The 113,157-nt window shown below is 39.3% G+C and overlaps 2 protein-coding genes and 1 long non-coding RNA gene across 3 annotated transcripts; 1 reads left to right on the top strand and 2 right to left on the bottom strand.

Moving 5' to 3' along the window:
- Positions 1–12,460: 12,460 nt before the first annotated feature.
- LOC139712118 (E3 ubiquitin-protein ligase SHPRH-like) lies at positions 12,461–49,689 on the bottom strand. Its single transcript, XM_071623954.1, has 27 exons — positions 49,149–49,689; positions 46,827–47,018; positions 44,214–44,295; positions 42,775–43,091; positions 41,724–42,600; positions 40,847–41,039; positions 40,253–40,360; positions 39,555–39,678; positions 38,904–39,028; positions 38,230–38,308; positions 37,536–37,699; positions 37,052–37,159; positions 36,083–36,151; positions 34,651–34,863; positions 33,452–33,628; positions 30,787–30,894; positions 29,817–29,947; positions 29,188–29,367; positions 27,060–27,128; positions 25,968–26,196; positions 25,318–25,461; positions 20,315–20,491; positions 19,078–19,380; positions 17,376–17,471; positions 16,309–16,487; positions 15,052–15,132; positions 12,461–13,290 (listed from the first exon to the last, which is right to left on the bottom strand). The coding sequence occupies exons 1-27, from the start codon at positions 49,663–49,665 to the stop codon at positions 13,209–13,211; spliced, it is 5,124 nt and encodes a 1,707-aa protein (XP_071480055.1). The 5' UTR covers positions 49,666–49,689; the 3' UTR covers positions 12,461–13,208.
- Positions 49,690–62,151: 12,462 nt separating this feature from the next.
- On the bottom strand, positions 62,152–65,040 carry LOC139712124 (uncharacterized). Its single transcript, XR_011709555.1, has 3 exons — positions 64,840–65,040; positions 63,780–63,872; positions 62,152–62,453 (listed from the first exon to the last, which is right to left on the bottom strand). It is a non-coding gene; the product is annotated as an uncharacterized lncRNA (long non-coding RNA).
- Positions 65,041–71,848: 6,808 nt separating this feature from the next.
- LOC139712099 (uncharacterized) lies at positions 71,849–107,567 on the top strand. Its single transcript, XM_071623935.1, has 8 exons — positions 71,849–72,109; positions 99,563–99,815; positions 100,473–100,606; positions 101,193–101,386; positions 101,962–102,162; positions 102,799–103,583; positions 104,369–104,572; positions 105,448–107,567. The coding sequence occupies exons 1-8, from the start codon at positions 72,083–72,085 to the stop codon at positions 107,220–107,222; spliced, it is 3,573 nt and encodes a 1,190-aa protein (XP_071480036.1). The 5' UTR covers positions 71,849–72,082; the 3' UTR covers positions 107,223–107,567.
- Positions 107,568–113,157: the final 5,590 nt, after the last annotated feature.

Raw genomic sequence — 113,157 nt, 5'->3', positions numbered from 1 at the left:
AGTATTAGCTCTAAGCTTTAAAATGATAACTTAGTTAGATTGGACCATCCTAACCGATTCAAAAAGTGGTTAAAATAAGAGAGGAGATGCAGTTTCACAGAAAAGTGAAAAAAGAGGGTTTAATAAGGATTAGGGTCACTTGTAAATAGGCGTGCTGTGCAGCAGTATCAATGAAAACATGTTCTATTTCATAGTGAAAGCAGCGCCTGTCGGAAAAAAATATGGTCCAGAAAAACTGCTGATATCTAGATTTTTGTTTTGTTTTACCCCGCCAAATATTGACACTCGGAGAAAAGATTACTCTCCCAGGTAAAGACAAACTTCAAACAATTGAATTGGTCAGCCCAAATGACATAATTATTATGTTTCATTGGAGAGAATGCTAATCTGCAACTTTTTGTGGGTTTTGAGCTGGGCGGTCACATACATCCACGCAGGGAGCGGGGGAGGTTGATTAGAAATCAAAGCGAAGATATATTGTGCCCATCACATCGAACGATTCCGAAGATGGAATGAAAAAGCAGTGATGATTTGGGGTGAATTGTAATTTGGAAATTGTACCAAAAAAAACAACAAAAAATCTCATATTTGTATGTTCACACCAATGATGGAGCTGTGAAACAATTACATCATCACCTTGTGATGTGAATGTGTGATTCTTTGGTTCATGATCTGTGTCAGTAAGGTATTTAATAAACTTTAAAATTCAATCTCTTTGGCCCAAATTCACAACAGTGGTTTCGCTCGAAACCATGGCTTCAAACCTCGGGTTTGAAACCATGGTTTCAACTTGCGATTCACAAAGGTGGTTTCGGCAGAAACCACGGTTTCTCCGCAGTCTTCTACATCACGATTTTGAGTCAACTGTCTGGGGTGGTCTGAAACAGTGGACTCAAATGAAACCGTGTTTTTTTGAGTCCACCGTTTGTGAATCACAAACTCGAAACCACGGTTTCTAAAAACCATGGTTTGTAGAAACCGTTGTTTCATTTGAAACCACTTTTGTGAATTCAGGCCTTTATGTTCTTCGAGTCGAACAAGGCTTTCCCGTCATCTCTGTGTTCTTTGTATTACGCTGTATTGTCAACGTGAATATGGAGTAGAGTTTCCTTTAAATGCATGTGTTGGCAGCATAATTGTCTTGCTAAAATGACTAGTACAGAGTATTAAATCATTATTTAAAGACAACATTAGGTCTAACAGGTGTAGAGCAATTCAGTAGGGGACATTGTAAAGTGCACATTGGTATTCTTGTAACAGGGTAGAGTTTATTCAGGAAAGATTAGAAATTACATCTTATGTAGGCATGACGGTTTTAAATATTTCACTGATTTTTCTCAGGGTAAATATTTCATGTTCTTTTTTACATCAATAAGGAGAAAGTTGGCTCTGTATTTGAAGTATTTTGAATATATGTATGCATTTTTCAGATAATGTATTGTAAGATAATGATTGAGGCCATTCTATATACTCGGATAAAATTCTGCCATTTTCTAAGATACTTTATTCCTGTTTGTAAATAGATGTACATGGGGTCGGGCTAACTCGGCCCACGGGACATCTCGTCCCACCCGTCGAGGGTGGGCCGAGTTGTCCCACTCGTTGGTATCGATAGTGATCGTGAGCGTTCGTCTGTCTTTGAGTTTATTTCGTCTTTATGACGTCTTTTCTAACCGTAATTTTCATGGAATTGTGCTCAGTGGTTTCTGTAAAGAATATTTGCCAACTTTTGGGGGATACAACGACGTAAAAATGAAATTTCAGACGTTTTTATCGCGGTTCGCGATCCCCATAGGTTCACGTTCATTTCGCGCGGTGGGCTAACTCGGCCCAGCTAAGTTTTAGCTGTTGTTTTGTCAGTAAATCTCTGTAGAAATATCAATTTTATCATGTATGAAGGTGTATTCAGGGTTCCTTCAACTAATTTCATCTTCGAGGGAATTTAATTTTGCACATGTTTGGTGAAATGTTGGATATTTGTTCGCATGATTTCATCTTTGCCGTATCCGCACCGCACCGGTATCGCCACCAGCAGCTCGCTCACGCATCACTGTGGCAGAGCTGAGCAGCGCCATGCCCATGCCCACTCTCGGCGAGGCACGGGGCGGCGCGGGGCACAGAGGGAGCAGCCAGCCACTCCGTACCCGTATCCCCAGTAGAGAAGAAATCAAATTATGTAGCAGATCATTCGATGTGAACTACATGAACGTCAATATATGCATTTGATTTCAACTGTTAAATGTTTTGTTGTTGCTGTTGTTGTTGCTGATTTTATGTATAGATCTGCGTTCTACTCAAAAGTTATTTCTGTCCAATAAATGTTACCTTTTTTCTTAATAAAAACAAAGAAGCAAAAGTCAAGGGGTGAGTCTGTTTATGGGCATTACCGTGGAAATTAATAAATTGTTTGATATCCAGTGGTCAGTTATTTGACCTGTAGATATGGACGGTTTGGTTGAATGGTTGATATCATGAAACCGGTAATGAAATGTAGTGCTAGCTAGATTGGCCTTGTTTATGATTGTAGGGCCTACCTTTTGTGTGTACTTTCAAAAATAAAAAGGAATTGTTTTTGTTTTGATGACATTGCCATTTTTGCCATGGGAATCCTTACCCTAATTCAAGAGAAAAATCCTCTGCCACCTGTACCTGCACGATAATGGCCAACCGTCAAGTTCTTTTTCTTTTTTTTACGCAAAAAAACAATAAAACAAAACAAAACAAAAAATCCATTGTGTATTAGGCCTATGTTCACCATGGGCCTAGTTATTGGAATGAACTTCCCAATATGCTGCACCGCACCACCTTCTTTCAAACATACTCTTACAGTCTTAGGCTGCGTTCACATAGGAGTATACTATTCGGGTATATGGTGCTCGTTTTCGAGGGCACACAAATATAGCTTGAATCGAACGACAAGATTTCCTAACACCGGTTCACATAAGAGGGCACTATTCGAAAATGCCGAATAGCATAGAATAGTATAGTGGGAATCGTGCTTGTTCGATTTTCGAACAGCGTATACCATTTCTCGTTTATGAAATGATGACGATTTTGGTCTCAATTTGCCCTTTAGCAAAAATAAGCATGTAGACTGACATTCTGATGCAGTTTAGAAATTTTTAATAAGATTGCTGGAATGGTTGTGTACGAGGAAGAAATCCGGATGGTGCAGGTGATGGTGTACTGGGTCGACTTGACGGCGCATAGCAAATAGCGAATAGCAAATACCGTATACCGAATACTTCTATGTGAACGCAAGGCTGCGTTCACATAGAAGTATTTGGTATTCGCTATTCGCTATTCGGGCACAGAGTACACCATCACCCGCACCGTCAACTCACCATCCCATGCAGTGAGGATTTCTTCCTCCTACATCCCAGCAAATCTTATTAACAATTTCTAAACTGCATCAGAATGTCAGTCTACATGCTTATTTTTGCTAAAGGGCAAATCCAGACCAAAAGTGTCATTATTTCATAAACGAGAGACGGTATACGCTGCAAGAAAATCGAACAAGCTCGATTCCCACTTTGCTATACTTTTCGCAGCTATTCGGTACTTTCGAATAGTGCCCTCCTATGTGAACCAGTGTGAGGAAATCCTATCGTTCGATTCAAGCTATTCGCGTGCCCTCGAAAAACGAGCCCGAATACCCGAATAGTATACTTCTATGTGAACGCAGCCTTAAAGCAACATCTTATTAGCAGCTACGGCACGCAAGTGCATATCGGGTACCTGGTAGTAAACTTGTTGCTTTTTTTCCTTGTCTATTCTTCTACTCCGGAGGCATCCTAACCAGGAATGCAGGTATTGATCAGCCTGCCTGTTAACATTCCACAAGTCCTTCATTATTGTACCTGATTTCAGAATTCTTGTACGTGGCAGCTTGCCGGTTACCATGGTCACACAGTCTGGTTCTAAGTAGGAGCCCTGGTGGAATGTGACTCCTGATGAGCTTATTCTCCATGTATAAGTTGCAGCTGAACAAACTTGCTGGTATGTATAGGCCCCATCATATTTCTAGTACCATAGCCCAATTCTAAACTCACCTTTGACTTCATGCTGAGACAGACTGCTGTACATTTTTATTTTGTCTGTACTATTTTCATGAGAAATATGAAAATACATGTAAATTGAAATTGAAATTGAGAGTAACAGGAATGGAAGAGACCAACTAAAATGTAAAAACCCAACTCACTATGACTACAAATGAAAATAAACTGGACGAAGGTGTCAACAAGCTGAGGTGAGAACTTATTTCTTCTTTTTCTATGTCACTGTCGAACATCCCAATGTAGTGGCCGACTGGACAAGGGAAGTTAAGTTCGGACTACCGAACTTAATATGGAATGTTAAACAAAAGAGTAGGTGTGGTGTGAAAGGGATGAACACATGAATGGGAAAGGAATGAGGGCGATAAAAAGAAACGGCATACAGGTCAATGAGAATGTGTGTCAACCTATGAACCTATACAATTACAAACTGAACAAAATATAATGATCTGAGATTGAAAAGAATGAAATAGCCAAGAAGCTCAACAAATTCAAGTTTGCTGTCTTACCGTGGGCCTACATAATAGCAGGCCATCATAATACAATTTTAGGCGCAGGTAAGAAAAAATGTGAAATATTAGCAAATGTTAAGCTTTGTCGAAAGTTATAGGTGTTACAAAAAAAAAAAAATCCCACTTTTGATCTTTAATGCAATGTAGTTCCAAAACTAGCACTACATTACAATCTCAGAGCTTACCTGGTCATATTTTCCCTTGACCGAAAGATCGGTCTGTATCTGTCCGTCGGGGAATGTTCCGCGGAGACTGCGTCTGGCTTCACGGATCCCCTCCGTATACAGACCGAAGTCAATGATGCCAGCTACTGTGTGGCAGTAGCGCACAGATAAAACGTTACGATAAACCAAATTACAGACAGCTTTTTTACATTTAAACAAGTTTGACATGATATGACACATTATGCAGCAATATTTGGGGTTAATTTCTCACATTTTGCAATCGAAATACTCACAGTAACGCGGTTATAATGCAGAAATTTTATCCATATCGCAACATCGCCGTTCGCTAGCTGTAAGTCGCCATTTTGAATCTGTAAACCAATCACATGCGAGGTACTTTATTAAGTAAAAAAAACACGTAGAAACTACCTCGCATGTGATTGGCTAATAGATTCATACTGTATGTTTCTGCAGTTTGAACGTGACGACGCGACGGGCTGGTTGATGTGTGTTTTGCGTTGAAAATTCGACGGAAATATTGGATTATTCATTAATCTGGTGAGTGTAGTCTGTTCTTGAATAGTTGATTTAACTATTCAAGTTTAAATTTGCCGACCTAGGGCCGTGAATTAGACGCAATCGAGAAGGGTGAGGTACCTCACCCAATTTTCCATAGAGACAGTGGTTAAGAACATCCACACAGCAATGGGTACTACAACCTTCCGTCTGTCTACGGAGGACGGCGTTAATGGCAAAATACAAAAGAGTCCTCCGGACAGACGGATCTTTCTGTCTATATTTTCCCCTACCAGGCCCTACTACTACTTGCAGTATCCATCCTGCACAAGTCTGCATGCAATTCAAGACCACAGAGTTTACTGCTGGTCTATCCTGCCAGAGAAGTAATACCTGGTACTTGGGCGTAAAAGAAAGAAAGAACATACATGTACTAATGTAAAATTAATTTCAGGGCCAATAGTATTCATTGTCAGTAGCAAGGTGCAGTCTATATGACAATTCAATGATAAAGTGATGTTAGGTTGCTACATAGATGTACTTCGATCACAATGTAATTTACTATTGCTTTATCTGCTGCTTTCGTTACAAGGTTATATATTCCATTCATTTCAGTACCGGTATAACAGTATTTCTTCAAATTCATGAAATTCTTCCGTCGAGATGTTTTTTAATGCAAGTGATTGACAAATTGCCCTACATCGATGTAATAATTATCTCTATAAAATCATCATATTTACATAAACATTTATATCGATGTACGTGTAGGGCAATTTGTCAATCATTAGCAGTAACAACAGTATTTCTGTTAGCAATTATAGTACATTGAATAAATATCACTTTGAAAACCGACTTCACCATAGTACTAGTAAATCATTTCAGACACAAAAAAGTGACATTTTCACATATTAAAACTCGTATTATTTCACAAATGTTACATATTCGTAAATTAAGGAGCAGTGTCCCAACATAGCGAATAGTGTCATCCGAGTCACGTGATAATTGCCAACAATACAGCATGCATCCAAATCGTTATTTTATGTGTGTGTTGTGTGTGTGTGTGTGTTTTAATTCAGTATCAATCATTGATAATAATAACGCTGATGCTGGGGGATAGACAGAAAAACAGCAAAATGACAACTGCAAACTGCATGAGGTTGGAATACATATTATTGAGTCATCCTGGAAAAAAAATATCAGAAAAAAATAAAAGACCAAAAAAAAAAAAAATCTGAAAAAAAAAAAGAGTCAAGCAACCCCCTACATGCCCAGCCTTTAGCAGAAACCCTTGCCCTTTCACCTTGGCATTGGCTGGCGGTAGCACACCAGCTCAGCCCAATTCACGCGACGTTGTAGCAAAACACAGTTGAGTTGAAACAAGTTGCTCCCTCTCTAGCTCTCAGCTCAAAGTTCAAGACAATGGATAGGAAAATGCCAACTGACTACTGCATAGAATTTAGTACTCACGCGAGAAAATTAGGAAGTGCAGCAAATGACGCCTTTTCCTCCAATTTCAACCACCGCCCGTATCCGTAGCGACGTTTACGGAGTGGCTGGCTGCTCCCTCTGTGCCGTTCGCGCGGGTGCCCCGCGCCGCCCCGTGCCTCGCCGAGAGTGGGCATGGGCATGGCGCTGCTCAGCTCTGCCACAGTGATGCGTGAGCGAGCTGCTGGTGGCGAGACCGGTGCGGTGCGGATACGGCAAAGATGAAATCATGCGAACAAATATCCAACATTTCACCAAACATGTGCAAAATTAAATTCCCTCGAAGATGAAATTAGTTGAAGGAACCCTGAATACACCTTCATACATGATAAAATTGATATTTTTACGGAGATTTACTGACAAAACAACAGCTAAAACTTAGCTGGGCCGAGTTAGCCCACCGCGCGAAATGAACGTGAACCTATGGGGATCGCGAACCGCGATAAAAACGTCTGAAATTTCATTTTTACGTCGTTGTATCCCCCAAAAGTTGGCAAATATTCTTTACAGAAACCACTGAGCACAATTCCATAAAAGTTACGGTTAAAAAAGACGTCACAAAGACAAAATAACCTCAAAGACAGACGAGCGCTCACGATCACTATCGATACCAACGGGTGGGACAACTCGGCCCACCCTCGACGGGTGGGACGAGTTGTCCCGTGGGCCGAGTTAGCCCGGATCCATGTACATGTATACACTGTATTTGGAAGTCTCAATGTGTAATTATTAATTTCTGTTTGGATGAGAACTGATTTGTCTGACTTTTTCTTCTCTTAAGTATTATAGATACACACTTGTATATCAAATCAGAGGTTTATATATATGTACAATGTACATACAATGTACACTTGGATGCATGTGCTTTAGATATGATACACAACAGTTTGAATTACATGTATATGCATGGCTCCTCCTGTGAAATACAGTGTACATTCACTTAAAAAAAAAAATGCATGTGTGATGTTTTCATGAATGTACAGTGTAGACGTTCTAATATCAGGGTACATAGTTATTCCAATTAGTTCCAATGATTCAAAATAGACCATTCTGGCATGGAATTTAAATTCCATGCATACTTTGTTTTCAAATTCAAGTTGCCCCTAACAACAACAAAGCTCGTGATTGCCCCAATTGCGACAATTAAAGTGAATTCGTGCTGCAGGAACTTAGATGTAATTTGAGGGAGCAGGTGAATGAAAGGGTATAATTTGTTACAGTGCACTCCCTTTATAACGAGCATGGTTATAACAATATTCCAGTTACAAGGAAGAAAACATTCAGGCGACAACATTATGTACTAGCACTCTATTTTTTTTTAATTGTTTTTTGTTCAGTTATATAATGAAAGAAAACTGCCAGTCCCAAGGACTGCATAATACAAATCCACTGTTCTAGGCTGTGGGAAAAGAAACGTCCATAAATTGTATTAACATTGCAGAAACAGTCTATTTGTTCGGACAGTATGCTGCATGTCATCTGTGAAACCTCAATGCACTTTTACAGACTTTTATGTTTATCGGCTTACATTGAATGTACAGTACACTGTATGTATGTCTTTGGTCTGTGGTTATTGTAATGCTAGCCACATCCAGGATATTTTGGAATGATAAAAAAATTTAAATGCAACATACATGACACATTTTCACGTGTTACAATAAATTTGTTTACAACACAGTTGGACTTTGTCTTTTTTGTGGTAGTGCCACTTGGCACATTTATTCCTGATTTTTCCCCCTTTGCACATTCATTGTTCATGATTTTTATAACGTAATTGTATCTGTCAAAATGGATCATCACATGTTTAAAAAAGTATAAACAAGTCTTGTCTGCTGATAAGTGTTGATTGCTATACAAATAGTGAATGGTCATGGTTGTGGTGGCACAAGATTCACACAAGAGGAAAGATGAGGCACTGTCCCATTCAATGAGGCGAAGCTGAGATAAATGTGACCCGCCACAACAAAAGGATCCTTCAGTCGCTGATGGCTGAGCCGAGAAAATTGAGTTTGAAGTCAGATCATCAAAATCGGTCAAAATGATCAGATTTCTGTTTTTGGCATCATTTTGTAGTCTAACGTATCGTCTATCATCTGCCAAAATTTAGAAGTTAAATGATCAAAGGAAAAGCAAGAAATTAGCGTTTTTCTGGGCCACGATTTTCTGACTTTCAACGGAACAGAAACATGTCCGAAGATACACTGTATGGATTTAGCGCCGCAGATAGACTCTGCCCCTAACAATGAAGGAGTGATCTTATTGGTCAGTGCATAGCACCCTGGTAACTGATTGGTTGTGCGTAGAGCACTGGCACTAAGCTTGGATGAACATCACGGAGGTTGCTATACATACAATTTGTAAAGCAGACCCCTTATTGTCAAGAGGTGAAAACTGTCTTGCCTCCCCTTGATCACCATTGCGTCGGAAAGAAAACTTTTAAGGTGGTTTTCTCTAAACGCTGATTTCCTAGACCACTCGACATGGTCTAATAAAATAATATCTGTGCAACCGAGTACTTTTATGAGTCGTGTTATATTCACTGTACGAAATTAAAGTGGGAGAGTAAGGGAATAACATCATGTCATTTTCAGAAAATCATCCTTCCCAGACTTTCAGATCCTTTTGTTGCAGCGGGTCACATATTATATAAAGCTGCATTTACACCATGTTCCAGGCAACCATGGCAGCACCGTTTCAGGCCAACTTGGAAAAAACGGGAGGGACGTATAACAATGCGATGAGACGGGCTTGTCAAACGTGGCAGATCGTGATTGCCGTAGATTATCATGTGAGATTTTTAAGCTGTCAAAAAAATTGTCACGGAAGTCCCGGTGCTAATGAGGAATTTTTGCTGTGATACAAAGGGATGAACGCAATGAAACACAAAGGTACGTAAATGTAATCGGCCTCGATAAAACTTGGAGGCGTTCCATAGCAGGACGCGACGAAAAATATTGATAGTCTAGCCTGATCAGATGCTGCAAGAACAGCGTCTGATAGCTATTTGTTCACCAGGACAAGGACTTGAACGGACAAGACTAGAATACGAAGGGGGAAAAGCAGGAGAATGTCTCATCTACCCACGGGTACACTACGTTTCAGGCAAATGAGGCTGCCGTGGCCGCCAGGAACATGGTGTAAACGCAACTTTACAGGCATCTCATCATTCTTCGAATGTGAAATCTTGTTCCATTTGTGTGAGTAAAGATCATTCACTATTTGTTTTATACACCACCTCAGAAGTTACCGAGCATGGTTTCACACGTTTCTTGAGTATAGAACAATATTAAAAAGGAACCAATTTCAAGGAGAAACAAGTAGTACAGACATGCAGTACAAGGAAGTGGTATGGTGCAAAATTGCAAGTTTAATTTACTTGCTAGTATTAAAAATATTTTTGTGGGAGTACATGTACGTATCTGATGAGGACAGAGAAATAAGGCCAAAACTGCTCAACAGAAACTGCTCTTCTAATACAACAGCAGCCATATGCAATGGAGTTTTTTTTTTTAGCGAATATCACATGATGAACAGTCAACCAATCGGATGGCAAGAAATGTCCATTCTCCTCATCTAGTTTTGTAGAAAGTGCCATATTGCGGTGGCAACAGCATAAATGGTGCAACAGGATCGCACATCGTCACAACTGTAAGCATCTGACATTAACCAGTTGCTTACAGAAAGTGGGGCACCATGTGATAATTCTACTGGGATTTACTGTATCTCACACGTACATAATGGGTTCATTTAGGGAAAACTCAGTATAAAGAGACTACACTACTTTGTATATATCTACTGAAAAAAAGAAGAAATACAGGGAAACCCTGTTATAATGAGGTCAACAGGGCTGCTGATTTCATCTTGTTACAACCAATACTTTTTTGTAAATGTACTAAAAATATCAACCAGCTGAATACAGTGAAGGAAATTCAGGACCACCAAATTTACCTCATAATACGTACCTCACATGTGAGCTTGTTATCACAGGGTCTTCCCTATGCTTGATATAAAAATAAAAAACAATTTTGTGGGTCATATATAAAACTTTAATGTACATGTACATAATCTTTAAAAGATCTACCCTCCACACACTGGCAATATCTGTAGTATATTGCCACTTTAACACACAGACGTAATGAGCTTGCGTTATACGGATTCCCATTACCAAGGTAAAAAAAGGAACAGACTTGTTAAAAGAATACATAGTAGTATTAAACAGGGTATATATTTTCATCACATGCCAAAACTTGGTTCAAGAGGAAAATTACAGCAACTGTTCATCCAAGTAAAATAAATTTTTCTGTGCACTTTCTCACTGAATACATGATTTTAAATAAACATAAAAATAAATGAGTTATCTGGTAGACCTTTTACATTGATTTTTTTTTCAATCACATCACAGTCTCCAGCAACTCTGTGTCTAAGAAATATAATTACTGGTCTCTCAATTAAGGTACACAATAAATACCTGGTGCTTTTAATAGCTGGTCTTTATTGCTACAAGAAGTCATTCCGTCTCTCCGAGCTGAAACGCCATTCAAGTACTGTCAGTGATTTTATCCTGTATGCCTTGCCAAACAAATGAGCTCCGAAAGTAAATCCATGTCAATATTGATTATTGTTACACATTGTTCATCTCTTTAAAGCCTTTCTTTGGTCCCAACATGGGTCTATCATACTTTAATACATGTACAAAAAAATGAGTCTTAAACTTAAAAGGGAATCTATTTGTGAAAAAGAAAAATTTTCCCATATACTGTTCTCTCCTTGTAAATGCATAATAGGGAACTTTCACTACATGGCAGGAGAACCGAAAGGACGTGGAAGCAATCGGCTGTGACGGTCCCCGTACTCAGACTCCCGTCCCCATTTCTAAAGCAGTTTTGCTTTTCTGTGTGGCTGCAGCCATAGCGATAAGATCGCTGATTGGCTGGCGGCAGGAAGTCGGCTCAATCGTGCCCAAAATCGGGACCAGACACTGTTTTGGCCGAGACCCGTTCTTGTTATCCTCAGGACGGGAGGTTTTTCAGATTTGAGCATGCACAGAAGCAAATTTTGCACAAGGCACACTCGACTTGCGGCCGCATTGTGCTTGCAAAAGTTACCTACTGTCAATGAGAGCAGATTTTACCCAACTAACCAGTGATGAAAAACATTATTGTAGTATTAGGACATACGTAGAGATGTTTCCTCAAACCCTACCCAATTAACCGGGAGTACCCCAATTACTAGTAGTCGACACTGCACAGACAATGGTCTATAGTTCTTTTGCACAGCTTGTAATGAAGAGGGAAAAAATAAAAGTAGATGACCTAATTACACAAGTCCTGCAGGACTGTACAAACAGTCATGACTTCTACTACAGTTGCCAGTCATAACACAGGCCAGCAGTACATAAACTTCAAAAATATAACACACTGGTCACATACACCATAAGCATGTCCCTAATCCCATTGCACTTTTTCTTGAAAGTAAACATCCCCTCTGAGTTTCAACAACAATACATAAAAAGAAAAAATATACACAAACGAGAAAAATAGTATAGCTATATATCATTAAAACAAAAAGATGATCCTTATAAGTTCATTTATGCACAACAAACCTGTTAAGTAATGGTTTGTGAGTTTAAATTTGTCTTGCCTCTTTCATGCCACTGTTCAGATGGCAACATAGACAACAATCTTTCCCCGGACATTTCTCATTATTTGATAGTTTGTGTGGTATCTCCTCTTTTCTCCCCCCACATAACGTTGTACATATCACTGCATCACAGCTGAACCAATACCAAGGGCACTATACAGACACTATTCTAGTTAGGTTTCACTTTTTACTGTGAGTAGAAATTCATATACTTTTAAATGGTGTTTAACTATAAGAGAATAGTGTCAACAATGAGTTGCAGGCTAAATCGACATACTATCATGGTAGATGCATGCCACAAGTAGATGAAAGCCTTCAGTTTATGAAAAATAGCTGTCACTAACAAAATTATTCAGCACCACTGTAAGTGGGCAATTATCACACAGCTCTCCATGATCCCTATCGAAACAAGATGGTAGGGTTGAAGGAGGAGGAGGAGGAGGAGGAATACGAGTGCGAACTATTAAAAAGAGATGACACTGGAGGTATAAAGCCACTACCACAATGCTGGTAATCATCTCAGCCGATTCTGCTGGCATCCACACTTGATGCAAGAAGCCGCTACGATCTCACAGACGACAGACTTCTGACATTAAGGGAGAATGACGCCCGATGGCAATGATAGCACGAAGAACAGTTTGAAGATATTTACAGGGATTACGAGAGATGCTGCTGAAGGCAAAGCCACCAGCACGACGCTTGTGGTCTCCGGATTCTGTATGTTTCCACAATATGGACAATAATACTGATGAGTGTGGATGATGGAATGATGACAGCAATGACGATGAGATGAAAACGGCGACAGAAATGATGGCACCGGAAGTGCTTTCTCCTCATTACGTCTCTGATGCAAAGAGCTTCTCGAGGTCTGAAAGGGTCATGTCCCCTGTGTCTGTCTCGACGGAATTCAGCCCGTCCCTGGAGACACGAGATGGAAGAGAAAACGGCCATACTTTTATAATTTTGATACATCAAACTCTGGGAAACTTCAGGGCATGATGTGAGCTGTAAAACATTAACATGCAAACATTTCTATGGCACATCGCACGTTTAGTTCCACAATTACAGAGAAATATCAAATTATTTGCCAACTTGTTTTCCATAAATACTTCACAACATTTTACAGTGCTGTAAAGAAAAAGTCCAAACGATCATCTATGCTATTGATATGATCAGGTATTTCTTTTTTCCCCACAGAGGAATGGGTGGGAAATATTGTCAATGATTATAAAATGCACTTGAATATCACAGAGATTGACTTCTGAGTGAAGCACACGTATAGATTTGTAACTGCATTTAGTTTGTTATAATCGTATAAACAATTTACTTGTAAACAATCAGTTTTTGCTCCTACATTAGAACATTTACTTGCCTACTCATCATCTGAAATAGCTGCACATCTTTTGGTCAGTTCAATATGTACAGACACCCACTTTACCCCGTTGAGCACAGACTGATTTTGCTATAACATGCATTTCCCTTAGACACCTGCCCGAGTATTCTCGGGACTCGTCTTCAACGGTTTAAATATGCAATGATCTACAAGGTGATTTGCTTCAGGATTCAGCGGCATGTATAGCAGACTAATTTCTCCAAGAGGGTGGCCTTAGAAAATCAGATATCAAATGAGGGCCACAAAGAGAGTCTTCAAAATATTTGCATCTGTGAAGAAATATGGCAAACATTATGTGGATGAAAGGAAGAGATTATCAATTCAGAGGGGTGAATATAATTATGTGCTGTGACAAGTTTTGTATCGGCTGCAACCTTACAAATACATTTGTACGGAGGGTGGCAAATTGATATAAAATCTGTCATAGCACAGTTTGTGGATTCTGTTTGATAACATCACCAAACTTTTACTGAGTGTTTCAGTACTCATTCTGCCTTCACTGAATCTGAATACCGATACACTTGGGGGAAACTTCCCTCTTTACCATTTGACTATATGTGACTCGCCACGACAAAAGGATCTGGAAGTCGCTGACGGCTCTGCCGAGAAAATCGAATTTGAGGTCAGATCATCAAAATTGGTCAAAACCATCGAATCTCTGTTGTTGGCATAATGTTGTAGTCTATCATCTGCCAAAATTTCAAACCTAAATGACCAAAGGAAAGGCAAGAAATCATTGTTTTTCTGCACCATAATTTTCCGACTTTCAACGGAACAGAAACGTGTCTTAGGATTTGGATTGAACGCTGCAGATAGACTCTGCCCCTAGCAACGAGGGAGTGATCTTATTGGTCAGTGCATGGCATCCTGGTTACTGATTGGTTGTACGTAGACTGCTAGCACTAAGCTTGAATGAACATCGTGGAGGTTGCTATGAGCAGACCTTCCATTGTCAAGAAGAGGTGGTTATTGTCTTACCTCCCTTTGGTCACGATTGCGTCGGAAAGAAAACTTTGAAGGCGATTTTCTCGAAACGCTGACTTCCTAGACCACTCAACATGGTCTCATAAAATCATCTGTATCTCTGCAACCAAGTACTTATATGAGTCATGTTATATATGCAATTAAAGCAGAACAGTAAGGGAATAATGCCATGTCATTTTCAGAAAATTGACTTCCCTCGACTTTCAGATCCTTTGGTTGTAGCGGGTCACATATACATGAACTTGGGGAAAACTTCTCTTTTTACCATTTGACTATACTGATGACTTTCTACTGTGACTTACTTGACGCTGTGGTCCCTGAGGTAGCTGTGGAGTTTTTCTTCGATGGTGTTGTGGACAAGGAAGCGATGGACAAACGTTTGCCTGGAGGGATTTAATATTGGGAAGAAGAAAGGAGCAGTACACTGCATTAACTCTGTTAGTACAATTTATACAAACAGCGACTAATTTGCGTACAATCTCAATGGCACTCTGAGATGACGGAAGGAAGCGTCTATCAGAGTTTAACGAGATCTGCAATGCTCTATGGGAGTGATGGACAACTATCATGATGGATCATACGAAATGTCATTTTCCATACTTCACTGATCTACTGTTCAATATAATGCAGAAACAAAGTACTGAAGGAATGTAAATGAAATACTAAATTTCTCATCCTTTTTAAAAGCATGTTGCTACAGTGTCAAATTTGACATGTTGCACTTGAATAAAATGAAAATATGGTTTGGTTGCATGAACTGATTATTAAATCCTTTAATAATTCATTATCAAGTTTAGTGAATACCAAATTTGCTAATATTCTGATTTCCAATAAAACACAAATAAAATTATATCTATGCATACAAGCAATTACAGTCAATTTCTATCACACATCCACTAGATATTTTAGGTACCATCCCAACACTTGAACACTTTCTAATTTCTCACCAGAAATCCTTGTGCCAGTTTGCTCATTTGCGCTCAATGCATAAACCTCAATATATTATATCTGTTCTAACTTTTTGTCTTACCAACAATAATTTTTTGTTATCCACCATAAGAGGTCCTTATCCAACCCTGACATATATCCTATTTGATAGACTCTCATGCTGCTGTTAGCAATGACACTCATGCTAGGAGCTGAGAGACAAAGCCAAAATGCAGGGTCTTCATGAGATCAGTGATCATGTTAATTATTCATGTCTAGGAGAAATCCTACCCCATGCACCACTACCCTATGAATGTATTCAGGCACTGGATAGTTAAGTTAGTCAATTTGACCACTGTAATTGCTCAAGTTGCCCACTGGCCATCAGTACGAAACATGTATGAATGAGCTCCTTTAGACAATACTCTGCTGATTGATCACGATTTTTGCTGCCAAAAGGCTTAATTTCACAAATTAAGACAGATCTGCAAGGCCTCTTCTGCTAGGTCTCGGCTCTCGCCGGCAGCTGAACTTGTCTCGCATTACAGACCCTCTGCTTTTCCTCTTGCAATCACTAATTTTGCAAGAGAGTCTTTGACCTAAGACTAGCCCAGTCATGGATACAGACAGACCTGGTTTGCCCGATTCGGTGGACCCGGCCCACCGCCTGCAGCTCACTGGCAGGATTCAGGATGGGTTCCACAAGGAACACGTGGGTGGCCTCGATGATGTTCAGCCCTTTGCTGCCACTGTGGACAGGTAGAAGAAGTGCCGTGATGTCTGGCTCGTGCTTGAATTCCAGGAGAGCCGTCTTTGACGGAAATCAAATGATTGAACAAATGACAACATTAAAGATAACATTAAAAGTTTTGGTACCTCAAAAGTTTCCCTGAGTTTCCTTGTCTTAGTTTTTGTTTCAGGTTAAAGTACCTTTCATATAACTAACACTGTGAGACTTACTCGCCCCAAAGTGCTCTCATGTCTTAGTAATCATGCAATAATGGTTTCGTACAATACGTGAATATTGACGCAGTACCGCGTCGAGTCAAACTAACGGCTCGTCTGAATTTTTCAGAGCCCGCTCTGCTCTGGTATGAAACTATTATTGCATGATTACTAAGACATGAGAGCACTTTGGGGCAAGCAAGTCCCACAGTGTTAGTTATATGAAAGGTACTTTAACCTGATCGAAACACAAACTAAGACAAGGAAACTAAGGGAAACTTTTGAGGTACCAAAACTTTATATTATCTTTAAAAAACACTTCAGGTAGAAAACGAAATTATTGCAATAATCAAAAAGCTTAAAATTCTTGATCCTTGCATGATGGCTTACACAAATACATGCACACTAAATTTTTGAACACACAAGTATTAACTCATGAGTTTGACATTCTGACTTCAAAGTAGGAGCCAGGGAGTGGCCAGAGTTTCTGCACTTAGACCTGCAAGAAGTAGTGGTTAAGCTGTTGCAGCCCGCACCCCCACCCCCTTAAAAAAAGTACATAATATACATTATCTATAAATCTTTTACAAAATTATTCTGACAGCTTCAATTATTTTGACTTCTGCATATCTTTTTTTTTTTTTTTTTGTATTGATTTACTTGCATGTTCAGGAGGTATTTCATCATTTTATTCAACTGTAGAGTCATATCTATGACTCAGATATATGATTTTGTGGATGATATTTTCACATACCTGGAAGTGTTTGGAGCTGCTGCCTTTGATGCAATTCTGGAACTTGATCTTGTTTTGCTTCAGAGCTCTTGATATCAAGTCCAAGACTTCAGTCCACTAATGCAGATATGATAATATCACAAATATATCTATAAAATGTACTTCTTCTCATTGTGTATGCTGATTTAAGAACAACAGAAACAGTTAAAATCTAACAAACTCACCACAGAGAGTATTCTTAAAGTCAGACAGAAAATCACAATATGTGACTCTGCACCTCAAAACAAACAAAAAGTCAACAGACATGAATTTTTAGTTAAGACCATATTCTGAAAGAGCAGACTTTAAGCTTTAAAATGATGTATAACTCAAATCAAATGGACTCTCCTAACCTATCTAAATATTGGAAAGAAAGCACAAACTCAGGTAAAGTGTGAACTGAGAAAAGAGGCTCTGAAGTACAGTGTCTATTCAAGCGCTTAATCTTTACCAAACTGTGCTGGCTGTGCGATGAATGGGACAAAAAACAGGAAGTAAACCACCAGAGTATCAACAATGAAGGGATTATCAGGTTAAACGGAAATTAAGCATGCCTCATTAACACATTGTGTCCATCATTAATGCCAACTTTCAAAGCAGTAGCACTATCCTTTCAAAAGTTATTAGTGTGGAAAGTGAAGAGTGTGGACAAGGTCTGTCAGAAATGAAAAAGGGATTCTAAAGGCACACATAATCACACTATTCTACCAAACATGTTCGAGATAAACTGCTAAAAAAACTCACTTTCCTGCCCGTTTTATGATACCAAATTTTAGCATAATGTAAAAGAAGACCCACTCTTTCAGAAAATATGAAAAAGTTAAGTTCGGCTAGGTTGACCCATTTCACTTATTTCAGTCCTCACGCAAAATCAGTGTGTGCGACTTTATGTTCGTTTTGAGGTGCACGGTCACATATGGTGAAATTTCACACATTTCGGTGACAGAGAGATCCCAGTCATTGACCATTGATTGTGCCAAAGTCAATTTTGTTTTCTAACAATTGGTGAGCTGTTTGAGCACAGTGTGAATGGTATTGTAATGTGACATGGCTGAAAGGGTTAACTGATCTACTTGTCCCCTTTCATTCACATCCACCTGACATGTTACCTTTTCTTAGGACCTCTCTTTTATTTGATATCTCAGTTATTTTAAAACCAATTTTCATCAAATAAACTTTAAATTTCTTCTAGAATTGTATGTTCTTTCATACTTTGTATTGAAGGCATAATTTACCATTTGCAGATGAAACAAAAACCCAGCATTAGTACTTCAAAATAGTTCTAAACTGTGAATTTGGGACAGAAAAGACCAATGTAAAAATGTGAACCAGTATAATTGATGTAAGTATTGTTAAATATACAACATGTGAATAATAGTTATAATAAAAATGTTTCTAGACTAAACCGTCTACAGTTATATTTTAATGAGAAAAATGGTGCTATCTCCTAACGTATTTTAGGCTTTATTGCAAAAATTTTACATGTTAAGATGTTTTGTTATACAACTGACCGACACATATGCATCAAATGTGATATCTTGGATATTTTTTAAATCACTGCTTCCAAAGGTAAACAGCACCTTTTTAAAGAGATTTCTCATTATCTCACAAAAAGTTGGAAAGCAGAAGCCTAATCTCAACAAAAACTGTACCATCCCTTTAATCTATATGTAGGCCTACTCACCGTAGAGAAAATTAGAACCTTTGCCCCCGGCTCTTCATCCTGTAGAATTATAAGGGCCCTGACGACTGCCTCTATCTTTGTGGAGTGGTCGCCAACGACGCATATCTTGCGTGCCTCCTTCGGCGGTGGCGGCTGGCTCTCCGGCGGTGGGGAGGTGCTCGCATAGGTGACCTCGGCGCCCTCGGTTCGCTGCCGGCATATGGCGCACCGCACAGCGCGCTGGCAACCGGCGACGCGAGAGCGTTTGAGAAGGATCTCCATGCAGTCACTGCAGAAGCTATGGCCACACTGCAAAACTGTCCACTGTAACAAAAAGCATATCAATTGAAACTGTTTTTATTCCTTCTCAAAGAAGGTGAATTTCACATCCATTAAGCACAATTTTTCTAGACAAAAATGCCTCCTTATCCACAAACACAAACAATCAAAGCCATCAGTCTACACAATAAAAAAAATGCAAAGACACCAAAATAGCCATGTGCTAGAAACATCTACATAATATGTGACCGTGCTCCTCAAAACGAACATAAAGTCGCACACACTGATTCTGCGTGAGGACTGAAAATAAGTGAAATGGGTCAACCTAGCTGAACTTGACTTTTTCATATTTTCTGAAAGAGCGGGTCTTCTTTTACATTATGCTAAAATTTGGTATCATAAAACGGGCAGGAAAGTGTGTTTTTTTAGCAGTTTATCTCGAACATTTTTGGTAGAATAGTGTGATTAGGTGTGTCTTTAGAATTCCTTTTTCATTTCTGCAAAACCTTGTCCACACTCTTCACTTTCAACTCTAATAACTTTTGAAAGGATAGTGCTACTGCTTTGAAAGTTGGCATTAATTATGGACAGAATGTGTTAATGAGGCATGCTAAATTTCAGTTTAATCTGATAATCCCTTCATTGTTGTTACTCTGGTGGTTTACTTCCTGTTTTTTGTCCCATTCATCGCACAGCCAGCACGGTTTGGTAAAGATTAAGCACTTGAATAGACACTGTACTTCAGAGCCTCTTTTCTCAGTTCACACTTTTCCTGAGTTTGTGCTTTCTTTCCAATATTTAGATAGGTTAGGTGAGTCCATTTGATTTGAGTTATACATCATTTTAAAGCTTAAAGTCTGCTCTTTCAGAATATGGTCTTAACTAAAAATTCATGTCTGGCGACTTTTTGTTTGTTTTAAGGTGCAGGGTCACATATTAGATTTCTTACAACCATGTCGCAGAGCAGAACTTCTCTCACCTCCACCCCAAGAGGGCGCACACACACTGGGCAGGGCTCGGGGTTGTGGCCGTCCTTCACGTTGTCGTACTGCGCCCGGCACAGGTTCTGGAGGTAGACCAGCTGGCCCAGCTTGCGACGGAGGTCGTTCTGGGCCACGATGCGGTCATTCATGAACTTGTAGCGCTGCTGGTCAACCTATCAAAATGAAATGACAGAGACTGCCGTGAGATAGCAAAACAATGTACATGTACATACAGTATCTACATGCTACCTCTTTAAAGTATTAGTCCAGGCTAGGCTCCATAGAAAGTGCACTTAACCTTGTTTTTTGATATATACAATGTTTTTTGATGGTTTCTTGTCAATTCGAGGGTGCTGATTCCAAATCCGATTGATGCCACTCGCGTAACCTTGAGCATTTTCGGCAAAACGCGAAAATCCAAAATGGCCGCCATATATGCTAATTTGGCCATGATAATCCCAGTTATGTCAATTTTATGACAAATTATTCCATCAAAGTTTTTTAAACTTTTGTTCCTTGAGTAATTCTACTTGCACATGCAAGAAATTTTTCATTTGAAGAGGTATATTTAGTATTTTAAGCTTATTTTCAATTCAAAATGGCCGCCACTCTTATACTCATGTACTATATGAATGGCAAAAAATATGCATAGAAATAGAAGACAAATTTTCAGTCACATACCTATGCTTTTATCAAGTTTTGCATGTGCAATGCAAATCTGATGAGTGTCACTTAAGCGAGGAAACAAACAAGCAAACGAACAGAAGGTTTATTGTTTTTAGGCTTATTATATTCTTCTTAATACAAAACTTCAAAATGGATGCCACTCATATACCCCTGCACAATATGAACGGCAGAGCGTGTGAAATAAACAAATTTTCTTTTTTTTTCTGTCACTCAGGTACACTGTTTACCAATTATTTGTGTGCTGATTATAAATCAGAAGGTTGTTACTAACAAAGGCTGTTTTATTTTTTGATGCAAACATCCAAATTTGCTACCTCAATCTGAATTTTTCCCTAGGTATTTGGACAAATCCACCAAAACTTGAGTTGACGCCAACATCAAGATCGTTTATCAGGAATTATTATAGATATGAACATTTGATACATATACTTGCCTTGAGATGTTCAACATCAAAATATTCATTCTGATTTACTGAATTAAAAGGCTGAATCCTAGATGATGACACAAATGAAATTTCCAATTAACTGTCCTGTTCTACATTATCTAAAAGCGATATTATACAAACTTTTCAGTCCCCTCATCCGAGAAAGAACACGAGGCAGGGGAAAGTGGAAAAAGGGACCACCTCACTTCCTATTGTCAAATCTCTGAAATGAAAACAATGCCCCAAAGTTTTTAATGTTAACCCAGATGAATTACATATGGTAGATGAATTTTATCTGCGGGTTTTTTTTTCGGAGTGAATGTGTTTGAGTATAGGCCTATGATGTCGAGGGAGACTCTGAGATCTGTACAGTGCTGCCTCATTCTGAAAGCAGTGTTATAACAACTTCACACTGCTTGTCTTTAATCTTCAGCATTTGCAGATTCAGGATTGCTCTCGGTAACCAGACCAGCTGTGTTATGGCCTCCTTAATGGTGGCTGTAAACTAACTCCAGAGGTCTTTTTAACATATCATGTGGTGACATTACATTCACTTCACGTAGGAAGTTTGCAGATGATCTTGCCTTTACGTCTCATAGAAAGTCCTTGGATGACATGAGCCGAGTACTGACCCATCTCAAGACAATAGTGGAGTACTTCATCTTCTGGAGACTTTCCCCCAATCTTTATTAGATTATCATCAGACCCATGCCTTCCATATTAGTAACCATCTTGCCAACGCTATGTTCAAGGTAGCCCTCTGTGGCGAGCCTTCCAAGCATAGGCTAAGGAAGTCCATCCTCCTTCACTGGCACTCGATCACTCTCCCTCACTCTGGAAGGAAAAGATGGCAAGTGTCACCAGTGCCGTCAACGCATACCCTGACCTTCCAAACACGATAGCATGGGGGGGGGGGGGGCATTTCATGAAGCGTTTTGTCTGACAAATTTGCTCTCAGCCAATCGGATGCAAGGATTAATAAGCTTATAACAGTTTGTCAAAAAGAAAAGATCTGACAAAACACTTCATGAAATGCCCCCTTGAACAACCTGCCATCAATGCGCCTGAAATCCCACAAGCCTAGATTTCCCTACAACTGTAACTTGAAAGCTTTGACCCCAAAACAGGTTGGTGCAGATGCTGGTCTGATGTCATCTCTGATACCACCCAAGTTACCTACAACACTGTCTCTGGCCTGGCAACAAAGCCACAGGGCTTCAACGGGTGGTGATCAAACAAGTCTTCATGTCTTCATCCTGTTTCTATGGCAAATAATTGCCCTCTGACCCCTGAGGAAGTGGTGAACATCACCAGATGTCGTTGCAATTAAAACAATTGCAGGACTAATATGCATCTTTAGCCTGAGAATTCTGCAAATTTGGGGCTGATGTCGCCTGCTGCTAAACATACAATTAAAGGGTTCTTTAAAGACAATAAAAATGACAGTTTTAGTTTTAAGACAAGACTGAATGAGATCATGATGTCAAAGTGTATATTATCAACACCTTGGAACTGTGAGAGAACTGAAAGAGGTACCTCACATTACTCCTTGATTGATGTTTAATGAACAGTTTGTACGGTATTGCATTAGGACAGTTTCGTTTATGCCTTAACAGTTTTTGTTGTTTTAATTCAAGAAGAAAATCAGGTTTGCTCGGTAATATCAAGGCGGCACTTCTAAATTAAATCATATCAAAGTGATGGAGGTTATGATCCATTTCGAACTCGCCTCAGGACTGCTCCCTCCTCCCCCCCCCCCCCCCCCCCCCCCTCAACTCCTTGCTGGAAAAAAAATCTACAATGTAAAGGGTTTTTAGTTGTGTCATTAATGTCCGATGTGTTTTTGTCTGCATCCATGTATCTCTGCACTTACTATATAGGATTTTCTGTACTTTGTTAACATGGTTTTAGGGGAATGCATAATACAAGCTTTGCTTTCTAGCTTTCCCTCCATTTTCAACATTATTTGATGAATACCATGTATCTAGGCTCCTTAATATATTGTGTTAGCATTACATTTTTATATTCAACCGGCATGTAGAATATGATGGTATATTGATTCCTTGCGAGACGTTTAGTGAACTTATATTGTTGAGAATTTTGTTGAGACAAAATGAAATATATACGAAATTGTGTTCAACATCGTAAGGTTTATGAATATTAAATGCTCATATATGTAGGCCCAATATATATTGTAAGTGACACCTAACACATTTCACATGCAACACTTTATGATAGCGTAGGTACGGGACTGGAAATACAGTAAATTTGTTCTATATTTCCATATGTTTTTGCCATTCATTACATAAGCATAAGAATGGCGGTCATTTTGAATTGAAAATAAGCTTAAAATACTAGTGAGGTGGTCCCTTTTTCCACTTTCCCCTGCCTCATGTTCTTTCTCGGATGAGGGGACTGAAAAGTTTGTATAATATCGCTTTTAGATGATGTAGAACAGGACAGTTAATTGGAAATTTCATTTGTGTCATCATCTAGGATTCAGCCTTTTAATTCAGTAAATCAGAATGAATATTTTGATGTTGAACATCTCAAGGCAAGTATATGTATCAAATGTTCATATCTATGATAATTCCTGATAAACGATCTTGATGTTGGCGTCAACTCAAGTTTTGGTGGATTTTTCCAAATACCTAGGGAAAAATTCAGATTGAGGTAGCAAATTTGGATGTTTGCATCAAAAAATAAAACAGCCTTTGTTAGTAACAACCTTCTGATTTATAATCAGCACACAAATTGGTAAACAGTGTACCTGAGTGACAGAAAAAAAGAGAAAATTTGTTTATTTCACACGCTCTGCCGTTCATATTGTGCAGGGGTATATGAGTGGCATCCATTTTGAAGTTTTGTATTAAGAAGAATATAATAAGCCTAAAAACAATAAACTTTCTGTTCGTTTGCTTGTTTGTTTCCTCGCTTAAGTGGCACTCATCAGATTTGCATTGCACATGCAAAACTTTTTAAGCGTAGGTATGTGACTGAAAATTTGTCTTCTATTTCTATGCATATTTTTTGCCATTCATATAGTACATGAGTATAAGAGTGGCGGCCATTTTGAATTGAAAATAAGCTTAAAATACTAAATATACCTCTTCAAATGAAAAATTTCTTGCATGTGCAAGTAGAATTACTCAAGGAACAAAAATTTAAAAAACTTTGATGGAATAATTTGTCATAAAATTGACATAACTGGGATTATCATGGCCAAATTAGCATATATGGCGGCCATTTTGGATTTTCGCGTTTTGCCGAAAATGCTCAAGGTTACGCGAGTGGCATCAATCGGATTTGGAATCAGCACCCTCGAATTGACAAGAAACCATCAAAAAACATTGTATATATCAAAAAACAAGGTTGGGTGCCTTCTAGCCTGGACTATATATTGAGTTTAAAATTTTGCAAATGTATAGCTCAAGTGTCAATCTATACTGATCAAACTTTTATGGAACTTAGAGGGACTTATGTGACAGAATGTTACAACCTAAACCGGGTGATGAGCAAAGGCGGATCCAGGGGGAGCAGCGGGTGCCCCCCCCCCTTATTTTTTTTGTTAAAACAAAAAAAAAATAATTTCATAAAGGCACCCCATCTTTACGGAATTCCTGGATCTGCCCCTGGTGAGGACAAGTCCCGACTATACTCGGGCAGGTGTCTATGGGAAATGAGTGTTGATGCAAAATGAGACCATCCTAAACGGGGTAAAGCTAAACTCAATGAAATATCTTTATGTTCAGTTAACAGCAAACCATTAAAGTTCGACATATCATGTTTTGTAATAGGGGTTAACCCATCACCTTCCATCTGTTGCATTTTTCAGTGGACATCATGCATGTCATGTCAAGCTCCTGGAAGCAAAGGGGTTAAACCTACCTCCAGCGGCTCGATGATGTAGGGCTGAGAGGCCGGGTCAGTTTCCTCACCGGGCAGCTTGACCCGCAGCCTGAGCATGGCCATCTCCAGCTCATCCATGGCAGCGACACGGTCCCGCATGGCACCCCAGTAGGCTCGCAGGGGCTGGGCGATATATTGCACGGAGAGAAACACATCAAAATATATTCCCATTGTTTCATTTCGTGTATTTCTACATTCAAGCAATGATCATCACAATTCCACTATCATTAGATACACAAATTTATTGTGGGGGAAAAAAAAAGTCTAGTAGGCTCTTTTTTTCTGCTCCTTTCTTGGGTGAAACAATATGACGTAAAACAAAGAAACAATTAGGGTATATGGTTGTATGTGTACAATGAACTGAGTATAAAATAATATAATATTATATACCAAGTGTCTTATCCTTGTGGTCTTAATTGCTCAGCCTTAACAGCCCCTTACCTGATGCTACAATAATGCAACTTCTACACCTAGAGCCATCTTCCAGATGTCTAGGGATCAAAAGATTATCTACTACATATAGTATGTGATTAACATGTGACATAAGGATAATAAACATTTGATGCACTAGTTAGCAGCATAAACAATCATCACATCGCCACGGCAACCTCATTCAACATCCAGCCCACCTTGAACTCCTTCCTCTGCTGTTCCAACATCTCCAGGAAAATAGCGCCCTCGTCCAGGATGGTTCTGTCTGCATGGCACTGCCTAATGAAGCCATAGAGGATGCGCAAGGCCTTTTCCGTCTCGCTGGCCGCCCACGTGCCGTGGGGGCCGGCTGTGAGCGCGTTGACCGTTTCTTCCTCATCCTCCGTGGGCTCTGCCGGACCAGCCGCATTCTGGAGATCCAGGTTTCTTCAAACAAAATCAGCAATTTTCATGTTTTGGAATACTCTGTTGTTCTATGAATACCTCCACTCTTTACATTTTGTATAAGTGGATTTTGTGCAATTTATAATACGCATCTGCTACGTACATGTATTTTATATTCATTTATCAACTATGGTCCACTTTTGACACAATCCTGGAAAGGAAGCCAAATTTCCCTATTCAGAAATGGCAGAAAAGCAATACTTGCGGTTGAATTGTATTGGAACAAGCTAAAACAGCATGATAAGATTTGGATCTACCTTGGGAGCAAATGTAGAAATCACAGCAGATTCTACATCCCAAAAGACCAAAATATGATAGCAAAATAATGGTTCACCAGACTTGAATTGGATATCATTTTACATTCATCACTACATGCTTTCTTGAAAGCAACTCATTTGAGTGTGTGTGCAAGATTACAATGCAGTTTAAGATTTTGGATACACTTTCTGTATGGAAAACTGCCATCAAACCATAGGTGGCAAATACAGCTGTATTTAATTGGCATAATATTTTCCGGATCAGCAGAAGCAAGTCTTGCAGGTGGATGAAATCATGACTAGGAAGGTGAACATGCTACCACTACTTGCATGTGCTCAGCATACAGGTGCACATGTCCACACAGTGGGAAAAGCATCTGTGTGCAACTGCCGCCTGCCTATGTTGCATGTGTGTAATTGCTCCCATACTCAGTACTCATGTTCACAGAGGGCAATATTTGGGCGGGATATTAAATTTGCAAAGTTTTTTTTTAACCTTTTTATTTTGCAAGAAAAAAACAATCATGGAAATAAAATCCATACGAAATATTCAACATCTATTCTTAAGAGTTGTAATCTATTCCTCACCTGACATCAAAGGAGAATAGCTTCATCTCGTAGCTCTGCAACTTGTCAGCCACTTTACAGAAGGCACAGCTGTAAGAAGAGGATTGAAAAGTTCACAGTCAAAGCACATTTGTCATTTGTAGGGCCTGTTTCATAAAGAGTTACGCTCGTTTTATTGAGCGTAACTCAGTAAATGGAGCGTAAGATCAAAACTGATCGTATTTCTGTTTCATAAATACAGTTAAACTTGCCTAAGTCGACGTCGCACATATGTCGAATAATCGCGCAAGTCGAAGATTTAAAAAGTCCCGATTTTTCCCCATTGACTTTACGTGTATTAATTCACTCACAAGTCGAATTTTTTAAGTCGAATACTCGCCTAAGTCGATGAAATTCCAAGAACACTTTCACGGAAAAAACCATTGAATTCACTGTGCCTAAGTCGAATAAGATTTTACTGTGTAATAAATCACTGTCAAAATCACGAGACGCCAGTTTTTGTTTACATACAGTATATACAAAAAGAAACTTTGCGTTAATAAACATTAACGTTTCATTAACGCAAGCGGTTTCACCTGAATCGTTATTAACGCAAACTAACGATCGGGAAAATTAACGTTTGTAGTAACGATGAGTAACGATCCCAAGTGTAACGATGTTTTGTTGACATTAACGATAGGTAACGCAAGAACTCACGCGAGATTTTGGTTTCCGTTACCCAGACCTGGTGAAAGGACGACGTAGCCCCTGCCGAGTGTAGCGATCTATGCCTTATATACTTAGCGGAGTCTTTTCGCGAATCGAATCACGATTTCGCGAATGGTTAATATGCGACCGGGGTCACCAAAAACGCACGCCAGGCCACCAAGAAAAAAAAAAGCCGGATGTGTGCCTTCAGTTTTGGAAATGAACAGCGGTAACAATCGGCTCCATAAGATGCTAGAATAAATGTCAGATGTTTGCTCTTAATTTTGGAAATGAATAACGGTAATATTCAATGTGGATAAAATGTCTTGCTGAAGGGCAAATATCGGGCACACCGCTCCAGCTCTCGGCTCCAGAGTAGACAACATACATGTACATTATACATGTGTACGCGTGGTGTAACTGTAAGTCGATTTTTTTCGACTTACGCACAAGTCGAAACTCGCCTAAGTCGATGTGTTTTGCTCAGTCCCGAGAAGATCGACTTATGCGAGTTTAACTGTATAGAGATACTTATGCCTGATTTAATGCATAGCATTAACAGCATATTGAGCGTAACTTTTTTGAACTGCATCAATCTTAAGATCAATCTTATGATCTATATTTATGAAACAGGCCCTATTAGAAAATTATGGTCATATTTTTCTAAACCTGGATTTATCTCCACAAAATCAATATTTTTCAAAGTTGCTTTGAAATAAAATGGAAGAAAGAAATAGTGATGATCTTTCCTATTCATTTTATGCCTTTAGGCTCACAGATGATGGTCAATGAAAATGCAAGCATTTGAGAAACTCAATAAAAACAGGCATTTTTCAGGAGTGGTACAAATACGTAAGGAAAGTGGCTTCATGGTAGGTATCAATCTGTATCCTACTTGTGCTACAAACAATCCCTAAACCATCTCAGGTATGAAAATTTGTCAACCTCTGCAGACCAAAAAACAAACAAACAAACAAACAAACAAACAAACAAACACTGATGTACTACAAAAATATATAGATTTTGTATGAAAATTTCAAACATTAAACATGATAATCATTTAGCATGCTAGATCAAACTTCAGAAAATACATTTCCTTTATCCAAATTATTCTTAATGCAGAGTGGACTGGATGAGTTAAAAAAAAAAAAGAGCATCCAAACATACTGTAAAACACAATATTTTTGTGGCATGAAATTTTCGCGAGTTGCCTCTTACATTAAATGTGTATAGTGTAGACAAGAACTTCATGTGCATTTTAATTTCATGAATCTTGGCTTTTGCGAAATTCGCGAAATTAAAATGCATGCGAACATTCCTTGTTTTACAGTAGATGAATTGGTAGAAACATACTAGTTCGCAACTCTGACTTTGCATTTTCAATGAGATTGTGAAGAAGTAGAGAGTAAGAACTCAGAATACTTTGCAGAGAAAAAAAAGAAACAGTTGGTCTGCATCTCACGTGTGCTTCTCTCGCCCCTTGAACGGCCGGAGGTGGCAGTCGGTTGCCTCCGCCAGCAGAGACCCGCTGTCCAGCCTGCTCCTCAGGTCGACCACGCCCTTCCACGCCGCCTCGTACAGCTCGGCGAGCTCCCCGAGCTCAGAGACCAGGATGTACTGGAACCCACGGACATCCCGGAACCTGAGGCAGGAGAAAATTAAACAGAAGGCAAGGACATAATTCTTGGGTTAAGGACTACATTCCCTGCTGCAATATTCCACGGCAGCCTCACAAGCTTTGTGAAATCAATGTTGGGAAAACCATTCAAATAGCTAGTTAAGATTATCAAAAATAAACAAACAAACAAACAAACAACAACGACAACAACAAAATGAAATACAATCTGTTTACCAGCCACCCATACATTTTTTCATAAGGAAAGAGAATTTAGCTTCAGTTGAAGATGGTTTGTTCTAGACTTTCAAAAAAACAAATAACTGAAATAGTAACTTACCCAGTAACTTCACTGGAAATCAATAGAATTGTTTCTCCTTCCATAATGAGAAGGGAGATGAACCAGAAATGCACTGCATCCTTAATTCGACTTAATAAGAGAGTATAAACGACCGGTCTTTTTTCGGCAGACTCACTTGTCGATGAGGCCCATGGCTTCGCTCTTTGCCTCCATGTCAGTCTTGAGCTTGTCCACCAGATCGGCCCCGAGGCCCTGCATCACTACCCACTGGATGCCATCCAGGTACCACGGAGGTCCGGACGGAATCTTACAGTGTGAAAGCAAAAAACAAGCACATACATACAGAAACAAACCACACTTTTTCCATCTTTAATGTTCATTTCAATGGGGCTATGGTACATATGAAAATTACCCCCCCCCCAAAAAAAAAAAAAAAAAAAATGTGTTTTATTATATTGTACATTTGGTAAGGAAAATAATGAATCAAAAATTAACATACATATTCTTTACAACATGCATTTCCATAAGATCACACAGGAAAACAAAGTTCTTCAAAACAAATCTTTCATGTTTCATGTTATGATTGCTCTTACCCTCAATTGACAATTACTCATGTTTAGACGGCCCATACCGATTAACATTAATTTACACCCACACACAGAATGAGGACTACAATTGTTAAGTAAATATTATTGCACTACTAGAACACTATAAGTATTGCCATGCTGTATTTTAACAGTTACACTTGATGGTAGTTTACAAAAGGGAGTACCCCCAACCCAAGAAGAGTGTTGAAACTGATCATTGGAGATAGGAGCAAATAGAACTTGCACTATATAGCCATTTACATGAAAAGACAGTCTTCTAATCTGATCATTGCTTTGCTTGTTAAACTTTTCCCATTGTAAAACAAAACAACTATCTCATTGTAATTATGGTTCATTTTGATTCAAAGATTTTTTTATTAAGCATTTTGGTTGTCAAGCAAACAAAAATATCTACAAGAAAGAAATCATCAGTGATTTTAACAAAAGACACTAGAAAGAACAGGCATTTTCATTCTACTTCACACAAAAAAAAGAGACAGAAGGATGTAAAATTTTAAAAAAAAGTTAAGTTCATCACCAAATTGTACAGTAATTTACCTTTTTCTTCAACTCCTTCACCTTGTCAGTAATTGGCTGGAGGGACTGCAAACTGCTGATAACAAGGTTCTCTGACCTGATCAAGTACTCTCGTCGAAAAGACTCCATCTGAACGACACAGAGAATGGCAGACAATCTAAAAATATTGCTGACTTGGGTCTTAGAAAAACAAATCATTCCCACTGCTGTTGAGGAGAAGTCCCAAGTACACTCGGGCAAGTGTCTATGGGAAATGCATGTTGTACCAAATCAGCCCATCCTCAATGGGTTAGAACACTTTATGTTCTTTTTTTTTCCAGCAAAAGATCCTGGTTAGAATGCCATGAACACAAAAGCAAGAGTAACTTTAACCCTAACTTACCTGGGGGGGGGGGGGGGGGGGGGGGGGGGGGGGGGGGGGGCCATAATGGCCCCCCCCCCCCCCTCGACGAATTCCGCGACCATTCCGCCGCGCAAAATTTTTTGACCGCGCCGCTCGCTGACTTTTTACTTTCAAGTCTCGCGCAACTTTTGAGACCAAATTTGTTGCGCCCGGGCATACCGTTCCGAAGCCACGCCCCTTCAAAAAATTTTCGTCAACCCCAAAATTGCTCAAAAACGTGATTTTGTGTACAAAGTCAACACAAACTGTGTTTTTTCAATTAATTCATATAAAAATTCATATTTTTAATTTTAATGGCTGAAATAAATTTATTTTTGTATAATTATGCTTCTAAAGATGTGTATGACAAATTCTGCTGAAAAAACAACAAACACAAAAGTTCGAAAAAACAAAGAAATACATTAAAAAATGATAAAACAATAAAAAACATAAGAAACTAATTTTGATACTGAATTTCTTTTTACGCACAAATGTTCGGAATGTCACTAGGAATATTTATACCAAAAATCAGCATTCCATTTAAGCTTTTAGAAGCCAATTACAGACAAAAATGAGGTGTTTTGCATATATTTGCATAATTAATTAATTTAAAATAGAAAATGCAAATTTTTTGAAAATTTAACTGAACAGTCTTGTAGATTACATCCGGCTTTACGTTCATGCAAAATTTTGCGGCGATCGCCCGATCAACGGCCGAGATCTGAAGGGGGGGCCATAATGGCCCCCCCCCCCAGGAATTCAAGCTTGCTAAATAGCCCAGGTAAGTTAGGGTTAAGCAAGTAAAAATTTAACTCATTTTTCAAATGCCATAATTCAATGAAAACAAAATGTGACTCTGCACCTCAAAACAAACAAAAAGTCGCCAGACATGAATTTTTAGTTAAGACCATATTCTGAAAGAGCAGACTTTAAGCTTTAAAATGATGTATAACTCAAATCAAATGGACTCTCCTAACCTATCTAAATATTGGAAAGAAAGCACAAACTCAGGAAAAGTGTGAACTGAGAAAGGAGGCTCTGAAGTACAATGTCTATTCAAGCGCTTAATCTTTACCAAACCGTGCTGGCTGTACAATGAATGGGACAAAAAAACAGGAAGTAAAACATCAGAGTAACAACAATGAAGGGATTATCAGATTAAACTGAAATTAAGCATGCCTCATTAACACATTCTGTCCATAATCAATGCCAACTTTCAAAGCAGTAGCACTATCCTTTCAAAAGTTATTAGAGTTGAAAGTGAAGAGTAGGGACAAGGTTTTTCAGAAATGAAAAAGGGATTCTAAAGACACACCTAATCACACTATTCTACCAAAAATGTTCGAGATAAACTGCTAAAAAAACACACTTTCCTGCCCGTTTTATGATACCAAATTTTAGCATAATGTAAAAGAAGACCCGCTCTTTCAGAAAATATGAAAAAGTCAAGTTCGGCTAGGTTGACCCATTTCACTTATTTTCAGTCCTCACGCGAAATCAGTGTGTGCGACTTTATGTTCGTTTTGAGGTGCACTGTCACAAATATAAAATATAAAATGATATTCTTTAATCTGCCTGGGTTGGATATATGGAACAACAGGTCTTCTCTGCTATGATATGACCAACAAATCATTTTACAATTCTGTTACCACAGGAACTTTTTACTCCTTTCCATATTGAAATTCAAAATAGCTATTAAAAGAGAGTTTACACTAGCTGACTAGCATCATTGGTTTATACATAAACCGGGCTGTATGTCAGGATTTATGATGTGCTAAAATTCAAATTAGCAGAACATAATACACAATAGTTCACAAGCATCATTTGTTATACATAAACCGGACTGTACATCAGGATTACTATAAAACTTTATGAGTGGGCTTGCTAACTTTACAGCAATGTCAAGTTTTGGATGGATTACTGAGTGCTAAGTTGGGCTAGGCAACACAGTGGGCACATAAGAGTTTGATCATGACAATGATCTGATGTATAGTAACCAGTATATTTCCAGACATTTGTGGTGCTCAATATCCCTTACATTTTCTACGAGGTTCCTACACCATATACACAGCATACCGTAAAACAAGAAACATTTAAAGCATGATTTTTCGCAAATGGAGCCAACAGTCATTATCGTGTCATAAAACTTTTGCAAATTGTCGCTGGCATTCAATGCATCATGTAAAAAAAAAAGAAAAAAAACTTTGTTGCATCTTGGCTCCTCACGATTTTTGCTTTTACAGTACATACTTTTGTAGGTGGGCATGCAAAAAGGTCACAGGGGGGTGGGGAAGAATTACTCGCCTTTCTCGGGAGGTCATCATCCTCTGGCATTGGTTCAACGACCTCTGGCCTGTCCTGCTGGATGGCTCGCATATTGTGGATGGCGTGCATAAGCTGCAGCTTGTCCGTCCTGATGTGGGCCTTGTTCTCCTCGGCCGACTTCAAGACCTCGCGGTAAAGCTTGACAGCTTCGGCAATCTGTAAAAGAGATGTGGAGGGGGCGCTGTTCCCTTTGAGGAGGAGGGTAATGCTGTGTTGTCCTGAGTTAACCGAAATCCCTAAATACACTTGTAGACAGTACATGTAGACAGTCCACTAGTAAAATGTAGTCTAATACACATCATTGAATGACTCATTATGCAAATATGCTTGTATGTTTCAACAGCTGGTAGTTTTGCAACTGTATATTTAATATCATAATTAAATAAAACAAATTTTGACAGAATTATGACAAAGATAGACACATAAATAAACAGATACACGCAAACATAAGTATTTTGGTCATAATTTGAATAACGACACAATTCTTTTTTTTTATGTGTGTGGACATAATAATCGCAACTATCAGTGAGATTCAAATCAAAACATAACTAAAGGTGCAACGTTTCTGAAATAGTTGCGCTTTTTTCTCAATAGTCGCAATTATTTGCAGTGTAAAGTGTGTATGAATGCTGTGAAAAATCACACTTTTTTTTTGTCACTGGGGTGGCAAAACCTACACTTGTAGTATCTCAATATTGGTGAAAATGACTTTTTTTGATTAATGGTCAGATAATCAGTTGAGTAAATGTCCTGTCCAAATCCTTGCTGTCTTACCCTTAAAATAAAGCCACCATAGAATGTCACAGGAAAGGCAATCCCATTTGATAAAGTGCATTGATTGCCATGTTTTTTGCTCTCCTAAACACTTGGCATTTTGTAGATTCAAGGTCCTGTCACCCCAGCGACGATATCTTTTTTATGCAAGGTGCACGGCACAATGATGCCAAAGTCAGGTCAAACTCTGAGACTCACCCATGCCTAGTTTGGCCTGGCTTGAACAAGTGTGATTTGAGTTGTTATTTTTCATTGTGAACAGTACAGTTTCCATCTGGATTTTTTTTACTTGCCAGTGTATGTGTGAACCAGAGCACAAACAGCAAGACTTGAAACTTGATTTGAATCAAATTTTTTCAATGTGTATGAATGAGCCTAAAGACCGTGCTTTCGCACGGCCTTACCTCGTCCCTGATGCAGTGGATTGCGGCCAGACCATTGAGGGCGCACACCAGCTGCCGGTGCGCCCCATCGCTCTCCACCTCCGCCTTGCCGATCATGTTGGTCAGCAAGTCGCGCATGCTCAGGTGCCTCTTCTTCTGCATGGCAGTGAACTCGCCCCGCACCACGTGGGGGTGGCAGCAGGCCTGGCGCAGCCGGAGCAGAGGGCCCAGCAACTGGTGTCACACACCCCCATATCAGGATGGAAGGGTCCAAGGACAATGAGGAGGACAAAGTGAGCGGAGACATCATCATTTTTTTTTTTGGGGGGGGGGGGGGTGGAGGCGGGGAGGAAGAGCAGCAAAACAGAAAGAAAAGGGGATGATTGAAGATGTTCTACTATGTGTTTTGTCTCATTGTAAACAAATGATGTGCATTTAAATCTCATTCGAATATGCAAAAGTTACATTGTACTTTACTTTGTTTATATGCAATTGTCATATTGTATACTTTCGTTGGAAATGAAATGAAAACGAAATGAAATGAAATGAAATATGAAACTGAATATAAAAATAATTATATGGCTGACGCACTAAAATCGGTGATGCAGTACAAAGGCAGAATATCACTGGTAGCATGGTAATCATCGCGATATGAACATATGAATATATATATATCTTAATAGTCTCCTGCCGGTATTATCATCCCCCTCTTTACGTTCTTTGATTCTTGAAAAGTAACTGAACAACTTTTGTCTAATCATTCCATAAGCTTCATGATAGAGTGTGCCACACACACTATTTTTTTCTCTTCTCCCGGAGTGATCAATATGCATGGTGCTATTAAAAAGTACATGTATCTTGTGTATAAAAAAATAGTTCTGTCTCTATAGAATCTTGCCTTTCTGGAATATACCTGGTCATTTTAGACATGTCCTGTTTAGACTAACTCTATGGCCCGAATTCACGAAGGTGGTACAAATGAAACCATGGTTTAAACCATGGACAAAAACCATGGAGCGCCAAGTGTCGCATGGAATATTTCGTTACGAAATTAGTCATTTTGCGGATGAAACGATTATTTTGTAACGAAATGACAATTTGTAACTAAATGAACATTTTATCCACGAAATGATAATTTCGTTAACAAAACGGTCATTTTGTCGACGATATGACCAATTTTGTAACGAAATATTCCATGCGACACTTGGCGCTCCGTGGTTTTTGTCCACGGTTTAAACCATGGTTTCATTTGTACCACCTTCGTGAATTCGGGCCTACGAGTTGTAAAGGTACAATGTCTGTGATGCAATTTACTCTCACTGTGTTGGAAAAAGATGATGTACAGTATAAACAGCAAACTTTTACTTTGTGGAATGTGTCACTGTTTGAAAAGCACAAAAGTTGTCATTTGCGATGCCTCCAATGTAAGAGCTTCCACATGACTTTGACTCACCCTTTGTAGTGACTTGCGGTCCAGTGTTGATAACTTGGTGTCTGGGAGGACGCTAGTTTTGTGAGAGTACTGCAAGGAGAGCACAGAGTTATCAAAAGAGAAGGAGAAAAAGAGAAAGATAGAATGCATGCACCAAATATAAAACACTGAAATATTTGAAAGTAATGCAATTGCTTATTCAAAAAGGAATTTGCATGCAGATTCAGATGAAACATAGAGAAAGGTGGAATAGAACTAGAAGAAAATTTTCATTTTGATTCAAATGCATCTCTATAACTTTGATCAAATAACAAGAACTATTAAAAGACCTAGTAAGATTTATGCAGCATCAGGCACCGCTCTGATAATTAACGTTCTCCTAATAAACATCTCCAAAGGAACATACACATGCCATTTCAGCGAGTAACTTGGACTTCAAAGAAAGTCTTGGTTACTTTTCATATTATGATAATTATCATCATACATGCAAAAGTGTTTGTTTCACAGCTGAAACCAAAGTCTACAAAAGCAAAGAAACACTCTTGTTACAACCGTTCATAATCTATCATCAACAATCATGTAAGTTTCATCTTGCTACATAGAAACATATCATTCACTGCTTGCCCACTTACATTGTATGTGCATTTTGGTACTCTTTTCCTGTACTAAAACATCATAAATTGTTATATTCAAATAATCCAGGCAATATAGGGGACCAATTTTGACAGGCATAAAACATCATTCATATAACAAAGTCTGATGATTACATCAGAATTTTTTTTCAACACGACAAGATATATTTTAAATTCATGAAATTCTTCCATCAAGGTGTTTTCATTGCAACTGATTGACAAATTGCCCCGTCGATGTAGGGCAATTTGTCAATCAGTTGCAACGATACATCTTTTCCATTCCCTATTTCTCACATCTTGATTGACTCCCTTGCGAAAAATGAGACAAAAAGTGTGAACAAACACAACAAAATCTTACCGTGGTGAAGTTTGTGGAGCATTCCTCATGTTTGCGTTTGTAGAAGTGCGACTCGATGGCAGAGAAGTTCAGCCAGTGTATGATCTCCTTCTGCGGCGGAATAGCAATCTGACAAAATCAAAGGAAAAGTAGGATAATCAGAGGATTTGAGACGGAACTTTGACCAAAATAAAATTTATGAAACATATCTGAAGCTTTGTTTTACAGTTTACCTTTTTCACAATTTTGTTCGTCTTAGATATCGTAGGTTGTAATAAACAAAATTCTTTAGGCCTAGTACGGTAAATCTTATTGCCAAGCATAACAAAGTGCAGGTGCCTATGTAACAACATCAACCCATGCATAAAATCATTTTTTATTGTGGCTGTAATCTACAGTTCTTGTAACTCAAGAGGGTGAGGAAGAGGAGGGGGAAGAAGAAGTAAGGAAAAATTATGGATAAACACCACCAACAACAACAAAAAAAAATCAAATATACGGCTACCTGTTCCAAGACATCTCTCTTGGCAGTTCGCCAAAATATCTTGCACAGGGCCTTCTGGAGGGGCTCTCTGTTGCCTCGACTGTAGGGGGCGCTAAGCAGCTTGTCCCACCAGTGTTTGACCCAGAAGGGCTCAACTCCAAGGAACAGAAAGAGACCATACAGATCTGAAGAGTAGATAGGAGAACAAGGTACGCTTGTGTACACAAGAGGTCATACGTCACTCATTCGCACATGACCTTGAGGTAGTTGTTTAAATCATTTTTTATTTGTCTACAGAAATGTAAGAATTTGTTTTTTTCTATCCGATAATGACAAGCATTTCCTTACAATAACATAAATCACAGGCAACAAGTCACAAATACAAATGATAAAGAAAGTGAATAAAACTTCAAACAGAAAGACTCCTAAGAATGAGATAAAAGCTTATTCAATCAAATCAGTTTTTAGGCAAATATTGCAAAATGTGGTAAAGCATCATATAACGTTCTTACATTACATTGAAACATCACTAAATCTTACAAATCTGTACCAATACATCATCATTACACATCACATAAATGGTTAAAGAGCAAATAAAAGCATTTAATTGGCACTGAACAACATCTATCAATACAAGGAGAAATAATAATACGTGCTTCAACATGTAGTAATGGCTTTACATCGCCATGGGCAATGCACGATGTATGATGCTCACCATCGAGACTTTTTTGAATGGGAGTACCCGTCACGCACCATCGATTCTTGGCGGAGAGCTTAAGTGCCATTTCAGCCGACTAGACATGCAAAGAAACAAAATAAAATGTCATTTCTTTTTTTTTATGGGGGGGGGGGTGGATCCAGCTGATTTCCTACAAGATAAAGTCAGAGCTTGAATGACTTCCAATGTAGAAGTGTAACTTAATATAGACAGACAAAATAGTAACAGATACAAAAGCACAGCATCCTATATTCACAGAGTAATGACTGTACCATGGCAGTGCTAGCATACTTGTAACAGTTCACCCTGCCTGTGTTTGGGATCGGCTGATATTGGAGTGAAAGAGAGGGTAAACTGCTCTTACATAGCATTTTTCTTTGACATTGATTACCAGCACATGAACAGTGGAAATATTTGACCTAATTTTATGAAAAAGAAAAAAGATGCTGTTTGAATCAGAGATATATGGATTTCTCTTCTTTTTTTAATATCATTCTTACTTTAAACTGGCACATTACTTGTGTTTGAAATATATTTCACCATTCCTGAAAAGTATGCTTCACAGCAAGTGAATACAGTCTACACTGTTACTCTAATGGGCATTACACTGTCAAATAAGTTTTTATGGTTACTGGTTTAGTTATAGTAATTATGGTCAATGGTTTGGTCACCTTGGCTGTTGGACACTCAATCATCTGAGCCTCATCCAAACAGACCCGCCACCACTCCACACAGGGTAAGGGGCTGGGTGTGGTCATGTAACGCTTGGCGTGGCGCAGATTACGACCCTCAATCCCTAAATGAACCATAAGAACAAACAACATCATCACCTTGATCAAAATCGTCCCGGAAAAGAATTAGGTAAAGTTATGCAAACCACATTGTTGAATGTGCATGTTAAAGAAATGTCCCTTTCCATTCAACATGTATGTGGCTACATATGGTACTAAATTCAAAATCTGCAAATGGCACACCTATGGAAAAATTCTTCAGCAAAGGCTGAAAGAGAGGACAATTCTATTTAATTCCTTTTCAGGAGTCAGTCGCCCATGATATCAACAACCACTGCTTAAATGCCATCGTCTTCTTTAAACACAAAAGGGTGACTGCAGGAATATTCGACTATGATACAGAAGATGCAAAAAAAAAAATTAAGGTCTGCGGAATCTTACACTGGACGAGACTTGTTTGCGGCAACATCGTATTCATCAATAATCATCGCCATCATCATCATCACCATCATCTGCATAAAATTTATTTGAAGGTAGCTTTGACTTCAGGGAAATGGATGCTTCATAAGATGAAGTTGGTTGAGTCATTACCTGGATGAGGCATGTTAGCATAGACCAGCTCGTTCTGCAGCGTGTTGTACGTGGTGATCACAATGTCATGCCCAGCCAGAGTCTTGGGTTGGATGTACTTGTCTTTCTTGACGCCCTGGTAGACCTGCGGATGTTGTTGACATGGCAACAATTTACAAATCATGCACAAATATTACACACGTCCCATTTGAGAAAAAGGATAACTTTCTTAACATTTTGTTGTTGTTGTTTTTTTTCTGTTAAAAGTAGAGCAAAAGTATTAAAAAAAAAAATCACTCCTGCTTAGTCTCTCTACCTGGTCTGTTATTTTGAGTAATAAAAGCAGGAGATACATTTTCATATCAAAACTTTCTTTAATTTCAAATAGCAAATTATCATTCTGTTTAAAAAGGAAATAAGCAAATATACACTGTAAATACCACAACATGAAATACAATTGGAGTCCTGTGGCATGGTTAATGTTTGACTAACTGAAGGTTGCTAATAAATTGATTATTTTACGTTTCCACCCAAAAGTCCACACATTTTGGCTACTACAGGTTGTAGGATCAAAAGAAAATCTCACAGGTTTGCATACGAAAGCATACAAGAAATGCATTGTATTACCTCTAAGTAACAGAATTGAGGAGTGTATTTATGGAAAGATGAGGAAGATAATGTGTGGGGGAAAAGAAGGGGTGGGGCAAGTGCCAACCTACCAGAATCTTGAGGGTGGTGGAGTCAATGTGTCTGTTGATCTCATCCACCCATTGGTGACTGATGGTGGCAGGCGAGATGATGAGGGTAGCTCCAGATGGAAGGGGGTCCTGTGGAGAAATTTGAAGGGCCCCAGGGGTTGGAAGAGCGTATCATTCTTCTCTACACCTACAGGGCATTATTGACATCTTCATTTCTACAACAGTCCCTTTCATCACCATCATCATCACGATTACCTTCAACCATCACTAATCAACATCACAAAAAGTATCATTACCATCATCATAATGATTTCTATCATTATCATACATATCTTCTTCCTCCTCTTTTTCTCCTCCTCTTCTTCCTCTTAACAATCATCATCAACATCATCAACATAATCGTCATCATCATCATAATCACTGATTTATCATCATCATCATCACCATAACCATCGTTGTAATCAGCATCATTGAATTGCTGTTGGATGGAAATTTATTCATCCATTATAAAATGGATGACAGACAATGGATGCGACACCATAGCATGGTCACACTAAGCCTGCCTACTTAAAGAGCCCTAACAGATTCCTGTACAGCTGGAAATGAAACTCTCACCACTCGGGGGAAGCAGTGGGGACACCAGTAATCTACACGCTGACCCTCGTGCGGCTCGGCCGGCATGTGCATCTCGAAGTTGACGCAGGCAGCATGCTGCCAGGTGTCACACTCTAGACACCTCACGCAGGTCGGTGGGTGGACTTGGTCCTCCTTGGAGCCACATATGCACTGAAATACCTTAGTCTCCTCCCTTTGAATGGTAAATGATAAATGAAATAGTAGCTGTACTTGCAATTTCCCACAATCCCCTTCCCCCCACTACAGCAGGGGTAACAGCAGATCAATATTTGTTGTATGTGTAGGGGCAAAGTAGTAATAGTGGTAGCAACAGAAGTAGGAGTAGCAGTAGTAGCAGTGGTAGTACATGTAGTTGTAGTAGTAATGGTGTTAGCAGTAGAATCAGTGGCAGTACTAGAAGTAGTAGCAGCAGCAACAGTATTAGCAAGAAAAGTAGCAGGAAGCATAGTTTTCCCATAATTGTACCTCTCTACAGTAATGTAATTTCATATGTCTTGTTTTTCAGCACAATTTTCCAGAATTTTACTTTGAACTCTGACCCTTGACATCTGTCAGAATAATCAATAGATTTCTGCAGGTGAGACATTTTACTACAGCTGGAAATTGTACCACTATTTGTTTGAAAGGTTTGAAAGTTATGCCCTTTAACCATGACACTAGCCTTCGACTTATGTGACCAAAAAGTTCATTCTTCAGTTGTGTTTAAATAGCCCAACACAGGTCATCCTGCCAGAATAATGAAGCTGGATTTTAACCCTTTGAGGACAATTTCCGAGTATACTCGGGCAAGTGTCTATGGGAAATGCGTCTGTTCTTAACGGGTTAACACAGGAATCCATAATATTGCACTGCTCACCTGTCAGAAAGTGGCTCTCCATCATCCATTCTTTCCTCCTCTTTCTCTGTCAGAACTGTGTGCATATCTGTCTGCTGTTTGGGTCCTTGCTCACTGGCATCTTGACTGCTGCATGCATCCTGTTGCCGTGACGACTCTGGCGATTCCAAGACGCACGTCCCAAGATCTGTGTCTGGCGACTGCATCGACAAGTTTGCCTCGCACGCGCTTGGTCCTTTTTCCACAACTGTTTCCACATCCGCAACTTCCGGTGTTATTTCTTGCATACCCGCATTAGCAGAGGAAAATAGAGCATCTGTGCCGCCCGACACTGTGCATGCAACAACAGTCCCACTCCCAGGGTTTTCTGTTTCCAGTCTGACTGCAGCCACTCTGGGCTCGGCACAAATCTGAGTGTTCATTTGGCTGTCTTCATCCCGTTTGGCGACGCTTGAACAAGGCACAGCATCCACTGAAATTGGCCTTGTCATACTCTCTAGCTGTTTCTGCAAAGTCCCAACACTGCACCCACTGCTCAAGCCTTCCCTTGGTGTCCCTTGCAAGTCCAATGGACTTTTCATTTCCCCAATCTCAGCATCTGTCTTGTCGTTTTGGTGTGAGCTCATTTCCCCTCGATGATGGCCCATCTGATCACTCTCAACCATGGTCACGCAAGTTACATCATCTTCACCACTATTTTGCCTTAACAGATTCCTGCGACTACCCTGGTTATCAGAGATCCCCTGCTCTGTCACGCTGTTTTTGGTTTCAGAAATTATTGCAGCAATTCCGCAGCCTGGTTCTGTGTTGTGTCCAGTTAAGCTTCCTCCTGGGCCCTGAGTTGTGATATCTTCATTAAAGCTTGGTATACTCTCCACACACTCACTCCTCCCTTTGTCTTGTGTATCTTCCATTCCAACTCCTCCTCCTCCTCCTCCTTCTCCTTCTTCTTCTCCTCCTCCACCTCCTCCCCCTTCTCCTCCCCCTCCTCCTTCTCCTCTTCCAGCTCCTCCCACGGCTTCAGTTGCTGCCACATGCTGGCTATCACCAAATTTTTGAGGCAAGTCCTCACAACTTCCAGAAATGCTAACACTGCTGGCTAGACTGCTGGCTTTCAGTTTTTTGATCCCTTCTGACTCTGAACAGGTTGTCTCTGGGGTCGCTGCCACGTCCCCGCTACCACTCTCTATAGGGGACACGTCATTGTCATTCTCACTTTCGTCCACCTTGTCGGCAATGGTGGCATCACTTGCCGTGGGGTCCTGCTCTCTCCACCGAGGGTTCGCCAAGATGGTAGCCAGGACTTCCACCGTTTTCCCCAAGCCCATTTCGTCGGCTAGAATGCCACCAGGGAACACCCCTGGCATCTCTTGTCTCTGGTCAGTGATCCTGAAAATATGTGTTAGTCAAAAAGAGATCTCCATTGAATGAGCCATTTCATTGCATAAGTATGAGGTAGTTCTTTAGCTGCTTGGACACCAGTTCAGAGCATAACCTCAAGCCACAATATACAGTGTACAGTAAAACCAAAAATGTTCACGTGTGCATTTTCATTTTGCAAATTTTGCAAGAGCCAAGATTCACAAAATTCAAATGCACGCAAAGTTCTTGTCTATGATATACATGTATGCATTGAATGCCAGCGGCAATTTGTAAAAATCCTATGCTGCAAAACAGGCCGTCGGTTCCAATTCGCAAAAATTTCATGCCGCGAAAATATCTCGCTTTACAGTATCCATTTGATTGATAATCAACCCATGATAAAAATAATAATAATAACAACAACAACAATAATAATAATGATGATAATAATAATAATAGTCATAAACAAACAAAAAAAGAACAAACTCACAAAAATGACTGTGGCATAATTTGGACAAACCTATGTGTCCTGTTGATATTTCTGCACTTATGGAATCCATATAATCATGTCTGGGGTGCATTCCCTCTTGGACAAACTTCAGATATACTCTTTAGTGGACATGGTTCCATCTCATGCATTTGGAAGTGAAAAAGCTCTCATTCATCAAACTGAACAATCATAATTAATTGAAAGTATGATACATGTACTGAAAACAATTACAATTTTTCAATATTTAGAACTGACTAAAACAAACTAGACCTAGAAATTTGTCATAAGTGACAAATTGCAATAACAATGTAGGTGATCCGTTTAATTTGTGACCGGGGGCAATCGGGCATGCAATTTCTGATGTATTTGTCAGAGAACAGACATTCAAACTTGGCATAGTAAATTGCGGATGATAAGCTTTCGGTTCTGCTCATAAACGATGAGTACTGCTCAAAATCTCCGCAAATTGAAGTGGACGTGTCAAATTCAACCACTAGGGTTTGATGATGGTTGCTGAACTTTTAATGTTGCTGAAGTTGCTGGAAAGGTATCTCCAGCAACATTGAACTAAACTGAAAATTACATGATTATTATCATCATCATATGATTACTTGATGCAACCAAGGTGGGGCACCTTAAAAGATATATCTACTACTTACTCTCCAGTATTAGGGTTGTAGTACAAGACCTTGTCATCAACTGTCTTGAACTCCTTCCACAAAACATGTGGGCAGCCCCTGTCTGCAAAAACAAAAACAAAACAAAAACAAACTAGAAATGTCGCTAAGGCGACTGGTATGCCTCCGCCATAATGCATGATTCTACTAATAGGTCTATAGTACATGTGGACAATGTGTGATTACATTTTCACAAAATTGGCAAAATATTAAAATGATTGAATGTTCACCTTCCTTGACCTAGGTTTAATTGGATGAATAGGAGAGCATGTATTTGGGGATTTAAGGACTTTAACTTGACTTTGACCCATTCATAAGTTTATGCATTAAGTAATTTTCAAGGTATGGAGAAAAAGTGCAATTTCTGTATTGAAAAGTACATTGTTACCATTTTCATCTGGCCTTTGAACCTAAAATTCATAGGATAATCACTGTCAGGCAGAACATGCATAAACATGTAGTAAGTTTCAAGATAACTTGAGCCACTTCTGAGATATGGAGGAAAAAGTTAGTTCAGCACTTTCCCTTGATCTTTGACCTTTTGACCTATGAGGCAAACAAAAAAAAAAGAAAAAGAAAAGAAAGTTTCCAGAGAATCTCTATTAAGTTATACATGCATATACCAAGTGTTACAAAAAAAGTAATCCTGCTGGCATTGCATGAATATGAGGGAAATAGTAAAATTGTGAAGTGTTGCCCTTGACCTTTGACCCCTGACCTTTGACCCCATGAACCCTAAATTCTCTAGATAAGCACTGCCAGTCAGTACATGTATATATACTATATTCCATGAAGATACCTTGAACAATTTCCAAGGTACGGAGAAAAAAATGAAGTTTTAATATTTTTACTTGACCTTTTGACCTTTGACCTTTGACCTCATGACCCCAAACTTTCACCAGAGAATCTTATTTGGGTAATACATGTATACACAAAGTTTCAAGAAAATATCTTCAGGCATTGCATAGATATGGTGGAAATAGTGAAATTTTATGTATTTGACCTCGACCTTTTGACCTTTGACCTTGAGCATGTGCACCCAAAAGTTGATAGGCGCAACTTCACCCCCTAATACACATACATGCCAAGTTTCATCGGGATACCTCTAAAGGTTTTTTAGTTACGCTGTCCACAAAATTCATTACAGACGGACGGAAGGACGGACTGACGGACGGACGGACGGACAACCCGAAAACATAATGCCTCCGGCACCACTTCGTGGCGGAGGCATAAAAAAAAAAAAACAAACAACAACTCAACTGGGTTCTGCTTGTTGTTGATATATTGTTTGTTTGCTTTGGGTGTCAATCATGATTATCATCATCATCATCATCATCATCATCATCATCATCATTATCATCATCTGTGAGTACATTCAGGAGAACTGATTCTGCATATAATTATAAAGAAGATTAAACATAACTATGAGATATCCTTGACTATGATCATGATTAATAAATTTGATGCATATGAATCTAGCTCACACTTTTGTCTTAAATGATTTGCACTGCATCTCTTTAAAATGTAATTATTATCTGGGACAATTTGACATGTGGTTAACTCTTTATGTGCCAAGTTCGCACGTCCGACTCAGTCGACGGCGTGCCAACTTCGCATATTCTGCTCAACAAACAAAGCCGCCCAAACCGATCGATAATTACTAATCACCGCTAATCCTGCGGCAGAATGAAAGCATCTCTCGTGCTTTTGTTCCTCTCATATACGGCTTGCATTCTATGTGGTGATTGACTATCAAGCGGCATTCCCAACTAGATTTGCTCGTACATTCTAAGTTTTTGTCACGGTTTTATGTGCAAAAGTCATGCCTTTACAGTAATGTAGCAACTGGTCATTCAAAAGAAAAATTGAAAATAGATTCGTCATACAATTTATATCGAAACAAAGCTTGACATTTCTCTTTAACTTTGCCTACTAGTATGCCCATCTTAGTAGAAATTTGTAGGAGTTATACAAATTGGAAGAACAGAATTCTTTCTCAGAGCATGACTACCTTCCTGTCTCAGAATAACGTGGCACATAGGGGGTTTCCACGATGGCACATAAAGAGTTAAATGTCTGATCAAGAACCAGGGTCAGGGTGAGAAATACATTGTAGGTATCAAATATCTTTCAGGGCTCAACATTAGCAGTGGCCCAGGGCCACCAAAATTAGACATCGGACCACCAAATTTCCTATAAGTTTATCTTTTAGAGGCTCCATCGGGCAGCTAAAATTCAAAAAGGCATTCTACATTTCCTTTTATTTTGAGTCACTACATTTCTTTTGGGGGCCACCAAAATAGCACATTCAAAGATTTCAGGGGCCCAAACGAGAAAAAATGGTAGTTTTGAGCCCTGAATTTTTAAAAAGCAGAGCTGGGGGTTTCCCACCTTGAGAGGAAAATTTGTGTTGCAGAAGAAATGTTTTGGCAAGTTGATAAGTTAATGAATATCAGTCAACCCCCCCCCCCCCAATAAAAAAGTGACTGATACTACCGTGAAAACTAAGTGGCATATACAGTAGTAATCTATGGATCATTCCCACATGGCATACATATAGATCATAAGAATAACCCAAATATAACTCGCCCCTACCAGCCTGAATGTTCTGCTCCTTCTTCACCATCCAACGGACTGCATCTCGCTGGTACGGCCGCAAGACCGGAATGAGGGACGGATGCTGGACGTTGATGTTTGGCCACTCCTCCTGCGTCTGGTGGTACTGCCGAACTTTACCAAAGAGTGCATCATAGTCGTACCGCTTGTGGAATTTGCACTTGCCAGGAGCTGCAAAATCAGAGTCACAAATTTGCATGAAAATACACAATAAAAAAATGATAATTCTGTGGGATAAACAAAATATTGGTAAAACTCTGTTGAAAAAAGCTGACCCATCAGAAGCAGGGAAAGTGAATCTGAATTTGCACAGGCAGTTTCTGCACCCTGGCACATTGGCAGTGCCAATCATAGGGGAGGCCTGTACCAAAATGAATGTACTGTGGCTCCATGCTGACATGCTGAATACCCCTCACGACGTAAATAAGAAATCCATAAACATAGATGTTGCAGAACTGAGCCTCATACATGTAGATCCCATCTATTAACAAGAGACCCGGGGGTCACGCGCTCACCTGAGTATCGCAAGTTCACCTTCCATGCATTCTTGCAGACTCTTACCTGAGAACATTGGAAACTTATGGTGGGGGTGGCTTTGAGAATGGGGGCATGATGTCCATTTACATATTCCATCACACTGGTAAAAATACCTGCCAAGTACACTGTACTTTATAGAACGTTGGATTATGCAGCTTGGGAAAAAAGACTTATAGCCCTATCACTTTTGATTAGAACTAGAGAAAAATATTATTTAATATTCATTAATCTAGGAGGTTTGGACTCCCTGGGGCCCCCAAGGAAAGCATGGTGCCCATTCAAACACTTTGAGATCTTATCCCTCTGGGAATGCTACTTGACAAGTTTGGTGAAAATCCATAATGTTGTTTTCAGCAAGAAGATGAAAATTTAGGCCTGCATTTGGACCCCCCCCCCCCCCCCAATCCCATCCCACCTCCTTGGGTCCCAAGGGGGTGGGGGGAGGGCACCCCTGATTCTCCCATGAACAAACTTGAAACAACAGTCATCAATATACTGACTCATTGTATTAACTTAGCTCAATCACTTCCAGTTCTAGAGAAAATCTGTAAAGATTCCTTACAGGAGGGGGGGGGGGGGGTCCCCTGGGGCCCCCCAGGTGGGGCATGGTGCCCATTTGATGGAATTGAGATTCTATCCCCCTAGGGATGCTACCTGCCAAGTTTGGTGAAAATTAGTGATAGGGTTTTCAAGAAAAAAAATAAAATTTACAATTTCAGTCCAAATTTAGGCCCCCTGGGACCCCCTAGGTGGGGGGCATGGTGCCCATTTGATGGGAATGAGATTCTTTTCCCCTAGGGATGCTACCTGCCAACTTTGGTTAAAATTCATTATGGCATTTTCAAGAAAAAGATGAAAATTTGGGCCCCATTAGGACCCCTCCCCACCCTCCTCCCCCAGGGTCCCAAGGGGGACACCCCTGATTCCGCCATGAACAAACTTGAAACTACAATCATCAATGTACTAATTCATAGTATTAACTTAGCTCTTTCACTTCTGGTTCTAGAGAAGAAATTTTTTTAAGATTCCTTAATTTTGGGGGGTTTGGGACCCTCTGGGTGCCCCCCAGGTGGGGTATGGTGCCCACTTGAACAAATTGAGATCCTATCTCCCTTAGGGATGCTACCTGCCAAGTTTGGTGAAAATCGGTCAAGGGGTTCTCAAGAAGAAGATGAAAATTAAAATTGTGTTTTAATTGTGTTTTAAATTATGTGGATTGTATATTATGTGCAACTGCTTAGTTATATTGTTATAGTTATATTTTTATGTCTGAATTATGTATACTTTGTATAATTTATATTGTATTTTTTCACCTTTTTTGTTGGAAGAAAGACTAATAAAAATATCTGTATCTGTATCTGTATCTGTATCTGTCTGTAAAAGTTTAAGCAAGACCTGTCTGTAAAAGTTTAAGCAAGACGGACGACGCACAACGCAAGACGCACGAAGGACGCCGGACGAAGAGCGATCGCAATAGCTCACTTGAGCCTTCGGCTCAGGTGAGCTAATAAAATCCAGGTACAAATTTGGTGTTTATAGGTCCATACTATTACTGCTTTAACAATAATTTTGTAATGAGGAAATTTGCCTGCTCTGCATTTGTATGTTTTTGTGGATTCTTTTGTTGTTGTTGTTGTTGGTGTTTTTTTTTTTTTGAGGGGGGAGAGGGGGCATTATTTGCAGAGTACAAATTCTTTCTCAATACAGCACAAATGCATAGAATATCATTTCTTGATGATATGCATCTGACCAATTAAGGCATACCTGGTATGGGAAATCCATGAAACCAATTCATCACATGCTGAACAGGTTCACATTGCTTCTTCTTTGTCGGCCACTGTGCTGCGAAAACTGGCCACATAACTATGTCTCTGAGCAGCCATGCCTCCAAGACCGCCCGACCAGAGTGGCAGTCGTAGTCACGCACACATAGACGGACAAGGTCACGCTTCCTGTGTTTGTGGAGGTCCTCAAAGCTCTCCAGGCACTTTGGGCCCGGGCGTTTCTCCATTCTCACCGCAAACGTGACAGGCCGGTCCCTCCCAAGTATGGCGTCCTTCCGACTTTTGGGACCTAGAGGTGCGGTGGGCCAATGATCGTCGCAGACGAGAAAGTCGTGCCCTGGGGAACCTCTCATGTAGAGGCACGCCGTGTCAAAGGGGAGAGTCTTGGGGCGGGTCTCGCCACCCACCCCAGGAGACAGAGCATCCAACTGAAGAACAAGCTGGCACAGAAGTCCGCATCTCTCTGCCTCATCCGGTGATGTAAAGTGGACTTTCATCTTGAATTTGGACGTTTCTCTCAGCAATTGGTATCTGCTTCTGGCGACGCTGAACTGCTCGGGAATATCTTCCCTGCCGTTACACTCAAGGGGTTGTGCGGCCATAATGTTTCCATCGTGAGGCTCTAGAATGATGCGGGATTCTTGCTGATGATGCCCAGATGGAAGTCTCTCCTCCACAATATCTTCCTCCATCTGAATGCTCGCATCCTGGCTGCTTGAACTCGTGCTTGGCCCGGCATTTTCAGCAGCATCATACATATTCCAAGACAGACATTGTCGCTTCTCTGCCTCGAGATGCTGGGTGGAACTTGGCTTTCTCTTCTTCCTCATCTTGAATAGCTTGGCAGCCTCGCTGATGGGCAAAGCAAAAGGAAAACAATAAGTAATTATGTCATGGTCTTCATAACCTTTAATCATAGTAGGCCTATGCAAATGTAAATTTTACCTTTCTTTCCACGAGAGGAAATTTCTGTTGCTTTATACAACAGAGATCTGCAAAACAAATTTCTGCTTCTTCCAAAATCTTTCAGCTGTTTCTTGGAATTCTCAGCCTTAATACAATGACAAGGGCAGTGAGAAACTGAATACCAGCAGATTTGAGCTAGTAAAAGTCATATCTAAAATAATACTTAAATAACCAGTAATTAAAATGTCAATAAGTCATTCAGCAGTGGAATACCAAGAGAACTTCAAAAAGCAGTATCGGTCACAAACCTGACATCACCATGGGCAACTCATTATCATGTGCCTTTTTTGCACCTGAAAAGTGTAAAAAGATGAGGTTAGTTATAGTTTCTGTGGGTTCATGAAAGTTTACAAGAAAGAAAGAACGACTTTCCTTCATTGACATTAGGTATATCTACAACAGCAAACAAAATGAAATCACTCCATTCACAGATAATTTGTCAATCATTCATGGAATCATTTGGAGTGTCAATAGTACAGTAGCTAGTGGAGAATTGTAGAAGTAGGCCTGTAACTATCAGTATCATGATGCTACAGCATAGCCTACACAATACACTACGAGGGGCGTCATAAGAATTTGTTATGACATATTACTACTAGACTCTATAGCAAAGCTCAGTTTGCCTCATCATGCCTCAACTGTTCTCACACACGTCTCCGGTCTCCTGTCATTTTCACACGTCAGCACTAACAAAAGGGTCAATTCCTTGACAAGTAAATATCTATTATACTAACGTCATAGAAGAACTTAAATTATACAATTTACGTGTAGATCTAGACGCATTCAAGTAAAGAAAAACAAAACAAAACAAAACCTAGATAGCCAGCACAAAACTGAATATGTGGGACTGTGGTATAAATTTCTGCACAGTATCTCACAGAAATTAATATGGAAACGTCTGAAAACCCCAATTCTTCCCCCATGTTGGAAAATACCTTTGTAGCTCAGACAGCAGGAAGACAGGTCAAGAAAGGAAGTCCACGTCGGAGACTTAAACACATACTTTGTTCCTTTTGCTGTTTAATAGCAGCTAGCACTGTGGGCATGCAGCAGCGACGCCCGACTGAGCGCTGCGGGAACGACCAGCTCACGGATTGACAGAATAAGATATTCGACAGCGATTCGCAGTCGACATTGTGTGCAACCGGCCGTAACCTGGGGCCGGGGGGGGGGGGGGGGGGGGGGAAGTTTTCAGAATCCACTTTACATAACTTTTGTTATCAAAATTTACAGAAAACAATCCTTTCCAATAGGCACCCTACTTAATATTGTAACCTGTACGAAAAAATCTCCAAAATAGACATTCTTATATGAAATTTTGAATATTATTGAAGTCATAATAGCCTACCATAATTCTAAGTTGATCTTAAAATTCAAGATCAACTTAAATTCTTGGGGAGGGGGGGGGGGGGCATGTATCTTTCACGAAGCGTTTTGTCCGACAAATTTGTCGAACAAAATTTGCTCTCAGTTAGTCAGCTGCAAGGATTCCAGTACCTTATTGTTCGAAAACAAAAACAAAAAACAAAAAACAAATCTGATCGACAAAATAATGCACATTCAGCTGATAACACTACATGGCTCCGTGCTAGCTCGAACATCCAAATTATAAAGCCAATGATTTGTAGGGCCTACATAGACAAAAACTGTGCGCCTTTTCCACAATAAAACATCTGCTGACTAACGAGCACAAAACAATGTCCGCGTCTATAAGCTTTCCAGATAAGAAAATCTTGCTTTCTGTAGACAGTGATGTGGGTTTACCACTGACTTATAAAAGTGACTAGGGCCTACTGTTCAAACTCAATATTAGTACATGTATAATAGCACGAGACATACCTTTACACAGTGCCATCACCATCACAATTTTAGCTGTGAAGAAATCATTCATAAGAGTTTTAGGTTTAAAGGCCAGTCGACACAGACTTTGTACAGCATAAACAAGAGATAAGGTCGAAGAACTTTAATATCAGGAATATCTACTAAGATAGGCTGCTCCCCGCTCTTTGCAATGTCGCACCTTTTTGGTCGTCTTTTCCATAACTTTTAATCATGTTTAACACCATGACTAAGGACAAGCCAGTCCAACATTAAACTGTATAGGCCGACATAACTTTCTACCAGAGATATTTCGTTGGGAATTCGTAAAGGAAGGCACGTGGAATGACAGGCAGGGCAGATGTGACTTCACTTGGATGAGTTCGGTAACCATAGCGCGTCTGCCTCAAAGGACCCTAGTTCGATTGCCGGGTCCCAATGAGCAATTATCATACCGTCCCCTCTATTGTTATTATGTAGCCAGAGGCAAAACACTGTGTCCCCTCGATTAGGACATAAAATAAGGTCCCGTGTATGAGAGATTCACAACTTATGCACATAAATGTTCCAGCTTCATTTTTATTCATCGCAAAGAACAGGGTGCTTAGACCCGGTGAAGTGGTCCGGCTTTACATCCAACTGGGCCCCATGGAAGACCAGATATTACACACCTGAATATCGAATGGGCTATCCAGCCATCTTCTCATTGAGCAGATGGAGATGTCAGAAACAAACAAACAAATAAAAAGTATAGACGCTTTTCTAGGATTTAGTGAATTAACATTTACCGGACTCCATGGAAGACTAACTGGTGCTGTTGAAGAAAATGAGCTAGATATCCAGCCATCTTCTCAGGCAGAAAATGATAAAACAAGTAGCAAACACGCGAACAACAAGCAAACATGCTTACTCCATGCAATACAACTACTGCATGGTAAAGTTTAAGTAGGCCTACATGTTGTTGATTCAAATGTATCAATTCAATTCATTTTATAATCTCTATTTATTTATTGATTCATTGGTATTATCCAACATCCAACAAAATCAGCTGAGACGAACAGAATGTGTCTTTGCCCGAGCCTACTTGAACAACGGGTTGCTCTCGCTGTCAAGAAGAAAGTATGCCCCAAACTTGCCTGACGTTAGCATTATCTGCTAAATTATAGGCGTGCAGGTTAAATGATTTCCAAGGCAGATGCCTATGCTGTACGCACATTAATGAGCTCGACAATCAAATTCTAGATAATGTGCAAAGTTGCCTGTTTTATTTCCTTTCTATACGATTATTAGAAGATAGATTTAAAAAAAAAGAAAGATAGATAGATAGGTACAGAGAGAGCGATCGAGAGAGAGATGGATGATAGATAGATAGATAGATAGATAGATAGATAGACATATCTGAAGAGCTATAGAGAGGAAGAGTAAGAGAGAGGGAAAGAGGGAAATAGAGGTAGACAAGAGATGGGAAGGGAGATAGAGAGAGAGTATAGCATCACAATGCACGTCAATATAAGCATTGTCTTATCTTGTCACTTTCATTGATCCTACTCTTTTGTAACTGCGCTTTCGGTTTCAAAAGCTGGGGATGAGGTAAGCTGCTGCAAGTTCGAGAGGAACCCACCGATAAAGCGTACACGTGTCCTCGTATTGTAGCCATGTATATGGATTGACTTGATCTTCCTCTGTCTTATACTCTGCACAATGTATAACTAATGTGCGGTGATACAAATTGAATAGGAGCTGCTATGACGTAATCTAGATTAGTGTACACTAAGAGTTTGCATTGTCAAGTACGTTTCATGAATAACATTATTCACTGACACGTAGCTTCCCTCTGTATAATTATTGCTAGAAGTGACCGAACCTCCCTCAAAATTGTTAGATTTCATTTAGGTACAGGTAGCTATCGTGTATCAGAAAAGGATTTCTACACAGCAATCAAATAATGAAGATAGACTGTAATTCAAGAAGACATATCACTATAGATCGGGTGTTGAAGAATAATGATGGTATCAGTTGATAATCATTATTATTCTCGACAGGCACTTGCGCGCAGCACCCATTGAAATTATGAAATAGCGCCATCACACCAGTGACTTAAACACTGGTGTTGAACGGCCCTCACTATTTGAGGTAACTGTGTGACGTTCAGTGCCATTATCTTATTCTGTAATAAATTTTATTACTCCGTTAAGTACACAGTGAAGAGTATGAGAGAGACATGTGTGATGAAATACAGATGCAAATAAAATGGCTTCAGGTATATCAGTTTGCTTACATAAATCCAAATACATTTGACTTTATACATATCATACGAGCCAACAGTATTAAGTGGAACTGCGATTTGAGTTTGAGCTTTATAAATAGTTCACTACATTGGCCTTCCCTGTATTCTTTCTGAGCGATCAACTTTGAAATTTCACAGGTAGACAACGCTGAATCCTGACATTCGTACATAATTACTATACATAGGTAAAAAGCGCGTTTAGTTGCGCGGGGTTCTCTTTGTACTCGAGGATTTGTATTGATAAGCAGCGCATGTGTGTTCGAAACTGCCATGACCAAAAATATACAGCCATAATACAAATAGAGTTATTGTATACGTCAACCTGTGTTTCCTTTGCTCGTGTGATATGATTTTCCCAGCCTCACTCTATTTTCATTAACCCTAAGGGCCTAAGATTTTACAAACTACCTTCCATGGCAGCTAGAGTCGTTACTTTTCAAGTTTTTCCCGAACCTACAGTTTTGCTCACCTCATTGGATACATTTCGTCCTATAATGGTGGTATATAGCTTTCTCTTTAGTGAGCCATTCAGTTTTCACATCTGCATAAAACCAAAGCTGTGTTTTAGTTAACTCTTTTCGACATTCTTGCTTGAATGTTACGTAACAGTTTCCCATACTGCCCTTTCGCATCAAAACCGGTCAAACGAAGATAACGACAAGCGCCAGGAAATAAACTCGGAAGGACACTATAGCCTGACAACAAAATTAAGAGAGAAAAAAAAAGACAAAAAGAAATAAAACTGCAAAAGAGTTTCAGTTGATCAACTGTCAAACAAGCCTCTATTCTTCCAGTGTCTATAGCTGATACCTGACGGAATCATACTTAGTCATTTGGGGTGAAATCAATGGATTGTGGACTCGAAATACTAAATTGCAGAAAATCAACGAATTTCTTGTTATTTTCCATTCCCTGGTAGCCAGCGACATGTACAATAATTATATTGACTATGTGTAATGGTTAAGTTATTCGACCGCCCTTCAGCAAATGGGCCAACTTTATCTTTTAGGTCAGCTATATCTAGGTGCATCCAATTCCATTAAAAAAACTGTGGAAATTTATAGTTATGTGCAATGTGATTATTAGTATGCTGACAGTTTTACAAAGACATCACATTAGAGTGCCAACTTAGTGTGATAGAGCGTGGACTCTGTGGTATTTGTTCAGGGGTGGCACTTAACTTGATTTATTTTTTTGAGGGGGGGGGGGGTGCTGAGACGAAAAATAATTATCCTTGGCGGAACCGTCTGGGTGTCATGGGTTCTGTTGTCTTGTTAAAAAATCCAAAATTGGATTTTTTTTTTTTTTGGGGGGGGGGGGGGGGGAGGGGGGAAGATGCAGCCCTTCCCCAGCCCCGTGCCCCTCGCATCGCCGCGGCGGCGCGCCGGTTCCGCGGTCCCTGTTGTTGGCAAAATTCTGCAGTCTGACGTAAGAGTTTTTAAATCAAGTCCTGTGGTGTTTTTTTTTTAATCCCCATATTTCTTCTTTGACCCATCTGTAAAATAAAGAATATAAGAATTAAAATCAAAATTGGTGCCTAGCAATGTTGGGGTAACTATGACAACGGCACGGCCCTCTTAAAACAGGAAAAGGTGCTTAGAATAAAGAGGCTACCATGGGTAAAGAAGGCTATTATCATTATGAACATAATAACTTTATAGATGTCAACTTACTACTTAACGAAGCTCTGCAGTTTATAACGTATTTTAGATAAATTTGCACATGATATAAAAAGCTCATTTTTTTGTTTAAAAGAACGGTTCGCTCTTTGTGTGATCAACACCTCATTCGCGAACAATACGACTCACACGAAAAGAGGAAACTTTGAACTGTTTACATCGATACAAGAGATAATATTGAAGGGAGTGATGTGAATACATGTATTCATCAAAAGTGCCATTTGAAAGCCAGACGTTTGTTCAGACTTTGATGTAAGTGTTGACATACAGACAATGTTTGCCAGCTAGTATAGTATTGCCCTTGACTTTTTCGTGAACGTGATAAGGCGGTATAGGGCCTACTCTAGGAGGTATTAATATTATATAGCTACAGCAATGAGTATAGGCCCTATATAAAGCATGACCGCACAACGCATGATTGCACAATGTTTCACTTTTTGACGAAGCACTCAGAGACGGGCATACACATATAACATGGACTTATATCTATAACACCGTTTGTTGTTTTGATAGTCCATAGATTAATCACCACATGCAGCGACAGCCATGTTCATGGACCGACTAACCCTAGCTCCTCTCTTCTCATGATACCATGCACCCCCCCCCCCCCCCCCAACCTTGCAGAGCCGGAAGGTGGTTTTTTTTTTTTCACTCTAGCGAAATGCACATAAAACCTCTTAATGCAACCAGTCTATTAAAGTTCTTATTGAATTTGTACAAGTTGCATGTTGCTAACGAGACTTGAAGAATTAATGCTTTATTTGCCTATCTATCATCATGCCACGCTTCCACATCCCTTACAAAAAAAATTGCTATGGTATACCATAAAAATACCATACAATGTATGGTACCATACCATACTATGGTATTGTATGGTATCATAGACTTATACCATTCAAATACCATATGAATACATCACAAATACCATAGCACAAATACCATACAAATACCAGATACCATACATACACCATACACATGTACCATACATATACCATACACATACCATAACACATGTACCATCCATATACCATACATATACCATACAAATACCATACATCTCATTTACATTTTTGGGACAAATTTATGCAAATTTATGCTACCATACATCTACCATAAAAAATACCACACATCTACCATAAAAAATACCATACAGTTACCATATTACCACCATACACCACCACCAAAGCACTATATACCATCATATAGCTACCACACAAGCACCATATAGTTACCATACAACTACCATACACCATCCAGCAAAGCACCATATACCTACCATATAACTACCACAGTAGCACCATGTACCTACCATATAACCACCATACACCTACCACCGAAGCACCAGATACCTACCATATAACCACCATACAGCAACCATAGAAGCACCATATACCTACCATATAACCACCATACAGCTACCACAGAAGCACCATATACCATCATATAGCTACCACAGAAGCACCATATAGTTACCATACAACCACCATACACAATCCAGCAAAGCACCATATACCTACCATATAACTACCACAGTAGCACCATGTACCTACCATAAAACCACCATACACCTACCATATAACCACCATACACCTACCACCGAAGCACCAGATACCTACCATATAACCACCATACAGCAACCATAGAAGCACCATATACCTACCATATAACCACCATACAGCTACCACAGAAGCACCATATACCATCATATAGCTACCACAGAAGCACCATGTAGTTACCATACAACCACCATACACAATCCAGCAAAGCACCATATACCTACCATATAACTACCACAGTAGCACCATGTACCTACCATATAACCACCATACACCTACCACCAAAGCACCAGATACCTACCATATAACCACCATACACCAACCAGCAAAGCACCATATACCTACCATATAACCACCATACAGCTACCACAGAAGCACCATATAGTTACCATACAACCACCATACACCATCCAGCAAAGCACCATATACCTACCATATAACTACCACAGAAGCACCACGTATATACCATACAACCACCATACACCATCCAGCAAAGCACCATATATCTACCATATAGCTACCACAGAAGCACCATATACCCACCATAAATCTACCACAAAAACATCATACATCTACCATAGGAGAACCATATATATACCATAGCGGTATCATACATGTACCATATTACCACCATACATATACCAAGAAGCACCATACACCCACCATAAATCTACCGTAGCGGTATCATGTACCATATAACCACCATACACATACCGAAAAGCACCATATAACAGCCATACATCTACCATATAACCACCATATATCTATCATATAGCCACCATACATTTACCTCAGAAGCACCATATACCCACCATAAATCTATCATGGCGGTATCATACATGTACCATATAACCACCATATCCCGAAAAGCACCATATAACAGCCATACATCTACCATATAACCACCATATATCTATCATATAGTTGTAGCCATCATACATCTACCATAGAAGCACTGTGTGGTAAAAGCATGGTGATTTTGTGGTAGATGTATGGTGGTTATATGGTGCATGGTGGTTATATCCCTAATAGCAGAGACACATCTTAAAAACGTCTTAAAGACGTCTTTTCCTGACCAGTAAGTTGTCTTAAAGACGTCATATAATGGCGCAAATAAGACGAAAACTTGCACCAACGCGAGACGTCATGATGACGTCATATTTTTACGTCATTACGATGTCTTACTGGTCATGAAATGACATTTGAGACGTTATTAAGACCAGTAACTGACCATAATATGACGTCTTAAAGACGTAATTCTTAGCTGTCACTGGTCATGACAAGGCGTCTTTAACTCTTTATGTGCCACGGTGGAAACCCCCTGTGTGCCACGTTATTATGAGACAGGAAGGCAGTCATGCTTTGAGAAAGAATTCTATTTTTCCAATTTGTAAAACTTCTACAAATTTCTGTTAAGATGGGCATAATAGCAGGCAAAGTTAAAGAGGAATGCCAAGATTTGTCTAGATATAAATTGTATGACGAATCTGGTTTCAGTTTTTTCTTTTGAATGACCACTTGCTACATTATTGTAAAGGCATGACCTTTGCACATGAAACCGTGACAGAAACTTAGAATGTATGAGCAAATCTAGTTGGGAACACCGCTTGATAGTCAATCACCACATAGAATGCAAGCCGTATATGAGAGGAACAAAAGCACGAGAAACGCTTTCATTGTGCCGCGGGATTAGCAATGATTAGCCGATTTATCGATCGGTTTTGGCGGCTTTGTTTGTTGAGCAGAATATGAGAAGTTGGCACGCCGTCAACTGAGTCGGACGTGCGAACGTGGCACATAAAGAGTTAAGACCAGTTACTGACCATAATACATTGTATGACATGTTTAAAACGTAATTCACACATTTAAATGGGCATGAAAAGACGTCATTAAGACGTATTTAAGACCTGTTACAAGTCATGACAAGACGTCTTTACGGCATATTTTGGACATGTTACTGGTCATGAAAAGACTACATTAAGATGTGTTACTGGTCAAAATAAGTCGTAATACTCTGAAAACATTTTAGAATGTATAAATGTTCACAAAGATGTCTGTGTGATATCATTACGGTGTCAATAATTGTTTTATTTTAAATTCTATTTATCATGTAAAATGAGTAGGACAGCATTAATGCATCAAAAAGACAGATTGTTCTATGGTTACAGTATATCAATGTATAATTTACAGTAGTACTGTACTCAGTGTAATGCCCATACTTGTCTTACAACTACACCTGTCAAAACCACCTCATAAACTAACACTCAATCACTAACACAAGACAAAGACTACAATACTGCATCAAAAAATTAAATACACACAAGTTGATTAGAAACGTATTTACATAATTCAATCATGAACACAAGAAAAACACATACATTCTATATCTTGAAAAAAGGAAAACATTTTTAACTAGAAATGTCGCTATGGCGACTGGTATGCCTCCGCCATAATGCATGATTCTCCTAATAGGTCTATAGTACATGTGGACAATGTGTGATTACATTTTCACAAAATTGGCAAAATATTAAAATGACATGTTTGTCACAAATGTATTGAATGTTTACCTTCCTTGACCTATGTTTAATTGGATGAATTGGAGAGCATGTACTTGGGGATTTAAGAACTTTAACTTGACTTTGACCATTTCATAAGTTTATGCACTGAGTAATTTTCAAGGTATGGAGAAAAAGTGCAATTTCTGTATTGAACAGTAATTTGTTATCATTTTCATCTGGCCTTTGATTTATAAGAGAAGCACTGTCAGGCAGAACATACATAAATTCAGCATGTACTAAGTTTCAAGATAACTTGAGCCACTTCCGAGATATGGAGAAAAAAGTAAGTTCAGCACTTTCACTTGATCTTTGACCTTTTGACCTTTGACCTTCTTGGCAAAAAAAAAATCCCAGAGAATCTCTATTGGGTTAGACATGCATACATCAAGTTTAAAAAAAAAATATATCCTGCTGGCATTGCATAAAAAAGGAAAATAGTAAGATTTTGAAGTATTGCCCTTGACCTTTGACCCCTGACCTTTGACCCCATGAACCCTACATGTAAATTCCCTAGATAACCACTGCCAGTCAGTAGATGCATATACACTATGTTCCATGAAGATACCTTGAACAATTTCCAAGATACAGAGAAAAAAGTGAAATTTTAACATTTTACTTGACCTTTTGACCTTTGACCTTTTGACCTCATGACCCCAAACTTTCACCAGAGAATCTTAATTGGGTAGTACATGTATACACTAAGTTTCAAGAAAATATCTTCAGGCATTGCATAGATATGGGGGAAATTATAAAATTTTCAGCATTTGACCTTGACCTTTTGACCTTTGACCTTGAGCATGTGCACCCAAAAGTTGATAGGCACAACTTCACCCCCTAATACACATACATGCCAAGTTTCATTAGGATACCTCAAAAGGTTTTGGTAGTTACCCTGTCCACAAAATTCATTACGGACGGACGGAAGGACGAACGGAAGGACGGACGGACGGACGGACGGAAGGACGGACGGACGGACGGACGGACGGACGGACGGACGGACAACCCGAAAACATAATGCCTCCGGCACCACTTCGTGGCGGAGGCATAAAAATACACTTTGCTGTTAACATAGCAGTTTCCAAGCACACGTATTGAAGGTCTAACTAGTATATTGCTTACTAGAATCAACTGAAAGACCTGAAAATTCACACATACTGAGTAGAATAATTTAACCACCCCCCTCCAAAAAAAAAAGACCAGTATTTTCAACATTTGGATTTCAATATGCAAATTTCGAATGAATTTTAGGGAAAGTTAGAATTTCATCTAAAATCAATGAAAAATAGAACTCCTTTAGGTTTTCTGTACAAAAAAAAATCTTCCAAATGATGTAATTGATATCCATGACACAAATTCATAAAAATTTTGCACATTTCCTATTTTCCTTTGTTTTTACAGAATTTTCTGCTTTTTAAAAATGATAAGGGAAAATCTAGCCATGCTTACTTTAGACAATAATAAAATATAATTTTAAAAACTGTATACCCCCCTTGCCCCCAATGTCACTGAAGGGGGGTAATTACCCACAATTTCAGAACATGAAATGGCGGTTCTCCACAAGACTGAGCATAGAATTCATGTTATTGGCCACATTGCTGATATAGTCTGTTACTATTTCACCTTCCAAAGCTCTGATACAAACTTCCAATTTTTGGCTTGATAAAATATCCACGTGTATCAAACATTTTGAAAGCCTCTCATAAAAAGCTTATCATACGATTGACAATCTGTAGATGTCCGCATTTTCACACTGTAACATTGGCAATTCGCCGGGGCAGCGGCTGAGCTGCTGCAAGCAAGAGCACAGAAGTGCAGTCTCAACTGCTCTGTGTTGGTTGTATACCTGCTGCGATGTGGCGTGTGAGAGCCATATGACAGGCGTAGAAGTCCGCATTTCACTGACTGTATATTAGGGAGTTAAGATTGCACCTTGACATAGTCGACATGAACCGATGGCGTCATTTAAGGCTACGTTTACATGGTGCAGTGGACGACGTTCACCCGTCTGAGATGACGTGAAATTGGCAGGTTAGGAGTTCTAAGTATGGGTAGTGAACACATTGACGTACTGTTGAGAGCGAGGCACATGCGCAGTAGCCCTTTTGTTGCAAGCAGACATGATCTCGACTCCGTCCACTAGTGCATGTTCACTGAAATCTTAAACTCCCTATTGGGAAACCACACACAAGTAGACGTGCTAACTACAATAGGTTGTGGGTGTTCCAGCCTTTTTGCAAAATTGTTTATTCCACACTGACGTAGTAATTTCCATTGGGTGCTTCCTTGGAGACAAGATACAGCTAGTACAGGGTGCTGAGTAAAGCTAGCTTGCTACTTGCGAATTTTGTTACAGGGCTTGCTCTGGATCCTGAAATGACCAGTCATGTTGGGATGCCACAGCTGGTTGCTGGACTTAGAGTGCTGGGAAAAGAAGGGGATGTGAAATGAAGATTTGAAATACTGGTGGAAACTTCTTTTTGCTACTATAAATTACATCTTAGCCATATACTGAGTATCAACACAAGAGTTTTGGGTCAATTTAACATGAGTCACAAAATTAATGCTCATCTAAGTTAACATATTCATTACACTTCTTACCCATCATTGCTAATTTTCTAGGGCAAGGTGCTAGGTAAGCATGTGCCCGCTTGCCCTGGGCAAGTCAAAGTCGGGCAAGTGTTGTGGAGCAAAGGCAAAAACTGATTGCTCAAATCAGGCAAGGAAAATTCTCAAAGTAAGGTGGATTTTTTTTTTCTTAATATTCCTCAAATGCCATTATGCAGTTAATGAATTTGATCCTATCAAGGTAGGACAAACTGATCATCCAAATGGATGACTTGGTACTCTCCAGTTACTACAAACTTCACACAAAAGTATATGTTTTCATTGGCTTATACTCTTCATAATGATCTGACTTTGCAAGGAGAGGAAATTCAAGTAGAACTCAGGCAGTGAAGACTGGTCTTTAAAAGACTAAGTTTTTTAAATTGATTTCAAGATTTCTTGTTAGTGTGTAGGTGTGGATGTGCAATTCATCACATTATACACTGTACTGACTTTTAAGCAATCATTCTTATGACAGCTAGCAACCAATTCATGTCAAATTTATTTGAATCAGTTTTCAAGTACTATAAAAATCTGTTACTTTGAATTGTTTTTATAAAAAAAACATAACGGAGCTGTATGATAATTCCCATGGTTATTTAAAAAATAACGCTGGTCCATCTCAGCATTGTCACATGTGCGAGGTTAGAGTAGTGTTTTCAATCTTTCTGGTTGGTCACCATGTTATATAACCACTGTTGTGATGTAGAAAATAAATGATTATTGTCGCAAACAAATCCAATATTTAAAGCACAAAGATAGTTTTGGTAAAGAAAACTTTTAAAAATATAACTTGCTCTACAGTTGATCAGACACAATCCTAAGTATTTCTGAACAACTTTCACACTTTGAACCGAAGTAAGATTAACAATTTGATAAAAAATACATCTTGCAAAGTGCATTGATAAGGTGTATAGATTTGATCGGAGGCCCTCCGAACAATCCAAAAAATAATTCAAATAAATTATATAAATTATACAAAAATAAATAAAAGAGATTCAGAGTAAACCATTACTGCTTGATGCCTTGCATTCATAATCAGGATGAAATACTCGAATTTTTGTTTAAAAAAAATATTTGTGAAAAATTTTCAGATTTACCCAAACTATCTTTGTGCTTTAGAATCAGTAATGTGATAATCACCTGATTCTTCTATTGCTGATGGTTGCCTCCAACATGGAATCCACACCTAATCTGTTGCCTTTTGACACCTCCTGGTGGCTATTTCATGATTTTCTGTGCCAGAGATAAAAGTGAAAAAGGTGATCCAAATTGTGACTGAGACCACACAAGACAGTACACAAGTGCCATTCATCTACCAATATTTCTTGTGAGCAATGGGAGGTGATTCATGGGCTATGGATCATTTTCCAAGAAATATTGGAAGATGAATTAAGCTTTAGAGGCTTATATTTTTCCCTTTCTATTCAATAAAAAAAACCTAACGATTCAAAGATCCATGTATTCATTAAGCAATAAAAAGCAAGTTACAGAAAACAATACATTTTCTATTACAAATATCAGTCTAAAATTCATATCTACAGTCTCTTTAAATCAAATTATAGGCACACTTTTTGGAGTATAAAAGTGGGGAAAATCAAGCAAGTTGAAAGCAAGCTTCACATAACACATCTCCATCATATGAATACATTGTACATCATGTATGACAAAAAAAAAATGAATTAATCTATTCTGCACATATTTTTGTTGACTATTAATTGAACTCAAATGCTCTTTCACTGAAAATGATGTGAATCCTAACATATTGCAAAATACAGAGTCATAAGTGCACTTATTTGCCTCTTGATGGTCAAATCAAATGCAAATTTGCGGGGGGGGGGGGGGGCAACTGCCACTGAAAGGTGGACACCATGCTCATTCAACAAAACATGTAAAAGGTGTTTTTTTTCACGGTCAGGCAATGCATGCGCGAACAGTGGAAAGGGTATCAAAATCACAGAAATTTTGAAAAAAGGGTTTGCTTTTCAATAGCTCGATATGTGTTCAGGGAATATATTTTACAACTCATGAAAATCTGAATACAAATACTTCATTCAGTGGAAAAAATCGAAGGGTCATTACCATTTAGGGTCCATTTTGGAAGTTCATAAACGAGCATGGTGTCCACGTTGCAATGGCAGTTGCCCCCCGCCCCCGGAATTGTAATTGGTGATGAATTATGGGTGCTCGTGTGGTATCATACCTGTGATGTACAAAACCCAAACAAGCCATGATGTCCAGCCTCCAGGACTCAGGGTCAGGGGCTCAGAGGGAGCATTGGTCATCATCATCATACAATGTGCCTTTCTCAACATGAGTGGTAGGGCAGGCTGGTACATGTGTCTCGCATCAGTTCTGCCCTACGTACATGTACGAAGCTCCCATATGTTGCCGACAAGTGTAGTTCATGTCATGGCTCCTCCAGTCGCTCTCCATTCCTACAAGCACTTTTCATGCTCGCTGCTAGCAGCCATACCTTTAAATATGAAATTAAAACAAACAAATTGACAAAAACGATTTCATTACTTCACTGGAAAGTATGAGTTTTGAAAAAAAAAGCCACTTCCTGCATTTAAATTGCCACATCAGCAAAAGTAAATTTGTTTCATGTGCTGTATTTTTATAAAGTTGCATGTTCTCCATAAATTTTTTAAAAGCCTCAATCAACATTGGAAGGCAGTGTCTAACATTGTTCAATCCAAAATTGTTGAATTGTACTAATCTAAAGTTTCATTATATAAATCAATGCAGATTGCAAGATTTCTTATAGAGAACCTATATTAACGAAAACATTTTGAATCAGCAATGTGACAATAGGCCTCTTCCAAAATCCAAATGCAAATTTGACAGTATTCTGCACATAAATAGTAGTAGCATTATGTTTAATTAGTATTAAATTTGCATTCGACATTTCTAGGGTGTTATGTTTCCAGTTCCTCCTTTTTATCCATGAAACATCACCACATACTTGCATGACAACAAAGTTAAAGAGAATTCATTTTTAAAATAGATTTTAACAATGAACAATGTAAAGGCTTCATTTAGACAAAACATGTAGCAGGATAATGTATTTATTTCGCAATCGCAATGTCACTAATTTATCATTATCACTGACAACTGATACATGAACATGCAATCTTCTTGAGTACACACAGCCTCATACTCACAGGCTGTAACACACTAATATGCATGGGTTAGACTGTTTCGTGTTCCATATGGGCCGTGGGCTCTGACCTTGTCCTTGTCTGTAAGAATTGTAACATTGTCATTGACAGTGTCAACGACAATAGATTAATTGTGACAATGAATAATATCCTGCCAGTACTATAAACCTTCGGTGAAGCCTTAATTATGTTGAACTTGGATTTCTGTTTAACCCGTTGAGGACGCTACAACATGCATTTCCCACCTGCACGAGTATACTCGGGACTCGTCCTCAACGGGTTAAGTTACACGTTATGTAGTTGCAAGTTCCGTCTTTGTATTTTGTAATGCCACAGTAGATCTTGATTATTACGGCAAAATTTAGGAAGAATCTTGCAAGTCCTAACAAGCACAATCCTGTCAAGCACAGTCCTGAGCCAATTCCAGTTAGAATATTGTTTCCTATAAGGTTGCATTTTCTTCTACCCAGCTAACGAGCTACTGTGCTATCTGCATATTCAACACACCGATCTTGATCACTTTTAAGTCGATTATTTCTGCGTAAGCGGGCTTATAAACTTGCGGTTGCACTGTAAATTACTGCAGGATGTGATTTCATTTTGACAGAAACTGCCTCCACATCTATGTTGGTTAATTTAAGCACTAACTGCGACCAGCAGCCCCATACGCATAGTGTATGCATGGGGCTGCTGGTCGCAGTTAAGCACCAACACAGAAAATTATCTATGGGACTGTGGGAGTAAAAAGAATATTTGCCGAGTGCGAGTGGATGGAGAACAGGCATCAAATAAATTCTTACCGAATTTGACGTGGAATTGTTAGTTCTTTGACGAAACCGGCCTCTTCAGCGAACAGATGCTTTTATGCAGTTCACCTTTCCACTTCCAGTCTCCAAATTTGGCATTCAATCTCCGATCTTTCGAGACGTGTCCTTCGCTTGCGTTGGCCACATCTAACGGTTACAATTCGAACAATGGCGGGCACTGCACGACTGCGCATACCGCGCGCTGAGCTCTGCTTTTGGCGCGCACGGCCAGGGGATGGCATAGCGAAGGGGACTACTTAGTATTGGTATATGGCTATGGCAGGGCTCGACACTAACTTTTATTTTTGGTGGCCCGATCGGGCCACCAAAATCATTAATTTTTATTTTTTGGTGGCCCGAAAGTAAAATCTGGTGGCCCGAAAAAAAAAATCAAGAAAAACATGAATACTAAATCGGTCCTACTGAACATAGAAAATGAAATATTAAGTATTACTGAAGTGATACATTGTACATGTACCCATGTCTAAAATAAATGAAGAGAAAATTCAATCATCTTACCGTTATTCTGAGTTCTAAGATTTAGCAAATAGGCTTCTAGATTATCATAAAAGTTGATGCCTATTCAGGTGGTCAAAACTTACGTTTGAAACGATAGAGTGGGAGCATTTGCAGACATTTGTGAACATCCGACATCTGTTTTGGCATCATGAAAGAGCTGGAAGTTACCGTTATTCATTTCTGATTGTAAAAGCAATTATCCAACATTTACTAGTATTTTAACACCATACGGAGCCGAATGTTACTATTAATTGTTTTTTTTTTCAAATGTAAAAGCAAAGAACTGACATTCATTTTAGCATCTTACGGAGCTCAATGTTATCCTTATTCATTTCTGAACGTGAAAGCATACATCCCCGATTTATTTTAGCATCTAACTGAGCCGATTGATACCGTTAATCATTTCCAAATGTGAAAGCAATAATCTGTTATTCATTTTAGCATCGTACGGAGCAGAATATTACCGTTGTTCATTTTAAAATTAAAAAAGCAAACATCCAACATTTGTTTTATTATCGTACGGAGCCGAATGTTATTGCTGTCCACTTCCGAAAGTGAAATGAATTATCTGACAATTTACATTGTACGGAGCCGAATTTTACTGTTTTTCATTTTTGAACGTCAAGGCAGACATCAGACTTTAAATATTTTACCATCAAACGCAGCTGAAAGTTACTGTTATTCATTTCGAAATGTAATAGCAAATATCCGACATTCATTTTAGCATCGTATGGAGCAGAATATTACTGCTATTCACTTCCGAACGCAAAAGCAATCATCTGACATTTATTTTAGCATCTTCCTTATATAGCCGAATGTTATTGCTATTTACTTTCGAAAGTAAAAGCAAACATCTGACATTTATTTAATCATCATTCGGGGTTGAATATCATTGTTATTCATTTCCGAACGTCAAAGGGCAAGGGATTATTCGACATTTATTTTAGCATCTTCCGCAGCTGATCTGTTATTGCTATTTACTTCAAACCTGAACGTGAACATCCGGTATTTATTTTACTATCACAGTGATCTATGGAGTTGAATATTATTGTTGTTCATTTCCGAACGTCAGAGCAAAATTAATATCCGACATCTATTTTAGCATCATCCGGAGCTGAATGTTGTTGCTATATACATTCGAACATAAAAGCAAACATGAGACATTATTCTTATCATTCACCTGAACGTGAACATTCGGTATTTATTTTCCTATCTATATGGAGTTGAATATCATGTTTATTCATTTCCGAACGTCAAAGGGATCATTCGACACTCACTTTAGCATCTTCTTGAGCTGAATGTTGTTGTTATTTACTTTCCAACGTAAAAGCAAACATCCGGCATTTATTTTCACATCGTACGGAGTTGAATATTATTAGTATTCATTTCCGAACGTCAAAGCTAAATATCACATTTTTTCAGCATCTTCTGGAGCGGAATGTTATCCTTATATCCGAACGCAAAACCAAACATCCGACACTTCTTTTAGTATCATACGGAGACGAATATTACCGTTATTCATTTCCAAAATAAAATGCAAACATCCGGCATTTATTTTCTCATCGTACGGAGTTGAATGTTATTAGTATTCATTTCCGAACGTCAGAGCTATAACATTCCACATTTATTTCATCATCTTCTGGAGCCGAATGTTATCCTTATTCATTTCCGAACGCAAAATCAAACATCCAACACTTATTTTAGTATCATACGGAGCCGAATATTACCGTTATTCATTTCCAAAATAAAAAACAAACATCTGACATTCATTTTAGCTTCTTACGGAGCCGATTGTTACCGCTGTCCATCTACAAAAGTAAAGGCAATTATCCGACATTTTGGTGGCCCGACGCGCGTTTTTGGTGGCCCCGGGCCACCGTTAGTGTTGAGATCTGGCTATGGCATGTAACAATTCTCCATTTTGACACGTATTTTAGTTTTACTAAGGTTTGGTAAAAGATTTAGAGTGAAATATGTACATACAGTAAACTTAACCCTTTTATATAACACGTCTAGATTATAGGTTAAATGACGTGAAATAAAGCGTCTTTATCTGGTTGCGGGAATGCACTAGATCTGGTCAAAAAGCGACGTAAAACTGACGTCTTAATCCCGACATGAAAGCAGGAGAAAAACACTGGTCATTTATTGGTCAATAACTGACGTAAACGTCACAGCATATTCTAGTTGTGCAATTCATTCGTCGTTGAAAGTCGTCATAAAGACGTCATAATTTTGTCGTAACACGACGTATGACCAGTTGACCAGTTTATGACCAATAAAAGACGTTTTTGCGACGAGTGTCTGCTATCACTAAACAACAGTATCAGGGATGGTGTATGTATGGCCGTCATTGTAGAACATGCAAATGTAATGGTGGTAATATGGGGTATGTATGGTCGCTATATGGTGTATGTATGGTGGTTATATGGTGTATAAATGGTAGATATATGGTACTTTTGTGGTAGATGAGTGGTGGTATGGTGTATAGGTATCATGGCGGTCATGATGGTAGCTGTATGGTGCTTCTGGGGTAGTTTTATGTGTGGTGATTATATATGGTAGAAGTATGGTAGTATTTGGTAGATGTATGATACTAGTATGATATATGTATGGTGCTTATATATGGTGTATGATGGTTATATGGTAGGCATATGGTGGTATGGTTGCACCATTTACCCACCATAGAAGTTATAGAACCACTATGCATACACCATAAACACCATACATAAATCATACTTCGTTCATATAATTACCATATATCTACCATAAACCAAAACAGCTAACACAAATGACGCATTAATCTGCCACAGATATCTACCACAGTCACCATACAATGTTCCATGTTAGCACCTGATATCTACCATATAACTACAATGCATCTATTACCATCATAGAACCAACACTATACTTAACAGCCATATTTTGTTCACATGGTTAATTACCTGTATGAAAACAAAAACCGAGTCATAAAAAATGTAACACAATAAAAAATATCTTAATATATGAGCTGCATAGAGAAGTATTAGATAACAGAAATGTCTGTATGTACCATATACAATCTATTCACCATATTCTACACCATACGGTATATTGTAGAACAAGCATCTACCATACAGATGTTCCATACGCGATCTACTCACCATAATATATACAAGCGAACACCATATGTGATATCAACATAGAACAAGCACCTGTCATACAAATGTACCATATTTATTCTACTCAGCATGATTAACACTATGTGGTATACCATAGAACAGGCATCTACCATACAGATGTACCATATTCATTCTATAATTCTACTCGCCATCATTTACACCATGTGGTATACCATAGAACAAGCATCTACCATACAGATGTACCATATATGCATTCTATGATACACTATAAATTTACACCATGTGGTATACCATAGAACAAGCATCTACGATATTCATTCTACTCACCATATATTTACACCATTTGGTATACCATAGAACGCATATCTACCATACAGATGTACCATATGCACTTTATTCACCATAAATTTGCACCATGTGGTATACCATAGAACATGCATCTACCATAGAGATGTACCATATGCAGTCTACTCACCTTGTATCTACACCATGTGGTATACCATAGAACGCATATCTACCATACAGATGTACCATATGCACTTTATTCACCATAAATTTGCACCATGTGGTATGCCATAGAACATGCATCTACCATAGAGATGTACCATATGCAGTCTACTCACCTTGTATCTACACCATATGGTATACCATAGAACGCATATCTACCATACAGATGTACCATATGCACTTCATTCACCATAAATTTGCACCATGTGGTATACCATAGAACATGCATCTACCATAGAGATGTACCATATGCAGTCTACTCACCTTGTATCTACACCATATGGTATACCATAGAACAAGCATGTACCATACAGATGTACCATATGCACTTTATTCACCATAAATTTGCACCATGTGGTATACCATAGAACATGCATCTACCATAGAGATGTACCATATGCAGTCTACTCACCTTGTATCTACACCATATGGTATACCATAGAACAAGCATGTACCATACAGATGTACCATATGCACTTTATTCACCATAAATTTGCACCATGTGGTATACCATAGAACATGCATCTACCATAGAGATGTACCATATGCAGTCTACTCACCATGTACCTACACCATATGGTATACCATAGACCAAGCATCTACCATACAGATGTACCATATATGCAATATTCCCACCATATGTTTACACTATATGGTATACCATAGAGCAATCATCTACCATAGAGTTGTACCATAGATTTACCATACACCATAGAGCCATACCATACATGTACCATACAATTTTTTTTTGTAAGGGATTGACTGTCTGACAAGTTGATAAAATGTATAAGAAGTGAAGCGAGGTAAAGTAAAGTGGGCGCGATCTCTAGCATGAATGTGCTTTCTCTCCCTTCCTCATTATCTGTCTGTCTGTCTCTCCCTCCGTTTCGCACACATACACACAGACACACACTCCATACAAACATTTTTCAGCATAATAACCATGCATGAATCTACAAGTAGCTCCATGCACACAAGTATGAACACCTTAAGGCGGCACTGCGTACTAACAATGCGCGGCGCTTCTATCATCGTTCTTTAGTATGAATCATTTGAGACATGACGGACACACGAGCGCGAACGCGCGACCACCCTCTCGATTAGCTTACATCACCGCGGCCGTAAACGCCGTTCTGTCCCGAGATGAGCAAGAGAGAGCACTCCACGCCCTTTCTCCGTTCCCTCCTCCTCGATCCCACACCGTCTTCAGAGAGGGAAGGCTATCGTACTCCAGACGTGCGACCACTGTCATCCGGACCGCTGGTGTCTACTAGTATTCTCCGCCGATAGTTTGTGCTTCTTCAAAGACCGATGAATGATAATGAGACATGGGGAACGGAAACAGTAATATAAGGGTAAGTGAATTCAGTTATTCATGCAGTTAGAGAAAATGATTATGTGGTGGTTAGTAGCTTTCATCACTCAAGATGAAGAGGAAAACCATCTATACTGTTTCATTGACATTTCTGACATCGGAGCAGACGTGATTCGCCTTGCCGCTCCTCGTGGGCGCCCATTGTGCAATGGCGCGTGGTTGAATTCATTGTGTGGATATATCAAGGGCAACACCGCCATTGTCCAGGGGCGTGTATTATGCGGAGTTATTCTCTTTATTACAATCTAGGAACTGTCGTTATAGAATACAGTAACGCATTACATTATGTGAAGTGCGTGGGAAAAGGCACCCATCTCTCCCCACCCACCTCCCTGTCTTTTGATTAACATTCATTAGCTACATGTAGTAATGGTTAATGGCACAAAGGATGTGATTTATCGGCGCGCTCGACAGGACTGGTCAGTAACTATCAGTGTAGTCAATGGTAGTAGGATGTCCGAGATGATAAGGCGGGTCCCTCCCTATACGATATGAAGCGTTCATTGTGTATAACATCACGCTAGTAATTCATCTGTTTTGATGGACAGTAGCGCACACCAGACGGGTGGGACTATAATGACCTTCGAATACTTTCATAATAATGCAGGATAATTTCCCATAAGCAACTCATAATAGCTCTCGCTTTTCATGAATGTTATGGTGGTACATGCCATTGAATGCTCTTTTGCCAGCGATCAATTTTGACGAAATAAATAAAGACACGTGTTGCGCTTGCTCTGTAACAACACCTTGTCTGTGTTATTTTGATGCTCATTGAACGCCGCGAATGGCCGAATGGCACAGCACAACAGTTCACATCATGGCGGGTCTACGTATCCTGGGAAATTTCGCAAGGGTGAGGGGAAACCCGGAGGGGACCTCCATGGTCCTATTACCCCCTCTCTCCATTCATAACCGTGTTCTCAATGAGAGCAAGTAATAGCTCCTTGATGAGAGTGAAGTAACAGAGAGAGGGAGGAAAAAACTCTCTCTGACTAAAAACATGTTAACAAAGAGATATTCGCACACAGTTGTTTCGCATTCTAGGACGTCCTATGTATTTCTTCTGTCGATACTTTTGTCAATGGCGTGTGGTCTTGGAGTCGCCTATACAGTTATTGCTATGATTATGTAAGGAGATATCACAAAAGAGTCACTGTATGTGGTCTTCACTCGTGACAGACAATAGCTGAGTGAACGTTACTTTGGTTGATAATCGGATGGAAGACACTCGTGGCTTGGTTTCTGAGGAGACGGTAAAAATCAATAGCCGTGTTTAAACAGTCATTAGCATAATTTATAGAACCGGGACGTGTCTAAGCAATGCTAATGGCTCACTGTATACTGACTGACAGGGTTTTATGCGCCAAACGGTGTTCCCTTGTGTACTGTTCTATTCATTTCTGGTTTGCTTTGCAATATGTAAGTTCATATTTCCAATGTCTTTTCTTCCTTTGCTTTATTTCCTTTTTTAAAGAGAAAATACACATTTTTTCTTCTTCTTCTTCAACCACTTTCAAAGCTCTATGGGTCCACTTATTCTCGCTATGAAATATACCGCAGGGCATATAGCAGGGTCGTTCATGAGTCATCATCCGAACTCACAAGCTTTGGAGGGAGGATGCACAAAATGATTTTTTTTTTGTGTGTGCATGAATTCCTTTTGAATGAAGGAAGTAAAATTTGAAAAGTTATATCCCAAGTGACCTATCTTTGTTAAATTCACCATCCACTTCCTCTGTAACCAAGTAAAAGTGGTATAGGCCTCTACATGTACTACTGAATGGAGGTATATAAGTAATTTCATAATTACGAATTTCATAATTACGTGATTAACATTTATTATATGTGACTGTCGATTCTGAAATAGTGAGAGGTAAACGTTTAAATAGATGGTACCGTTTCGATAGAGATGTGGCTTCAGGTTTCCAACTTCTTTGGCTGATTATTATTTTTTTTTATTTTTTTGGGGGGGAGATGATGAGACACCTCTAATGAAACACATGATTACAGTAGCATATAGCAGCAATTCAGAGAATAGGACGGTTTGTTCAGAAATGGATGAGATATGCAAAACAAAGCGATTCAAATTAAAAGTGGGCCCAGCTTTAAATTTATCAGGATCTCTTCGTTCTACTTTGTTTTTTGGATATCTCGGCCATTTCAAAACCGATTGGCAGCCAGTAGACTTTGAATCCCTCTTGTTATGTTTTTTAACGTTTCATAAAGTTGTTTACTTTCTAAAGAGGTCCCTAAAGGTCAAAAGCTGAATCTTCACCCCCAACTAAAAATATGATACCATCCCTATAAAACTCAACCAGACAAACAAACGATTCTTTAAACCTGCATCGATAGTTAATTTTCAGATTTTCCCACAACTTCACTGATGTGTACGTATCATTTTTCTGCATTACTCAATCAATATTTATATTTCATGCAGATAAAACACCCTTAGACAGTAATAACTTTGCCCTCATCGGAGTCCTACAGGTACTTTCATCAACAAATCATAACTTTCCTGTTATTCTTTTAGCAGACAGGTCGAGGATCTAAAAGTCCAAAAATGTTCTTGTGAAGGTGTCATTTCTTATTGACAGGCATCAGAGTTGCAAAAAATAAGTAACTAGCCTACTTTGACTTTCGAAACCTGCTATGTAGTGGTGTATCAATAATCTAGTCTAAACTTTTCCTCTTTGCACACTGATTTGGAGGATATAATGAGAAAAAAAAATAATGGGGGTCATTACACGACGCCATTTCTGCCTCCAAGCTCTTCAGACAGCTTCAAAGTGTTACATGGAATGTCAGCTTTCAAGATGCACTGTTCCTTTGTTTTTCCTTTGTTGTTTAGGTTTTTAAGAGTTAGGGTTTACACATTGTTCTTGTGCAGACAACATTAACTGTTTGCACGCCTGCAGGGAATCACGTGTTTTTGCTTCTACTCGATTTTCCCACGTTTATCGCTGTCACAATAGAGAGTTGTATTTGTGTGTGTGTGTGTGTGTGTGTGTGTGTGTGTGTGTGTGTGTGTGTGTGTAGTTTCAATAAAATTGGCCTGTCACATTTTTATTCACAACCATGGAACCGTGCACAGTTTACTCATACTCCACCACCTAGATGTACAATATTCTACCAGGGAGGTGAGAGGAAATTTTGTCTCACCTCCCTGATTCTACCCATGTAACGGCGCGTGGTAACCGAAAACCCAGCCACCGTGAAACTATAAAAATTGATGTCTTTATCCCGATCGTTATAGGATTTTCGTGTACATGTATTTCTGATTTGCTTCAATGCGCTTGTTAACTTTGCGTACAGCTCTCGCAAACACAGCAGGGCATGACAATGAATTGTCTCTGTTGTACTATGAGGTAATGGACATTGTTAATGATCGTTTACTTTAGAACATTCTGGGCTACCAGTATGTGTTCAGTGTGCACCTGTAATAGTATGTATAGAAATCTATCATTTTGAGATGATTCGACTTTTAGGAAGTGTTATTTCTGTCACTGAAGAGCTATTGGTATTGCTTTGTATATTTATTATATCAAAATAATATTGATAGTGCATGGTATCGTATTTATTAGAGGCGTCTATACAATATTAAAGGACAAGTTCACCTTCATAAACATAAGGATTGAGAGAATGCAACAATAATAGTAGAACACATCAGTGAAAGTTTGAGGAAAATTGGACAATCGATGCAAAAGTTATGAATTTTTTTAATTTTTGTGTTGGAACCGCTGGATGAAGAGACTACTACAGCTTGTAAGTCATATGCGTACAACAGTATAAAGAAAATGTAAAAGAAAATTCAACATATTTTCACTTTTTTCGCATAATAAAAGAGCACTTGACTTGCCTCTTTCTAAAGGCGGGGGGAATAATATTACTCATAACATTTATCGGTAACGAGTCAGGGGAATATGTACTTTTGTCAAAAGATGGAATTTTGTGAAATTCCGTTTTTATTTTCCTTGTATTGTTGTACGCATGTGACATCTAAGTTATACATACACTGCAGTAGTCTTCTCATCCAGCGGTTACTGCACAAAAACTTCAAAAATTCATAACTTTTGAACGGATTGTCTGATATTCCTCAAACTTTCACTGATGTGTTCTACTAATATTGCTACATTCTCTCAATCCTTATGTTTATGAAGGTGAACTTGTCCTTTAACCCATTAACAACGTAATTCACCTTATTATGTTCTGGTGTGGAGAAATTGCATGATTAACCACGAGTGCTATAAAGCTTTTGAATACAATAGAGATGAGGGACAGGAAGGGGCAGTTAAATATTAACATTCCATGGTCACTCTATCAACGGTATGTAAACAAGCAGTTATAGAACGGAGGCCAACAAGGGATATCTTTGACTTCGCCTTCCTTCCGGGCCTCTATATGTTGTGTTTCTAATAAAACTCTAACCACTTTCGATGATTATAGCCAGTCATCTGAAAGTATTAATAGACATAAATTGACACAAATGTGTATTGAACCCCTCTTTCTTTGATAAAAGAAGAATACCACATAATGACACTAAGACACTGGGATGTGATTTGGTACTTAAAAAGCGGTGCCAGGTAAAAATGGCAGAGGTAAAAATGGCAGGGGTCAAAATGGCAGAGGTAAAAATGGCAGAGGTAAAAATGGCAGAGGTAAAAATGGCAGGGGTAAAAATGGCAGAGGTAAAAATGGCAGAGGTAAAAATGGCAGAGGTAAAAATGGCAGAGGTAAAAATGGCAGAGGTAAAAATGGGAGGGGTAAAAATGGCAGAGGTAAAAATGGCAGAGGTAAAAATGGCAGGGGTAAAAATGGCAGAGGTAAAAATGGCAGAGGTAAAAATGGCAGAGGTAAAAATGGCAGGGGTAAAAATGGCAGAGGTAAAAATGGCAGAGGTAAAAATGGCAGAGGTAAAAATGGCAGAGGTAAAAATGGGAGGGGTAAAAATGGCAGAGGTAAAAATGGCAGGGGTAAAAATGGCAGAGGTAAAAATGGCAGGGGTAAAAATGGCAGAGGTAAAAATGGCAGGGGTAAAAATGGCAGGGGTAAAAATGGCAGGGGTGAAAATGGCAGAGGTGAAAATGGCAGAGGTAAAAATGGCAGGGATAAAAATGGCAGAGGTAAAAATGGCAGGGGTAAAAATGGAAGAGGTAAAATGTTAGAAGTAATGAGAGCGATTTCGTCAGAGATAAGCGTATGAAGAGGTTTTGAATGATAACCTAGCCAGAGCAAACTGTTATCGAATGATCAAATCCAAACTGCAGATTTGAAGAATGTTTATTGAATTATGTTTCAAAAAGATTAGAGCACTCTCATTCTGAGTTTGATTCAAGTGCAGTGGCGCAATCTGTCTGTTCAGAGGAATGATAAACCAGCTGAGAGCCTAGTAGGCCTATGGGAAATTATTTTTATTATTCAGTATTATTATCATTATTATTATTAATGTTATCTATCATTATAAGGGGGTTCCAACAATGCTGCCAAGCCTTTAAACAGTATAATCCTACGTTTTTTCGCCCAATGAAGTTATCACACACACACACACACACACACACACATACACACACACGCACGAACCCACTTTTGGTATAAACATATACTTCTATACGCAGATATACACATGTACATACTCTCACATACACACCCTTACACAAATGAATTCCGCTCACGTCCAGGCTAGTATATTGTCATTATTTTTCATCTTTTGACCTGTTTAGTGTAAAGATGTGAAGGAGACATAGTCGAAAGAAACCGTTAAATTGTCACCTGTTCTATATGTTATTTTCTCACATTCATGTTTCGTAGGAGCCTATTTATCTCACAAGGCCTGATCGCGACATAATGTAGAAGTAAAAATACAAAACGCAAAAAAAAAAACTACAGCAGATGTATCGGCAGACATAAGTAAGCTCTTGCAAAATATTTTATTACATTGTTCAAGTATCACATGGCGCAAAAACAAATATCTCAAAGTTTAATGAACACTTTGTGGTCATTTTACAAACTTATGCCTATTAAAACTGGAGACGAACATTAGCAATAGACTGTTCTAGTAAGAGTAAAAACCGATAGTTTGCCATTGGATTTCTTTCAATTATTGTTGAACGAATCCGCGGGCGAAAAAATGTAAATGTTTAATGCCTCTCAAACTTAGCTGTTGCCCCAAAGCATGGGTGTAAATCCGGAACACACCAGAATCAGGTCAATAGCACCATTAGACCCTGAGATAATCGCAACTGTAGATTTCAAATGGCGACCATTTTGAAATTCAATATGGCGGACATAAAGAGAGAATTCCAAGTGGCCCAATATCTGAAAATGTTTGCAATATGTTAATGTACATTTTGTGCCAAATTTGGTGCTTGTATCACAAAATGCACTATAGGTTTACTAAGCTGCCACACTAAGAGTATTTAGTGATACCCCTTTATATATAAACATTTTCGTGTAATTAATGATTAATTTTGTTTAACCCCTAATTTGGGGGGAGTGGGACATCAAGCGGGGAGAAATGAGACAACCTGGAAAGAAATTGGATAACCATCATGACCAAAGTAGGATTTACATGTGCCGCGGGAGAAATGTAACACTGCCCTATTAAATTTTTCCCAGTGGTAACAGAAACAGTAAAAGATCCCTGCCAATTTTTCATACCTGCATGTCTGTTATCAAGCAATATTTTATTTTCAGAAGTTTGCACACTAATATTAAAATACCTATATTAACATAGTATAGGACCTACCAGATCTATAAAGTAAGTTTGATATTTTACTGACAAGATACCTGTAGAGCTGTATAGTGGTTAATGTGTCCATTTTCAGGTGTACCGAGGCTCATCTTTTTACTGATATACATGTAATTGGATTGTTGACTGGCCAAGCATTTTGCAAGTTAGTACATGATTGTCACATATTTCTCGTGTCCCATTTCTCCCCGGTCTCCCCCGTGCTTTATTTCAGAAGGCACGAAAAGCGCGTATTGCGAGAAAGGTGTCAGAAACATGATGAAAAAAAAATCTGTCACTTTTACCTCGTCCTCTTGCATTTCAAAGACTAAATTTTTATCAATGGCATTTTTATCTCTAGCATTTTGACCATTGACATTTCGACCACTGACAACTTTACCTCTGATATTTTTACCACTGACATAATTATTTACCTCTGACATTACCCCTGCCATTTTTACCTCTGCCATTTTTACCTCTGCCATTTTTACCTCTGCCATTTTTACCCCTGCCATTTTTACCCCTGCCATTTTTACCCCTGCCATTTTTACCTCTGCCATTTTTACCCCTGCCATTTTTACCTCTGCCATTTTTACCCCTGCCATATTTACCTCTGCCATTTTTACCTCTGCCATTTTTACACCGAACCTAAAAAGCTGCAACACCCTGAGAAGCTTCAGCGTTAGGTGATATTATCATATTGATTGGGAAGAGAGGGTGAGTGCGGGTTCTGTTGGTAGCATCTAGGCCTTAACTAGGATTTTCATTGGGGGGTTCTAAAACGTAGACCCTTTTAGTTCAAGTTTATGTTCAGTTCCGTTATTATACACATACCCAGCAATACCAAGGAGCAAACGAAGGGGGAGGGGGGAGGGGGTGGGGTGGTTCGCAAAACCCCCCTGAATCTACCCCCCTCCACGGGCCTGGCATCAGTGGTAGTACTACTAGTAGTAGTAAGGTAGATGAATAGAAGATGAAGGAGGAGGAGGAAGAGGAGGATGAGGAGGAGGGAGGGGAAGAGGAAGTGACATGAAACGCATAGAGGCAGAGGAACAATAAGGTTGAAAAGGAGAGCGAATGCTGATGGGTTTGGGTAATAACGACTGGTAGTGATGGAGAGAAGATGAAGAGGAAGATGCTGAAGAGGAGGAGAGGACGAGGGGAGGAGGAGGAAGAAGAGGGCGGACGGAATGCGAGACAGTAGTCAGGTAGTAGAAGAACGATGATGAGTAACGAGGATGTATGGGTTGGATGGCAAACCTTAACGATGATAGTGGCGCGTTACATTCGATGAAGAGAAGATGCAGAGGATCAGAAGGAGGAGGAGGAGGAGGAAGAAGAAGAAGAAGAAGGAGAAGAAAAAGAAGAAGAAGAAGAAGAAGAAGAAGAAGAAGAAGAAGAAGAAGAAGAAGAAGTAGTAGTAGTAGTAGTAGTAGTAGTAGTAGTAGTGGTAGTAGAAGAAGAAGAAACAGAAGACGAAGAAGACGAAAATGAGGACAGAAAGAATGGTTGGGTTGTTATGTCGATGGTAGGGTTGTTATGTCGATGGTAGTGGTATAAATAATAGATGAAGAGGAGCTGATGGGATGCGGGATATTTATATATTTAGCTTTTGAACTCGCAGCGGCCATTGACGCATGGTGTGACAGGTTTCTTCCATCCCCCCCCCCCCCCCCACCACCACCATCACCCTTTTATACCCGGTCCGATCTCAAGTAACGATGATACGGAGAAATGCAATGATGAGTCAGACCACGGAGAGCCAGACGAATTCATTATGACGGAAAAAAAAGAGAAACCGATAGCGTTTATGCAAAGAGGTCATACATTATGTGTAGAGAAAACTAGTGGAGAAAACTCTCACGGGAATTAGACGAGCGGGTAAAGTGATGGGATGGGGGAGAAACCTGCACCAAACCTAAATGAGTTTAAGCAGCTTCGCTTCTATGTTCTACGTGCTTTCTTCCTTTTCTCGATGTGCTTAAAAAATGTGGCAACAATTACCGCCGAAATAAGAGAGAGAAGAAAATGCACTAATACAAGAAATGCCATATTTTGTTCGCGCGCATAGACTTGTTATAAGATCATGCATGATCCTTATATATGATACCTGGAAAATTAGCCTGCATGCAACGCGCCAGAGAAGAGTGCAAGAGTACGTGAAGATCGCTTGATCGCAAAATGGAATATGGTATCAATTATAAACATTTCAAAGTAAGTCCATCATCAGATTAGCAAAATAAGACGTCTTCAGTGATACCTCACTTGTTACTTGAACTTGTAAGTTTACACAACAAGGACTATGCTTAAGTTTTATTTGTGTTAGGAATATTCTATATTTACTTATTATTTTCTTATTTTGCGGGTTTGATGGCAATTACCTCAAATTCACATGCCATGAGTTAACTCGTCTTATGACCAAACTCTTCGTATACTTTTCATGCGAGCGGCGTTACAAAGGGCACACTCACAGAGTGTATGGTAGTAAGTTTTATTCATATCATACACAGTAGAGGTCGAGGTATATCAAGTTTAATGATTGAGTCATAACTATTCTGTGCGAGATTGTGGTCCATATATTTTATAATCGTTTCCCAGGTCAACATTTGTGTATATTTCTCTCCCTAGGAAGAGTAACTGTCTTGCATTCGATTGCTTGGTCGTTATTTTCTTCTTTTCGCCATTTCCTCTATAAGTACTCCATCTTATGTGTACCTTCCTGGTTTGTAGCTATAAATCATATACGAGACATTTATAGGGCAAAAAAAAAATGTTGAACAGACACATGCCCTAATGCATGGTGAGAGCATTTGGAACACGCATAAAGAAAAGTGAGGTTGTGGGGAATGAAGCTTCAAGGGAAACATCGAAACGTATATCGTGCAAATTGTGGAACAGTTCCTGATGGAAATTCAGAATGATATTAGAAAAAAAAATGATGAAACGTGATAATTCGTGTTGTGAGTGACAATGGCTTTCTTCGGGGAATGTTTGATTCTAACATTGTAGACGATGTCAACGGTCTGAGAAGATACATTTCGCTGGCCTCTCCATATTCAGTCTCGATGATAAGATACAATTGGAACAATAAGGGTTCGGTATAATAATGTCAGAGGTAAAAATGGCAGAGGTAAAAATGGCAGAGGTAATAATGGCAGAGGTAAAAATGGCAGAGGTAAAAATGGCAGAGGTAAAAATGGCAGAGGTAAAAATGGCAGAGGTAAAAATGGCAGAGGTAATAATGGCAGAGGTAAAAATGGCAGAGGTAAAAATGGCAGAGGTAAAAATGGCAGAGGTAAAAATGGCAGAGGTATAAAAATGGCAGTGGTAAAAATGGCAGAGGTAAAAATGGCAGAGGTAATAATGGTAGAGGTAAAAATGGCAGAGGTAAAAATGGCAGAGGTAAAAATGTCAGAGGTAAATAATTATGTCTGTGGTAAAAATGTCAGAGGTAAAGTTGTCTGTGGTCGAACTGTCAGTGGTCAAAATGCCAGAGATAACAATGTCATTGATAAAAATTTAGTCGTAGAAATGAAAGAGGACGAGGTAAAAGTGACAGAGATTTTTTTTTTCTTCATGTTTCAGACACCTTTCTCGCAATACGCGCTTTTCGTGCCTTCTGAAATAAAGCACGGGGGAGACCGGGGAGAAATGGGACACGGGGAGAAATATGGGACACTCATGTAACTTGAAAAATGCTCGGCCAGTAAACAATCGAAATATATCAGTGAAAAGATGAGCCTCGGTACACCTGAAAATGGACATATTAACCACTTTTACAGCTCTACAGGTATGTTGTCAGTAAAATATCAAACTTACTATAGATCTGGTAGGTCATACACTATGTTAATAGGTATTGTAATAAGTGTGCAAACTTCAGAAAATAAAATTGCTTGATAACAGACATGCAGGTATGAAAAACTGTCAGGGATCTTTTACTGTTTCTGTTACCACTGGGAGAAATTTGATAGGGCAGTGTTACATTTCTCCCCGCGGCACATGTAAATCCTACTTTGGTCATGATGGTTATCCAATTTCTCTCCAGGTTGTCTCATTTCTCCCCGCTTGATGTCCCATTTCCCCCAAAATTAGGGGTTAAACAAATCATTAATTACACGAAAATGTTTATATATATAGGGGTATCACTAAATACTCTACTATAAACTTCAGAACCTAAACTACATAATTATGATTATGACCTAGTTTTATTCGTATTACTTTTTTTGTGAAGTTTTCTTACTGTTGTTGTATAACGAGGGAACAACGTCATTTTCGGAGGCTGAATCTACCAATCTTTAGCAGGACACCATGTTGATAATATCTGACTTTGGAGCAACAGCTAAGTTTGAAAGGCATCAGACATTTACTTTTTTTTTCGCCTGCGGATTCGTTCTACAATAATTGAAAGAAATCCCACGGCAAACTATCGGTTTTTACTCTCACTAGAACAGTCTATTGCTAAAGTTCGTCTCCAGTTTTAATAGGCATAAGTTTGTAAAGTGACCACAAAGTGTTCATTAAACTTCGAGATATTTGTTTTTGCGCCATGTGATACTTGCACAATGTAATGAAATATTTTGCAAGAGCTTATTTATGTCTGCCGATACATCTGCTGTAGTTTGTTTTTTTGCGTTTTGTATTTTTACTACTACATTATGTCGTGATCAGGCCTTGTGAGATAAATAGGCTCCTACGAAACCTGAATGTGAGAAAATAACATAGAACAGATGAAAAATTAGCGGTTTGCTTCGACTCTGTCTCCTTCACTTCTTTACACTAAACAATTCAAAAAATGAAAAGTAATGACATTATACTCGCTTGGACGTGAGCGGAATTAGTTTGTGTAAGAGTGTGTATGTGAGAGTATGTATATGTGCGTATAGAAGTATATGTTTATACCAAAAGTGGGTTCGTGCGTGTGTGTATGTGTGTGCGTGTGTGTGTGTATGTTATTTGTTAAGGCACAACGTATTATGTGGCTAAAACGCCTTCTATATGGAGAAAAAGAAGTTGGGTGGAAATTATTTTTTGACTTCTGTTTTAGTACAGTTGGAAGTAGATTCCTGTTTATGTGTGACCTTGATTCATCTATTATGACAGATAATGTACCACCTTTTTATTCGGAAATATTGAAGGTTTGGCTCGATATCTATAAATATAGACAACTGGAAAATGAGGTTGTAAATCCAATAATATTTAATAATAGGAGTGTACGCATAGCAGGTAGGATGTTTTTTCATAGAGATTTATTTGATGCAGGAATAATTACAATACAAGATATATTAGATAACGGTCATTTGAGATCTCAGTCACATTTTCAAAGCTTGGGTCTTGGTTTTAAGGTAGAAGAATTGCTTAAACTGAATGATATATTTAATGCTATACCCCAGAAATGGAAGGACTCTATGAGAGCAGGTACACTTCAGCAAGTTGATTCCACAAACTTTGACTTAAAATTGATTTTTTCTGGTCAGAGAGTAAATTTGCAAGTTTTAAAATCGAGGAAAATATATGAGGCTATGGTGGAAGATTTACAGTCATCTTATGTTTTACAAATTAAAGATGATCACAGTAGCTATGATTATACAAACAAAGAAATAAAAGATCTTTTTATTAAACCGAGTAAGTGTACATTGATAAGAAAATATAGAGAATTTCAATTTATGATGTTACATGGCGTAGTTTACACTAAGGAGCGTTTAATGAAGTTTGGTTTTGTAGCAGACAGCCTTTGTTCCTTCTGCCAACATGAGCCTGAAACTTATCTGCACTTATTTTTACACTGTGTTAAAGTGAAACCGTTATGGGAATTCATAATTAATTATTTTGATATAAATGAGTTAAGGAATATGGATTGGAGAGATATATTTGGGGGGAATCTCGGGTTATTCAAATAGATCAAAATGTGTAAATACTTTGATTATCTTAATAAAATACATCATTTTTAAATCTAGAGCGGGAAATAAGTTACCCACTGGAGAAAAGATGCAAAAGATTATTGTTGAATTAATAAATGAGGAAAAAAATCCTTGCGACCAAGGCTGGGAAGCTACATGTACATTTACAAAAATGGGAATATTTTGAGACTTCGTTGAATAAACCAGTCTGAAGCTACGTGCAACGTCTGTGACTTTTATGAAAATAGTAATGTTTCCATAGTATTCCACTCTTTCTTTTCTTCATTTTTTTTCCTTTCCTTCATTCCTCCTCCTCTTCTTCTTCTTCTTCTTTTTTTTTCTCTTGTGTTGTTTTGTATTTTCTCCCCCTCCTTTCCCATGCGTTCCTGTCAGCCTGTTGGCGGGCTGATTATATAACTATATTTACTATATTGTGATGTGTAGGCAAGAGCAGTTAACCAAATTAGGTGCATGTGTATGTGTGTGTGTGTGTATGGGTGTGTTTGTGTGTGTTTGTGTGTTGCATGTGTACAGATAGGGGTGGGGGAGGAAACAGGAAGGGAGGGAACTGGTGGGGGTGGTCATAGGGACTCAGGAAGGGATATGAGTTAGTAGGTGGGCGGGTATTGGTTGATAAATAATATGGTTCCATTATTTATTACTGTATAATTTTGCTGCATAATTCATTTGGATGATTATTAAGATTAATGCTAGAAGAATTGAATTATCACTGTTAAATTTAAGCAATTTTTTTTTGAGAGCATAGGGGAAGTGACTGTATGTAAATTGATAATTGTTCATGAAAATGTAATTTTTGTTATGTCATTATGTACAGCAATAGCAAATTTGCTATTGTGATCACAAATGTATATTTTCGTCATTTCAATTGTAGCAAATGAAAATTGTTATTTTTTTTTCTATTACTTTGAATGGAACAGAATAAACATCGTTGAAAAACAAAAAAAAAGTGTGTGTGTGTGTGTGTGTGTGATAACTTCATTGGGCAAAACAACGTAGGATTAAACTGTTTAAGGGGTTTGCAGCATTATTGGAACCCCCTTATAATGATAAATAATAGTAGTAGTAGTAGTAGTAGTAGTAATAATAATAATAATAATAATGATGATAATGATGATAATAATAATAATAATAATAATAATAATAATAATAATAATTAATAATGATAATTTCCCATAGGTCTACTAGGCTCTATAGCTGGTTGAATATTCCTCTGAACAGACAGATTACGCCACTGCACTTGGATCAAACTCAGAATAATGAGAGTGCTCTAATTTTTTAAAAACATAATTCCATAAATATTCTTCAAATCTGCAGTTTGGATTTGATAATTCGATGAATACAGTTTGCTCTGGCTAGGTTATTATTCAAAACCTCTTCATACGTTTACCTCTGACGAAATCGCTCTCATTACTTCTGACATTTTTATACCTCTGACATTACCTCTCACATTTTTACCTCTGATATTATTACCTCTGACGTTATTTCTCACATTTTTACCTCTGACATTATTACTTCTGACATTATTACCTCTGACATTTTTACCTCTGACATTTTTACCTCTGACATTTTTACCTCTGACATTTTTAACCTCTGACATTTTTACCTCTGACATTTTTACCTCTGCCATTTTTACCCCTGCCATTTTTACCCCTGCCATTTTTACCCTTGCCACTTTTACCCCTGCCATTTTTACCTCCGCCATTTTTACCCCTGCCATTTTTACCCCTGCCATTTTTACCTCTGCCATTTTTACCTCTGCCATTTTTACCTCTGCCATTTTTACCTCTGCCATTTTTACCCCTGCCATTTTTACCTCTGCCATTTTTACCTCTGCCATTTTTACCTGGCACCACAATGGGTTAGGGAGAAACGAATGGATTGCCCTGCTCAGCCCGGCCCCCTTGGTCGTGGTGGTCTTCCGAGGTGTCTAGCTTGAAATAGATGATTACACTTGGAAGGTAACTCATTGAATCAACGAAGCAACATACTCTCATGCCACATTCACACAATACGTCTTTACACACGTTAATAGAGAACAATCCGTTCCATAGCGACTACACTACTTCCCAATCCCACCCACCACTTATATCCCAGTATACCGTGATCATTTACATTTGGAAGTTAGGAATCATTAGGAATTATAATTGATTTTTAGGCATTGGGAATGTGATATTTAATAGCACAGCATCCAATGCAGAACCTATTATTGATATAGCTTTAAAAAATCAATTATGATTGTCGTGGTTAACCCATTAGTACATTAAAAGGGTGAAGTATTTAAAGTGGATGCCCCACGGAGATCATGCGTTTGGGAGTTGGGAGTTCGCTGCCCTAGCAGTATGATCGCTGACTGCCCCAATCAATTAGCGTTAATTACATGTGTCTGAGTGATGTGTTGCTGAGAGTAGATACACTGAGTGTAAATAATGAGACATGCTCCCGTGTTTTTGGCGCCTGATGACGTTGGAAAACATTTGTAAAATATAAATGGAGTGTGATAGTTCTGAGCCTCCAAGAGGCATTCCAGACGTATACACCCCCCCCCCCCCCCCCCCCCCGCCGGTAAGACTCCTATAGTCACTTATGCTGTAAAATACTGTATCATCTACCGTATACATTCGCATGACCTCCCCCTCCCCCTCCACCAACCATTCAAAGTAGCAGAATTGCAAAACTCTGTACAAGGTCGGAAGGTTCACATAATAAGTAGGGTCTACGTGTAGAACCAAGCCCTTTTTACATAATATGCACAAAAAAAAAAACAATGGGCGTTACTCTCCTAGCCCGATTTCTTGATTTGAATTCATAATCTGATTTGATTTGATTTGATTTGATATGATTTGATGTATGATTAATTCTCTCATAGCATCACTGTACAATTCCTCATTTTCAGCAATATCATCAAAGATTATCTATATGTGTACAGTATAGTATTAATACACACTACTGATGTCACCATTGCTCTGTTCTTTCTGTTTCACAAGTCTTCGAAAGTTTGTATTCGCCGAATCTGTAATAGATTTTAATGTTTGGGCATACGTCCTCTTGAGATGGGGATATTCAAGTATAAAGTACTGTTCTAGGTATGGGCGTTGGGCAAAGCGGAATTAGACTAAAATGGCGACGCTCAGTGAAGAACTCGATGAAGAAGAGAGAGGGGACAGCTTTTATTGCGCTGCAGTTTATACTAAAGCGTGATGCGAGACTTCGAGTGGCGATCCAGTTTTGCTGAGATTATTTTGTTCCCACGAACCTCCGAAACTTCTCTAGAGGTCATTAATTGTCATACAGTATACATTTATAGTTTCGGCGGTTTCTCTCCCTCTCAGTCGTACACAATAGGTGATATCATATTTCCTTGCAGTTGGCATAACGGAAGCCTCATATTTCAAATGTCACTATATTGGCAACGTGACTGGTAATGAACGAATTTCCCCTTCACTTTCAAGGACCCTTACCTCACAGCACCAAGAATCAAACGGGACCAGTAATGAGTAGACATGATTGCTTGTACGCAGACCCTTTCATAACTGTGCTTGTAGCATTGGTTCCCCAATTATTACGTGCCGCTGACCAATAATCATTTGTCCATTTAAAATCTTAGGCGTAGATGACATCAGTTGCATCGTATTCAACATTTTGATCATATATATATATATATATATATATATATATACATATATATCAATTTGCTTATTTATTTAATCATTTATCTATCCACTTGAAAAATGTAAAAATTTAGGTGTGAAATAACATGAAAGGCAACTGAAAATTTAATACAAATTTATATATATATATATATATATATAACTTGAATCGCTAGAATGAAATTGACGGTTCGGTATTGGATTCATGCAGGAAGATTGTTCTGCAATTATGCGACTGCAGCAGAGGACCGTGACATCTACCGTTCCATCACGCCAAATTATAATTCTCGTGTGAGTTTCCACCCTTACTCGTACTCTCAGACTGCTGGAACGAAGACCTGGCAACAACACATCAAAGACAGTCATTATTTTCCCTGTTGCCCCAAAATGTCGATGGCTCCAGACGTGGGAACGATGTAGCAAATTCGACATTGATTTGATACAGATGTGATGAAGTTAGGCTGTGTTTGGTCTTGAACGTGCATTTAAAGGCGTCGAACTACAGCCTGGATGTGACGTTTTCTTCTCGTTAATGTTGCGACTGGTGTCCATCTGTTGAATAAATAGGGTATTAGATTACAGTTCGCTCTTATAGTCGCTACTGTGGCATCCCGAAGAAACTCTGCTGTCTGTGCGACGTGAAGTTATGTTTCAGAATGACTCGAGTTAAAGGGATGATTTTGGCAGAGATGGGCTTCAGGTTTCCAACTTTTTTTGTGACATAATGAGAAGCCTCTAAGAATTGTACGCTCTTTACTATGTGACTTCTGATTAACCCGCAAAAAAGTTAAAATCTGAATCTCCATCTCAACGAAAACTATACCATCTCAACGAAAACTATACCATCCCTTTGAAATGAATATCGTTTTCAAGTGACAGACGTACTCATTGTTATTCGTCTTGTGACCTTTGTATTCCTAATTCAATGAAGTTTCACTCTCCATTTTAATAGCGGTTATCTTCGCCTTCGATCCCACGAGTCCTCGTTGTCTCTATAATTCGTGGAAAGCCTCCATAATATTTGGTATTATGAGCCAAGTCATGTTAAAGCGTCAGTGCAGACATGGGCTGTTGTATGTTCACATTTTATCCTCCTCCTCCTCCTTCACATTCTTCACTCTATCATCCGTCATATTTCTCTTTGTTTTATTCGTTTATCCTTCTCCTTGTTCATCCCTTTCATATTCTCACTGTCATCATCATCATCATCATCATCATCCATCATCATCATCCATCATCATCCATCATCATCCATCATCATCCATCATCATCATTATCATCATCATCATCATCATCATTCATCATCATTATCTTCATCATCATCATCCATCATCATCATCATCATCATCTATCATCATCATCATCATCCATCATCATCATCATCATCATCCATCATCATCATCATCATCATCATCATCATCACCATCACCATCATCGTCATCATCAATATCATAACCACAATGCGTCTTACTTCTTTTTCCTCCTCTTCTCTTTCTTCTTTTACTGCAGGTAATACCGCAACAATGAATACTGTCACTACAGTACATTCTCCTGCTGCTACTACTACGACCACTACCACTAATACTATACCACCACTACTAGTATACAGTACTACTACTAGTACTACCACCTCCACCACCACTACACAACTACTAGATGACTACGACTACTTTACTGACTACTGCTACTATTGCTACTACTATTACTACCTATGTGACCCTGCACCTCAAAACAAACAAAAAGTCGCCAGACATGAATTTTTAGTTGAGACCATGTTCTGAAAGAGCAGACTTTAGGCTTTAAAATGATGTATAACTCAAATCAAATGGACTCTCCTAACCTATCTAAATATTGGAAAGAAAGCACAAACTCAGGAAAAGTGTGAACTGAGAAAAGAAGCTCTGAAGTACAGTGTCTATTCAAGCGTTAATCTCTACCAAACCGTGCTGGCTGTGCGATGAATGGGACAAAAAACAGGAAGTAAACCACCAGAGTAACAACAATGAAGGGATTATCAGATTAAACTGAAATTGAGCATGCCTCATTAACACATTCTGTCCATAATTAATGGGAACTTTCAAAGCAGTAGCACTATCCTTTCAAAAGTTATTAGAGTTGAAAGTGAAGAGTGTGGACAAGGTTTTTCAGAAATGAAAAAGGGATTCTAAAGACACACCTAATCACACTATTCTACCAAAAATGTTCGAGATAAACTGCTAAAAAAAACACATTTCCTGCCCGTTTTATAACACCAAATTTTATCATAATGTAAAAGACCCGCTCTTTCAGAAAATATGAAAAAGTCAAGTTCGACTAGGTTGGCCCATTTCACTTATTTTCAGTCCTCACGCAAAATCAGTGTGTGCGACTTTATGTTCGTTTTGAGGTGCACGGTCACCTATGCTACTTACCACTGCTGCTACTACTACTACTACACAGTATAGGCTTACTATTACTACTATATACCTACAACCACAGACGCTGTTACTACTACTACTACTACTACTACTACTACTACTACTACTACTACTACTACTATTACCACTACTACTACTACTACTACTAATACCACTACTACTACTACTACTACTACTACTACTATTACCACTACTACTACTACTACTACTACTACTACTACTACTACTACTACTATTGCCACTACTACTACTACTGCTACTTCTACTTTTACTTCTACTGTAATCTGGAAACATTATTTTGTCGACTCTGACAAATCATCATTTTTAGATCATCATTAAAGAATTATCTCTGGCATTGTCTTTCTTCTTCTGCCGCATATCTTCTCCTCCTTTCCCATATTATTGCGCGTGTCTTCCGTACATATCCTAAGGTTCTGTTACATTCCATTGATACTTCTGTATTCCCGAATCTCAAGGACGCCTCAAGTGTTTATTTTCTCTTTCTTTATTCTTAACATCTTCTCCTCGTCCCCGACTCTCTCTCCCTCTCTCTCTGTACTCGTCACTTTCTATTCATTCTTAGCTTCTTTTCTTTTTATTTCGAAGAAAAATACTTTCCCCAGCCTTCGCTGGCAGCTCGTCAGTCAGCGCACAGATTTGCTTACAAGATCTTTGACCTTCAACCTTTCGTCGATTTGCCATTGACAACCCTTTCCCCCTAATCCATGTGGTGCTACGAACAGGTCCCTCGTCTTGACAGCTTTGTGGACAAATTCAAATGCACCACTTTCTTCAATTTTGTGCATTTACACGTACATCATGGAATAACGACGGTGTGGTATGGTGCTTATTTAAATGCTATCTCCTCCCCATTTATTTTTAAGAGATGGAATATATTTTCATATTAAAGGGGTGATATAGTTTTGGTTGAAATGGGAATTCAGCTTTTAACATTTTGCGAGATGATTAGAAACCACCTTTTTTGTAGGAAATATGAAAGAGTATAGAATTCTATTTTTAAAGAGGAACTCAAAATGTACAGTATTTGATGAAAATCGGTTTTGAAATGACTCAGATATCCTACAGCAAAGTAAAAACAAAGCGATCTTAATAAAAGGTGGGTCCCACCTTTTCATAGGATCGCTGTGCTTTCAGATGTCTCAGCCATTCCAAACCCAGTTTTCATCAATTAATAAACTTTAGATTCCTCTTAGTATGTGTATGCGTGCTTTGTCATATTTCAGAAGATGTTTTTCATACCTATCTCGCACAAAGAAAGTTAGAAAGCTGAAGCAGCATCTCAACCAAAACTATATCATCCCTTTAAGATTAATCCCTACAGCTGAATGTGATATAATGGCGACGGTTACAGCTCGTTATTCCGAAGGTTCGTTATTCCGAAGGCTCTTTATTCCTAAGATTCGTTATTCAGAAGGTTCATTGTTCCGAATTTCATTTTCGGATTAACGAATCTTCGGAATAACGAACCTTCGGAATAACGCCACAAATTTTCGGATTAACGAACCCTTTTTCATTTTCGGATTAACGAACCCTTTTTCATTTTCGGATTAACGAACCTCTAGGTACAGAGAATTTGCGTGTTTCGGATTATTCGACCCTTCGGAATAACGAACCTTCGGAATAGCGAACCTTCGGAATAACGAACAGCACCCAATGGGGACATTGAGGGCGATGCCTCATTGTTTTTGTTAAATACGGGAATTATATCATGTTTGCCTGTATTATTATGTGTCTGTGTGCTTCCGCGATCGCGTGTGTGTGTGTTATAGGCCAGGGAACTTGAGATGGGACCTATACCAGGCTCCCTGGGTAGTCCTACTACCCTGTAAACCTCCTTGGTATTGGGTGGTATTAAACTCCGGTTGTTTTCCACAGTATGTGCTCATCGGGAAGAAAAACATACGTTTCGAAGAATCTGCGCTCTCGTATGACATAAATATTTAGTTCAGTGTCGCAGAATTGAATTTCACTCGCTCGATTTGGTCCTCTTTTTGTCGAGCCCATCGGGAGGTGCGGGGAGACTGAGGTATCGCCTGCGGCGTCTGTCCGTCTGTCGTCCGTCCATCCGTCGTCCGTCCGTCCGTCCGTCCCTGTATTGACGAAAAGTATCCAAGGTAAATGGCCTGATGAACAATTTGCATTGGATCGACTGGAGGGCATAACATATTTTGTTTGGGTGCAGGTTAATTGGGACGTGTATCGTCTTACAAAAATATCAATTTTGCTTTGCTTAGGGCTATCTGTTTCCCATAATACCCCGTGGTTCTAATGCGTCTCTCATACTCGATATTGTACTGATATGGACTTTCTCTCTGCCGTATACGCAAGGATGGGTACATTATCTCGGCACTGTAGTAAATGGCCGTGTCGATCAAAATCAATTTGAAACATGCTCCCATTCCCTTCGCCATGCTGTGCGGCAACACAACGCGGAGAGGGGCTCCCAGGTCCCTGGTTAGGCTTCGTGCCGCGTCAAGACATTCGCCAATGTGCATTCGTGTCAAACAGATGATAGGCTGCTGGGAAAATGACAGCTCTTTAAAGATACAACGAGATTAAAGTATGCATACTTCGCGCGTGCCAAAACAGTCAACATTACACCGCTGTCTTGTCAGAGATGTATGGATGGACGAGCATTCCTCACGTACCCTCTTAGCAAGATCTGCATCCATCTTACCGTCTCCAATTTGTGGATGAAATTCCCCCCACTGGTAAATTCTGGCGGGTATGTGGTAACTGCAGCGGCCCTTGTCGTAGGCTCGGCTGATGCGTGTATAGCCTTCACTTCAGCCATACAGAGAGATTTATTGTTTTTCAGATAGAATAGATAGATCGATCACGTTCTGTCAAGAGTTCTGCTGACCCAATGAAGTGATCAACATAATTTATGAAACTTTGAGATAGCAGTAAAAAAAAAAAATTTCCCCTTTTTATTTCACATTTTCTAGGGAGAGAGATGTGAGGGAAAGGGAGTGGGTCAAAGCCCTACACCGCCTCTGGGAACCAGTTTTGTGTTACGTTGTCAGTCGCAATTTGAGGGTGTGGATCTTCGAGGGCTATACTTCGGTGGACGATCAAAATTAAAAGCATTTTGATTTGGGTCGAATTGTTCACCAAGAGTATTGCTTAGTTTTATGATGATAATCTGAATCATGAAAAGCACTATTTATGATTATTTTATACCGGTTATATAGACGTAGAAAGTTTGAGAATGGTGACAGTAATTGCCATTATACAATTTGTCCAAGGCTTGATTGTTTGGTCCTCGGGCATACGTGGTTTCAACGCTGTTTTTCCAGTGCAATAAGTTGATCCCTAAATTTAGAAAAGTTTTATACAGGCTCCTGCCACGTTCAGTTTCAATTTTTCCTTACAGTTTGTTCAGTTCAATTTGTCTGTCTGTCTGTCTGTCTGTCTGTCTGTCTGTCTGTCTGAATGCTATCTTCCTTGTTTCAATACGTCGCTTGTTTCCTCGCTCTCCACATATATTAGTCACTTTCTCGCGGTTCTAATTTCAACGGGCTTGACCCTCTCATCTCAATGACAAGGGAGTTAGTACACCTCTGCTGCTATGGTTACCACCACCCCGGAGGTTTTTGGTGTCCATCAACGTTCTCACAAGAATCCATCCCAAAGACCGCGACCCCGGATTCAAGCATTGTTTACATGTCGTGACCCGACATGTTTTCCAATGCCAAGTTCTTCGAATCCTTGATGCTTTTCTGGTTGAGGGAAGTGAGAAAAAGCACACGGTGAACAGTGATTCAGTTGAAGTGATAATCCAAGTCCACAGGCAAGTTGACAGCATCTAGTAAAATCAAGACAGCGGACAGTGAAAGTTTTATCACAATTGGACATCATACATTGTACATGCGACTTTCATGAGTTTGGTGATGTCTCAGACAGTCTCCATAAAGTATCCAATTTGCATACAAGATTTCTTTTTTCACAGTAATTCAAGACGAAGAAATAACCTGGTTTGCGTCAACATATTTGTGGAGATTCAAGCATATATATAACAGTACTTACAACTGTGATGAGTTATGGTAGATCCGTGTTGCTGAATTATTGACCTATGTAATACATGTACATGCATATATGACTTTTTTGCCTTTGTGATTACGTAAGGGATTGCAACCGGTTTTACTGCTGTTATACGAAACATGATAAAATAACTGTGTAATCCAGCGGTTTTCTTGGTCAAATTTGGCCCAATTTTACGGTGTTGTTTGACTTTTATATTCTTGCAATTTAATTCAATGGAAAAATGGAAAGCATTCTCCCCTCTTAAGCCAGGGAGGAGTTTGGGTAAACAGACCCATATGAGCGAAAATGAAAAAAGTGGGTACAGGACCTTGTGTTACGGGTACCAATGAAGCGGCAAGTGAAGTAGGAATGAGAGAAAGGCGTCGTGGACGATTAAATTGCTAGCTATCACCAAAATCAGCAAACTTCAGTGGAAATTTGAATCAGCATCCTTGTCCAGACATACTAGTATCCTGGAGTGTAACTGACCACGTCACAGCGAAATTAAACTTTATGATGCCTATATTAATATCAAATTCTGTATCAAGTAAAAAAAAAAATCATTAATCCATCATTCAGACACAGGCAGAAGTATAGTCAGTGCATTTCAGACTCAAATTAGGCCAACTGAATGTACTATTGCGAAGATACGATTGGTCGTGTTCTTTAATAAAGTCCGTTTCTACAATTGTATTAATCCATCCATCTATCTATCCATCCATCTATCTATCTATCTATCTATCTACCTACCTATCAATAATTACTTGTCTAACAATCAATATAATCTACAATTGTATTAATCCATCTATCTTCTATCTATCTATCTATCTATCTATCTATCTATCTATCTATTTATCTATCTATTGTTCCATATCTATCTATCTATTTATCTATCTATCTGTCTTTCTTTCTTTCTTTTTTCCTATCTATCTATCTATCTATAGATAATTATTTATGTAACTAACAATCAATTCTAGGTAACAGTCTATCTACATTATGCTAATACAGAAATCTTGTGATATCAAAACACTTTTGTGAAACCTGTCCTGATACTGCCACGAGAAGTCAGCTCACATGACACAGCGTTGCCGTTAGGTGGCGCATGTCAATTTGTTAGCTGGAGGTAAACCGTGGCTACTTCTTCAATCTCTCAGTGATCCACTAACGTGTATACCTTCGATGAGAAAAACATAATATTTGTCTGGTCTCCGTGTGATTAACAACTGAAAGTTCTTGTTTATAAACGCGATTTTACTTCCTGCTGTAAATAATAATAATGATAATAAATAATAATTTCTGAAGGTCGTGTGGTTACTGTATTGCATGGACAATGGCGTTGTCTTGTGACAGTTGTGTGTGTGTAAGTGTTTGTGTATTCTTTTTTGATCCGTCTTTGGTATCGGTTCTGTTATAATAGGCTTTCATCTATACTGACCACAAAAGTGCTCTCGATTTTCAACAATATGATATTTTGTACCGTGTCTGAAACTAACCCGCTACATGAGTATGCTTCCGAGTAGGCCCACATATAACAACAATCCATTCTGCTTTTACCAACCCATGCCTGTACGGTAGCTATTTATTTGCCTTATTTTCCTGTGCCATTCCCGTGTGGAATGTATTTGTATTTTAGTTTGTACTGTTGCACTGTATAATTATGATTGTCTGTTTCTTGGTCAGAGGATTATGATAATAATAGCAAGTCATTCTTCCACACCGTCTCCAGCAATGCGTTGCAATTGCATTAATTTTCATGAAACAAGGTCTTGTCTTGAATGGTCTGTACTGTGTACATGCACTGCAAGTTTCTTTTCATACTTATCATCTTTTTACTTTGTCATTGGTTTATAGCGATTTACTTTTGTTCATATTCATAAGGAATTTAAATGCTGAAAATAACTGGAAACGAACAAATAATTGCTTTGAACAACTTAATACGCACATTAAAGGATTTATTGATGGTGAATCGGGGGGGGGGAGGGGTATTCAGAAAAGAAACCTTGCATAACGATTTTTTTTTTCAGACAAGCATCACAATACAGGAAGTTTGCCGTCGAGGACCACTGCGTCAAGGATTATTTGTTTTGAATTCTAGCGTAAACAGTCATCAAGTGGTCTGGGGTTATAGCTGTTCCGCGAGGGCACACACACACACACACACACGCACACACACACACACACACACACACACACACACACACACACACACACACACACACACACACACACAAAAACCACCAAAAACTATTCATTTCACCCTTGTGGAAGTCGGTCCCGGAAGCGGAACTTCCGTTACTGTGATTTATGACCATCAGATCTAAGGGTAATGATCTTGTCGATTCCTGATCCGTATATTATGAACTTCGATCGGTGGTATTTAAATGCAAAGTATAGACGCATTACTTCAGTCAGTGGAACATATTATGCTCAGTATACACCAGTACAATTATATCCATCGGAAGGTTGCATTTTGTCATAGCTTGCGGTAGAACAAATCGTTATGGACGAGCCGGACAGAAAATATTACTTTGACGAAGACTCGGTAAGATAACAGATATGATAATGTAATGCGTATGATACTAATCTGTATATATACTGGTATAATTATATCTAAGGCTATCGAATAGTAAAAATGTTGCTAGCTTGTTTCGTCCTTATTGGTTTGAGTAATTATGATACTGTTTGGCACGTTGATTGTTATGTCTTATCTCTTAATCAGTTGTTATAAAACGTGGTAAACGGATCTCAGTAATTGTTTTCTCTTCAGCGCGGCTCATCAATAGTATCTTTATAACCTTCCAGAGGCCCCCCCCCCCCATAATGTTTGTGAATATCATTTGCACCCATTGTATTATAGGCATGCTTACATTTTAATTAATGTTGTCGCTTAGCTAACTGTGTCGTTCGTTATAATTTCTTTTACGATCCTCAACTACATTTTATGGTATAGTATAATATACTTCACTCATGGCAGCGCTCTCGCTCGAAATGGCATTGAAAAGTTGACACAATGGTAATGAAAGGGGAATTTGCCCCTGTAGTTCACAACTTCTTGACACGAACAGCTTGACCCGAGTCATACGTGTTAAAAATGACATTATTTTCACGTGATGCACGTCTCCCGACTCGGGTTGCGTCTCGGCTATATAAGTAGGTTAAAGGGATGATACAGTATTGGTGGAGATGAGAATTGGGCTTTTAACTTTTTGCGAGATACCAAGAAAACACTTATGATATAGTACAGAGCATACTATTTTAAGAGGAATTCAAAGTTTATTTGATGAAACTCGGGTCTAGAATGACTGAAACATCAAAAAACAGAGTAAAACAAAGCGATCGCACTAAAGTGTGGGTCCCCCACTTTATTAGAATCGCTGATTTTTGGACATCTCAGCCATTTTAAAACCAATTTTCCGCAAATAAGCGTTGAATTCCTCATAGAATTACATGCTCTTTCATATTTCATATAAGAGGTTTCTTATTATCTCACCAAAAATGTTAGAAACCTGAAGTTATAGGTCTCAACCAAAGCTGTATGATCCCTTTAAAGCGCAGTGCCACCTCATGCTCGCAAGTTCAATCATAAACGATGGGAAGAGTCCGATCACAGAACTGGTTAAGCGTCGTTTTGAAACATTTTACCATGAGTCCATCATCATATAGAGCAAAATAAATATTTTCTAGTAATACCTCACTAGTTGCATAACAGTGAATATTCTGGAAGTTTTTATTTAAAAAAACACCTTTTATTGCAAATATCTCAATGTAACAAGAATGGAGATAAGTCGCTTTGCTATCAAACTCCTCGTATCGAACTGGGAGAACGCTAGGGCTTTTCATGAAATAGGACGTAAGACCTCAGAGTCATTAGATTTTGATATTTCGCATTGAATGCAATCAAGTACAGCAAACTTACGCCGTTGATTAGATTTGATGTTTACATGGATTGTTTCGTATTGCATTAGATCATCTCTCGTGCTATGCATTAGTCTAGTGAGCAACTGAATTAAAGGAAAGCAATGCCAAGATATAAATGGATAGAATGAAAACAAAATGACGTCACGAAGTGTACTGTAGTAGTCTCCTTATCCAGCGATGACGGCACTGAAACTTAAAAAACACACACAAACACACATACACCATATAACTTTTAAATCGCTTGTCCGATTTACCTCAAACTTTCACTGAGATTTTGCTCTACTGATACACTTCTTGTACCCAATCCACATTTATATTTCGGCTTTGGTTTCATTGAAGCGGAAGGAAAAGTGAATGTCAACATGGATTAGATGTGATTATAGGCCTACTCAATGAATAAACCATACCTGTTACAATATGTAGCTGAGAAAATCTCAAGAGCTGGTCATTTCACTGAAATTCTGCATAAAAGAAAAATAAATTCAAGCTTACGCAATCAAAATTACACAATAAGAAAGAGTGGTATTCACTACCTTTTGTCTTAAAGTTCAAAGTACATGGATATCCGTGTTTGAAATTAACTTTCGATTTGCTTTCTTCCTGTAATGTTGTATGATATTACACTGTAGCTCCATGCACTGTACAAGGTACTGCATAGATGTTGGAATACCTATAATCTTGTACATGATTGGTTGCATTTCCTTCAGCCCACTTCGCCACCACTGATTACACACATTTTCACCATTTTCTCCCCCGCAGGAATATGCGGCCGATTACTCACAGTACCGCCTCTCATCTCTACTCAGCCAAATCGACCCCCATTATGACGTCATCGTCATCGGATCCGGGTACGGCGGGTCCATTGCGGCCAGCCGCTGTTCCCGGGCAGGAAAGAAGGTGTGCGTGTTCGAGAAGGGCAAGGAATGGTGGCCGGGAGACTTTCCCGAGACGGCCTTCGAAGCGATGAAGAATATGCAGATGACGTCAAAAGACTGTAGCACGCTAGAATGTGGTGAGTTGAAATGAAACTGTACAAAGTTTTTTTTTTTTTCCATCTATTCTGATGAAAATGAGTTTCCTGGAATCACACCGGCAGAAAAGATGGATAGGAAAGACAGAGAGGGATCAAAGACACACACACACACACACACACACACACACACACACAAGCAAACAAACAACCCAGAGATAAGGGAGAAAAAGAAGGAGTGAGGGGAAGAGAGAGGTATGACCTAGTGATGAAATGCTAGAGGCGCATTTTTAGTATTTTAGTCACCAAATCCTCATAGCCACACACAGCCAAATGCACTGACGCGTGAATCAATGAAAATAACATGCTTAGGTACGGAATACAGTGGACTCCCGTTTTAACGAAGTCCTCGGACCGGCAGCTTTCTTTCGTTATATCGAAATTTCGTTATAACCTAACAAAATTAATAAAAAAAACACACAACAAAGAGCTGGTAATGTTGCGACCTGAATTTCATTCGCTATGTTAAACCAGAATTTCGTTATAACCGTGTTCGTTATAACGGGAGTGCACTGTACCGCAATCAATTGGTAAGAGAGCTATAGGATTTGCATGTGTATAATCTATACAATTACATTGACTGATGATTAAATTCTGTCGTGTTTCCATTTCTTCTCTTTCTCTGTATTCCGCATGGAGGCAAACCCACCGACCTCTACGACATCGTCATGGGGCCCGAAGTCACCGTCGTACAGGGATGTGGCCTTGGCGGCACGTCGCTCATCAACGCCAACGTCGGCCTGGACGCTGACCCTCGGGTCTTCGAAAATGAGGTGTGAAACTGTACCCATTGCATGCTGACAATAGGGAGCTTTAGTATTTGCGACGTGGACATTTGAGACAATTGCGTTGGACGTTCTCCTCTTTCCCTACGTCGTGCTGAGAAGTAGCTTTAGATTACTCGGAGACGCAACCTATAAAAAATAAAATGGCATTCCCCTATGATTGGTGGATCAAGTAGCTCTCTACGTCGTGAATTGAGCGGACGCAAAAATAGCCCAGAACGTGTAGTGAAAACTCAGACGACGCGAGGTAGATCGACTTTGATACGCGATTTTGTGCATGCTCAGAACAGTTTTTTTCCTCTATTAAACGTCCCCGTGGCGAAAATCTAAAGCTCCCTGCTGTCTCCCACATGCTTTATTAGGGATGACACTTAGCCCTTTATGTGCTTTGACTGCAGAAAACTGCACAGACGTGCAAACGCTGTCATTATTATTATTATCATTATCATTATTATTATTATTATTATTATTATTATTATTATGCATTTCAACATGAGATGAACTTGCAAAGTGTGTGGAAATGCGCACATGTTTGGTAACGTTATGTTGTGCTTCTGATATTTGCGGTTTAAAGGCGTGGCCGGCAGCTCTACGTAGTGACATCACTAACTTGAACGGAGAAGATCGGGACCACGTGATGGCAATGTTGAAACCAGTGGAGTACCCGGATGCCCACCCGTCCTTGCCCAAGCAGGCTGCCATGAAGAAAATTGCCACGGAGATGGTGAGGGACATCGAGGACCTTGGGATGGAAAATTTCTGGAAAAAGTGAGTGTCAGATAACTTTCCTGAGCAACAGTCTTCTCAATTAATTACGTATGTAAAATAATATATTGGTGTTTTTTTTTTCATGCTTTGTTCTGTATACTGATATTCTTCGTTGAAATTGAAAATACATGAATGAATTGATTGAATGAATGAATGAAAGAATAGTGAGTAAGAAACTTTTTGATTGTCCTGTCTAGTGTTCATTTTCCATGATACGTAGGCCCAGTACATGTTTAGATCTTTCTACAGATCTGCATTATGTAACAAGTGTATTCAGTTTTGTAGTTTATTATATTCCCTGCTTTTTTTTCCTTGCACAATATTGATTTCATTTTCCTGCTTTGGTATCCAATCCCTTCCTTCACTCAAACTCTCTACTTTCCTCTCTCACGCCATCTTTCTCTCTCTCTCTCTGTCCCTCTAAATCACATTTTCTCTTTATCTCTTTTATTTCATGAGTGCTGATATCATGATTACTGAAAGATATAAACAGCGTGACAATGATAAACATATCGATGTACGATGTAAACAGTTCACAATCTGGTTGCTCTGGTGTCGTGTCCGTTTATATGTAGGGCGCCCCTCTACGTCAACTTCAAGAAAACCAAGAAGAACCACGTGGGGATTCCCCAGCCGGCGTGCGTGGGCTGTGGCAATTGCTGCAGCGGTTGCAACACGGGCGCGAAGAACACTCTCAACATGAACTACCTGCCGGACGCAAAGGCCCACGGCGCGCAGTTTTTCACTGAGGAAAGTATTGAAACAATAAATGCAATGTGCAATGTTGTCTTCGGCTTTTATTCAGTTTATCTCGGTCCTTATCTTTACGTCTGTCAAGGTGTACATACATGCATGTATCGTGCGTGTATGCATTGTAGATCCATTACGATCAAAGTATACCTATCTGTGTTTATTTGTCTTTTTCATTTCCTCTCTCAATATTTCTATCTATATTAACGATATTATAGTTCAAATCTATATGATATTATATTAAATTGGTATTTCCTTTTTGTAAAATGAAGTAGGCATATAGCAGGTGACCATGAGCATTTAATCATTTAACTGAAATAGATTCTTTGATCGCTATTATTTCAATCAATGTTCAAAACGAAGAGGGAAAATACACCTTTCACTCTATCTGTCTTCTTACAAGACCAGTAATTTTACAAGTCGACGATATGTGAAAAGCGAAACCTACTTAAATTTTTGTGCGAAGAGGCCATAAAACCATAAGATAATTACTGCAAACTGTTGATTATTCATGTTAGTATTAAATATGACAACTTAAAAGTTCTTCTCTACGTACGGTAATATTGCGAAGGAGAGGCAGAATCTCTATTATGTAAACTATGCCCGTCACGTTTAAGTCTTTTTCTCTTTATCACATGACAGGTCGAAGTGACAGCGGTAAGCCGAGATGAGTCCGAAGGTCGGTGGTTGGTCCACTACCGCACCCACCACCAGGACGCCTTCGACGTCCACGAGCGTACGGTGTCGGCAGAGACTGTGGTTCTCGGAGCCGGCTCGTTGGGCTCGACCAGTATCCTGCTCAAATCGGCTGCCCGCGGCCTTGCCCTCTCGCCCAGGCTCGGGCAGGGGTTTACGACTAACGGCGACGCGCTCAACTTCAGCTACAACGGCACGGACAAGATACGCGCAGTTGGTGTGGCACTTGCCGAACTCTCCAAGAAACCAAAGACAGGACCTGGTCCGTGCATCACGGGGTTCCTTGACATGCGCCAACACTTGCCGGACATGCCCCTAGAAGATGGTCTCGTTCTTGAGGACGGCACTCCGCCCGCAATCCTAGAGGTGCCCTACAAACTTCTCCTCAAAACCACCATTGGGGAAGACACATCTCCATGTGAGAACGAGCTACAAGAACTGATCAACTCCATCACAGGCAAGGCTTTCGAGAACACTTTAGCGTTTCTGTCGATGAGCCACGATTCGGCCGACGGCCAGCTGCGCCTGGACGAGTCGAACGGCCGAGTCTGGGTTCACTATCCCAAGGTCGGAGAGGGGCGGAATTTCACGAAAATCTACGACGCTGCCCGATCGGCCACGAAGGTGATGAAGGGTGAGATCATTGCCAATCCGATCTGGAGCGGAATCCTGCCAAAGCTCACCGGCAAGAAGGGAGCAGTGACCGTCCATCCCCTCGGCGGCTGCATCATGGCCGAGTCCGGAAAATCAGGTGAGAGAATGTGACGTGTTTGGCGTCTATACATGACTGACTGTGCATCCTCAGCGTTTCTCACTGTTTGTGTAATCTGAAAACGAAATTCATGTTGTATGATTTCATGTGATTATACAACTGCAGTCACCCTTGCAAATTAAAGGAAGTGTTTTTCTCAAGTACAGTGTAGGCTTTAAAAAATGTATGTTGCTGTTGTATTGTTTCATTCGTTGACGTACCGAATAGGCTGTAAAATAATTGTAATTGTAATATAATAATAGTAATAGTTATAATAATCATTATTATTATAATGATAATGATAATAAAAATAGTAATAATGATAATGCCAATAATAGTAATAATAATGATAACAATAATAATAATAAGAAAATATGATGAAATAAATGAAACGGTAGTGATTTTGATTTGTGTAGTTTTATATACCCCTTTAGTGTGGAGGTAACTATAGTAGTACGCGAAAGCAGTCCAGCGTGTATGATACATAGTATAATGCATTCAACTAAGAGAAGCTACGCAATGTAAACTAAAGGGTCCACTAGAGGAATAGATGAAAGCGATCATCATCAACCAGAAACGGCTGGCCGTTCCCTTGATGTACAAATTAAGGGTAAAAAATCATCCTTTTGAGCAACTACCCACTGCTGTTATCCGCTTAATGTCTGAAGCAATGACAGTGGAATTGGTTTAAGTGACTCACAGCATCTGCATGATGATTGGGGATGAAATTCAGATATACTGCCCTCTATGCATTCATTCATGACCGCTACCAATTCTCACAACAGGTGTCGTAAACCATGCGGGTCTTGTCTTTCGGGGAGACACGGACGAGACCTACCCGGGACTTCTCGTCGTAGATGGCGCTGTGATGCCTCGTAGTCTTGGCATCAACCCCACCCTCACCATAAGCATGGTAGCTGAACGGTGCATGAGACTTCTGGCGCAAAGAAACGGGTGGAAGATCAGCTACGACTTCAACAAGCCCCTAGGTGAGTTGAGTATTTGAGAAGAGTAACAGATGTGGTGTGAGTGAGAAGTAAATCAGCCACATGCAGACTTGTAATGGATACCCATCTTGCGAGGTATAAAAATCTTGCCCCATCCCTACACCTCCTCTGATCCAAAGTATAAAACACGACTTTCAAATAAGCAAGCAGGATTTTTACTTTTTGTCTTTATTAGAGTGTTTTCCCACTTTTACCTTCGAGATACCACCCCCCCCCCCCCAAAAAAAAAAAAAAACAATTACACAAAATATTATGGAGTTTTCTATCAATACCGTTCTGTGGATTTCGACGGATGGGATGTTATACAAAGTTTCTGTGGATTTGCCGTTCAATAGAACCTGACGTAGAATTAAATTGACGTTTGCGTATTACAACCCGTCTCACGCAAAAGGTGATATTACGTATAGTGCTTAGATACATAGTGACATTGTTTGATATGACTCGTGAACGAAATTTATGTAAACCAGGATTACTAATTCTGATCATGAACGTTAAGACCCCCCCCCCCCCTCCCCATTTCTCCGCCACACACACTCCCAGTAGCAGATCTAGAGGGGAGCGCACCGGGCGCGCCCCCTCTTTAGCTGTTGCTAAAAATAAAGAAAAAGAAAAAAATGAAGTGAACCCCCTTTGCGCCCCCTTTACAGAATTCCTGGATCTGCCCCTGCACTCCCAATACTTCAGCACTACGGAAAGCCATTGTCTAATAAGGGTTGAGATGACTTCGTTTAGAATCCGTGTGAATATAACTTTTTCGAGAAAAAAAGGAAGCTAAGTGTATGATAATTTACTCCAGATGGCAACTGAATCAATCACTTTGAATGTGTCTCATCTCCTCGTTTGTTATTTTTTTTCAGAAAAGAAATCCAAAGGGGAATGCAAACCAGGGATCAGTTTCACGGAAAGGATGGTGGGTTATCTCGACGTCAACGGCACCAAGAACGATTGTGAGTTCACGCTGACCATTGAGAGCAGCGACGTCGAGCACATGTTACAGGTCGACCCGGAGCACGAGGCGACCATTCACGGCACGGTGACGTGTGAGGCCCTCGACAGCAAGCCGCTGACTGTTTCGAACGGCCGGTTCCACCTGCTCCGCGAAAGCGACGACATGGTGGAAACGAGGGAGATGGTGTACGAAATGTCCCTCCACGGAGCCGACAAACGCTACGAGTTCAAGGGTGTGAAGGTGGTGCACAAAGACACGGCCCTCGAGATCGGCGTTACTGATACGACCACGCTGCAGATAACGATCAGAGAAGAGGACGCCCCCAGCGATCTTATCTTCGGCACCGGAGTGCTGGAAATCAAACTCTCCGACTTCGTCAAGCAACTGTCCACACTGGAAGTCACGTGTTGCTGTGAGAGAAAGGAAAAGATAAAGTGGAAAGCGGCATTCGGAACATTCTTTGCTGGCATCTTGCTTGACTCTTACGGTGTTTTGAATCCGTACGGCTTGAGTACTCCGGTCGATCCGACTGCAGAACCGAGAGAGCGACGGCCGTTAAAACTGAATGGACACGACCCGGAAGTGCATCAAATAAGGGCTCTTGATGGCACGCACCTCCTTCTGACCAGGTACAGAGGGGGCACGAAAGGACCAATCATCTTGCTCCATGGGCTGGGAATGACACATCGTATCTTTGCCTTGGACACGCAGGAAACCAACCTCGTCGAATTCCTTGTACAACACGGCTACGACGTCTGGTGCTTGGACCTCCGGTTCTCCATTGCCCTCCCTTCGCACAAGAAAGGATGGTTCATCAACGACGCGGCGGAGAAGGACGTCCCACCCGCAGTAGACTACATGCTGAAAGTCACAGGCGCACCGAACATTCAGGCTTTCGTGCACTGTGCTGGTTCGGCCACTATGCACACGTGTCTGCTAGGCGGACACCTTGACGGCAAGATTCGAAGTATGGTTGTGTCGCAGGTGGGCTTCCGGTTTGTTGTCAAGCGACTGAATCAGCTTCGAGCCGAGGCGCGCTTGCCGAGGTTCCTCCAGTGTATCGGCGTGAAGGGGATGAGTGCGTACACAGATATCGAGGACGCGTGGCACAGGAAATGCATGAATCGAGTCTTCGACACCCTCTCGAACATCACCACAGAAAGCCGGGAGCATTGCGACAGCGATATCTGCCACAGGATCACCTTCATCTACAACCTCCTATGGCGGCACGAGAACCTCAACCCGCAGACCCACGACACCCTCCACGAGTGGAACGGCTACGTGCACGTCGACATCATGAAGCACTTCACCAAGTGCGTGCGGCACGGATATATAATCGGAATGTGCGACACGGACGCTTACCTTCCCGACTTCGATTCCGAAGATCGGCTCCAGTCGCCCAAATATCTTGCCGCAATGAAGCACTTAGACCTCCCCATCCTGTATTTCAGCGGGAGAGAAAATAAGTGCTGGCACCCAGACACCACCAAGCGGAGCTACGAGCTGTGCCGGGAGGCGAACCCGGAACAGAGTTACGAATGGTTCGACTTGCCCAACTACGGACACCTCGATTGCCTCATTGGCAAGGACGCTTCCGACGATGTTTTTCCAAAAATCTTGGAATTTTTGGAGAAATACTCCACGCCGGCAGACATTCCCCACAGTGGCCATGGCGACAACTAACGATATAAGGGAGAAAAACTATCCTACCGTATTTATTACGGTGCTGTAAAGTGTTATTCCTCGTGAGCACTTAAATCGAATGTAATACATGTATTTTTTTTTTTGTCACGTACTCCATTTCAAATTGTCCGTCTTCTATGGAGAGGCAGTTGCTATTGTTAGAAAACAAAAATGCCAATCAGTATTCCATGCAAGTACTCGTTTTTCATGACGCAATATTGCTAACTATTTAATACTAGTATAAGAATTATTCTTCTCCATCGTTTTAGTATAATGTTTTCAGCCTTTAGTTGAGACTAGAGAAAAGGTTAGTTAAAAGCAAACAAATTGTGACGTCAAAGAAAAAATTAATCAAGAAAATTTTTTTAGCTCGGTAAGTGGAAATGATGACGAGGTCGTACAAAATAGGTTAGAAGCTGTTAAATAGGACACACTGTGTATCATTCCGTCCTTTGCCACATGAGAATATTGCTAATATCTTTAAAGTGACTCTAAATTCTTGGAAAGTGTTAGATTTCTACGTGGTTATTTACTTGCAGGAATTTCCTTCGTCCTAAGGGTGTTTTAAAGAAATATGAACTATAGCCAGAATGATTTTGTACGTTCGTAGTCAGAAACAAAAATAAGCAAAGTATGAATTTGTTTTTCACCAACAAAGAAGCGAATCGAACAGTAAAGGGACCAGGGAAAAGAGAGTAATAATTATATGGAAAAGTGTTCGATGGAAGGACAGATATGAATATTCAAAATTCGAGAAAGAGAGAGGAAACTATACACAGGCGGGGTTAAAGTTAGAATTCTTACATTGAGTACTGATGTATTTTTGAGTACCTATTTCCTTTGCTATTTGGTATGGTCAATGTATAATCCGATACCGAAGAGAGGAAAAAAAATTAACTTTCTCGAGTAGAAATTGCATTGTGAACTTTGTTCTACTTTGCTATCGTGATCTTTTACCCGCTATTGCTCAAATTTAAAGCACAAAGCATGAATTCAACATTAAAATAAATTTGTCTATTATAGCGAGTAAAATATTGAACGTGTATTTTGAATCAAACTTGCCAGGATGATACCGTGTTGTAATAATGTTGGTTTGTATGATATAACGTGTGTGCTTTTAGTTTTCATTGTGCCATCTTAATACATGTACTTTTTGTAAATGAATGTATGCATTAAAAGTTTGTTTGCTTTTTGTTTTTGTTTTTTTTTCAGGCCGTCGTATCTTCATGCTATTGGATTATTTGACGATAGCCTTCTGCATTCATAACTCACATTACATTGTACCGTAATCCAGTCAGATCATGGTTTGTTCCATTATCCTGAAAAGCTCCAAATCGAAGTGTTAAATTTGCCTTTTTTCAACCTTTTAATAGTCTATTGTTGTTGAAAATTTCAGTCATGTTCAAATATGTACAGAGTGTATGCCTTATTGTTGTTTTTTTTGTTTTTTTTTATTGGGGGATGACTGGCTTTCATTTGTAAATAACTTGCATTGAATTGAATTGAATTGAATTCAAATGGTTTTAATCACTGAATCAAACACAGATGTGGCTTTTGGTGTTCGGAAGCATCGCAGGACAAAATCGTGTATGATAGAGCTAACATTTGTAAATGCATCAATTGGATGTTCAAATAATGTATCGTATCAGTGATGTGATTGTGATAATTGTTGTTATTGTTATCACGCTGTTTCAAACTGTCATCATTGTCTTTGTTATTGTTTCAAATGAGTATTTCCACCAACGTCATCACCGATGTCATTATGATATTTGACATTGTTTTCATTACTACATTTGTATTACTCTTAACATCATTGTTGCCTTTACAGAGGAATGTAAATGTTTGTGTAGGCAGGAATGCAGCATATAAGAGGAATGCAGGATATTTGTGTAAGAGGAATGCAGCATATTTGTGTAAGCGTCACACTAAAGATGGACACAATATGAAAGAAATGTTCAAATTCGGTTCTGATCGTATAAATACCGGGCCATTTGTGAGGGCATTTTAAGACATACATGTAGTATGACCGCATGTGGAGTTTCTCAGGCTCCGGCAGCAACTTCGTGAGCGGTAGCAAAATCTTCGTGTAGCCCTCGTGTTTCTCTTCGTGCGTCCTTTGGCTAATATAAGGGAGCTTTAGATTTTAGACGCGCGGACGTTCAAAGAGAGAAAAAAAAAAACATGATCTGAGCGTGCGCAGTAACTTGATCCGCGCTACTGCGCACGCTCAGATCATGTTTTTTTCTCTTTGAACGTCCGCGCGTCTAAAATCTACTAAAGCTCCCTATTCTTCATAAAGAACATCTTTGTGTAGCCTTCGTATGTGGCAAGGGGTGCCATTGCGTGACCTTCTGTATGCATAATTTTTGCTTTTTCTGTTGAGTGGCTATATTGACCAAGTTCAGGGCCATCTTCGCGCGAAATTAAAAATTCCATATTTGTATGGCCATCTTGTGTTAATTTCGGGACGGTGTGACGTCATCCAGAGAGCTGGATCCTCGATGTCGTTCAGGGAGAGGGTTTACATGACTGTTTTCCCAAAAGTATCCATGGGCCTCTAAGAATGAATTAAAAATTTAATTTGCAAGTAAAGCAGCTGTACGAAGAGTAAGGGACGTTAGAATGACGAAATGCTGTTGTTTGCTAACATTCCGATCACTATATTGGTATGTGTGCGGTATTTTGTCATAATTGGTTTGTGCTGTAACAGTACTAGACTCGTTTATCGGTATTACATAATACCAAAATTAATGTATCCTCAAACCCATTTTAACTGATTTTGAAATCGAGAGTTCCCTTTGTGTTTTTTTCTTAATCTGCGAGAGGAAGTTCAGTCTCCTAAGGGGATTTTCGCGTTTCTGTCACGGATGTGGTGTATGCATGATGTACGTAATCCGGGGATGTCCTTTCCCTGTGCAGGGGCGGCGGAACCGGGGGAGTTTGGGGGAAGGGCACACATATTGTTGTTTTATTTCTATTTCATTCGATGCTGTACATTCCGCTTGAATGTTTGAATGAACAAAGTGAATGTACAAAACATAATATCTCCAGTCAAGGAGTAGACCAACACGTGAACCATTCTTATGTACTTTGATGTTCAAAATAGACACATGTACAAAGTGTTCACATGCACACATCATACCCTGAACCCTATCACCACCCTTCCCCCCCCCCTACACGCACACGCACACACATAAGCACATAATCACATCTCCTATGTACAATGTATATGTATTTTCTCATGTTTTTCTGCACCAATCATTAATGAGCCATGCAAGTTCATGCACACTCGATTCTGTTTCGTATTGAAAACCATCATCATTTTTAATACAGTGTATTGGTATGACCTACGTCACTCTTATGAGTATAATATCATTTCTTCATGTCATAACTACAGTCTGTACCATGATTTCTATCACTCTTGCACCTGTATCATTAGCACCGTAATTGTCACTTGTCCTCAGTACTGTCATGGAGCTCCTAGGTTATTAAATTGTAGCTCCATTCAAACTGTCCCCAGCACTATTTCAACTGTCCCCACCAGTACTGTTCTGCCATCGTTGCTATTTTTGTCTTACCCGCAACTTCATATCAATAGAGCCAATTCTTGTCTTCACGTCACCCTGCAACTCGTTTCGGTGGGATATCTCGATGGCACCTCGATGAGGCGAAGAATGAAAAGTCCAGTGTGAACTGTTCCCCCGTGTAACTCACGAAATTGATAAAAATCTGACATAGTTGGAGAGATAAGCATCCAATGTACATAGACTCTTTGTCTGAGATCGCAAAAAAAAAAATTCTACATTATTGTCTTCCTCCTCTGAGTAAACAATGATGATCCTTTTCTTCCGTCAATCACTTGTCCCTTTAGACACTTGTTTGACGTACTCTCTTCTCACCAAAACGAGGGTACGCGCGTTTTTCCGCTTCGTGTAAACCAAAACCCAAAGAAAAATGTGGATTTAGTGAAAGCAGCATCATTAGTAGAACACATCAGTGAAAGTTTTAGGAAAATCGGTGCAAAAGTTATGAATATTTAAAGTTTTGGTGTTGGAACCGCTGGATGGTGATCTATCACTTGGTCTACTCTCACTTCGTCCAATAGCCGTTTAGTCTCAATCCACATGGTCTTATCCCATTTCGTCTATAACCAGTTTGTCTAATGACCATTTAGTCCAATTCCCATTTAGGCTCATTACCAGTTGGTCTACTTTCAGATGGGCTATGCCTATTTCGTCTAATATCCACAGTTTAATAGACAAAATGGGGAAAAGTCCAACGAGAGAAAATTGCAATTAGACTATCTGGTCATTAGACAATCTGATAACTAGCCAAACTGGGCTTTAGACCAAGTGAGAATTGGACCAAACGGGAATTAGACAAAATTGATAGTAGACTAAATGAGTTTAGCAGTAGTGGTGTTAGACGAACTGGGAAGTAAACCATCTGACAGCAGACCAAGTGGAAATAAACCGATGAGGAAAAAACAATTGTTTGAAAGAAAATATAAAGAAAATTAAACATGATTTTACTTTTCTAGCATGATGAAAGAGCACTTGACTAGCTGGCTTGACTTTCAGAAAGCAGGGGGAATAATTACTACCCTTATGTCAGTATCAAGTTGATGGAATGTGTGATTTTCATGAATTTTTAAAAAAAATTCCCTTTGTATTTCCTTTCTGTTGTCTACACGTGACGTCATGAACTTTAGTAGTCTCCTCATTTAGCGGTTCCAACACCAAAACTTAAAAATTCATACTTTTGCTTCGATTGTCCGATTTTCCTCAAACTTTCACTGATGTGTTCGACTAAGGTTGCTGCTTTTACTCAATCCACATTTTTCTATGGGTTTTGGTCTCCTTTAGATTGTGCGTCACGTGGTGTCCCAACTCGTCATGATAGATCAGATATCGTGTGTCCTACAAACGTAGCCCAAACAATCATGATGGCGTTAATGAACGCCATAGGCTGCCATTAAAGAGCGCCCTTGCAACAATTTGATTGATTTGAAAATACGATTTACGCGAGAATTCACTGCTTCGAATCTTTAATAAGGAAAAAAACAATCACTTGTGATAAATGTTATTCAATAAGCTACAGTGAAACCTCGATATAAACATATCTAATACAGCATGCAAAGTACTTAATATAACAAATTATTTTATCCGGTCCCAATTGATTTATTACCTTTGTTGTGTATTGTTTATTGACTATTGCAACTATCTGATTTAAAGAACAAATTGTCATGGTCCCAAGGATCTTGTCATAATGAATTTCCACTGTATAGTGTATCATCTCTAACGCCCTTTGGGACTTGACAATCATCTCTGATTCTGAGTAAATTGTTGAATTATTCATGTCTCGTAATGTTTTCTTTTAAATTGTGCTATTCATGGCACTACTCAGTGTAGAAATAAACAACAATCAGACAAGAAATATGAGTAAAATTACCAAATACGTTCACATGTCCATCAAGATAATACTTAGTATCGTGATTGTATAGCACTTTGCAGGTAATGCATGTTGTCGGTCAGTCTTTGTAATGCCATGACATTTCATGTTTAATGAAATAAAAACAAGCTATTGTTACCTTACAGTTCATTTCGTGTTGTTGCGCTATTGTTTTTGTTCGGCTTTTTTTTTGATGAACATAAAAATGTCATTAATACGTCAATCAATCAATAATGCAAATGCGTTAGATTGAACACGGAACGGAATCCGATGCATAACACGCAGCTTAGGTAACTTAGAACATTGAAGAAGATAAACCAATTGAAAAATCGTAGAATATCATTAATGGTACATGTGTAACTATCGATACCCATCTAGCAAATTGGTCGGGCTTCTACTTGTACTACTTTTTTTGTTCCTGAAAATGGTAGTACAATGGATAGTTACGTTTTGCTCTATTCATTACAAGGACTTCTGCTAGTTG

Source organism: Diadema antillarum, unplaced genomic scaffold (genome assembly GCF_040938485.1).
Source record: "Diadema antillarum isolate AM-2024a unplaced genomic scaffold, OU_Dant_1.0 seq00001760_RagTag, whole genome shotgun sequence".
Lineage (NCBI taxonomy): Eukaryota > Metazoa > Echinodermata > Echinoidea > Diadematoida > Diadematidae > Diadema > Diadema antillarum.
Note: the sequence above shows the minus strand (reverse complement) of the source record. Positions and strands in the feature narration are given on the sequence as shown.

Coding starts and splice junctions, on each gene's coding strand:
- LOC139712118 (XM_071623954.1), bottom strand. CDS start 49,665: ATGAAAGTCCACTTTACATCACCGGATGAGGCAGAGAGATGCGGACTT. Junction 39,029..39,554: donor TGCTAACATGCCTCATCCAG/GTAATGACTCAA, acceptor TGGTTCATTTAG/GGATTGAGGGTCGTAATCTG. Junction 34,864..36,082: donor ACCGCAAGTCACTACAAAGG/GTGAGTCAAAGT, acceptor GTGTGACACCAG/TTGCTGGGCCCTCTGCTCCG.
- LOC139712099 (XM_071623935.1), top strand. CDS start 72,083: ATGGGGAACGGAAACAGTAATATAAGG. Junction 72,110..99,562: donor ACGGAAACAGTAATATAAGG/GTAAGTGAATTC, acceptor TCTCCCCCGCAG/GAATATGCGGCCGATTACTC. Junction 101,387..101,961: donor ATGGAAAATTTCTGGAAAAA/GTGAGTGTCAGA, acceptor GTTTATATGTAG/GGCGCCCCTCTACGTCAACT.